At 42.9% G+C, this 143,317-nt stretch overlaps 7 protein-coding genes across 8 annotated transcripts in view; 4 read left to right on the top strand and 3 right to left on the bottom strand.

The window, feature by feature from the left end:
• Positions 1–4,152, bottom strand: part of ccsapb (centriole, cilia and spindle-associated protein b) — a 5,425-nt gene extending 1,273 nt beyond the window's left edge. The window contains exons 1-4 of the mRNA XM_071533209.1: positions 2,650–4,152; positions 2,394–2,513; positions 1,597–1,817; positions 1–1,511 (exon numbers count right to left, since the gene is read on the bottom strand). The exon at positions 1–1,511 is cut by the window's left edge and continues 1,273 nt beyond it. Coding sequence (XP_071389310.1) covers positions 1,326–1,511; positions 1,597–1,817; positions 2,394–2,513; positions 2,650–3,031 — 909 coding nt within the window. The 5' untranslated portion in view covers positions 3,032–4,152 and the 3' untranslated portion in view covers positions 1–1,325. The remainder of the gene's footprint in view (positions 1,512–1,596; positions 1,818–2,393; positions 2,514–2,649) is intronic.
• A 1,502-nt stretch (positions 4,153–5,654) lies between these two features.
• Positions 5,655–10,494, bottom strand: acta1b (actin alpha 1, skeletal muscle b). Its single transcript, XM_071533193.1, has 7 exons — positions 10,445–10,494; positions 9,233–9,369; positions 8,205–8,529; positions 7,570–7,731; positions 6,807–6,998; positions 6,521–6,702; positions 5,655–6,150 (listed from the first exon to the last, which is right to left on the bottom strand). The coding sequence occupies exons 2-7, from the start codon at positions 9,359–9,361 to the stop codon at positions 6,007–6,009; spliced, it is 1,134 nt and encodes a 377-aa protein (XP_071389294.1). The 5' UTR covers positions 9,362–9,369; positions 10,445–10,494; the 3' UTR covers positions 5,655–6,006.
• A 10,451-nt stretch (positions 10,495–20,945) lies between these two features.
• Positions 20,946–31,612, bottom strand: abcb10 (ATP-binding cassette, sub-family B (MDR/TAP), member 10). Its single transcript, XM_071533210.1, has 14 exons — positions 30,635–31,612; positions 29,418–29,624; positions 29,017–29,219; positions 27,952–28,086; positions 27,255–27,401; positions 25,580–25,715; positions 25,370–25,465; positions 24,756–24,965; positions 24,497–24,576; positions 24,010–24,190; positions 22,141–22,184; positions 21,689–21,723; positions 21,367–21,425; positions 20,946–21,145 (listed from the first exon to the last, which is right to left on the bottom strand). Exons 1-14 carry the CDS (start codon positions 31,110–31,112, stop codon positions 20,952–20,954), a joined length of 2,205 nt encoding a protein of 734 aa, XP_071389311.1. The 5' UTR covers positions 31,113–31,612; the 3' UTR covers positions 20,946–20,951.
• A 465-nt stretch (positions 31,613–32,077) lies between these two features.
• On the top strand, positions 32,078–51,200 carry urb2 (URB2 ribosome biogenesis homolog). The gene is made up of 12 exons (XM_071533204.1): positions 32,078–32,135; positions 32,775–32,921; positions 33,749–33,925; positions 34,276–35,462; positions 35,686–35,824; positions 36,004–38,578; positions 39,095–39,255; positions 39,968–40,078; positions 42,256–42,498; positions 45,513–45,609; positions 46,596–46,729; positions 50,051–51,200. The coding sequence occupies exons 2-12, from the start codon at positions 32,796–32,798 to the stop codon at positions 50,246–50,248; spliced, it is 5,148 nt and encodes a 1,715-aa protein (XP_071389305.1). The 5' UTR covers positions 32,078–32,135; positions 32,775–32,795; the 3' UTR covers positions 50,249–51,200.
• A 4,883-nt stretch (positions 51,201–56,083) lies between these two features.
• Positions 56,084–117,846, top strand: galnt2 (UDP-N-acetyl-alpha-D-galactosamine:polypeptide N-acetylgalactosaminyltransferase 2). 2 transcript variants are annotated; one of them, XM_071533198.1, is made up of 18 exons: positions 56,084–56,295; positions 76,412–76,435; positions 86,018–86,025; positions 88,422–88,509; positions 93,418–93,571; positions 96,960–97,058; positions 97,185–97,252; positions 97,452–97,517; positions 98,138–98,259; positions 101,284–101,371; positions 101,974–102,061; positions 102,300–102,403; positions 103,730–103,856; positions 106,893–106,985; positions 108,231–108,314; positions 108,789–108,915; positions 109,692–109,811; positions 110,862–117,846. In XM_071533198.1, the coding sequence occupies exons 1-18, from the start codon at positions 56,208–56,210 to the stop codon at positions 111,015–111,017; spliced, it is 1,704 nt and encodes a 567-aa protein (XP_071389299.1). In that variant the 5' UTR covers positions 56,084–56,207; the 3' UTR covers positions 111,018–117,846. The 2 variants fall into 2 exon arrangements, with proteins under 2 accessions (XP_071389299.1, XP_071389298.1); XM_071533197.1 differs by lacking the exons at positions 76,412–76,435; positions 86,018–86,025 and having other exon boundaries at positions 56,084–56,303.
• Positions 117,847–118,902: 1,056 nt separating this feature from the next.
• Positions 118,903–134,038, top strand: smyd2a (SET and MYND domain containing 2a). The gene is made up of 12 exons (XM_071533203.1): positions 118,903–119,118; positions 120,440–120,503; positions 121,228–121,338; positions 122,402–122,462; positions 124,968–125,095; positions 127,774–127,841; positions 128,407–128,509; positions 128,734–128,844; positions 129,267–129,390; positions 129,619–129,793; positions 130,745–130,853; positions 131,054–134,038. Exons 1-12 carry the CDS (start codon positions 118,946–118,948, stop codon positions 131,135–131,137), a joined length of 1,311 nt encoding a protein of 436 aa, XP_071389304.1. The 5' UTR covers positions 118,903–118,945; the 3' UTR covers positions 131,138–134,038.
• Positions 134,039–137,143: 3,105 nt separating this feature from the next.
• Positions 137,144–143,317, top strand: part of LOC139655832 (centromere protein F-like) — a 24,574-nt gene continuing 18,400 nt past the window's right edge. Inside the window, exons 1-8 of the mRNA XM_071533201.1 lie at positions 137,144–137,305; positions 139,884–140,009; positions 140,459–140,529; positions 140,994–141,124; positions 141,353–141,447; positions 141,530–141,815; positions 142,070–142,272; positions 142,867–142,992. Coding sequence (XP_071389302.1) covers positions 137,144–137,305; positions 139,884–140,009; positions 140,459–140,529; positions 140,994–141,124; positions 141,353–141,447; positions 141,530–141,815; positions 142,070–142,272; positions 142,867–142,992 — 1,200 coding nt within the window. The remainder of the gene's footprint in view (positions 137,306–139,883; positions 140,010–140,458; positions 140,530–140,993; positions 141,125–141,352; positions 141,448–141,529; positions 141,816–142,069; positions 142,273–142,866; positions 142,993–143,317) is intronic.

The following is a 143,317-nucleotide window of genomic DNA, read 5'->3' as shown; positions in this document are numbered from 1 at the left end:
TGGCACAGATCTGATCTCCTCATGACGGTCTGAACAAGAAAACCAAGTGGTATCTGATTTCTCCCTGTTTAGACAGCCGTGAAAAGATCAGATTTATACCACAAAGGATTAAAAGTACATTTTTTTGTCTGCTTATGTGCATAAATACAACTTTGTCTGACGCACAATACATTCACATAAATATACCAACAAACATACAGAGCATCTAAAAAAAGTAAGCAATAAAGCAGAAAATCCAAATAGTTCACAAAATGTACTGTACAAATGAGATTTCGGCAAAGTGACAGTTCAAATTAGCAAAGTGCTGTTGGTCGTGACTTAGGAGAGCATGTGTGGATTCGTATCTATGCGTGTAATATGTAATATGTACCCATGTGTTTCCTCTCTATTTTTATCTATATTAGTGGTGATTGGAGGTAATTTGGGTTTTGGATTTACATCCATCCTTGTTTTGGTCCCACTTTTGGTTCTGCAGCATATTCAGTGATAATTTATTATGATAAAGGCATTCACTCTCAACAATTACACTTCACTTGTTATGTTTTGACGGGAAATTCAGTTAAATTACATATTAGATTTTATTTTTTATTTTTCTAAGCTATGGTGGAAAAATCTTTGTGACATCCCGCAACCGCTGAATGAGTATAGAGGAAACACTGTGGCATCTACAGTGCCACACAGTCTGTTCAGTCATCAAGTGGTTTTAAAAATCACACATATCATCCATTTTCAGAAACTGTTAGCACCAGGTTGATGAATTACTGCACACACACACTTCTTCATGTAAAAAACTCACACCAAAATGTTGTTATAAAAATGTATCAAGTGAATTATATGTTATAGTCTCAGTGAGTTGGTTAAAAATGCAATCGCAGTGTTATTACCATTAGATTACATGAGTGTGGTGTTAAACAGATTAAACCACTTGAGTATGATTATTACCATAAAACACTCAGCATAAGCATGATTCACTTCGTATCACCAAACCAGTCCGATTCAAACCGTAAACCATTACACAAACCATTAAACCTACATGAACCAGATCGCTGCAGTAAGCGATCTGAGGACCACAGCTGTGAAACTTTTAAATACACATATTTTTTATGTGAACCAAGACTTTGTACTCAGCAGGAATACAAATGCCTGTGGTGCAGCCAGGACTGTATCAATCAGTGAAAAACTTGCAATTGATTAAGCCATCTTACTCTGTAAATGCCTGTGGAAACAGTCATTTTTGTGTGTGTGTGTGTGTGTGTGTGTGTGTGTGTGTGTGTGTGTGTGTGTGTGTGTATATGAGTGTGTGTGTGTATGTGTGCGTGTGTGTCCTAACGGGAGCGGGCAGAGAAGCAGCGCATGTACTCAGTGAGCCAGGGGTTGAACTCGGGCTGAGTCAGCTGTGTTCTGGTCTTGCCCAAATCGGCAGATTTGGCTCTTCGGCGCTCGGCTCTCTGGGTCTGGATCTGGCGCTCCACCTCCCGCCTGGTCTTTGCTCGGAGAGCCGAATCGTGGATCTGACAAGAGAACACAAACACAACTTGTGACACACAGAACAAAAGCACTAGGGACAGGCGAACGACAGAATGACTACAGATTTACCTCTGTAGTAGAAGCTGCAGGCCCAACGTTGTGTGTCTTCCTGCCGGCCATCTCTGCATGCTTCTCCCCCGAACCATACAGAGCAAAAGGATGTCTGCTCTCCTTGTTGTCCTCCCTGGGCTTCCGTAGTGGCGCAGGCTTGACCCGCGGGGCGCGCCAAGTGGGTTTAGAAGATTTGGAGGGTTTGGTCTGCTGTTGGCGGGAGGCTCCAGGGTCCCTCTCTATAGGAGCAGAAAACAAGGAGAGGTCAAGCAGCCTCAACATACTAGGAGCAGAAAAGGGAGAGGTGGGGGGTCAAGCATCATCACAGGAGGCTGCACAAGGAGGGTCTTGCAGCTTGATAATACTGGAACATTCAAATGTAAACAAATTCATGGGAGCAAGATCATCTGCAAGCAGCTGAGAAATCAAGCGACTTTGTGAACCACTAAATAGGGGTTAGAGGCAGCCAACTACTTGAGAGTCTGTTTACTGGAAGCTTCACAGTAGTTACACTACTTGTCTGTCAACAAGGTAGATGATATTCATTTTGTGATACTCTATTGATCCCTGAAGGAAAAAATGATCTGCTTTCCCCCTCCACAGAGCTGTAGGACGGCCTCTCTGCTCACTATATCACCCTACTGTCCATTACAGATTTTGAGATTTTCTTACTTTCATGTCAGATTTTCAGACTCATTGCCTCCTTTTCATTCAGACTGTCATTCGTGGTCCCAAGTCCAGCATGCCTTGTGCATAAACGCAAAGCATTGAGGGATACATACTAACTATGGACAGTACCTTCTAGATTGAATTACCTTGTTCTTGTTCCCTTTGAGGGGATGTTAACCGTTCACTGCCTCTACTGCTGGCCCTCTGCTCCTCTCGCTCCTCCTCCGCCTCCTCTGGTACTCTCGTCTCACCGTCAACCCGGGCTCCTGAGAGGAATGAAGGACTTAATTCTCTTGGCTCCTTTGGCACATAGAGCAATATGGATACAATATACAGTAATAGGCCTACATCCCAATATCATTCTTACAGTTTTCCTCAATCACTTTTATAGCTAACTCTTACCGTGGACTCCAGAAATCTGAGGAGACACACTCTCCTCCTCCTCTGGAAGGGGGATCTTCAGTATCGGCACTGTGGTTTTGGGCAGAGTCCCATGCTGCTTGTGCTGTCTGTCTGTCCTCTCTCCCTCACACTGCTCCCATTCAGCCTCTGTCCGTTGTCTGGTAGTCTCAGACCGGACCTGGTTCTTGCTGGGTGGAGTGGCATTTCCCCCAGAGTCCGAGTCGCTGTCTGAGCCGCTCCAGAACCAGGGGTTGTGTGTGTGCTCCAGCAGCCTGCGGGTCAGCCTGTACTTCAGCATCTCCTCATAACACTTGGTGTACGTCTCCCATTTGGGGTCCTTGAATTTCTTCATGTACTCCGAGCGGATCCTCTTGGTCACCATCTTTTCCCCTTTTTGAAAGAGCTCGCTCTCAATTGGGCTTTTTAAACTGAAATCTGTATCAGACCATGAAGCTGAAAGACTCAAACTCTGCTAATAGATATCACGGTTACACAAGCACAGCAGGTCAATAACAAAATGTAACAACTGCTACATAGTAAAAAAGTATTCTGATATACGCCTACCAAACGACGCCCTCGCTAATGTAACGACGTTTTTGTACACGCACCTCTGTGAATGAAACCGAGTGGGTTTCGTGACGCCGCCAGACATTTAAACCAAAATCTCGACGCCGTTAAAACCAATGGCGAAGCAGCTGGAGGCTTGTGCCGGGCGGACGACACGCCCTCTTCCTCTACCGGGGGGGGGGGCGTTCTCCCTGGGTCGAGTAGGACAAGGTTGAGTCAAAGTTTTGCGGAAGTCACAAGCTAGGCTAACCTGGGACCTCTGCTCTGTGAACCCAGGCGGCGTTTGACTACCGTAATTTACCTGTAGGATAGGCTACGCTAGGCTAGGCTAACAGTTCTGGACAAAATATTTGCGGTCACGGCAAAAACAACGCCGTAAACACTGAATTTACTGAATATGATGACGCCATTGTCTCGTCCTTCTCTGATTGGTTCTAGCGATCTAAACGACTCTCACAGATTTTATGAATATTCCAAACGGCCAGCAGTCTGTATGAGATCACACCGACTGGGCTACATCGCAGCAAATAATCACAGCCTGGTTTCCTGATAGTGGAGATGCAATGTTTTCTCCAAAGCTTCAACATATCAGCTCGCCTATTCGATCGCCATTTTTGGACTAAAAGCTCTTGTTTTTAGTGTGTTTTAGTAAACTACAGTGTAATACAGCTCCATTGTCTACGTTAACTAATTGTCAGTTGTTCTATGATACATCTTCACTGAAATATGCTTGTGTTATTTATAGATATGTTAATCATAAGGGAATATGGGGTAGCTATAATCGCCTGTCTATGCCTGCTGATAGTAAATATAAGACCTTATTTATTTACAGTCTTAATTAGACTCGCATCTACAACAGAACGAGGCTTGACAGCAGAAATTCACAGCAGCTCCGGGTTGCAAGAGTCTAATTTGGTGTACAATACTTACACTCGGTCGGATTTCGCGGAAGCAAAACAGAACAGATGGCGTTCACAGTGGTGTTGTAATCAAAGGCTGCGTCCTTTAGCTCCGCCCGCTCAAGACGTTTTTAAAAAGCCAAACACACCCGCAACAGGTGGCCAAGGACTGCGAGGAATGCTGTTCTGCACGGTTTGGCTGTTAATGATTTCGATCAGATGATTATAGAGGATATAAAGACAACATATTTTACTGTAGTTATTTAATAGGAACTATCACACATCCAACACATAAACAGAGGATGTTAAGGGATATAGGCGACACATTCACTTGTTGCTTATGAATTTATTAATAAGGCTTAATTGGCGACTGATGGGTACCATATGTCCCCTTTTGGTCAAGGCTTAAAATCTGGATTGGCTGTTTTTGCATTTACGTTGAGTTTCTGCTTTATATTTGAAGGGGTGGAATGAAAATGTGACTATAGGCAGCCAACGCCATTGGTGGTTTTCTAATCCTACATTTTATTCTATTGTAGGCTATTCATATTGGAAGCCGACATGTTGGCAGAGGCTGGCAGGCTATAAGCGCCACAGACGCGCCCAATAGGCTCTTTGGTGAATTTAGCCCGGACCCAAACCCACACCCAGACAACCCGGTGTGTTCTCATGCATATAAGGCAGGGTTGCGGAGGGTCTGATTTTGTCTAAAGATGGTGTGGGGCCCGGGACAGCGTGTAGCCGGGCAGGGCAGGGCAGGGCGGGCAGGCAGCTCAACGGGATTCAGAGCCGGGTGTCAGGTGTCCCGTGCTACTGATCCGCTCGGGCTAAAGCGGAGCTGCTGCTGCCTGGGCACATTCCTGGCAAGTCAAACCCGGACTGTCGGAGGCTGAGGGGTCGCCTTTCACCACCGCTGTCACCCAGAAGCCCACAGTCTTCTTTATTTTCTTCCTGTCACCTCCCTCATGCGGCCACTCTCTCCCTCTCACCCACCCAGCCGGAGACAGAGAGCCACCCCGGCGCCCCCATCGACCTCACTCCCATTTTTCTCCCAGACCTGGTCAGCTGGTGGATGGGCTATATGTCATTATATAGGCCTATTATAGCCTATTATCTGCGCGGAGATTATCGTTAGGCTACTCAGTTTTCCATTAGGCCATAGCAACACCCCTTCATTCATCTGTCTTAGGGCTCGTTTCAGTCATGTTGGTTCATTATCCCGGTGTTAGAGGCAATATATTTCATAGGTCTCTTAAATTAGACCGGCTTTGATAGTGAGCCTACTGTTGCTGTACATCATGTCAATATTTGAACCTTTAGGTGACATTGCATTTGCATGATTGTGAAGGCAGAAGAATTCCCTTTGAGTGCCACCTTTTGAATGATAGACATCATTCACATTCCCAGATTTCCCACTGTAATTTCCACCGTGAGCGCACCTTCATTTTAAGTGTCAAGAACCTTCTTTCTTGTTTGTTTTTTACCCTTTCCCCCTATCCTTCCATCTGTTAGAAAGAAGAAACGGTGAAAAAATACCAAATAATGGACTTTAATAAATTATTAATAGTCATGTATATACACTTACATTCACATGTGTTGGGCTACATGTCGTTGTTATTTGATTTTTTTTATTAATTTTTTGGGGGTTGGATGCATGGTTCAGTGTTGGTTTTCACAGCTTGTTCTCCGTGCAACACAGACAACAGACAGCAATAAAATATGCAGCTTTTAAAATAATAAAAAATGCATAATGTCAACAGCGCAGGCAGACAGTCAGTTGACAGCAGAGTGCCGCTGTGCCGCAGAGGGTGGTCCTCCTCCTCGCTTGATCTCCAGATGGCTGGTGGTGATGATGGAGATGATGGAGAAGATGGAGAAGAAGATGGAGGATTTAGAAGCACTTCCTGTGGACAATGCTGGGGCCTGCCTCGTCGTACTCCTGCTTGGAGATCCACATCTGCTGGAAGGTGGACAGGGAAGCCAGGATGGAGCCACCGATCCAGACGGAGTACTTCCTCTCGGGGGGAGCAATGATCTGGAGGAGGAGGAGTGGGCGGATTAATATGGAGGCATCACATGGAAACAGTTCCATTAAGGTGATAATACATGGCAACTTTCTGAAGGAATAGCTACTGCCAATACTGTCTTCAGCAAGGATGGGACGATTTGCATACTGAACAATGTCAATGTCAATGTGGACTTTATGGTGAGTTTTTAAAAGAATATTAGAGGGGCAAATCGTCATATTATACTCATTTAATATTTACTGATCATAGCTGGCTTGTTCAATAAATTCGTGTGTATGTATTTAATGAGCAACTTGTGCGTAAAATCATCTTCCATTAAGGCCCTATAGGCTAATTGTATTATCTTTTTCTCATATTTGTGTGTGTTTTTATATCTACCTTGATCTTCATGGTGCTGGGGGCCAGAGCAGTGATCTCCTTCTGCATACGGTCAGCAATACCAGGGTACATGGTGGTACCACCGGAGAGCACATTGTTGGCGTACAGATCCTTACGGATGTCAATGTCGCACTTCATGATGCTGTTGTAGGCGGTCTCGTGAATACCAGCAGACTCCATACCTGGTCAGGTGAGAGTGACAAGTATTTAAAGAAGGGCTCACATCAAATTGGTCACTGTTTCAAATGCTATTGATTTGAGGGGGAATTGTATGGTCATTTCGTACCGATGAAGGAAGGCTGGAAGAGGGTCTCGGGGCAACGGAACCTCTCGTTACCGATGGTGATGACCTGACCGTCGGGAAGCTCGTAGCTCTTCTCCAGGGAGGAGGAGGAGGCAGCGGTGGCCATCTCGTTCTCGAAGTCCAGAGCAACATAGCACAGCTTCTCCTTGATGTCGCGCACGATCTCACGCTCAGCTGTATGGGGACAAGTTTATGTGTTGTTACTCAGACAGTGGAGTCTTCAAACCGCACGATTTCCACATAGACTGCACCTTGTGCGTAATGGCTAAACCACGAAAGTCACATGATCAGCCTAAGTTACAAATGCTGAAAAATACAAGACTGAAGGGTTCCTTTATCTTTTTTAACATGTGCGTTATTTTTCAGTAGCGTTGTTAAGCACAACGCGTATTAATTAGGCTATGCCTCAGAAATAGCTAACAAAATAGCAGTAATATAATCTAGGACCATATTTGTGTATCATCCATTATGATAAATTACACAAAGTCCTCGTAGCTTTAGTTTTTGCGTCAAGCTGCCATTAAAGTGAACGTTAATCTAGCAACTAAGTTGTTTTGGGTCAATGCGCTGTTAATTTGAGTGCATAATTAGCACAAATATATAAGGTTATGATGATAATATATTCTAATACTGGGCCATAGATTGTCGGCCCAATAATATGTGTTCTAGGCTGATGGTCTAATTGTTTCTCCCAATATTTTTGTTTATTTTGGAGTAGGCTGTGCGTAAAGAAGGAGGTCCTCACCGGTGGTCACGAAGGAGTAGCCACGCTCAGTCAGGATCTTCATCAGGTAGTCGGTCAGATCGCGACCAGCCAGGTCCAGACGCATGATAGCGTGGGGCAGGGCGTAACCCTCATAGACTGGGACGTTGTGGGTCACACCATCACCAGCATCCAGCACAATACCTGGAGAGAGGCAAGGCGCATCGATTCAGTAAAGACACCAAAGAGTCCTCCAAGGAAAAATACATCTGTCCTGTCTGTGCGTAAAGTTGTGACTAAAATGGGTGCTTGAAATAGCAGTTACCAATACACAGGTGTGGATGTAACTACGTTTTGGTGTAACTATTCGTTTATGTCATCGTATAAGTGTCATAAAATGACAATAAATTGGCCTTGAATGAGTCCCCGTCTGTGCGTAAAAGTTGTGCGTAAAATGGCTACATCTGGGGAAAAGGCGCATTAATGACTACTTTAATGTTTTGTGTTGTGTGTTGTGTTAGGTACATTTACTGTTACTTTTATCTGGTAGATCTGTTAGATCACTATGAAGGCTACTGTCTGTGTTATGTGTCAGCTGTAGCTATATATTCCTGCCGTTGTTTTTAGCTGCATGGTCTGTGATAAAGTTAGCTGTCTGCTGCTGTTGTAAGTCTTACCGGTGGTACGGCCGGAAGCGTACAGGGACAGGACAGCCTGGATGGCCACATACATGGCGGGGACGTTGAAGGTCTCAAACATGATCTGGGTCATCTTCTCTCTGTTGGCCTTGGGGTTCAGGGGGGCCTCAGTGAGCAGGGTGGGGTGCTCCTCGGGTGCCACTCTCAGCTCGTTGTAGAAGGTGTGGTGCCAGATCTTCTCCATATCGTCCCAGTTGGTGATGATACCGTGCTCAATGGGGTACTTCAGAGTCAGGATACCCCTCTTGCTCTGGGCCTCGTCGCCGACGTAGGAGTCCTTCTGACCCATACCGACCATGACACCCTGAAGGGAGGAGAGAGGACAGGAGGAGGGAAAGGTTAGCCGGGGCCGTCAAACAATCCATATAGACATAGAAAGATATGACCTTCTGGCTGAGATTAAAGTCTTTACTGAGTGGCGGGGCGCAGAAACGCAGGCATGGTGACGGTTGCGTAATGTGTCAAATAGCAGCGTGGGTCACACAGACTAACGGAGAGAGAGTAACAAATTGTGTGTGACTGTCATTGTGACTAATTTAGTCCCAGGGAGCCAGAGGGCTGCATTCCTGGGTGTGAAAAGGGCAGAAATGACTTCGCCCTGCAGGAAAACATATTGTCTGTTGTCGCCTGATGATTTCTAGATGTACAAAAATAAATTGAATTGTTACAAAAAGACTGCAAATGTCAGTAAAATATGTTTTACGCTCTGCCAGAACTGTAAATGAACAATGGGACTCCTCTGCCAAATTGGTGTCCACTTGTTTGAGCGAATATCCAATTCAGTGTTAAGTCTAAGTTAGGTAACGAATAGTCTGAGAAGTTCTGCACTGGGCCATATGGGAAACATTTTGAGGAAATCTAGATGTATTTTTTTTCTTTGTTATCCCAAAAGTATTGTTCCATTTACCAATTCTTATAATTTCTTCAAGAGCTTTTGCCCATCTGTCTTTCCTCAACATGTTGCCCCTGTAGCCCGTTATTGCATGAAGATTTCCCCCGCTGTTTACCTGATGACGGGGGCGGCCGACGATGGAGGGGAAGACGGCCCTGGGGGCATCGTCTCCGGCGAAGCCAGCCTTCACAAGGCCGGAGCCGTTGTCGCACACAAGGGCGGTAGTTTCTTCGTCGTCACACATGTTGGCTTCTGGAGCGGAAGAGAGGGGGAAAAGAAAAACAGTTCAGGTCAGTAAAACTGTTTGACAGAGTGATATATGATAATGTGACAGAAATTAGCCTACATGGAAAATGAAGTTTTGTTTGCCCTTTCGCTCGTTTTCTTCTAACATTCGTTGTTTTAACTACACTCGCTGTTACTTTTGCCTATTTTCCGTACATAATTTAAATCTGTAATTTTAATGTAATTTAGGCCTATGCTTGCTCCAAATGTGTCCATGGCACACTGACAGCCGGCAATTACGCATGACAGTGGCTATGCCTACACCGCCTGTGGCCAACAAAACTCACTTAACAGCGAACAATTAATTAAACTACATTAAACTACAACTAAATTACTTTCTACTAATTACTTCCTTTAGGCTAGTCTATTAATTTGCAAACATGTCTACTTTCTTATCTGGATGTGGTCAGTCTAATGCGCTATTCTATCTTATTCTAACTTGGGAAGTAGGTCTACTGTCATAAGCTGAAGCAAAATCAATAAATCTGTGCACTCAAGTAATTCTAACAATCAGGTAAATCGATCTATCCCCACAGCCTGGCTATTCTCCCAGTAAGAAGATCATGTTTTCATCTATCCTCTGCCTGTGTCTAACTGGGCTGAAGGCGCATGGCGTCTTGCAGCATCAGCATCTTTCCAAGGTTCAGTGTTAGAGTTAAGAAGATGCTTTTGAGGAAAATCAGATTCAATCAATCCTCAATCCCCAGGCCTGGAGATACTCCAGTTGTAGAGTTTCTCCAGTCCAGCGCTGTCCAGTATTTTCTATGATAACTCTCAGTCTATCCAAATGCCCAGGCCTCAACTATCACCAAGTCTTTTCCTTCTCATCCAGGTTTCCTACAGCCTAGCCTATACTCCAGTAGAGTTCCCCAGGTTGCCTCCAGTGGCAGCTGGTCCTAGCTGGCCTCATACTGCTGGTCTAGCCTAATTTCTGCTCCAGCAGAGTCTCCAGTGTTGCCTCGGTTCCATAGGTAGCCTACATGATCTAGCCTGGTCTCCGGAGTTTGGCTCCTGTGGTAGCTGGTCCTAGCTGGTGTCTTACCTTGGGAGTGTTGCTGCGGCTCGGAGAGAGAACGACCCAACCAGTGCTGTTGCTGAACCAGCTACAATCTTCGTTGCTGCCCGTCCACCTTATATACCCGACCTCCACCATTCACAACCGTGGGCACTGGCCCCCATCCCGGCCCTCTGCCATATTAGGCTGTTGACAGGCCGAGGAGGACGAGGAGGAGGGGAGGGGAGGGGAGGGGAGGGGAGGAGGGGGCGGTGAGGAGCCGCGCCTCGCGCAGGGGAGAAGGGAACTCCATCAGGTTTCAGGAGGATCGGGAGGTGAGTGACGCTGCGCGCCCCCGACGAGGTTTTCCAAGAGAGAGAGAGCGCGCGCCATATATGGAACTGTCGCTTTGACCTCCCGCGCGGACCTCAGCGCGCCTGGCGGGCCCACCTCGAGGGCCGTATAAGGAGCGCGCGGGCCATTGGGGGTTTCTACGGGAGACGACAGTTGCTACCAAGCAGGGTTATAGATTTGGTGCTACTAGGCCGCATCCAGCCTTAAAACGGGAAAATGCTGCCCTCATCTGAACAGATTTAGGCCACACTGGGGGCTGCGGGTCTGAATGAGACCGGCATGTCGACCTGCGAGGGTTTTGCAGCCGCAAAGTGCCAATTAAGAGTTCAGTTCACACTCAGTTTGATCAACACAGGAAGCTCATATAAAACGACATAAACTTTTGGTAGATGCTTATAAAGCAGGCTACATTCTATGCAAAAAATTTCAGTCAAAAAATTACAATGCCAGTATATTTTTAATTGATGGAATTCAACGTTTTAATTGACCACAACTCTCTTTTCCAATCAATGAATGAAGTTGAGGACTTAGAGTGGGAAACAAAACTTTCTCTGTGTCTTTGTGTATCTGCAAATACGTGAAACATTTTTGTCAAATAGGTACCTTTCTGTTATCATCTTACTACTGCATATGCATGAATTGCAAAACTTATTAACATCTTTGTGGAAAGTCTTATTCTTCAACATTAAGCAATTGCAAACATTAAGACGTCTTTCTTAATGAAGGTACAACTGCAAATCCATTAGCACCTACATTTTTTTTATCAAAATGTATTAATTGCAAAATATTCCATTCTGCAAAACACAACAATATGATTTTTTGTGAAAAATCTGCACTGTGTGCTTATTGTATAAATAAAGAGAAAAACCATTAAAACAGATCATGAGCCAACAGCTGAAATCTTATCTGCAGGGACTACTCTGCTCTGTCACTGGAGGAGCTGGATTAATTATAACTTTAATGGCGGAGGGGGCCCAGTGCATGTGTATGTGTGTATGAGTGAGCAATAGAGAAAGAAATACAGAGTGTGTACATGCATGCATGTGTATGTGTGTGTGTGTGTTGGGGTCTAAGTTGGGGTGTGAGAGGCCAGAGGGAGTGGATGGGTGTGGGAGGTGCCAAGGAGCTTATAATAAACTCAAAGGAAGTGACGCATAGCAGAAGAAGAGAGACACATGTAGAGAAGAAGAGAAAGAGAGACATTGGAGGAGATATGAGAGGGAGAGGAGGAGAGAGAGAGAGAGAGAGAGAGACATGTGGACAAATAGAGAGAGAGAGAGAGAGAGAGAGAAAGAGAGGTAGAGAGAGAGAGAGACGTGGAGAGGTAGAGACAGCAGAGAGACTTGGGAAGTTGGAGAGAGAAAGACCTGCATGCAGCAGCAGAGGAGAGAGATGGGCAACTCTTTGAGGCTGATGTATCTTTTAGTAAGGATAGGGAATGGAAAATTAGATAAAATCAATCATAATATAGTGCTCATTATAAGGAACAACAAAATCATGAAGCATATTTATGATCACAGCTGTTGGAAAATGTACCTTTTGTCCTCAAAATGTTGTCAGAGTATCAAGGCCATCGCCTTTTGGTCACAAATAGTTAGAGCTTCTATGAGAAACAAGAATGAAATGAATTTTAATACTGAATAAAACACTGTTGGTCATAATTAAAGGTAAAAACACCTGACTATATTGCCGCAGAATGCTCTCTCATTTCTCAGCCTTGAGGTTGGATTCATGTGGGAGCGGAGAAATGTTGATGCTTAACCTTTCATGACCCAGATTCCTGTTATAGCAGCAATAAAAAAAGTAATAAAAATATGGATCACAACTGGTTGGATATGACATATTCACTTCCTGGGTAAACACAGACTAGGAGAAAGGGAGAGTTGGAAAGAAAGAGAGGTAAGGTTAAGCACCTAAACATTAAAGCAATTTTTATGGCTCTTTTTAAGTAGGCCTACTGTCAGTTGAGCCAGAGGAGATGGATGTTTAGGGAAGTTGAATTCAATGGCCCTGCACTGAAAAACTGACAAACTTGTGAAATTATTTCATTTTGTATCCAGACTTATCAAGCTTATTTTAGGATTTTTTTGTGAAATCATCTTACTGCACTGCAGATAATTTTACAGATTTCGACAAATTTGACTTTTTTTTCAGGATAATGCAACTTGTTTCAGGAATTCACTTGGTAAAAGTTAAACTGTCTTGGAAAAGGTTTCTTATTTCAAGATTTTCTTCATTGTTTTGTGATGATTTCTTGAAAGAAGTCATTTTGGCATGTGTCAAGTGAAATTTATTGAAACCAGCAAGATTATCTGCCAGTGCAGTGAGATAATTTGATTAAAAATATCATGAAATAAGCTTGATAGGTCTGGAAACAAGTTAAAATCATTTTTTTGCAGTGTGTACCAGATTTTCCAAGAATATTGTTTCTTGGTTGGATGGGAAGGCACCTGAAAAATAATTTAAATGATGTGACACTAAAACACTAATGAAACAACTAATGAAATTGAATTTTTATAAGCAGGGTGTCAGGGGAAATCCTGCATGGTCAAAAAGGCCTACCAGCAAGAAAAATAATGCTCAAAATAAAAAAGAATTCAGAACAACTGTCAAAGAATGAGGTTAGCTTAATAAATGAAAAGCGTGAGAGCAGAGAAATGGAGCAAGAAGTGGAGAAAAACTTAAAAGACTTGGAAGGAAGAAGAGAGAAAGAGGGTGGGGTGCAAACTGAAGTAGTAAGAGTGTGTACGAAGGAGGAGGAGTGTGTGTGTGTGTGTGTGAGGGGGTGGGGTGGGGGGGGTGTAGGGGGGGTTGCACAGCAAGGTTGAGCTACTTTTATGCCCTTGTTGTGAGCCATTCTGGAGGAGAGTGTCGGTGAAACGCCTAAAATGTAAATGTGCTGGCAGTTGCTGGAGAGAGAGAGAGAGAGAGCGACGGAGGGAGAGAGGAAGGGGGGAGGTCAAAGGGGCCAAGGGGGAGGGGAGCAGAGCGGAGAGGAGGAAGGAGAGAGGGAGGTGAAGGGGCGCGCATGCAGCAGGTGGCAGAAGAAGAGCTCAGCCTGTCAGAAGAGCGAGCCAGCTGGATGGGGACAGACAGAGACAGACTTTTCATGGTGACTTTTGAAAAGGACAATTGGCTGTCAGTATCTTTTTTTTTTATAACTACAGTGGCTTTATTGTGGATGTAATCATAGTGAAGGTGGAGAGAGAATGACAGAATAGTAGTGTGATCATTTGAGTCAATTCACAAGAGAGACGTGGACAGGTAGAAAGAAATGGATGTTTCTCTATGTAAGCTGTCATGGTACTGATGGCCATTGGAGACTTTTTGAAAAGGTGTGTCGGCTCTCGATTTTGCTTTAATTTTTTTTTTTTTTTACATAGGAATACACTACTGTAGAGAGCGCAGAGAGGGGAGAGAGAGAGTTACAGAGAGAGTGCACAAGAATAGCACAAGTCCCATTCAATCACTTGTGCCAGTGCACACATGGACACATGGGTGGCCTGCCAGTTACGTGCGGCTGTCTGCTCAACAAATGTGGCACGTGTGGCTCATGTAGAGTTTTTAAAAGGGAGTAAAAGGGAGAGTGGACAGGACAACTTGTTGGAGATTAGTTTTCTATCTCAGTTATTGCAGTGAAGAATGACTGAGGATATTTTAAAGGGGCAGTAAAGAGAGAATAAATAGCACAAATTCTGTCTTCAGCTTCTGACATTTATTGATTGCTGATGTTTCAGCACACAGCTGTCTTCCTATTTTTTCCTCTTTTTACTATTGACATTACATACACTAGTCAGCACTTTGTTTTTCTAATGCTCTCAATCGGAATAGACAGTAGAGGAAGAAGTGTGAAAGCATAGGAACAGACAGAGACTGTGTCTCTTGGCCAGTCTTGTCCAGTTCTACTCCAAATATCTCCACTGCCCAAAGGAGATTTTCCTTGGGCTGGTAATAGAAGATGTTTGGTTTCCTGCTGGGAGGCAGTGTCCACTCCTTATTCCTCCTCACTCCTCACCATGAGGAGATCAGTGAGAATCTTAGAAAGTAAATGGGTAAAAAAAAAACATGCTATTGTGCCTGTGTTGCACCCCCATTTCTGAGGTAGTGTGATGTCCCATGTTGACTGCCTTATTTTTTTTCTTTACTTAGAAATGATTTAGTTTGGGTATATTTGGTTTCCAACCAGTGTGGTGTGGCGTGAGTTGAGGCGCACCTTGTGATCTTGCTCAAATGAACAAAAATGCAACATAATGAACTTATAATGAATCATGTTCATCCAATTTGAGTGTTTTTTTATGGCCCTCTTATACAAACATACAAGGCTTTGTGTGATCAATAAATTGGCGCGGCCTACAGAATAATGTTCTGTCTCAGTGTGGCCAAAAAGGGTCAGCACCTCTAGTTCCTCAAATAGTACTCAGGAGATAAACAGGAGAGTGAGGAGAGCGGTGACGCTGCAGCACATGGAGTTGGAATTGGAAACCCATGCAGGCCTCAGCAGCACCTGGCCGGCCGGGCCGTCCTGCAGCGCAGGAGCACAACTGCTGCAGGGGTCGAGTCGGTCTGCTTACTGCCAAGACAGGACATTCCTTTAAAGGGGAATGTCACTCAATTTAAGAATTCATGTGTGTCATTCTTCTCTCATGGCCTGAGAGACAGCAGTGAATTTACACAGCAGGGACCAAACTGTCCAAAGGAATAGCATATTTCACAACATATTTCAAAGCTTAAATTCAGTGGTATTCCCCTTTAACTACATGGCCTTGCCTCTTGTCTGTGTTGTTTTGATAGCATTATCACACCTGAGCAAAAATATAGCTGAAAATGATTTCAAATATTTGAACTGGTTGATGTGTGCTTGATTTGCTTGTCAGATTTTTAAACTGCCTTATAAGGGCAAGAAACATTGACAAGACAAGATAAATCAAGTTGTTCACATGTTTGTTTTTTCATGCATATTCCTGATGCCTTCACTCAGTGCTTTGCTCTGGTCTGGGTGTATGCCACCAGATGGGATAGTGCAGGGTGCAGAGCCCTCTGCTGCAGCTCATCAGCACTTCTGGTGTGAGATGTTTATCATGCTGAACCCAACCTATTAGCAAATGCATCAAGTCTAACTTTTGTGTGATGAATTGAAAGCGCACTGAGCTCAGCCCTGAAGTGAATAGTGATTATTGCACTGAACAGCTGCACACTGCCTGGCTGCAGCCGCTGTTTAAGGCAGCAGCACCATCTACTGGGAGACCGACACACTGCATGGACACAGACAAGGTTACTTATGAGACTGTATGAATGAATGACTGGTGAATAAATGCATGAATGAATGGATGTTACCTGGTCATGCTGGCACAAACTATGATCAAGTCCCACAACAACCTCTCGTTTCTCCCCCCAACATTTCCCATCATTCCAAGTGTTTCTGTAGGGGAAAATAATAAAGAGTGGTAGAATGCCCACTCTTCATAAAAGGATAATTTAACCATAAAACCATGAATATAGGTTGATTTAGGACCAATTGCTCTACTCTGCCTGAAGGATTTCCCAAAGCCTGTGTCAATCCAGCCCTTGGTACATAACAAACATAACCCTGACTAAACAATAAACTTTTATATAATATTTGATGTCATCTCTGCTTCATTAGTTGGTGTACAGTGTGAAAAAATGGTTTTGTGCCTAAACCCACTGAACTCAACACTCCACAGCTGAAAGAAAACAATCTCACCACAAAGAAATCGTATTAATATTTAACTTTATTTTCTTTATGAATATGTATAATAATTTAGCAAACACAAAAATCATTAAAATATATTGTACATCTTTTAGGTTACATTATTTATAACTCAGAACATAAAACTTAAAAAAACACAGCTGGCTTCTGTGGGTTTGAATTAGACAGATTCATCATCAACTGAGGAACTGCAAGTACCATGAGCATTTAACTTCTGTCTGGAGTGAGAGATGGGGGGGGGGGGTAAGTAATTTAAAGTAAGAAAGTAATTTAATCCATTTCAACTGACAACAAGGTTTGGTAATATTCCCAACTTCCTTCAACAAGGGAAACTCGACGCATAACCAGAGCATAGACAGAGTTTCCTGGAGCCAACATGGCTGTCACCACAAGACAAGCAGGATCCAATCCAGTAGAGTCCGGCTCATTTTGAAGTGACGTTTAGCCTTGAAATGTAGACTAATATGTGGTACATAGAATAGAATTGTGAGGAGAATTGTGATTAAAGTAAGAACTGATTGCGTTTTTGATGAAAAAAAGAATGAACATACAGAATAAAGAAATTAAAGGAAAAAACAAAAACAAAAAGAAAACAATCCACAAAAAAGTGTGACGTAATGCACATGTGAAGTGAGACAGAGCAAAGAGCACAGAGTTGAGCTCATGCAAATTCTGTTACCAATCTACTCACCGTAATAAATAAATATATTATGGTTAACTTCTAAATTTGCGTAACCAAAAGTGATGACCATGGTACACAGACAACACTTTGAGGCAATGCAAATGGACAGTTTCACCAGTGGCTATCATCACATCGGCACTGTATTATTCACTTCTCCTGACACAATGTCTGTTGTTCCAGTATTATCCACACTGATCAAATCCCAATTGTCCGTTTCTATAGTTTTTAAAAGCCAATATCCATTGCCTTGAGAGTTCTCTACTGTATGTATCACTGCATTAAAGCAGTAAAAATGTGCCTAGAATATGAAACCATGTAGAAAAACTATAAATGTTCTTTGATAACACATTCCAGCATACTGAGAAACACCTTGTACTGAGAACAGACATCGACACTGACATTCATAAGCAATGATTCAAGTTTCTGAATGAAAAACCTTCTTCACTTTGTGTAAACCTTCAGAGAAATGTACACAACTTTGCAATCTAATCATTTCAGTCATATGGTCAGTGAAGTAAAAACAAAACCAGAGAAAAGCACATTATCCTTTTTTTTTGCATCAACAAAGACAAAAAGAAATCTTAAAGGGAAAAAACATCTTTGATTACATGGTGTTGTATCTCCCATATGTATTTATACCTCAAACCTTTGTGATTATTTGATCTAATTAATACAACAAACAATTCCTCCACCAAACTAGCTAATCTAGTTTCAGATTAATTTCAGCCATAGACTGTTACAATGATTTGAATAAAATGGATAATTTGTGGATAAACATGATTGCTCTTTGTTGCTTGGAGCTTCTCATGTGGCCTTCAATGAGCATCTGCTAAGACATAAAGGCTGTTTAATTTTCTTTCTTTTTTCTTTCTATTTTTTCTTGAATTAGGTTTTTGTCAACATTGAACAGTGGATTAAAAAAAAAGCCTGCAAATTCCATACCGTAAAATTATCTGTTAAATGTTAAACATCACCAAATCCAAAATGTTTCACAGCACAGATCTGGGCTGCATTGATGAAAGGATCTTTGTCCTAAAATAAATTTTGTTCCAATGTAAAGCAAAAGACGAGCAACCTCACTGTAAAGAAACAGCTGGGGAATTCAAGCTGGTGATATTTTCGCTGCTGGCCAAACAGTTGAAAATATGAATAGATTTCCAGTTTTCAGTCCTGTCATGCAACCACCGTTAGCCAACCACCCTGAGCAGTGAAGTGGCCATTTACAAGCTAAATATTTGCAAAGGAGAGTCAGGACTTCTTAGTGAGGCTCTCAAAGCCAGCTATAATGTTTAACTGGCTAAATAGCACCATGGCTAAACTCCAGTTGGCCTTAAGGGTGTTTATATTCTGGCTAAAGCACAGATCCCACAGAGTAAACACCCACTACAACTACAACAAGGAAGAGACAGTTTTCTCACAGCCTGTGAGACTCACTGGTAAAACGCAAGGCAAGTTGACTGTTGAAGAATACATTTTGATTTGTGGTGGGGAGGCAACTGTTTTCAACACTCTTACATCGATTACATGGTAACTTCTTGACAGGTACTGTAGATAAATTAGATTTAATTCTTTTGCCCCATGTCTCACTTCAATTCCTGTTGGCAGGTTATCCTGTTCTCTGTATGACCGGACGATGTAACCGCCTGGGGAGCCAGGGTTACACACACACACACACACACACATATATATATACATTCACACAGGGCAGCTGCCCAGTACAGCCACAGTCTCATACTTTTGGACAGTTAAGTGCTTTGCTCAACAGCACATAGTTGTTGAGAGAGAGGAGGTGATATGCTCACAAACTGCACACTTCTGACCGGCTATGATGACTCAGTCTGCTGTATCCTCCTTCTACACCAGGACCTCCAGAGAAGAGGCTGATTAGCAGGTTTCAATCAATTAACTAGTAAACTCCTCTCAGTTCCTCTACACATTTTCTTTTGTCTGACTGGAGTACAAGATGGCAAAGCTCAGTTAGATCCCAGGCAAGATTAACCAAAGAATGACTGAACCTAGATCTGTTGGTAAACATGGGACAAGAGTATTAATGCGTTTCACTGAGCCCAAACCCCTGGTTGAGAGATTTTTTTTTCCTAGAGAAGAGGGCTAGAGACGTTTAAGTAGGCCTACATCCCACATCACAACATTTAGAAAATCCCATTCCATTTCTTCTCAAACTGCACAAGAACATCATTACAATTTGCATTCCATAAAAAATATGGTATGGTGCGGGTGAGAATATACTGTAGTTATGCTGTTGAGGGCTCGCCCAGGAGGAGATCTTTGTGAAAATAACCTAAATGCTAATTTCTGTTTTCCCATTCACCATTTTCCATAACACATGTTCATATCCTCATTTTCATTAGTTTTGCGTGACAGGGAAGCCAGTCTATGAATTTCCATGTTTTCCAGGACGTGTCAGAATCCTGTTAGACCCTGTTTTCCACCACACTGTCCTTTATCAATACCCCTGGTCACCGCTTCATTTGGCTTGTTTAACTTCTAAAATTACTGTAAAAGGCTCTGCATGAAAGCTTCAAGTTTTAAAATCGCAACAAATATATAGATACAAATGAACAAAGATAGTCAGCAGTGTTGTATATGCCATATTGGACTGTTTTTGGTTTAGTTATTTAAAAAAACCCACAAGTGATGCAGTGATGCTAGACCAGTGGTTCTCAACACGGGGTCCGGGGACCACCAGTGGTCCTAGTGGGGGTTCCAGGGGGTCCCCAACTGATGAATTGTTAAACTTCACCGTTATTTCATTTATAAGACGTTAACACAATTAGAGAATATAGAAGAATGACTGTTTTGATCATAGTTTCACTGTTATGTCTCTACCTACAATAAAGATTGTCAAGGAATTCTGGACAAAAACATATCTAACAATAAAAATATTCTCAGATTTGGGTCCAAGAGAAAAAATCTCATCAAATGGGGGTCCATGGCCCTAATGTGGACTAATTAGGGGTCCATAATATGAAAAAGGTTGAGAATCACTGTGCTAGACTATAGTGTTCAATATAGTCCTATAGTAGAGTGAAAGAGAGAGTGTCAGTTGACTTGACACTGGTAGAGAGAGCACCAGACCTTTAAGAGTAGTCCACAAATCACACTCGTTCTGTGGAAAGCACAGCCAATTTTCATTTAAGTTTCTGTCACATGCCTGAACTCAAAACAGGACTCAGCCCCCCACCCCCACCCCAAACTGTGGCAGCGACAATAATTTTAATCGCATGTTGGCCATGTCTCTTCTCTCATTGTCTCCTTTTCACTCTCATGCTCTCAATCTTTCCAACTCCCTCAGTGCAGAATGAAATAGTTTTCAAAATAAAGACTGTCTAGGCATTCACTGATCCATGTTTCAGTTCTTCATTCTTCAGTGTGGATTTAACCTGAATGATTCCTTTACGAACAGCTCTTCATGTGATGCTGGTTATTTCAGCAGCTGAACAGAGACGAATGGAGAGAGAAGGATCTCAGCATGTGAGAAAATCCTTTATCCCTTCCTTCCCTTGGAAAACCTTATGTTTCTCATTGACCTCCCCACCTCCTCTCTCCTTAGTACGTCTGCTTCAACTCCTCTTGTAGAAAAGTCTGCTTTCCTTCAGCTTCTATCATCTCTCCCCATTCCAGACAAACTTTCCTCTACCCCTCCCTATCTCCTCTCAGCATAGGGGCCATTTCAGCCCTTTTTGGATGAAAGACAGTTCCCCCCCCCCCCCCCCAACAGTGTCGTCGTCGTCGTCCTCCTCCTCAGCCACTCCCTTATACTCCCTCTCCTCTCAGCGTAGGGCACGTTTCTGTTCCTCCTGCAGGAAAGCCTGTTTCTCCATCAGTTTCCGGAACAGTCCGTGCCTGTTGCCCAGCAGCTCTGTGTGCCGGCCACACTCTGCTACACGCCGCTGGTCAAGTACGGCCACAGAGTTCGCATTTTGGATGGTGGAAAGGCGGTGGGCGATGATCACAACTGTCCTGCCTTTTGATGGGCAGGGGAGGGCAGGAAATAATCTCAATTAGGAATGAACAGTAGTAAAGCAATTTGTGCCAGGGGAAGTAGTGATTTACTTGCACTGGATATCTCTGCTTTATATATATATGAATTCTATGTGAGAGAGAAGGGAAGAGAGACAGACAGAGGACAGGCAGAGATAGGAGAGAGTGACAGAAACACAGAGAGAGAAAGACAGAGAGAGCTACCTTCCATCAGACGCTCCAAGGCCTCCTGGACCAGGAACTCATTCTCTGCATCCAGCGCACTGAGGAGAGAGAGAGTTGGTTAGGATTGTCTTCAACAGACCAACCTCAGTGTGTCTAACCAGCACAAAAACATCACATCATCAGTGTCCGGCAGACCAGTCAGACAAATTCTCAGCCATTGAGGATAAACTGGTTGAGTTTCCCCATTGATGCGCTACATTACACAAAACATTACTAATGGTTTGTCAGACAAGGCCACATTAGTTCTTCTGTTAATCGATTCAAATTCTTAATAACCAATCATTGTGCCAGTGTCTCTCACCTGGTAGCCTCGTCCAAAAGCAGGATCTTAGGGTTCTGAGGAGAGTGAACACACATGTTGTGATCATTAATATAGTCATTCAGAATTCAGCATAACAATGAAAAGCTGAGGCTAGACAGTACAGACCCTGGTTCCACTTATCACTTCAAAGCAATTTTTGTGGTTCAGTGGATCAGAATGATTAGAGACAGATGAGAGCACACTGTTTGTGCTCTCATTGTTTGTCCACTCTTGGCTTGAAAATGTTCATGAGCCTGATCACCTCCAAATAAGGACTGGAAGGTCGATAAGAAATTAAAGCAAAATCCATTTTTTATGGAATCTACAGTCTTGTCACTTAATGCATCCAGACTACTGGATGACAAAAATCACATGCAAATGATGAGTATAACCAGGGTCATGTTTTCTCCAGGTGTGGAACAACAGTGAAACTATCATGCTGCTGTATTTACCTTGAGCAGAGCTCTAGCAATGGCTATCCTCTGTTTCTGACCACCTAGGAGACAAAGACACAAGTTAACTTGCAGACAGTTGGAAAGCAGAGAGGAAGACAGAAGGGGAGACACAGAAGAGAAAGTTCTGGTGGGATTTGATCTTAGGCCAACAGGGGCCGACTACTTAACCACTGGACCATCTGAGGAAGCAATTTCGGTCTTTTTCACTGTAATATCTCACATGATGCCCCGCACAGAGAATACAATACAATATACTTTATTGTCCCCGTGGGGAAATTTGTCTTGGACTCAAATGCTATATACTATACTATGGAGGCATATAACTGCCTCCATAGTAGTAATAGTAAAAAACAACAACGTATAGCAAAGCAACACATACTGTAGCAAATCACAACCACAAATTACACATATTGCACATAACGCATATTGCACATATTACACAAACAGTGATAAGAACACCATGAAGCTATCGCACAACCCTGCAGCCTCAAGCAACATTATTTAAAATTTTAATTGAGGTAGGCACAAATGAGTTTTTAAAATGGTTGAGTTTACATTGGGGTACTCTATATCGTCTGCCAGAGGGTAAGAGCTCATACTCGGCATGGAGAATATGAGATGGGTCAGACAATATTCTCTGTGCTAGCCTGAGAACAGACTGCTCATATATTGACTGGAGGGACTGGTGTTCATTCCTCCCCATAACCTTCATGGCAGTCTGTACCAGACGAGCAAGCTTAGACTTCAACTGTACAGTGAGATTGCCGTACCATGCTGACATCCCATACCTGACTATGCTCTCTAATACATCCTGGTAGAATAAAAACATAATCCTCTGATCCACCCCATGCACCCTCAGTCTGCGTAAAAAGTATAATCTCTGCTGTAAACGAGAACACAAACTTTCAACATGGGCCTTCCAGCTAAATGTCCAAGACAGATTGTCCAAGTGAACACCAAGGTACTTGTAGGAGCAGACCTGATTGATTGGTTCATCATGTATGACCACTGGACTATGATCCCCCACTGACCTAGGGTCCAGAACCATCTCCTCAGTTTTTCTCACATTTAAAATGAGATGGTTGGCATCATACCACTACTGCACTACTGCACAAGGACTTGTGTCCTTGTGCAGTAGGCTGAGGATAGCAGTGTCATCTGAAAATTTAAAAATGTGGTTCCTAGGGTGGCTGTTCGTACACTCATTTGTGTATAATGTAAAAAGAACTGGTGAGCTGACACAACCTGTAGGGCACCTGTGCTGATTGATCTGGATTCTGAAAGGGTATTATTGACCCTGACATGCTGGATTCGATTGGTCAAAAAGGAAAAATACCACTTAATTATAAAAGGATTGACACTCATCTGTTTCAGTTTCGGGATCAGCAGATGGGGCTGAAGCGTATTGAAAGCAGAGCTAAAATCAACAAATAGCAGACGTGCGTAGGCCTTGGGGTCTTCCAAGTGCTTAATAGTCAAATGGGTGTTACTGTTAATGGCATCATCCGGGCCCTGCCCTTGCCTGTAGGCAAATTGGAATGGATCTAGTACAGAGCTGACCTCCGCCTTGAGTACAGACACCATGTATTTTTCAAAGCATTTCATCACAATCGAAGTCAGAGCCACAGGTCTATAATCATTATTTTCAGTGGACAAGGTTTCATTTGGAACTGGAATAATGTGCTTCATGCTATACACTATATGTTATACACTGTCCAAAACACATGGGTGAAAACATGCAACTGAGCCAGCCATGTTTAGTTAATGGAGAGCTGACTTTTGGAGATGCAAGGTTTTGGCAAACACTGGTGTGGAAGTTCTCATGGCATCATTTGATCGTGCCTCTCCCCCCTCACTGTCCCTCACCTGACAGCAGCACTCCTTTCTCCCCCACCACGGTGTCAAAGCCTTTTGGAAAAGCCTGTATGAAATCATAGGCGTTGGCCACTCTGGCTGCACTGTAGATGTTCTCTGTGGTCACAGCGTCTGGGTCCACTGCACCGTACGCTATGTTGTCTCTGATAGAGCAGGAAAACAACACCGGCTCCTGGTGAAGGATTGGGGGTGGGAGAGGGAGGACAAGAAAGAAAGAGATCATGTTGTAGCTATGTTTCTCTGCCTATTACAATATTAATTAATACTTGAGTGCTTTGTCTGGCCACCAAATTAAAAAGCAAATCCAAAGCACAAAACAGTCATATAAAAAAAAAAGAAAGTTATTTCCTTGCTATAGGTTGCTGAATGTGGTTCATTTTTGCTACTGTGAAAGGTTGTAAATACTGTAAAGTCTAAAAAACATAAATGCTCTTTTAATCATGAACATTAACAAGTTAACTAAGCATTTATTTTCTACCTGACTGACAGTTCCAATGTGACTCCTAAGCCAATAAGGATTTAGATCCCTCACATCCTGCCCGTCAATACTGATGACACCTGGAGGAGAGGAGAGGAGAGGAGAGGAGAGGTTATTCTCTGACCTAAACCACTGGACATGGTTTTGTTTGAGAGGTTGTCATCACTGAATTCTTTCAGAAGATTTTGGGAGTGTCTAGTGAGTGAACAGTAGTTGATCTAAATAGATAAAGGAGAACAGAGAACACGCTTCCTCTCACCAGCATCGGGGTCATAGAGCCTGAGCAGCAGCGAGACCAGAGTTGATTTTCCTGAACCGCTGGGTCCCACCACGGCCATGACAGAACCAGCCGGCACCAGCAGACTGAGGTTCTGGAAGATAGGAGCCTCCTTACGGGTCGGGTAGGAGAAGGAGACGTCGCAGAACTCCAGCTGGCCCTTCAACTGGTCTGGAGGAAGGACTAGGCCCTCTAAGGAGGAGCAGAGGGAGAGGGATTATATTACATCTTTCAAGCAAGCAGTGCATCTTTGCAAGCTGTTTTTCATACAGTTACAAATGGAATGGGAGGCATTTATGATGGTAAATATACATCTAGTTACACAGATGGCAGGTTGAGACTATGTGTGTGTATCTCAAAGTCGCCACCATCTGCTTTTCTGCTATTGCCAGTGATCCAAAGGAAAAAAACTGGTGCTGTCCCTCAAAATATTTACAAATCTGTCATAAAATGTTCAATAAGTTAATGTTGTCTGGCCACAGTTATAGTTCCAAGAAGTTAACAATATGTTTACAGGAGAGGATTGGGTGCACAAATGTCTAGTGAGGCAATGCTTCTTTGGAGTGGTAAGTGTGTTTGCGTGTCTGTGCTCTGACCATTTAGAGGGAACTCAGGCTTTCTGTCCAGTAGCTCCCACAGTCTGGCTCCTGCTCCAAAACCCTTCATCAGCTCAGAGTAGAATGAACTCAGACCTAGTGCATCAAACAGAGTGGACCGAACCATTAGCAATCAACAACTCAGACCCAAGCAAAACATATCAGGAAATTCATATGAAAAGAAAGTGTGTGTGTGTGTGTGTGTGTTACCTGCGATGCTGATGCCCACCCAGAAGGTGTACATGAGGAACGATGAGAGCTCTCCTACGGTCATGTGTTGGCTAGCCATCAGCAGGCCTCCTTTATACAGCACTGACAGGATCATGATGTTACCACTGAGACCAGTCTGAAACACACACACACACACACACACACACTGTAACAGTCGCAAATACGCCTACTATGCTTTTGGAACATTGGTTGCAGTAACAGATTAAGTCACTGGGTGGCGCTCCTTGTTTTTACTGAGACTGAGTTACAGCAACAGGTTGAGTACTCCCAGTCCATCTCCCGACGAGTCGCTTGTCTCTTCCATAACGATTTGGTACGTGTTAATCTACATATTAATCTACATGTATGTTGAGAGATTATAGTGCCATAGAGACCAGGCATTGTATGGTTGACAAGTATAGGTGAATAAAGTGGTACATGTGTGAAATCCCAATACTGACGTCGTCTGGCTCTGTCATGCATGGTCTGGTGACCATGGAGACAACAAAATATAAATATTATTTACCCAGGCAGGGGGAGCAGTGGTAGGCAGGATTACACACATTCACACACTGACATCTGGCAGCTGCCGAGCACTACCACCATATTGTTCTGTTGCCACTGAGTACCACTGGACCAGTCAGTGGTTCAACAGCACTTTGACAGTACACTGATTAGTGAAGAGAGAATGCATCCACTTCCCAAATTACTTTCTGGTCATAAGCTCTGTTCTCATAACTAACAACAAGGGCAAAAATGTTTACATTTGGTTCAATGATGATCTAATAAAGTATGGTTTAGATGGGAATCTTCGATTCCAGCTTAGCCCTGCCTCTCTGTGTATGTATGCATGCATGGACAGACATTAAATAAAACAAGATCGTACACAAAACAATTTCCTGTCAACTGACCTGCCTGAAAAATATATAGCATTCATTTTGATATTTTAACCTATAATTTTAATTTTCCTGCTGCATATATTTCATATTGTTGGTATATTTTTGTATCATACATCTTTGCCTCAGTATGTTCTGATGTTACTTTGCACTCCCTAATACATGCTGTAATTCATATATTTTACTTGTGATTCATGTATAGTATTTCTAGTTAATGTGATCTAGTATTGTAATTGTCAGTTCGGTCATGTTTAAATGGCCCCCCATTTGCTCGATAACAGTATCATTTACTGTATTTTCTCAACTGTATCCTAATACTTTGAGGTAATGCAACAACCCAATTCCCCCACAGGATTGCTAAAGGTTTACCTAATCCTAAAATTCATACCAATATCCAAATGTTAACAAATATGGGATAATTAGTGGATAAACTTGTTTAAGAGCTGGTTAGCTCGCCAAATTGTGTCATTAGCCTGCTTCTGCACTTAGTACTGTTCCAACCTATGAATGTGCATAACAAGTGGGTTTAAGTATTCTTTACTGTTGTATGGTAATACTACTTTGTGTGGTGATACTTGGTCAAGTATGGACACGTTAGGTAAAACTGTGGTGTTGTGACAGCCTTTAAACAATGTGAGAAAAGCAGAAGCCTGTGTGTAATAGCTAATGTGTCAACTGTGGATTTGCAATCAGTGACGGGACAGAAACTCTCTGTTACAACCTGGCCACAAACTTCAAAATGGATGGTCACGCTCACACACACAAGCACACACACTTACCACTCCAAAGAAGCCAGCTCTTAGCACAGCCTCCTTCCTGGCCAGGCTGAGGACTTGGTCCGTCTTCTGTGTGTATGTGCTGACTTCTGACAGTTCTTTACCAAAAGCCCTGACTGTACGCATGTTGCCGATACGCTCCTCTGCCAACTGGGACAATAACACACACCAAAACAATTTAATTAGTCCTTTATCTTAAAAAATTGAATGGTAAATTAGAATATTAGCTTAGCAAACTTCTAAGGTACTAGATATGGCTGATGCAGCATTTTAAGATCAGGGAGGAAAATGTTAAGCCAACTCCTTGGAAAACAACTTTCAAATGTGTAACTGACAAGGGCTTTACTTACGACTAATATGGATCTTTTTTTTTTTTTTTTTTTTTAATATAGAGCATAACTAAAACCCTCTAAAGACACAAACTTATATATAAATCTGGTTTTCCGACCCAACTACTTTGCAATCATATTTTCGTCACAGCTTCCTTGTTTTTAATTACCACATCCTCAAATATAGTCTAATCAATTCCTGCTGTTGAACAGCTGGCTAGTATTGCCACCAGTGTAATGATCATGTCCTCTCTGTTCAAACCTCCTAACTCCCACCCACATATCTTTTATATTAACCCCACACTTCATGAACAGAGATCCCATTTCCCTCGCAGCTGGGTCTTTAACCTGTGTCTATATGTGTACTGTACCTGTGTGGCTTGTGCTAGTGCGTCCTGTGTGCGTTTGGAGATGGAGCGTAGGTATCTGCCGTAGACTACAGCAAGGCCAGCCATAGGAGGCACAATCAGCAACACAAAGCCTGCTAGACTGGGAGAGACATAGAACTAGAGGAAGAGAGAGGAAGAAAGAACAGAGTTGATGGAAAAGAAGGAGAGATGGGTAGACAGGAAGAGAGAGAGATGCAAGGAAAGTAGAGAAAGGGAGGGGAGTTAGGGGGGAGAGGAGAAAGACAAGAGTCTATATGAAGAATAAAGGTTTACATCAAATGACTGCTAATTATCTGGTTTGCTGTTACCTGACAAAAATGTGTCACTTTGTGCAGTAATTATTTCGATCTCATTCATTTCCTTTACCATTCATTGTGCCAGGAAATAATTTTACTTCCTTGTAAGGAAAACAAATTGCTTGTTGTGAGTTCATGTTGTGTTTTATGTCTTGCTGCACCCAGATTTCCCATTTGTAGTTTTACAGACTATATTGTGCCTCCAGCACCTAGCAGAGTTTGGCTGGGGGAGTGGTCATGCTACACAATCTACCCATTTCCTTGTAGTAAGAGGAAGTCTTTTAAACAAACCTGTTTCTCCAACAAGCCCATAGTCTAGGAATAGTAATGTGCCGGGAAATTCTGTGGTTTACTTGGCAACAGCACAGAATGGGATGATGACGTGGACAACAGAATAGCAACAAAAAACGTCAACAAAATTCACAACTACTTCCTTATACTCAACCAACAAAACACACACACACACACAAAGAAGTCTTTCATTTGTTTGCAAAAGCCATAGTTATCAGAGAAAGCTGACCAAATAGCATCATTTTCAAGAAGTGATAGTTACAAAGTGGCTAATAGGACATAGAGGATGCCTTAGTTTGTATTAATTGTATTGTATTTCAAAGGATTTGACTGACAGCAGCAGTATAATATTGTAACATTCTCTCCAAGTCATAAAATGTACCGTTTCGTGTGTCTATTGAGCTCTCACCCAAACCTATCCTGACCAATCACAGCTGACCAATTTGAAGGATGCTCTCACCATCATGCTGACACCAGCAGCTGCCTGGGCCACAGCTCTCAGGCCGTCTGACAGGTTGTCTGTGATTGAGCGGCCGACCAAGGCCGTGTCAGCAGAGAGGCGGTTGATGAGCTCACCGGTCCGAGTCTGGTCAAAAAATGCCACTTCCTGTCTGAGGATGGAGGAGAAGAGGGAGGTGCGAAGATTCCGAACAATCTGCTGGCCTGGAGGGAAGAAGAAGAGAGAAGTTAGAGAGAGGAAGATGGAGAAGAGCGAGGCTGAAAGGTTCCTAGTTTGGGACTTTCCTGGGGAGAGAAAACAGACAAAGAAATGGAAGAGAGGTGCATGCTGGTTCCTCACAGTCTGCTGGCCTGTTTAGAGACACAAGTGAATTTGTGTTCAGCATCTCTCTCCGGTCTCACCTGAGGTCTGCATGAGGTAAACCCTGGCGGCGTTGGCTGCCCCGCCACAGAGGAACACTCCCGTCAGCATAATACACAGCGACGTCAGGGAGGCCACCATGGTCTCCGTGTCGGTTCCGGTGGTGTAGATGGTGTCAATCACCTGGCCCAGGAAGAACGGAGCCGACATGGTCACCGCACTGGAGACAGTTAGGAAGCCTACCGCGGCTGGGGTCGATATAGGGAGAGACAGAAGCACAGAATAAGATCATCAAAGTGAAGACCCACTGTAAAAGCACACAAGGGCTGCAATTTATAAAAAGAAGCAATTTTAGTTAAAATGGGGAAAAGGTGTTGCACCAAAAATTTAGTTCCATGCTGCAGAAAATTTTCCCTTTTCAAATATAAAGCATTAAGAGTGTATTAACAGAGCTCTCCATAAGGACAGCAAAAAGGCCAGGTAATTGAGGTATTTTGAATAACTGTTAGCGGCAGTAAAGGATAAACCAGCTGCAGTGTCAACAAATGGTCCGGTACAGTAAGGTGGCCTGATGTGCCAACAGGTGTACATCTACAGGTAGACAGTCAGAAGGACAGGTAGTCAGCTAGTCAGCAGTGAGGCTGTGAGACAGGTAGACAGACAGGTGGGTACACACTGGGGTGCTGTAGTGGAGGAATAGGGGTACTGACTACCTAGGGCCCCAGGCTGAGGGAGGGCCCCTAAAGGTGTGGACTAAAATGCTTTTTATGGCCCTCAAGTGTATATTTCTAACAATTTTACACTGCTCTGGTCTGGTTTAGAAACAGTGTTTGGATGAAATATACAAAACCGCAAACAAATAAAACCTTCTCAAAAATATGATGCAGCAACTGTGTAGTTGTATTATCTGACAAAAACCCCCATTAGATTTTGAACAGGCGACTACAGGTGAAAGTATGGTTGTGTCAGCTCTTTAACAATATCAGGGTAGTACAATTGAGCATGTGACCAATAACTGACCAATAAATGAACCTGTGGAGGTGAGTTTGGGTTGTGGATGGGTAGACACAGATTTTTGTCATAGATTGATGGAATAATGGTGGTGTGGGGATGAGCGGAAAGTGGACGGGGTCCCAGAAGAGAGGAAAGGGGGGACCCAGAGTCACCTTTCGTGTATAGGACCCATAATTCCTAGCTACGAGCCTGGGTACACAGACACAGACACACACACACACACACACACACACACACAGCTTACCTGCCAGCCCCCATCTCTCAGGGTGCGCAAGCTGCAGAATCCGTTTAACGTCTTCAAAGGGAAGGGTGGTCGGCGTCTGGTCTCTCTCCGTCTCCGTCTGTGTCTTTATTGATGTTGTCGGTGTAGGTGTGGAGTCGGTCGAAGAGCTGGAAAAGGCAACAGGTGTGTGTGTGACAGTCCGTGACCGTCTCGCCGAGAGGTGTGTGTGTAAACAGCCTGGAGAAAGCCCTCCAAATGAGCTACGGGGCAGGACCGATACGAAGGCCCGGTGTGAGGAGAGAGGAGACGGCGGCGGGAAAGTAGGGGTCGGCGGGGCTGAAAATTTGCCCCCGACCGCTTCTCTCTTCTTCCGCGGGGCAGCCGTGTGTGTCTGGCGGGTTTCTAGCCATAACAGTCTGTGAACACAGGAGTGTGTGAGCTTGAGTTTCGAGAAATGCACCCCACCTGTGCAGCCTGTCATGCGGGTTAACAGCCGCATCGTCCGTTACTACTGAGCAGTCAAGCGAGTAAAGACACTATATTTGTCAAATCCCATTAAAGTAAACCGATACTTAACGAAACATCTCCTCTGTGCCCAGTCAGATTCGGTGAATGTCAAAAGCATGGATGAGCAAGTCCACTTGGAGAAAACATTTTTTGTCAATACTCCAGGCCAGTCGTGTCAACACACAGTATCCAAAGCCGAGCGGTACAGCTGGTTGCCGCTACATTGTCGGGTTTTGACCGTTATTGTCCATTTTATCTGCGCCTGACAGCCGCCTTCACCCAGCATATCTGTCTTATCGCCAGGCACTAGTTAGCTACCAACACCCTGCCTGTCACAATCATCTGTCGCTCAATCGATAGTTAGTTGTCAAGCGTGGAAACACACACTCACAGGCTACCGAAGACCAGCTCACGCTAAAAACACTCACAGGGATGTATCAAACTCCCCGGGCGAGAGGGAAATAGCTCGGGAACAGAAAAGGTGACCCTGGTTTGGTTTGGATGTATGAACGATTCCTCGGGTGAATTCAATGGCTGATGATATAAGCAAACTTTCCCAGGCATGACTAACAGAACCCTGATCATCGATTACCAGCAATGGTTTCAGGAAAATGTCCAAGGTTTCATCACAACTTCCCTAATTAAAAGTGTAAATTATATATAAAGATTGAGGATTAAATTTTATAGCCAGTTTATGCAAATAATTGTGTATACATTGCCTCACACTATTCAAAAAGGTAAAATCCATGTAAAAACATTCTACTAAAGATGCAGTGCTTTATTTAGGATATGGTTTTGTCAACACTCAACAGGTCTTCACTGAATATAATATCAGGCCTTATTGCATTTGGGTTTGTGATGCAAAATAAGAATGAAAGAATGAAAAGTGGATAGTAGAAAGGACCGATTTGTAAGATCGATGCTCGATTGCTTTTGCCTGGCTTGGAGGGTAAAAGGTGAAAGTTGAAAGTTCGTCTGGATCTGACAACAGAAGACACGTGCAGATTGAAAAGTAGTAAGTTAATATTTGCTAGATTTACGCCGCTTGAGTGTAATTATTGTTAAACAAATAAAAGGCGTTTCAGCTCAGAGCTGAATGTTTGTTTGCTTGTTAGGCTTGTTAGACGTGAAGCAGCCTTCAGCATTAGCTCATGTTAACGTTAGCAATAGGCTATCTAGTTGACGTTAGCTGTACAGCATGACAAGTTCCTGCAAAACTATTCTCACAGTAATTCTGGATAATGTCAGAAGGACTCGGGCAGTCTAATTTGTACACAGATGCTTGAAAACCCTCTTTGGATTGCGCTCTTCTTTGCCTAATACTTACACATCTGACTAAGTATGTAATGTTAAATTGTGGTGGATCTTCTAAGAGCTTAATCTTTATAGGAAGTTCATTAATGATTATGAATATAAACAACGTAAGATATTTACTTATTGTTATGTGTTCTCCTCTAGAGTTTCACCCTCTAGTATCACTGTTAAATTAATGTAATACCGATCACCACTCCAATCCTAATCCGAAGAATATTTGGGTGGCCTGTATGGGATTAATCTCTTTCTTTCTCTCTCTCTCTCTCTCTCTCTCTCTCTCTCTCTCTCTCTCTCTCTCATGCTCACTCACTCACTCCCTTCCTCCTTCCCTTCTCTCCAGTCTAATCTACCACCAGCAGCGATGGCTGCCATCTACTCAGGTATCCATCTGAAGCTGAAGAGTCCTCAGACTCCATGGGAGGACAAGCTGAAGCTGGCACGCTTCGCCTGGATCTCCTCCCAGTGCCTGCTGCCCAACAAGGAACAGGTAACACCAGCTTGTCCAGCTGTGTGAAAAATGATGTTTGTGTCTTCATATGTGATAATGATGATGATAATGATGCTTTTTGTCTCTTGGATGAGGGTGTATGGGTGTGCTGATGCTGACAGTCGTGTCTCTGATGTTGGGAGTGTATAAACTTCTCTCTGTATGCTTTTGTCCTGTGGATTTATTATTCTGTATTCTGTGTGAGAAGTGGCTATCCTAGTTTTGCCTTTCAGGGTGATTCAAGTTTATTTTATAACCTCAATCAAAAATGACTGTTATCCTTTAATCATATTTCAGAGTAATCTTAATAAGTGATCAGATAAGTTTTCAACAATATGTGTAATCTGATTCAGTAACTGTAACAAAGTATTATCATACAATTTCGTAATACGATTATTGCAATCCCATTATTGGTAATCCGTTAAAATCCAGATTACTCTCCATGCTTACATTTATCTAAATATAGACTGTAGATATCATTCATGTCTTACAGATACCTTGTCTTTCCAAAAAGTAAACTTTGCAGGAATTTCGAAAAGTGTGTTGGTTTTTCCATTTGACACCTATGTATTTCTGACATTTTACATTGCGTTATCAAAGAGTTGGTTTAGTCCCAAAGTCATGAAACATTGTCTCTATTGTTCTCTTTGTGGAGGATTATGTTAGCCGTTAAAAACAATGGGAGAATGGGTGTTTTTTGTTTGTTTTTTTCCCACATAGGGTGATCACACAGAGAGTATCTGTTTTAAGTGATCTGTGGACAGAAGGCTAGCAGAAAAGCAGCATATGCATCTCTAACATCTGTCTATTTGTGTATCTTTCTGTAGGTGCTGTTGGACTGGTCCGCTCACGCTCTGACAGGATGGTACAGTCAGAAGGTGGAGTTCTCTCAGAAGGTTCTAGAAGGCCTGTGGTGTTACCTTGACGATCTGCTGCACAGCCGGAAGCTCCACTCCCTCCTCAGCCAGGGCAAGACCGTCAGCCTCAGGCTCAATATGGCACAGGTACAGTGACCACAACAATGTGATGAAAACACCAGCACAAGCCTAGGATTTTTTTCTTCCTTGAAATATGTTTATCCTTTGACCAGAGCAAGTTTGTGATCATCAGTCTGCAACTGGCTATGACATTGGTGTAATGCCCACAACAATATAATAAAACATCACATTAGCACACAGTATCATCAAAGCTACTCCCCACTGAAATAATTGTAGTGAATTGGGGCAAGATGACATTTGGAAAACCAACTGTTTTTGATTTAATTAAAACTCTTGTGAACAGTATCATATCAGTAGATATTGGTCTTGTCGTATGGATGTGTTGCTGACATCTTGTCTTCTCTGTGTGTCTCTAGCTGCTACTCGACCGTCTCCAGGAGTGTGTGTGTGTTGGTGCTGGGCGATCGGTGTCTGTGACCACCCTACTGAGTGTGTGTCAGGGAATCCTTTCTTCCCCTGCTCTCTCATCTATCTTCACCACCAAGTACGAGCTCATGGTCAATCTGTTGGCCAAGCTCTGCTCTCTGGCCTGCCGTGAGCTACAGCAGCCATTGCTCACGGGACCACTTCCTGCCCACATGCAACCTGAACTAATGACGGAGTCTGTTGCATCTCACGATGAGCCAATGACAGAGTCTCTACAAACTAGTGATTCCAGTCATGCCCAATCTGAGCCAAGCACCAGTCCCCCAGATCAGCCAATGACAGACACCAGTAAATCCCAATCCCAGCCAAAGGAAAACCTCCGTTCAGGCCATTTGTTTGAGGTGCTGCTTCAGGCATTGTCGTGTTACTTGTCAGTTCAACGGCAACAAGCCAATCCCAACAGAGTCTTTACTGTGGTAACCAACCAGCTGATACAGCCCATAATACTACTCAGACACCTGCTGACCTCTGGGGAACACACACTTTCTCACACACCCCTGCATCTCCGTCAGCAGCTGAGCAGAGACGTCCGCATTAAGATAGACTCCATCCTCCAGTTAGCTCTCTTCCCCCGCGAGCACCTGACCTCCTACAAGGAGGAACTGCTCCCGTCTAAGGAGGATTGTGGGAAACGTGGTCCTGGAGGCGCGAAGGGTTTGTTGAGGCCAGTCAGTACCATACTTAGTAAACTGAGTGCTGAGGGCTACTGTGAGCCCTCCCTGCACTACGCTGTGAAGTCAAACACCTTGACTCAGCTGTTTAAGTTCTTTTTGGAAAACTATGGAAAAAGTGGAGGAGGAGGAGGTGAGGAAGAGCAGAGGATGCTGTGTTTCTATTTTCTCACCAGACTGGTCCCTGCGTTGGACATTAGCCTGGATGGACCCTCTCTCTCATTGGACCAACCAGCCACTCCATCTTCTGGGCAGAACTCCTCCCCAGCCTCCCTCTGTTCCCCAGAGAGCTGGAGCCTGGCCCTGCTGGCGGTGGAGGCCCTGCTAAGCCAGGCTCTGTCAGCTGATATCTATAACGTAGCAGCAGATCGGATCAGACATGGAGAGGTCCAACTCAACTTTTACAGAGCGCTGAGCCAAATGCTCTTCAACCAGGCCCAGCCGAGGTAACATATACACTCGCCTCCTTTACTGTTCTGTTCTTTTGTTTTCTAGGAAATTCATGGGATAAGGATAAGAACAAATGACTCCTCTTGATGTAATTTTGTTTTTTACAGAATAAAGCTATATAATCACATTTTAATTTCAAGCTAATTTTTTTTTACTTTTCTTAGTGTAAAAATGCCCTTGGTTGTATAGTGAAATAAAGTTTCCTGTCCTGTCCTCCAGCATCCCAGTGTGGTACCGCTGTTTAAAGGTCCTGTTGGGTCTCAACCATCTGATTCTTGAACCAGACCTGGACCAGCTGTTATGTTCAGCCTGGGTTGACGCTGAGTGCATGGAAACACGGGTCCAAAGAGCCAGACAGGTCTGGATTCAATCAATCAGTCCAAACTTACAATGCATATTTTGTACAGCAAATGCAATAAATAAAACAATGATAAATATGGGCCTCAGAATTAAAATACTTATTTATGTCAAGGGCCAAAAAAAGAAATATTTAAGAGTTTGGTATTGACTAAAAACAAATCTATTTTTCCCCAACAGCTAATGGTGTGTAGTCTGCTCCAGACCTACACTAAGCTCCGTCAGCTGCCTCGCTTCTTCTCTGAGCTCCTGTCCATCGTCTGTCGGCCTTCCCTGGATGACCTCCGACCTCCTCTGCTGTCTGAGGGGGTCTCCGCCTCCCTGAGGACCTGTCTTCTGGACACACCTCCCTCCCAGGGCCTAGAAATCTGCTCCTTGGTGTTGGGGAGCATCAGGAAGTACATACTGCCTGACCTGGTGAAGGAGGAAAGGGAGGACGAGAAGATGGAGATGGATGAGGGAGGAGGTGATAAAGAAGAGAATAGAGAGGGAAAGTTGGACCAAGAGAGAGGAGACGCATCTCTGAAGCTCTTTTCCCTCAGCCAGCTCCTTCATGCTGTGTTGTTTAGTCTGAAGACTCTAGACAACGCCTCTCCTCTCCCCTTAGTCAGACAGACTCACAGCCTGATGGAGGAGATGCGGCTGGTAGTCAAGGATTTACTGCAGCTGGTGTCATCAGAAAAGAAGGCTTCAAATGTAGGCGCAGAAACAGATATAGGTTTAGTCAAAAAGAACTCAAGGAAAAGCAAAAAGAAGATAGATGACAAAGAGTCAAAGGAGGCCTCAGACTCTGAGCCGGGGGTCCTGTGGAAGCAAAAGACCCAGGAAGCAACTCTACTGCTCAGGTACACCTGGGTGGAAGTGGACACGCTCTTTCATATCCACTGTGGCAAATACAAATCTCTAGAATCAGCCCAAACCCCTGCTCCAAGTGAGATTCAAGACCAAGCCCATGTCAGTGCTCCAGTCCTATCCCACATAGAGACTCTTCTCTCTGGTGAGATTTGTCCAGCCAGTCCCTCTCTCAGCCCTATGAGCAGTTTGCTGCTCAAACTCCTCACCTTGCAGCAGATGAAGAAAGCTCTGTTAGACACGCCACTGCTTGCCCAGCCCAGCACTGCAGCACTGCTGTGCAGGGCAGCCCAGTTTATTTTAGCTAGAGAGGAGCTTGAGGTCAGTCTGGAGGGAGAACAGGTATGGGATGGGCAGATAGGAAGTGTGAATGCCAGCTCCTACCTTGTAGCACACTGGTATCTTGTCACATCCAATTTGCCTTTGATTGTTCCCTACCTGACCGGGGAAGATGTGGGCTGCATAGCGGATGTTCTTGTCAGTTCACTGTTCAGCAGACAGACTGGCGGAAGCAAAGACCGGCTGCCTGGCTGCTTGTCTGTCTCTCTCATATCCTCACAGCTCCTCCAAAGCCCCATTCTTGTCGAGTTGCCTCCACTGTACTCTGCCACGGTTCGGTCCCTCACACAACGATTTATTGGAGTTCTCGTGGCAACGGATGCACCCCAGGTTTGTCCAGTGCTCCTTAAGTTTCGGGAAGTGGTTCAGCCAGAGAAAGGAACTGCAGTTAACCAATCAGAGAGAGATGCCAATCCGATAGTGGAGGAGATACTGAGAGCCTCTAAGACCGGTGAGGTTTCTGTATTGCTGACAGACTCACAGACAAAGGAACTGTTGAAATTACTCCAAATCGCTACAAACCTAAACCCAGATGGGATGAGCTCTGAGGATCTCTCCTGCCTCTTCCTCCTCCTCTTCTTCATGCTCACCTCGACCTCCATTCAGCCAGACAGGGCGGCTAGCGGCCCTCCTAACCCAGGTGATGACGCTCTGTTCCTGGGGAAGCTGCTCAGACTTCTGGCCTGTCTCCTGGAGGGTAGGAACTTCCAAAGTGTTTTGAAGCTGATCCATGGCAGCAGTCTGCTACAGGCGGCTGTGTCTTCCCTCCTCTTGCACAGCAACAGTGGGAGATTTCTCTCCACAAGCAGCCCTGATTGGTTGGATTTAGTCAAAACAGCGCAGGGCTTCATCAAATCCCTGGTCCAGTTGATTATAATCAGAAACAGCAGTGTTCGGCTCAACCTGGAGCAATTTGCCTCCTATCTTACCAGTAATGAAATATCAAGCAGGCAAATGATGGCCATTACATCTCAAACTGCCCCCGATCTAGCTGGCAAACCAGAGCCAGGAGCGGCCGTTTTGTCTGTTCATCTTCTGCTGGCATCACTGACCTCTTTCTCCCAGGCGATGACCTCTAACCTGGGAAGGAGTAAACCGATGGATCAAACTTTGACCCAGATGGTTGCCAGAGCCACCACAGCACTGGGACCAGCCATCGAGACCATGCTGAAGCCCCAGACTGTCAGTCAGCCAGTCAGCCAGCCAGCCAGTGTCCTCGGTCAAGCCTTCTTAGTAGAAGTTGTCACCGTCATGCTTCAGTGTGAGCTGTCCTCCCTGTCAGCGGAGGGAGAGAACAAGCAGAGTGGCACCCAGCCCACCCTGAATCACATGACCCTCTACCAAGGCTTCTGCCAGCAGATCCTCAAAGAGATGAGCTCCGCCCCCAGACCCATGGACTTCTTGGTCTCCTCTCTCCACTTCCTGTCCGCATTCTACCGGGCGGTCGTGAGGACAGGAGGAGAGATGGAGATGGAGAAGGAAGAAGGAGAAGAGAAGAAGAGAGGAAAGGAGTTGGATGAGCTGTACATTCAGATACTGCAGAATGTGAACAGACTGCTGGCAGGTAGATGGACACATGCACACATGCTAGGAGCCAACAGATGTATCATGCACCTATACTATCAGCCACTGTTGTCTTTTTAGATCCCATCTGCATATTGTACACATGAAATTAGCACGAGTTGATACTTGATTTTATTTACTTTTGGTTGATTCCACATTTATGCCAGCCCTTTCAAAAAATGAACTATTTTATAGACTTTATTTGTGCAGCTATGCTGATTTTATGTTAATTACCAATCAAATTCAGTTGTCAGCCATCTTTATCACTTTGTCACAGTTGGAAGCCACATTTGTGAGAGTCCTTTCAAGGAGCCATGGTATTTCACATAAATATAAAGTCTTTACTGAAAGACATATCAGATCACTAACTGTCCTCATTGTCAGACCCAAAAATCCTACATCACTCAGGCCGTAATACACACACACACATACTGTATCTGACAGACTGCCTTGACAAGACCAGTTTTATAGTTGAATTAAATTATAATTAAATTATTGATTTCCATTTTTCCTTCAGCTCCTTGGCTGTCACTGAATGATGTTGGTGAGCTGGAGCCAGCTGTGGAGGAGCTCCTACGCCACCTGGTGGAGAGGAGCACCACAGGACAGTTCAACCTGCTGCTACTGCTGATCAGAGAAGGACTGGACACTGGCAAACTGAGGGCTGGAAACTACAGGGTAAGGCCGGTATCATGTTTAATTCCTAGTGCATTTTTGTTGCTGCAAACTATGTGCAGAGTACTATACAAGGATCCCATGGCTCAAAATTAGTGAGATGAAACTGAAAAATTAGGCATTACAACAAAATCTTGATTGACTGATTAAATGTTTTCCCTAGCTACTTACAAATGGCTCATAAAAATTGAAAAAAACAGGAAAAAACGTTTATGCATGCATAATCCACATGTAAGTAGAATACATCTAGTGCAGGGCATCCACAGTGGAATGATGCAGCAGTAATGGATTCTCTCATTTGAACTTGCATCCGAGAGTAATGCATTCAACACATTAAGTGAGATCCCATCCCAGCCTGAGATTTTATCACCTCAGATGATTATGGACTAAAATTATCATTTAAATCTTACTTTCTTAAACTATGGAAATTGTGTGTGTGTTAAGTGTGTGTGTGTGTGTGTGTGTTAAGTGTGTGTTAAGATCCCCCCTGTGTACTGTGTTGAGTACCCTGCAGGCTGCAGTTGTGGATCATAAACTATGCAGTACATCTGGAAATCTATATATGAAAAGCTCTTATGGGAGGGAGATTTGCATCCCGGTTGCACTACAGTCCATTTGTATTTTCCCAATGAATCATATTTGTGTTTTGCCAAATGACGGCTTTCTCACTGTGTCTCCCATTTTTCTCGCTCTGTGCCCCCTTGCTGTTTTCCAGGAGGTGCTATCTGCAGTAATCATCATCAAGCTGCTGTCCTGTTGTCATTTACCTGAACCCTGCTGTAAAGCACTGTGGCTCATTGCACCACAAGTCATATCTGCTATGGTGGTGAGAAAACACACACTCACACACAGTGATACACAGCGATACACAGCAGTCACGCGAGCAAGCATGTGTTGAAGCAAAAATGCACAAACACACAGAAGCTCGTACACGTGCACACACACACACACAAACACACACACACACACACACATAAAGGCACAAGTGCATGTTAACATGCATACATTTTTGAGGATTCTGTTTTTAGGAATATATATGCAAAATCGTCCATGTTGATCACAATCCAATCATTTTGGAATCAAATGGAAGCAACAGCACTAAGCAAGTCGTATTAGACCTCATACATGCTGACAGTTTGAAGTGGTTTTGAAAATTTCCAAATCCAAACTGCCAGGAGTGGTGACTATATTTCAGTGTTTGTCTCTTAGTCACTGAGGACCTGGTTTTGGAAAGGGCTAGAAAAACCACTGCCTGTTTTTTTGTGGGCTTTGGGTTGGTTCTCCTCTCACATCATGTAGCCTTTCACTACATGAAAACAACTGTAAACTCAATAGTTGGAGTATGAATACATTTGGAGGGTGAGTTTATTTAGCTATAGTATCATGCCATATCTGCAATATTTTAAGAAATGTTTAGGAAAGTTTCGACTCAGTAAGATGTGAGGAAGGGTTTGTATTTGATCCCAGCTTTCATCTCCTCTGTTGCCTGCCTACTTGACAGCATTGCACTGTGAAGTTCTAGATGATGAGCATGCCTTCATCTTCTCTCCATGCTTTGTGAAAGTCTACAGCAGTTTCTCTGTCACCAGTGAATTGTCGCAGAGTCTAAATGGCTGTTTCACCAAAAACAGCCTTCCCACCAGTTAACATGTCTGGGGGAACCGTTGGTTTAAAGTCACAGGAAAAAGAGGGAGGATTGCTCAATGTTTCTGCAACAAACCCCTCCAAAGCCACCAGTGTGTCTGAGGCCTTACTCAGAGGAAAAGAATGATCTAGCCAAAGAATTGAAGTGGGCAGAAATCTCCTTCAGTACAACAGAGATGGCTGTCATTAATTTTGTATGTTCTTGTCATCGAAATCCACATTTTTGTTTTTCATATTTAGGAGGAAAATCAGAAGGCTTGAATGTTCAGTATAACTTCCACTGACCTGTTTAGCCGAACAATACCATGACACTGTACCATGCCGAGAAGCTTTTATGCTCTCATGCCCTACACAGCGTTATGAAAATATCTGTGGCAGCCAAATGACCATCACAGACTGTTGATTTCAATTGGAGTGCCCATTCATTGTAATTCTATGAGTCAAGCCCCCATAGTCAATGTGTTTTCCATCAGGCCTGCTGGCCCTCAGGGTGGAGCAGGAAGGCACAACACAGCAGTCTGCGTAACCATGCTGCACACACACACAGACACACACACACTGACACACACACACGGGCACACACACGCACAGACCATGCTTTACCATGCTAAACACGCTGTTGTTTCCTCTGCTACCCACACTCTCATACTCAATGCTTGCTAGGTGTATCTGTCTGTCATCTCTTTGATATGTCTTTCTCGCCCTCTCTCTCTCTCTCTCTCTCTCTCTCTCTCTCTCTCTCTCTCTCTCTCTCTCTCTCTCTCTCTCTCCCCGCAGGGTGTTCAAGGGTCCTTAAAAAGCCTAACTTTAAAGCCTAAAAAGAGTAATTAAAATGTCTTAAATACAGTTATTAGCTAATTGTTTAATAGTTATTATTTTTTCGCCATGCAATTTTAGGTTTATTTGCGCTGCATGTCCACTGATTAATACAGTACAGGATTAGTGGTACAATATGCAAAATATCTGCTCATATCTGCTTAAAGACAATTGGACTTCATGGTCCGTTATAATTTCCTGTTGCCATTTCTCTTACACTTCCTATTTATAGTTTCAGAACTTTCATTAGTTATGTTCAAATGGAAATGGGCTGGTTTTGCCAGCTTAATTTCTTCATTTTTGTTTTTAAATTGGTTTTAAATTGCATTCCAGGTAGCATTTAAAAAAAAAAAAAAAAAAGTCTTAAATTTGGCTTTCTGTAACCTACAGATACCCTGCTATTCCTAGTCCAGTGTCCAGTCAGACAATCTCTCTGATTTCAACTCATGCTACCGTGACATGTCTGACATTTATGTGTGTGTGTGTTTTTATGTGTGTGTGTATCTCACTGTCTTTCTGTGTGTGTATCTCTGTGTGTTGTAGTTCTTAGTAAGATCCTCCAGCCAGGATGTCTCTCTGACCCTGCCCTTTACCGTTCCTACGGTAACATCTGTGACATCAGTGCTGCGCCAGGGAGAGGGGCGGATCTCCAACCCTCATCATGTGACCCTGGTGCTTGGAGCGCTCCAGTCGGTGCCCCTTGACCACCTGACCCCACCCGTCTACCAATCGGCGTTCCTGGCTGTTCACGAGGCGCTGTTCGCTGTCATCCAGTGTCATCCACAGGTATGAGTGGATGGATGGATGGATGAGTGAGTGGGTGAGTGAGCAAATGAGTAGATAAGTGGAGAGAAGAAGTAATTCTAGCCAGTGTATGTCACTCCAAGTTTTGTAGGCGCAGTAGAGAGATTAATTCGATTTAAACTTCAATGATCGCTGTGGTGAAATTGGGCCATTGCAGCAGCAAGTAGTAATAGGATACACCAAAGAAAAAAAGGATATAAATAAAAACAGAGCAATAAAATAGGAAAACTGACAATTCTAGCACTCAGACACACCACGCAGAAAGACAATGTGCAATGTGTGAAAGACAATGTGCAAAAAAGTATGGCTCCCAGCATTCACAGTAGGTGCAATATAGCAGCAGTAGTGTAAGCAGCAGTAGAACTTGTTGAGACAGAAAGACAATGGGATATATGTGCATTATGAAAAAAGTGAGGAATTATAAAAAAAAATACAATATATACCAATGAGAGGGGTATGAGAGAGACTATGTGAAAAAATGATAGTATAGAAACAAAAATGTGCTTGTATCCACATTAACGGGTGTATAAGGGGCCACACATATGTACCAAAGTGTCCAGGCATGTAGGCATGTGTTGAGAAACCTAGGGATGCATTGATTTGTTTTTTTGAGGCCAATACCTATATCTGGTATTTTCATGCATTTTTGAAAGAATCTTTGTACAAATGCAGGTGCAAAACATCTTAAGATTTTCACACATGCCTATTTTAACATAATTAAGTGTTAAATTCTGTCGCTAATTTGACAGTTGTATTGGGTGACAGAAAAAAAGGTCACAAAAATGTCAATTCCACAACCCGCCAAATATTGTCTGTAAAAATAATGTCACGCCGATATTGCTTCTTAAAGCTGATATCGGCGCATCCCTAGAGAAATCCCATACACCTTCTATATATTAACTTTTGTCTTTATTAGTAATAAATGTACAAAGACACTTGTGTAGCCTATTAGCAGGCTGTGGTTTTTCTCAGATCATGTCTAAGGTTTTTCTGCTTTATCAGACAGTGTACAGTAGAGAGAGACAGGAAAGGGGGATGACACGTAACTAGGGTCATGAGCTAAGTTTGAATCCATGATTTGAAGAGATTGTGCTGTGCGCCTCGCTGAGCCCACAGGATGCCCCAGAGGAATGTAGTTTTGAACCAAAGGATATTGCAGCTCTCCAGCGTGGTGCTGCAGCTGTGTGAAAACCTCAACGCTGTTCTGTTTTTACTTGAGCCCAGTGTTTACATCGTGCCTGATGTGTTAAGTAAGTTCTCTAGGGCCCAAAAAATGTTGTGCGATCTATAGAGAGGCACTTAACAAGAAGTGTACATTTTTTAAAAGGGAATCTAGATTCTAACCCACAGAAAGTGTTTTGTTTAGTTTTCTAGCTGCGTTAATGTGATAGTGGTGTTAATGTGAAAATTTTGTCAGATTCTCACTTTCTGAAACACTGTGACTGTCTGGAGGTTTTTGTTGAGACGGCAGTGACAGAATAAGACTGGAGCAGAGCAGCTACACTGGATGGGACTGTAGAGCAGAGCAGGCACCGGCTAACTGACTTCAGATGTTAGCGATGACAAAAGACAGAGGCAAAGGAGAGCAGTAGAGAGGGAGGGGGAGGATGGAGAAGGGGTACAAAGTGAGAGGAGGCAGGGAAGTAAAGGAGAGGGGAGTTATAGGGAAAGATGAGGAAAGGAGGACAAGAAATGGGGGGGGGGGGAATAAAGAAAGAAGAGAGTGAGATGGGAGGGAAGGTGATACGTGAGGGGAGTGAGCCGGAGGAAGGAGGGGTGAGGGGGCAGAGAGAAAGAAAGGAGCGGAGGGGAAAGAGGTAGGGGAGCTGGCACGCAACGTAGGTTGGCATGGAGTGGTTTTGGGTAGATGGAAACCATTACCAAGCTCCAACTAGAGCTAGTGACATCATCCTCCTCCCGTTTATGTCTCTCTCTCTCTCTCTCTGTCTCTCCCTCTCCCTCCATCCCTCCATCCCTCAACCCTCCTGAGGCCTTGGATAGAGAACAGAGAGGAAGGGAGAGGTAGGGACAGAAATGCAGGCACAGTTATCGTGGGAAATCCAACTTTTTATTTTTTAACCCAGCATTCTGCATTGTACGGAGCCCCTAAGGGGACATGGGCAAAAAAAAAAAATATTTAAGTTTCTGGTGCGCACCAGAAACTATCCCATGGGCACGAGAAAGTTTCCTGTGCTCACGAGAAAGTATTGCGTGCGCACGGGATAGTTTCTGGTGCGCACCAGATAGTTTTCCGTGCGCACCGAAAACGTAAAGATTTTTTTTTTCTGAAAGAGTTTCTCGTGAGCACGGGAAACTTTCTCGTGCCCACAGGATAGTTTTCCGTGCGCACCAAAAACTTAAAGATTTTTTTTTTATTGCCCATGTCCCCTTAGAGGCTCCATAGCATTGTAACTTTCTTGCTGGAGGGAAATTATTTGGAATCCAAATTCTGGTTCGCTCTTGTCATCAGCCAGAAGGCACAATGACTGGTTTGGGAATCAGTCACTTTTGACGCATGAGTTTTTATGTAACGTTACATATTCATGAGTGATAGATACATGATAGATGTACTTTGCAGGACCTTTTTTGTCTGTCAGAAGAAATAAATAATGTTTTCTCAGTTCAACTTTTCATATTTATTACTTTTTAGGGTGAATTCATGAATGTCTATAAGAGGTGTGAAATGGCAGTCGCACATTCTCAGTGGGAAATTGCATAGTTCAAATGTACCATTCCTCCAAATAGCTGAACCGACAGGCTTGTATAGATTTGAACTAACTGAACTTTCGCCTGTTAGCATTACCAAGTTATGAGTTGCAGTCTGTTGACAGTGGAGACAGCCAAGTTAAAGTCGACATTACCAACATGACAGTTCAAAAACAAGCAAAATTGATGGGTCCCACCTCCCTGTGTGTGTCTATGCAATGTGAAGACTGTGTGACTGTATGTACCGTACACACACTTACCGTATGACTGTATGTTCTGTGTGTGTCCAGGTAATGTTGAACGCAGCTCCATCGTTCTTGAACGTCTTCTATCGTCTGGTGGCATCCATCATGCAGGAAGGTCGACAGAGAGGAGACAGTGACACAGGTAACACACACACACACACACACACACACACATATATACATTCATACAGACACTTGGAACTAGGACACTAGGCTCATGGGAACATCGGACATGGGACCATTTATATTGCCAGAAATCAATCTGGAGAAATAGCCGATGGTTCTGAGAGCAAAGTTCAAATTACATTACAAATTATTATTCGTGTTCGATTTAACCTTAGAATACTAGATGGGTATTCTAGAAAATCAGAAATCACAGGATTTCATTTCAGGAACTGGTAGGGATTCAGTGTCTTAGTCAGGCGCACTTCAGCAGGCTGGGTGCTGTAAAGGGTCACAGGAAAGATTCTTCTGAAAATGGGTGTTTTCCCTGAGAAAGCAGAAGTGTCTTAACCTGAGTAGTTCCCTATATCAGCAGCAGTGGCCTCGCACGTCTGGAAAAATATTAAGACAATGAACTTTCACCATCTTGTCTAAATCCTCTGTAAACTATAAATGTCTGTTGATCAGGAAATCAGTCACTGGTCAACATGGCAAGGATTCTTTGGCAAGGCATTAGGAGTTCTGCATTAGCATGATGTAAACGTATCTTTAATTTTCAATATGTTCCATTTGTTGTGTTATTATCTATAGCTATTCTTGACTGCTGTAATGACTCAATTTCACCTTGGGGTCATTAAAGTTTTGCATTATCTACCCTTAAAAAGACAAACATATAAGTAGTAATAGTACCGTAATGCAGTTACAGCATTGTATCACAATATTGTTATCGAAATAGGAGCTTTTCTAATCCACAGCAGGTACTGGAACAGATAATGGGAATAGGACCAGGAAGGCAGTGTGGTCACATGACTATAATTTTCCCAGTTCAGGGGAATCTCCTCACCCAAGTGTTTGACACCCAGTGTGTAATGGTCTGTGTTTATCAGGGGAGGCATATGCAAATAGACCAATTCCAGCTGCTGTATGTAAATTGACTAATGAGGTAACTTCAATGTGTGTCTCAAGGTCCAGACAGTGACGTGTACCTCCAGTGCTCCAGACTGGTGGAGAGGATGTACTCCCACATTGCTGCCACAGCCGAGAGCTTCACCACACTGTCGGCCTTCATGGTGGCACAGTACGTCACAGAGCTGCAGAAGGTACACACACACACACACTCTCATATAACGTACACACACACATTTGATGCTTCCAGTCTCTCTTTATGCCCACATTAGCATCAGGAAATTAGTCACTTTGACCATTTTGCAATCTGGTGCAACATGCAAATAGATATATTCTCACACACATACAGAGTCACAGTATCATCCAGAGTCAACACAGTCCCTCGGCCAAACCCATCTCTCATCCCTCCTGATCTTCTACAGCTGTGACTGACACACACACACACACACACACACACACACACACACACACTCACACACATGTGTGAATGAGGCAGCAGGATCTCAGTTGATCCTTTGATCCAGTCTAGTTTGTCTGTTGGTGTGTGTTGAGCTGACAAGATTCAACTGAGCGAAAGAGAGAGAAGGAGGAGGGGGAGGTGGGGGAAAGACAGGGAGAGAGAGAGGGGGGCGGGGGGTCAGTGAGAGAGAGGTAGAGAAAGAGAGAGGCTGACGGGCATAAGCAGAGATGGGGAATATTTCCATTAGCCAGATTCTAAATGTTTGCAAATCTTGATGAACAGGTCCAAGATTACAGTAACTAAATGCGTTGGGATTCAGCTTTAGGGTGGATATTCCCTCAAAGCGGTGAGTCATGTCTGGTTTTTGGACGTGTCTCCTCTCTGCTACCAGACTGTGTTTAAGATGACGCCAGCCTGACTCAGCGTTTTCCACCAAAGAGTTGCACATGGAGAGGAAGACATGGAAAGACCCAGACAGACAGGCAGGCAGGCAGATGGATGAATGAATGAACAGACAGACTGACAGACAGAATGAAAAACAGATGGACGGACAGAGACAGACAGGCAGACAGACACAGACAGGAAGAGAGACAGAGAGGAGCAGCCAGGAAGACAGGTGATTGGAATTCAGGGAGGTCTATGCGAGTTATCTAATAATCCTAAAACTGGATTTATATTGTGCTTTTAATGGGGCTTTTCAAATAGCTGGAGCTCTCTGAAAGTCAGAGGTAATTCAGCTGTCAGACCTGTTTCTGATGGATCCTGGCCTGGACTGAACTTTCCATGCAACAGGCCGCTGTTATTAGGCCAGTATGGAACCGTAGTTAGACAAATACTGTTTTATGCTGGTAGCAGACGTATTTTTGGGCACTTGCTAATACACTTGTCTTAATATTGAACAACAATATTGTCCACCAATAGCATCAGTTATCCACACCACAGAGCAGAGTTCAGTAATGCAGTGGATACAGTTGATGAATGTAACTTTTACTTCGTCACACAGCAGTGAGCTACCACTGAGCTGTTGATGTCTTTGTCCGTCACTGATAGCAGGTCCAGGTACAACAACAGTACCAGGTACTGTAGACAACGGGCGCACCGCTGACTGTAATGAAAGCACTGCTCCGCAAGACATCTGATAGGCAAGCTTTGTTTGTGAAAATCCCATAATGGGCTGCTCCTGTGGTAATGTGAAGCCTGCAAGTATGTGAGCCAGGTTTTATTTCAACGTTTTAAAGGCAGATTCAGCAGTACGGTACAGCCATCATCTTCACACTCTTTGCAGTGATGTACTTCTAAGTCCATCCTGCTTTGCTGCAATCCAGCCAGGTAATCGTGTTATAACACCCTTACCTGTGGGAGTATAGTATAACAGGAACTATTGAATATTTGAGTGGCTCCTTTTGCAGGGTACACAGAGCACAAAACGTGTTTTTGTTTGTCTATTGTGTGTGTGCGTGCGTGTGTGTGTGTGTGTGTGTGTGTGTTGGAAGAAAGCGGGCCCTGGCACCTCAGTGAAGGCGAGTGTTGTTAATGGCAGTGTTGATTCTCCTGTTGGCTGTACACTCTGTTCTGCTTCTCACACAGGTAGGTAGGTGTGTGTGTGTGCGTGTGTGTGCGTGCATGCGTGCATGTGCACATCGTCTTGCTCTCAGTCATTGTCTGGCAGAGTCCTGACTAAGGTGTGTGGATGAGAAGCCTGTACAGTACAGTACAGTATTAGGATGAATGGATGGACTGGATCAGACTGGATCAGACCGGATGGATCTGAGTCTGGTAGGCTGGACCAGTAACTTGACTAAACTCTGGTTTTTAGTTTCTATTATCCTAGACACAGTTTCAAAAATCCTCTCAGCAGTGACGCTGACTCATTCAATTTTCAGTTCAGTATATACAGCAATAATGACAAAAACATCAATAGTAAATCATTAATGTAAATTGAACTTCAAAAATAAAGTCAAACAAAATTCAAATGGATTCCTGATCAGAAAAAAAGCTAAGTGGAACAGTTACACTAATATCACTACACAGTAACGCATATCGGAGAGAGGGACAATAATAATAATGATGCAATACTTTATTCATCCCCTTTGGGAAATTCTCTTTTTCCCCGCTCCACAAGGAGGTCAGAGGTCGGGTTCAGCTTCAGAGCAACACTGCTGCAGCTGGTAGAGATTCAGTATCTTGCTCAAGGACACTTCAGCAGGGCGGATGCTTGCTGACGTGGGAGCTTGAATCCAGGTTAAAGCACGGTCACTCCAACCACAAAAACACCCTACGGTCCCAATTTGCAAATGTATATTTTGAGAGAATCAACTTTTCTTTGCCTCTTTTAAACAGTGATTCAAATATTTGTTGTGTTCCAAACAAATTAATATTTTTACTGATAAAGGTGTTTTTACATGCCTCCAAAAATGTGGCTAACCCTTGGCTCTTTATAGAGCATTACCATCAAGCTCACCGACTGAAAACACTTTTTCTGTGGTGTGTCAGAATAGACCCTGCAGTGACATTTGCCATTTGCAGTAACATAAGTTTTACCTTTTCGGTTCCACCTTGCAAAAATAGTTATTAGCGTCTGTCTTTTGACGACATTCCAACTCAAACTAACAGTTAAACCTGAGACTTAAATGAGCCTGAATATTCAACTGTTCTGGCACATAATTTAAGGTTTGATACGGCTGCTACTGGCTATCCCTCAGGCTGTAGCAGGTTGCCACATATGGTGCTGGCATTAACTCACTAACAGTGGAGCGAAGATGATCGTGTGGTAAATGCTTCGGGGCAATGGGGAAGTGGAGACGACTCAGAGGTCTCCGTGTGAGATGGAGGGAAGGATAAGCACCACCTGGCCTAGTTCAGCCTATTAACGGGATATTAACCAGGAAAACAAAGAAGTCATGCTCCGGCCATGTTTAACAATGTGAAAACGATATGAACTTTGTTTGACCTCAACTTAATCTGTCTCGTTTTTTCTCCTTGTTATTTCTCCTCTCGTCTCGTCTCTTCCACTTTCCTTTCCTCTCCTTCGCTGCCCTCTCACTCACCTCTCCAGGTAACTCTACGACCAGACGTTAAGCAGCATCTAACAGAGGGCATCTATCGGATACTAGACCTGTGTATGGAGCAGGATATCAAGTTCCTGACTGCTGGACTGCAGATGGGAGTCCGAGAGGTGTTCAACGAGCTCTACGGCAGCTACACCCACTACCACAAAACACAGAGACAAGGAGAGGACAAGTACACAGCTTGAATAGCCGCATCAAGCTTCGCCAGCCTTGGGGTTGGGCTCTCCAGTGCGGTCCGTTTTAATGAAATTCGGATCCCTGATGAAATTCCTGCCCAATGAATGACCATGGTAATATTTAATTACGGCTCTTGAATGGGAAAACAGACACAACAGCTTTTGGACAGCACAGAATGGAAACCTTATAGTGTACACACTGTGTATACACAGTTGTCATTGACCAAGCTCACAGCAGTTTTATTTTTGTTCCTCAGATGCCCCTTTTCACTGTTGTAAAGTGAATTTTTTAAGTTTTGAGGTCACAGGATTTTCTTGAACCCGGCACCTAAAAAATGTTGTAACCTCTGAGCTACATCTCCTCAAACAGCCGCATACAGCCGTTCAAAACAAAACAAAATGGGTCGTTTACACCTGCACCATTTTGCATCTTTACACGGATCAAGCTGAATAGTTACAGAGTTACCCAAAATTGCTTCTGCAAAATGGCCCGAGGAGGGTGGAGACGAGACCCACAGGCGATAAAAAGACAATCACACAGCCTGACATCACTCAGTTAAGAAGTGCTGTCTGCAAACGGGTTGAGAAATACAAACCTGTCCATAAATAGAGCATCTTGGTTACACCCTGTACCATATACATACACCCTCAGATAACTACCGCCAATACTAGCTAGCTGTAACCATTATCAGCAGGCAGAGAGGCAGGGAGAGGACCTGTACAGTCTGATTGTGGTCATGCAGATGATGAGGCTGAAGGTGTTTCCTAACCCAAACCACCAACACTCACTGTAACCATAGTGATTATGATATGAAAACTGTTGCGGTTATGTGATGATAATTTGAATGCAACTGATTTAATTAAGATATTATCATTTTGTTGAAGTGCTGAAACATTATATGGATATTTTTCACAACGAATGTGTAAATTGTATCTTTTCTATGTTTCTGTTGTTTTTTTTGTCCATAACTGTATGATTCAACACAGATGCATTGAAATACAGTGTCATTCTCAAGGCTGTTTATTTGCATCATTTGAGCTTGAATCCAGGTTAAAGCACAGTCACTCAAACCACTAAAAAACCCTACGGTCCCAATTTGCAAATGTATATTTTGAGAGAATCGACTATTCTTTGCCTCTTTTAAACAGTGATTCAAATATATGTTATGTTCCAAACAAATTAATATTTTTAATGATAAATGTGTTTTTTACATGCCTCCAAAAATGTGGCTTACCCTTGGCTCTTTATAGAGCATTAGCATCAAGCTCACCGACTGAAAACACTTTTTCTGTGGTGTGTCAGAATAGACCATTAGACCATTAGCCCATAGACCATTCATGAACAGTGTTTTGATTTGCTTAAGTGTTTCTCACAGAAGAAGGTTTGGTACAACGGGCATCTGTTTCAGATCAGTTTCCATCGATTACACCAGGAAGCGCCTGCTGTAGAAATCCTATATCTGTGGCGTTTGTGTTTGGTAAACACTGAAGTGAGATGGTTCTATTCCTGGTTTGTTAGAGATATTTTAAAACTTCTAGACACTAATGAATAATAAAAGAATTGAGTGATAGCAGTGTTATGATATATAAAAAAAATGGAAAAGTATTAAATTGGATTTGTAGAACCCAAGGGAGACTTAACGAGTTTCTGGGGTGCTGCGTTATTAAACTCAATAACAAGTTGGCAGGACAGGTGTAGCTATTGCTACTTCCATCACAACTCTCATTTAAACATTGATTTTTTTAAAAAGTCATCACAGTTTTGTCGATGTTTTCTGCTTTAAACAGATGATGTTACTGCAGCAGGGCAGTAAACGTTTGCTGCTCCTGTCCTGCCAACCTCAATAACTTTTGGGATTTACATGCAGTCAGCGAGCCAAGGGGTTGTGGTTGAAAAAGAACACAAACCCTTGCCTTGAGTCGAAGTAGAGCCACCGTAATAGAGTATTCCTCCGATGAGGGTATAAGGTTTACTGCTCCTATTTAGGCTACTAATGAAGGTATAAAAGCCCTAATCTGTAATTGTAGTGTAACACCCCTGGTTGAAACTCTGTCACCCCAGTGGCAGCTTGCTTTATGTTTTGATGAATTGAACTGACAGGTTTTCTTTTTTACTTTGAATAGATCAACTGAGCTGCTGAGAGATGTGCTGGCAGTAAGTGACAGCTGAGCATTGCGAGGGTGTAAACTGATTGTTTAGATTGACATTGTTTGTAAACCTTTATGGAAAACAATCTTGTGTTTGAGTTACAATGGGGACACAAAGCCTGTTTTCCTTGTACAAGAATCTAGGTAAATATACTTAACTAATAAATACTGATTTGGGGCTTTCAAGTATCAAAAGTAGAAGTACACGTTTTCTTGTATTTCAGTGCTTGGAAGCTTTCAGTCCTCAATGCACTAACAGCTGACAGTTATATTAACAGGGTTGGGGGTCCAGTTAGGCTTCATCTGATTGTTTCGTCTTAGAGTTGGCTGTCTTGAACTTATCACCTTCATAGAATACAAAATCTTTTTTCTTCAAGCTAACTTGTAGCTGGTAGTTGTCAGATAAATGTAGTGGAGTAAAACTCTTATATATTTGTCAGTAAAGTTGTTAAAATTGCCAGAAAGATCATAGCCAAGCAGCAGACCGTCTGACTGTTGTCTTTGCTTGCCTTTTCTGGAGGTCTGGGTGAATTCTAGACCGCCCAAATTACCTTCTTCAGGGGGAATTTGAGACGCTGGTTCAGGATGTCCAGGGCAAAGGGCAATAGATACAAAAACTTTTTTTTTTTAACCTGGTGCCATTACACTGCTAAGTTTGGACAACATCTGTTTCTGTCTGCCTGTTTCCCTGTCTCTCTCCCTCTTTCTCCCTCTCTCTCTCTTTCCCCCCTCATTTCAGATTGCCTTCCCTCCATCCATGCTATAACAGTACTGTAGGTAACATAAATACATACAGTGTCTCTTCAGACTGCCGTAGCAGGAGCAGCGATGAATAACCACTGTGTGTGCAAGTGTGTGTGGCATGTATGTGTGTAATACATTCGGGACATACTGTGGAGGTGTAGCATAAAGTACGTATTGACAGTAATTTTCACTTGGACTGCGGGGCATTTTGCTCTCCATTCAGAAGCACATTTTGGCACCGTTAAGATGGAAAATGTCAGAGAAATGTCAAGGCAGATTGGAGCATGTCTAATATGAACCAAACCTTTAGTTTAGCCAAAGGTGCTGCAGTCGAGATCAATTCCGGAGAGAGTAAGGAATAATAATAGTAATAATAAGAGTAGGAAAGTCTATTTTAAAACTTTGTGAGGTGCACTTGATTTACAGCATCTCACAAAATATTTAAAGGTGCTCAAAAAGGACCCATCACCTGCAAGATGAGGTGAAGCCAACTCGCATTATGCTTCTTTTTCTTTGTATCCAAAATTTACTGGACTATTGCTGCGGTCTGAAACATTCACACAGTTTAGACCACCGTGCGGTCTCACAGATGAATCATGACAAGAGTCTTACCTGTTTTTTTTTATACACTATTGTTTTAATACACTATTTCAAATGTATTAGAACAGTTTTCACAGTTCACTGAAATTCCCACCATAACTGCACACACAGTATTTTCTAACTGGAAGCAAAAGCCTGTTTGAACCTGATTAATCACCACATCCAGCAGTTCACACACTCTGTGATGATGTATTTCTAAATCAGAGAACTGTGCTCCGTCCTGCTCTGTTAATCCATTCTCCTGCTGGCACATCCAGGAAGTCTTGTCTACTGATGGGACATGCATGTCAGTTTCTCCTGCCACTGAAGTAGGCAGAGTGGGCCACCGTGCCTGTCACCCTGCCTACAACAATAACATTGGCACTGGTTTCAGTGGAGGCTCTTAGTGTGACATGATGTGATATAAACACTGTTTCAGAGGCTTTTCCAGCTCACCAATAAATATTTCTGAGGTAAATGCTAGTGTGCTAAGTTGAGTCTAAACTAAAGTCTAAACTAACATCTAGTCTAATAAGCCTGGGACACAAATAGTGTAAATTTGGATCATCATCCTGGCATCCAGATTCATTAAAAGGTAACTGCATCACAAACAGACCCATAAGCTGTTTTGGGTCCCTGCCTATACTGTAGGAAACCCTGGTGCTGCAGTGACTGAAGGCTTGAGGAGCGATATTTAGTTCATTTCACTTCACTCGATTCTGTTCTGTTCATAGAGGGATGACAGATTCATGGCTGGACTGTCTGTGTGGTTGTTAGTAGAACTAGTTTCTCTTGGGACGGACAGTGGAGCGCCTCAGGCTGCTAACCACAGGACAGAGACACTCGCTGTCTGGTGTGGCTGGGAGCCGGGGTGAGTGAGTGTGTGCGTGCGTGTGTGTGTGGGTGGGGGTGGTGGGGGGTGTCCATGCCAGGACACCGGATGTAGTGAACTGCTATTCTCAGTTTTACACCAAGCACTACATTCCAAGGTATATGTTGATGTCCTTGTATGATCATACCAAAAGATGAATCCTGAAAAGAATCTCTCCTGTTACACCTTAGTTTCCCACCGTACATCCCATATACTAAACACAATGGGCTGCTGAAAACAAACACAAAATAGACACTCTTTCAAAAACAATATCAGAGGCTGGGGGCTGGGTGGAAGGAGACATGTCCCTTGTTAACCCAATTTACGAGGTATTCCCCCTTATATTCTAGGGTAAAAATTTGGAAGAAAGAAAGAAAGAAAACGCTCCCGCACACCGGCTGCTGCACTTTGCCATTACAGCATCTTAATTGGGAGACGGGAACTTGGTAGGCTACTTGGTGCTGGTATAATGAGGGAAAGCAACACCATAGTTTGCTAATGATAGCAAGTAAGGCACCACTCAAGCAAACACCCACCAAGTTTCTTAGTGGAAGCAAAAATTTGACCGTAATCACCAGCTCATACTTCAGCTGATCAACTGCACAAACACACACTTCACTCCAAGGCAAAGATAATCACTGATGGCTTGGGAGACTAGTGTGCATGGTCACACAGGAGCAGACAGCAAAACTCAAACACCATCTGAGAAGTGCTGGTATACTGGGAGATTTACTGGGGGATGTGGGAAAGACTGCTGCAGGGCAGGAAGGAAGGAAGAAAGGAAGGATAGTGGATGGATGGATGGAGGGAAGGAAGGAAGAAATGACAAATGGATGGATGAGGGAAGGAAGGAAGGAAGGATAAATGGATGGATGGAGGGAAGGAAGGAAGGATGAGGGGTGGATGGAAGGAAGGAAGGATAAATGGATGGAGGGAAGGAAGGAAGAAAGAAAGGAAGGATGGATGATGGATGGAGAGAACAAGGAAGGGAGGAAGGGAAAGGAAAAGAAAGGAACTAACACTTTTCCAAGCATTTCAAGCTGTGTTTAGATATTTTCTAAAACCACCCGAGATAGCAGCCTGACGTGAATCACAGAAAAATAAATCTTACATGTTTTATTTTTACTATAAAGTGTGTTTGGGGCTTTGGCTCCCCTAGCGTCGGCACAGAGCAAAGCCGGAACGGAAAGCGACAGTACAACCATGTTGCATGATCACAGATCCTCTCTCACTCCGGGAGACAAATAACTACAATATTGCAACAACCCGTTTCCCTCTTCCAGCCTATACGGACTGTCCCCACCCCCCTCCGCCTGGCCTAGCACGGCTCGGCACGGCACGGCACGGCTCGACTCGCTGCCAGCCCCGGCCCTCCTCCGTGGCTTCCTGAGCCGGTGTTTGATTGGATTAGAGTCGGCTAGCCTTTCCCCTCTAACCCCGGTGATGTTGGCTGGCTGCTTCCTGCTCCCTCCGCTCCGCTCCTCCTGACCGACTGACGAAGCCTCCCGAAGCCGCACGGCGAAGCGTCCTGCGCGGATACAGCCGACCGGGACGAGCCGCTAGCCAAAAGCGACAAAACCCGCACAGTATAGGCAGACAGACAGACGAAAAAAAAACAAGAAAGCGATGCGGAGGAAATCGAGGATAATGTTGTGTTTTGCGGTGCTGTGGGTGCTGGGAATAGCCTACTACTTCTACTCGGGGACAACGTTGAGTCGAAAGGTAAGATTTTCTTCCCTCGACTGTCTTTTCTGGACACACTGTCCGTCTCAGGCTGGGTGCCACAAAAATACTGTGTGGGGTTTCTTCCAGGACAAAGCAAAGCAAAGATGGTGCGGTGTAATTTGTCGCTGTTATTCGGAGGTGGGTATTGCGACTACAGCGGTGCTATGAGGCATGTGATAAAAAAAGGGCCTGCTATTATCAGTGGGCAGGCATTGATTTAGTGGAGATGAGTGTGGACAAGGGCAGCAGGGTAGCGGGGCTGGCCGGGCTCGCGTGCACAGACCTCCCGCTGTGACTGCTGATTGCCTTCCTGTGGCAGCGGGAGTGGAGCACGAGCACGGCCGCACCGGGGCAGCCCGGTGACCACTTTATCATGTCAGGACCGCTTTTACACTTGAAGCCAAATGCAGGATTTTAAAGTGAAACCACGTAGAGTGATTATTATTAGCCTGCTGGCCTGGCTCGCGGGGCCGGGGGGTTAGCCTTTAGAGCACGTCATCACTAGCTGCTGTACTGGGACATGGGCAAGCAGGAAGTATATGCTGACTAACCGGTTTAAAGCTCAGAGAGATGCTCTCTGATTATTTTTTTTTAGTTTGTTTAAAACTAGGAGTTTAGCGTTGTTTTCTGGACGCACAACTCACATGATTTTTTTCCTAGATTGTTTCCAGCTTTTCACCCATTCTCTCGTGTTTCCCCTGCTGTGTACTCCGTGTCTACTCCGTGTCCTCTCGCATTAAAACTATTTTCACAGCTGAGCTCATTCTCCTTTACCTGTGTGTCATGTGTTTGGTTTACAGCAAATGCAACCTAATAGGCCTGTAAACGCCCACTGTAGGACCATTATCCATCTTAAAGCCACTGGGATATGTTAGTATTATTACTGTTCAGGTTGAATTGGTATGGTATGTATGGATTCCATTCATAATGGACCAGGCCCATACATGCAATGTATGCCAATCTACAAGTTAAATATCATACAGGTGACCACATGCAGAGGAAGACATGTGTTAACACTGAGAACCTAAACTGTGTGAGTGAGAGAGAGAGAGGGGGGGGGGGAGAGGGAAAAAAACGAGACAGTGAGCACAAGCACATCCAGCTCATGGTGTGTGTGAGAGAGAGAGAGAGAGACGGAGTGAGCAAGAGAGAGCACAAGAACATCTAGCTTGTTGTGTGTGTATGTGTTTCCACCCGTGTTAATGCAGCCCATCCTGCTGTGTCCATGTATGAAATCCTCTGTGTGGGCGAGTGTGTGCACAGTACACTGCCTGTATTACCCCTCCAGATCCGGTTGTGTGTGTGTTTTAGTGTGTGTTGTGTCTGTGTTGCGTCTGTGTGTGAACAAGAGTGTGTGTGTGTGTGTGTGTGAGAATGCCCTGTGTGTATTCCACCTGTCTCTTGTCTTGTCCTATCTGTCTCTCTGTTTGCTTTGCTCCAGTCAACCAGAGCAGCCCTTTTACTTTTCCATTAGGCTGATAGCTGTGTGTGTGTGTGTGTATGTGTGGTGGGGAAGGGGGTCAAAGGGACACTCTGTGATGTGCACTCAAACACAGTAACTTTCTCCAGCGTTGGTGTGCGGGCAGCATTAATGTGTAGCCTGCGTGAGTGACTGTTGGCACCAGGCTGGTGTCGCCACACAGCAGCTGATTTAATCAGTTTAAACAAGGGACCTGGGAAGGTAAACTGCATTTAATTTGCCTTTAGAACCCAGGAGCAGACCTTTTTTTACAGAACGCTCTTCTTGTCTCTTTGATCACAGATTTTGAACTAGTTCAGTGGCAAAGTTTGTCTTAAGTTACTTGTAATAGTGCAACAGTGTACACAGGGATATTGAGTATACTTTGTCTTTCTCTGATTCACTTGCCACCTCATTCTGACGGTTCTAAACCTGGGGGAGACTAGATGATTTTGGGGGTTTGCAAGATGGTTTGTGGAAAATTTCTGATATAGAAATTCATTATTATGCTTTTAACCTTGGAGACAAAAGCCTTCTGAAGTTCTTGTGAAGCAGTGAATATTTGCAGCCGCTCAGCGTTTTTCAATAAGTAATCCATTAAAACATCCTGAAAAGGGAAAATGTTTGGTGTCACAGACTACCTGGTATTAAATGGTGCACAGTGGAGAAGATGGACAGAAATGATGGAAGGAGAAGACTAGATGGAAGTCATGAGTTCAGTTTGACCTTTGTCACACGTTGGCTCCTCCCTTCTACCTAATGCACAGCATACACAGCAGAGTGACAGCAAAACTAGACAGACATTCAACAGTTGGGTTCAAACTCACGTAGCTGCAAGTACAGTGTTGCCCCAAGAATGTCTTCCTTGTTGGACGGATCTCAGGGGGTTTTCCTGCCAGCTCTCGGGGAGATAACGTCCCATTGTTGAGTCTCTTTTCCTGCCAATCAGTGGTGTGATAGGGGAGGTAAAGGGCAGATAGGGGCGGCAGCGCTGGTGGGTGGCACTGAACCACAGGGAAAACCGACAAACACCGACTTCATTAACAAGGCTGTTATCAGCCATTTGAACAAAGATACAGACAGTAATTGGATTTAACAAAGCTGTAATCAGAGCGAGAGATTTTTTTTTCCATTAAAGGGCGTCGAGGTGATCAGTGGGATAACGTGTTTTGCATAGGTCCAATCTCACGATACACTCTCTCTCTGTCTCTCTCTCTCTGTCTGTCTGTCTGTCTGTCTGTCTGTCTGTCTGTCTGTCTGTCTGTCTCCTCTCTCTCTCTCTTTCTGTCTGTCTCTCCCTCTTGCTCTCTCTCATAAATTATACTCATTACACTGTAAAAAAAAAAAAAAAAAGCAGAAATGTCATTTTAAAATAATCTCCAAAAAGAGTATATATCTGCTAGGAACCTTATTCACATTGACAGATTCACAGCGTTGGGGCAAGGGCTAGAGTGAGTGGGCAACGACAAATCACACAGGAACTGCTCATGCACACATTGTCCACAGCTGATGCAGAACAAGCTTAGCTGTCACCCAAAAGAGGATGGGACCGCTGAATTCCCAGTGTTGTCGAGTGCGTTCTGAACCGCCGGAGGTTTTCGATTGGCCACTTGTTGGTGGCTCCAGCAGGAAGTGATACTGCTGCCCGTGTCACAGGCCTGAAGAAGTGAGTTCAGGGCCGTCCTTCCAGCTAATTGAGCGGCACACATGAATTAGCTCAGTGGGGACCGTGGGAGTCTGTGATGCTGTCTGGAAGGTGTAGTCGTCGCTATCTGCAGCTGTAGGCTTTAAGATCTCGCCTGTCTGTGCTTGTCTCAAACTGTGGCTCTATCAATATACCCATCTCTCATTGTAGACAGTATGGCTTCACTAGCTGTTTAAAACCAGTAAAATGTGAGAAAAATGAACCCAACTGCACAACACAGTCTCTCTGACTGTGCATGTGTTGATGCTGCATTATGGATGTAGAATGGTGTGTGCAGTTATTTAGTAGGCAGTATGCAGAGTGAGGCGTGTGCTGTGTCTCCGGCCCTCAACGCAGCCAGCAGCAGCAGCCTGCACTGTCCGCCGGACTAAGGCATGACATCATTGTCAGCTCACACACACACAGGCATAAAATCACTGACACACACATGCCCATGGGGGCTCGCGTTCTTATCCAACCACACACTAAATACACACTGTACGCATGGACACCTGTATGTACACTTCACACCTTTCCTGTACATGCACGCTTATACACACACACACACCATGTAATACTGACTATTTTACATGCTGTCTCTGCCAAACTCTGCTTCTTGGCTTTTCTGATGAACTCAGCCAAGGCAGATGTTAGGGCTTCTGTGTGTGTGTGTGACAGAGACAGAGAGAGGGAGAGAAAATGAATCAGTATTGGACTGGAGTGATTGTCAACCATTGTTGTCATCAGCTGAGTTCCCTGTAGTTCTGTAGCTAGAGCCATCTATATAAGAGTTGTGCCATTGAAACCACTTGAGACCCCAGTAGTTCAATAATCTTATATTGCCAGAACACAATGTAATTCCAGACAGTAAGCAGCGCTATTATTGCTAACTAACTCAATTCAGTTCCACAGAGTAAAAAAACGAATCAATGAAAGGTTTAAATAAAGCTGTGGAACCCAGAGTTTTGCAACATTCTCAGATGTAGTTTTTGTTTGAAGTATTGACTGTGTGTAGCTTTTTGGGGAGTTTTCTTCATAGGTAATGTTCAAGTACCTGTTTAAAGTGACGATCACTGCTGACAGATGTTCCACTTGATTCAGGGTGGAAACAGAGATGCTTAAGTAGTTGTGTCACTTCTGGCTTCTGGCTTTTGGCTTTTTCAAATGCTTTGTTTTCCTAGGGTAAGGTTAACCAAAAACACTCTTTTCTTTTTTTCAGCAGGAAACTGCTTCACACTCACATTAGAGTTGCACGCCTTCATACCTGGGAGCCTCCCAGTACAGCAGTAGTCTTGCGCTGTTGGTCACTGAACAGCTCCACTGGTGCATGTTGGGGGTGGGGGGGTGGGCTTGCTCTAGGGTAACTTAATGGTAGTTGTTGTGGGAGGAGAGAAACTATTACTCCCTCACCTGGCCCACCCAGAGTTTTCCAGCTGGCTCGGGGGATTAAACCAGTGACCCTGGATCAATCCGCCTAAGAGGGAAAGGAGAGAGGAAGAGACGACGCGAAAGACAGAGGGAGAATGGGGGGGGGGGGGGATTGTAGAGAAAGAGAGAGGCGAGGGTTGTGGCTGGGTTGGCAGCTTTTATTTCCATCAGTCAGGAGGTGTTAGGCCCGGTCTGCTGGCCCTGCAACACAATTACTGACTGGCTACTGTGGACAGGCTGACAGAGAGACAGATTTATAGATACAGACAGATACAGCCAGGCGGAGAGACCGGCTCAGACGTGGGAGACTCGCAAGCAAAAAGACAAATAGTTTAGCTAATATCACCATAAATGTAGGTTTCTAAAGGAGCAGTTTCTTCTCTCTTTTTCATGCTCTCTGTTTTTCTTCTGCCCTCAGGTTAGCAGAGAGAAAGCTGCACTCCATCCTGATCTGTCAGAACTCCTTGTTTCTTTCTTTATCTTTTGTTCTTTCCATCATTTCTTCACTCATCATTGCTTTCTTTCAGCCTTTCTTTGACTATTTTGCTCTTGTACTTTTTCTGTCTTTCTGTAGTTCTTTCTTTATTCCCATCTCTTTTCTTGATTTCTCTCTCTTGTTCCTCGGGCTAGTGTCTTTGCTGCATCCATCCATCCTTCTGTCCTCAGTCGTTGGCAGATTCTCTGTAGTTAAACACAGCAGCATGTTGAATATGAGAGCAGCAGGAGAGCTGCTCTAAACTAGATTAGATGGAGCATTGATAGCAAAGTTGAAAGGGATGAGGAAATCTATTGTTCTTGGGATCAACACTGAGACCAGATTTTTTAAAAGATCTGTTTTTGTTCAAACATCAAGGAAACAAAAGAGAAAGGGAGCAACCCTTGTGAATTCAGCTCGTCACATTATTGCAACTACGTCAAAACACTGAGATTTTGACGTCCTCAAAACTTAACCTTGTAACAGTCAGCCTAGTTTGGTCACTTGGTGCGCAGCAGTAATCTCTATTCCTGTTATCAGGCCAAGCTATTCAAATAGGCCTGGTAGGGAGGGAGGTTTTGCCTGTGCCCTTCCTCTGTGGCAAGGACACACAAATCACTAAATAAAAATGGGCAATCTCATTACAATACCTATTCATGAATGTTAATTTAGTTGGTGCACTTCCAATCACTGCCATTGAACTTTGATTTGTCCATGATGTGTTGCCATGGCAAAGGCACTTCTTGGCTGAACAGTGGCAGTGGTTGTTTGAGTACTCCAGCTTTGAGTTTCATGCATTGTCCATATGTGGGAAAAAAGCCAATTTCTCACCACAGTAGGTTTACTATTGGTGGTGGACAATTTGAAGTGAGTGGATCCACAACGCTGCACAGCCGTTACTAAATATCTGTGGGTGTGTTTGTCTTAGGAGGCGTTTAGACAGAAACAGATGAAACGTATGAAGTTTGTATGGATCTGTCACTCTTCATTCATTGTCCCATTGGAATGTGAAACAGAGGTGTGGTGTTTTTGAAAAATGGCAGGTGGATAATTTGTAGAAAGATGAAACATAGATCTCAACAAGCACAAGCTCCTTGCTATTGACACTCCCATATTGCTACACTTATTAGCCAACTAAAGTGTTAGGATTTACAATTTGAACACTGTGTTTCTATATATCTAAACTAGAAGACCAGTTGCTGCACCAATATTATGCCAGGCCATACTAGTTCTGTTTGCTGTTTCAACTTTTGACTTACAATAACTAGAAGGGCACTTGGAGAGCGCAGACCTCCACCAAGGTTTGTGCTATTATTGCTTGTTCGTGAGTCGGATCCGGATCCGCTCCAAAATTGAATGTGTTCTTCCTTGGCCCATGCTACACCCTTCCACGAAGTTTCATGAAAATCGGGCCAGTAGTTTTTCCGTAATCCTGCTAACAGACAAACAAACAAACAAACTGCACCGAAAACATAACCTCCTTGGCGGAGGTAAATATGGACAGCACTGCGTAAAAAAGACGGACAGCCTTCCATTCTCTCCGTCATCCGTCAACTTATGGGCCCAATAGAGAATATATTGGCTCAGTCTGTTTTTGACAGATACAAAATCTCTGTCTAGCCGCCCCCTCAGCCTTGCTCTCAACTGTTTGTGTTACTGCTGACTTACAAAACAAATACATACAGGCCTCCCACCTCATCTTTATACTGAAACCTTGACAGTAGGTGTATGGATCCCTGTGCCGACGTTCTGCACTGACCTTAACCTGTAAACTGTGACATGGATCACTCTGTGGTACAGACCCTTGGAAGCAGACCCTTGTTTTGAAATGTTTTTTTTGGCATTTCTGCTAGGACTCGACAATATGTACAAAATGAATATCATGATAATCATAAGAAATTACTTTGTTGATATATAAACCCATATATCTGCTAACATGGAAAATCGCAGGTTAAATAATAAAATTGTTGTTCATCACACTAACTGCATGCTAATAAAGAGTATGGTAAAACTCTATTTGCTTTTCATGATAAATTAAGACAACAGAATAGAGTATCACGGTAACTCTCACGATTTCATCACAGTATAATTTTTTGAAAGTTGATAAATGATAATATTGAATTGTTGCCATAATATGGAATTGCCCTAATTTATCTTTTATTAGTCAATATACAGTGGAGAGAGAAGGAGCAGATGTGAGAAAGGATGTACTAGAGCCAAATCTCCAAAATGTCCCGTATGTGGAATGGCAGATAGAGCACTTATCCACCGGAGCGGCACCACAAAGTCGCTCCTACATTGAAACTCAGGTGGATCCTTTCCAGTTTGTCCATTGGATAAGATCAGGATAGGAATCTGACTTCCATCCTCGGGCCTCAGAGGCTGCTGGATTCCAAAGCTTACCAGCCGCTCTCTGTACTTCACCAGCTGAGCTGATTTTTAAAATGTAAAGAAACATCCAAATGATGGTTGGTCATCTGCCAAAGCGGTGGGTAGATAAAACAAATTTACCAGCCGCAGGCAAACATTTACCAGCACTGGGCTGGTAGGAGGTGTTGGTTTCTTACTCTGCATCAAATCATGGCTGCTCAAACAAAAAATCCACCCTAAAGCACTTTGAAAAAGCTGTTGGCGGTTGGCGTTGCATGGCGTTTCGGACGTTTTCAGCTATTTGAAACAGCACACACCTCAGAATCAAAGAGTAAGAGCTTCTAAACTCACCACTTTGCACCAGCATTCAACAAACATACAGGGAGAAATCCATCGTAGAAGAGGCAGAGATACCGGTTTCTCCACTAACAGCAGCCTCAATAGACCATTATGCAATCCACAGGCCGTTGTGTTTTGCATCAGGGACTCAACTTCCTTTTTCTCAACTGGAAAACCTCTTGCTATCGCTATCGCTGTCTGAAATGCTCAGGCACATTCTCTGTGGGTCGTCGAAAAGCATTCTGGGAAATGTAGGAAATGACTCACTGGAGTAGAAGGGGATCAGGCAGGTTGAGGGAAAGTGGGTACAACAAAAAAGTAAATTACTTCATCACAAAATAACTCCTGGAATGCATTAAACATCACAGATTGATATCTTAACAGTGTAAGAAATCCAAGGTGGATTTTTCCTTTTTAAGAGCGAGTTTTTGAAATGACCTGATTGTAAACCTCTAGCGTGCTGGCAGAAACATCACGGGACTTACACACACACACACACACACACATACACACACACACACACACAAGGTCCAAATTCCAGGGTTAATGTTAGTGATGTTATTGGCCAATACCAGTAAAGAAGAGCTGTGTAAAGTGTCTTGATTGCCGGTAAAAGTAGCTGATGTTGAAATGGGTTTCAGGAAGCAGAGCTGCTGACTCATCAGCTCTACTAGCCTCCTCTAATTGTTTGAAATATGGAAGGATTCACAGACTGAATGGCTCGCTGGTTGACTGATTTGCTGACTGGCTGGCTGGCTGTGAAACTCATCACTGGAGGCTTAAAATGACCAATATCCATAGACTGTACAACATACTTATACACACAGCCATAGAAATGTACACAAATCGCAGACTACAATTGCCTCTGTATGTCCTGTAAATGGCACAGTGGAGGAATTAGGTTAAATGCAAAATTAGAGAGTTCTGGTGTGTGTGTGTGTGTGTGTGTGTGTGTGTGTGTGTGTGTGTGTGTGTGTGTGTGTGTGTGTGTGTGTGTGTGTGTGTGTGTGTGTGTGTGTGTGTGTGTGTGTGTGTGTGTGTGTGTGTGTGTGTGTGTGTCTTTGACCACATGTTCTCCCATTCTGCTGTTTTTTTCTCTCGACTTGTCTCTCTTGGGGACACGTCATCAGATGTCGGACTCTGAGTTTGTGTGTGTGTTTTTTTACGTGTGTGTGTCTGTGTATGTTTTGCTCGTATCTGTGTGTGCGAGACTGGCCTATGTAATATACAAAGCTATTACACAATTTTACAGAAGAGGATGAAATAAAATGCTTTTTTCCCCCAAGTCATGTCGTGTTCTGATCCCTGAGTCCTACGTTCTCTAAAATTAAGTGTCTAATCAGGACGACACAGAAAAGCAGGAAAAAAGGTAACTTGTCCAAAAGGCTGACATTCTGGGGGAAAAAGTGAAAATCACATCCTTTAAAAAATGGGCTCCTGAGGCAGCAAAACTAGTCTGGTGTTAAAAACAGACTGTTATGGCTTAATCCTCTGGTGACAGAAACCTTGGATGGGGTTTATGTTAAAATAGAGGCATACGTTTAATATGATTGTAAAGTATGCCTCTATTTTATCATAAGCCCTCTATATTAACATAAACCCAGTCCAAGGTTCCTATCGCCACGGGATTATGCTGTAACAGTCTGTTTTTAACACTGTTTTTAGTTTCGCTGCCTCAGGAGCCCATACAGCCTCTGCAAGTTGTAATTGTACGAGTTCATATACGATGATTTATGGTAGGAAACTCTTTGTTACTTCCAAATAAGCTGTTGTGCCCATTGGTCCCAGTGAGGAATACACTGCCAGCAGGCAGTTTGTAGGGTAGCTGAGCGGCAAACATAGAAACTCATTTTATGATTACTTACTTTGCTTAAGTGTGATTATATGTTTGGATGTGGAAGTATATTGGTAGGCCTATATAATGGTCCATATGTCAAGGAACGTGCTGTGTGTGGTCTGTTTGTCACTGTTTATGTGTGCATTAAGGTAGTATTTTGATTACAGTGTTTACATGGATTGAAATAACACAATTTCTCTAATAACTCGGTTTACATTTAGTCTATATGTCTATATGCACTGTGCCGTGTTGTTTGCTGTGTAAATACAACATCCAGGTTACTGCGTCAATAAATCGAAACATGTAGGTGTTTTAACCAGGAGTATGACCTTACCCCGATTAAGATAATCAGATACATTTACATGACAGTTTTTATTGCCTTTATCAAAGTATAATATTGAATTATTAGTGTGTATGTCAACATAATCATGTAAATGTGTGGATGTGTGATTATCTCTCAAAGACTGTGTGTGTGTGTAGTTACACATGTTCTCGTGACTCGAGCCATATTTCACAGAGTCTGTGATGTCATTAAGCTCTCCAGTTTCTTTCCAACAGGCCATATGGTAATATACTCATTCCCTCTGTCTCTCCCACCTTCTCTTTCCCTTTTTTCCTTTACTTTTCTCTTTTTTCTCTCTTTCCCTTCCTGCTTTCTCTCTGCTTCTATCTTGCACAAATTCACTTTCTCTGCTCTCATGCTTACTTTCTTTCTCTCATACTTAACTGCTTCCTTTTTTTTTTTTTTTTTTTTTTTTTTGAGGTGGCCAGGAATTCAGTCTGTCATCCTGGGAGCCAATCATGAGAACACATTATTCTTGTCATGTGGCGACCCACCAGAAACAGGCCTGTGACCCATTTTGGGCCCTAACCCACAGTTTTAGAAACCACTGGTATAAAGAAAGTAACAGAATATCCTGAGCTCTTCAGCCAGCTGCCCTGCGCCTGTTTCTGTGTCTCTGTGCATTTCTGCCTTAAAAGGTAGGTTTGATTTATCTGCGCTTGCAGCTCGGTGGGGGTGGAGCAGATGTGATTGTGTCAGACCCCATCAGGAGGGCTAAGAATAGCTAAGATATCTAACACCTTAGCTTGGGTTGGTTTGGAATAGGTTGTTTCACGCCTCCCCTGCTGCGTGTAGTTATGCTCTGGAGTCTAATGTCATGTTGGAGACGAGGCCAAGTCTGCTGCTAGCTGAATATTTGATGTAGGTACAGCTAACCAAGGCTGAACTTTGGGCAGAGCTTCAAGTATTTGGAGTGCTGTAGTAGGCCCACCTGAATGTGTAGTTGTATTAGCCTCCTATATGTGTGATACTATATGGTTTCATTACTACAGTACAACCCGCTCATGGCTGTCAGAAGCCCCTTTCACACATGCAGCTTCACCCAGAAATATTCCGGAAATGTTCTGTCGGAGTCATGTGTGAGTCAACATTCCGGAAAAGTTAATCCGGTAATTCCCCCATCAAGACCTTGTAAAATTCCTGGGAATCTTCAAGCGTGCTCACAAGACAATCTGAAGTGGCGTATTTCGTTGTCTGACTCTCTCACGGCAGCATTTATTTTGGAGCGGGAGAGTTGAAAGTTTGAAAACCGGCGAAGTGAGCAAATTTTGTTTTCATAAAATTGTCTGGAAATTGGATAGACTCAGAAACAAGGGAGCCAATAGCCATCTGAGTGGAGGATGAGATTAATATGCACATTAAACAATAGTAGGAGAAACTTGGTATGCTGCTCTTCATCCGCCATTTTTAAAAAATGTTAACAAAATTATGTCTTCCGTCATGTACCTTAAACGCAACATTATGCCATGTTTGAACAAATTCAACATCAAAATTTTCCAGATAGTAGCTAATAGTGTGAATAGGGGAAACCACTAGCACTGCCGGAAGCACGTTAATCCTCCGGGATCTGTGTGTGAAAAGGGCTAAAGTTATTTGTCCCTGTCAAACTCTTTCCCTCCTTCTCACCTCCTACACTTCCCCTCCTTCTCTCTGTCTCGCTCACGGCTGTCACTCTTCTTTCTGCTCCTGTCCATTAAGGTGGCAGCCGCAGAGTGTGTGATGTGTTCACAGGCCGGGGTTCACTGTCCCGGACGGTGAATGATTGACCCAGTAGTGTGTAACTACAGCAAGACACCGCTCTGGAGCTAAAAACAGCAGTCCGCCAGCAGAGACTGGTGTTGGGACATGGTGTGTGGCTCATGTCAGCTAAATGATTAAATTGAAGATAGGAACGCAGCTGAATCAAATGCCACTGCGCAGTTGAGATAATTGTGGCATCAGAGAATCGGCATACTGCAGATCTGTTTTTTCTTGCTGCACAGATTAGCATCTGGTTAGACAGGTTCTCATTCTTATTTCTTGAGGCATGTTGTGGGATTATGCAACATAAAGCTGAATACCTGGAGTGATTTAAATTCCTGCATCTGTACTGTTGGAACTTAATTCTAATTCAGATTAATCAATGATTTGATATCATGAAGCAACCATGAAAGAAGTGTTTATCCATGTTTGGGTTTTCTTCAAAATGTAGCATTGCCAAATTAATTGAAATTAAATTTATCAGTCTACAAGAAGGGACACCTAATTTGTAAACAATTAAAACCTCTCAACAGCATATCACATTTGGCAGAGTTCAAGAAGAAGTAGGCACCAAAATCTTGGTACTCTGTGTCCTCTGTGAGCGTTTCACATCACATTACCAAACTCTGAGAGTGGTCGAAAAACCAAGTGAAACCAGAATGCATGTCTTCGCTCTCTGGTAAGTGTGACAAATGACCAGGATTCATAGAAGCAATGATATTCTCTACTGCGATCACCTAAATATGATAAATTGCATTCAATAAAAAGAAAGGGACTGAATTATTTTGTTGAGTTTACTCTTTTGGATGTCATTCGACTGCCCTTTCTGAACGAACCAGTAGTTTTCCACACCCTGCTGCAGCGGCTACCATAGATATAATATAGATAATATGGCTCAGCATCAGCAGCCTTTGGTTTTCTGTTTAAATACTAAGTGGTTTTGTGTGCTGCTTGCATGTCACCAATGTAATGATGATGTCCCGGCAAGGCTGCATCCTTAAGGAAATGGGTCAGTACGAAATATTTATGATAACTGAACCAAACTGTGAACAAAAACACAATGGAGAAAACATATGATACAGTACTGGCGCAGTGGGAATACTGTCTGAGCCTCTTCAGCCTCATCACCTCTTACATATGAGCTGGTTCACCAGTGTAGAAGAGCAACCGAAACACCATGACGGTACATAAAAATGGGATGATAAAGGTCACTGGCCTGGTTTCTTAAACTATAGGTCAAAACCCAAAATGAGATGCATGCCTTCCTCCGGGGAGCCGGCACATGACAAGAGTAGCAATTTGTTTTAATGGGCCTGTCTCCCATGGCGAAAAAATACATTTCTCCTTTGTGTGCCAAAAAAAAGTTAAAGAGCCAGTGTTTGGCTGTGTAATTAGCCGTCATTGAAAGTCTCACATCTGCTCCAAGTCTGTAACTTCGTCTGTGGCACATGTTTGTCTCTGAAACTTGATGTATTACAAGCTGAGTTGGTATCTTGCTCTTGATGTGTTTATGACTGTCTCCCTCTTACTACATGTAATCACTCACCCACACACCCACATACACACACATAAAAAGGCAAACACAGACACACACCATGTGTTCTATATGTGTAACAACACACACATGTGACCAAATCACCCGCCACAGGAAACTGATGGAGACAGAAGAAATGTTGGTTCTGGCTCAGCCCAAACACACACACACACACAAACACACACACACACACACACACACACACACAGCAACACACACAATACAGCTGCTACTGTGTTTGAATGCATGCACATGATATCCATTTACTAAAACACACCTTCCCGCTCTAGCTTACAGAAGGTTTTTGTCCTTGTATGGCAAAGAAAATATTTATAGACGTACAGTTTGTTGCTGTTCCAGCTAACCTCCTATGATATGAGGTAACATGTACTGTGCTGCGATTTCAGTGGCTATCAGTAACCTAACATTGATGACCTCAGCGTCCAGGGAATCAAACCTGCCTGTTCTACACTGACTTTATTTAGGAAATTGACATGGGGTCTTGATTCAAACTAGTTTGAGCTGAGGTGTCCGCTCTCATCAATCACTCCACTCCAGTGAGTTTACGACTACAATATGTTTTCGCAAATTCATCCAAATCTTGCCAAGGTTGGCAATGTTGACCTGTTTCTGTCCTTTTTAGTGCAAAAAAAGCACTAAAACACTCCTTTCAGATTCTCTTTAAAAAACAACAGGGCCTGCAATTTTCACAAATCATTACAATTTTGCCGTAGTAAACAATCTAATGAAAGCGCTCGACAACAAGCGGATCATTACAACTTTTTAAGTGACTTGCCTGCAGCGAACTGGAGCATTTCTGGTCATAATAATCACAGACAACCGCTGTGGTCCGGGACGGGACGATCACTTACTGTTAGCAGGGAGGGGGAGGGGGTTCAAAGACAGCAGGGAGGAAAGGGGGTGGGGAAAAGGAGAGGAAACAAGGGCTTGATGAAAGAGTTTTGACAACTTGATTGGGGATTTTAACATCCCCACCCTCTGCACCCCACCCCCCTCCCCAACACACACACACACACACACACACACACACACACCCCACCTCTCTTCCTCTCCACCTCCCCCTTTCCCGCCCTGACCTACTTTTTCCCTCTGCTGACACACTCAGATGATTCAGCAATCTCTCTCTCTCTCTTTCTTTCTTTCTTTCTTTCTTTCTTTCTATCTCTATCTCTATCTCTATCTCTATCTCTATCTCTCTCTCTCTCTCTCTCTCTCTCTCTCTCTCTCTCTCTCTCTCTCTCTCTCTCTCTCTCTCCTCTATTCTCTCTATTTTACTCCCTTATTCATCTTTCACTCCACCCCCCTTCTCCCACACTTCTCTCCCTTCCTTCCTCCCTCTTTCTCTCTCGTCTTCCCCTTGTTTCCCATTCCATCTTTTCGGTGTCTCCGGCAGCGCTGTCACTTTTTGCTAAAATTGAATTTGAACCTGCCCCATTATCAGGAGTCATTTGCTCAAATTAGTTCCAAACTCCCACAGCCTAACAGCAGGCAATGAGCGGCTTTGACGATGCTGAATAATCATTACCGTCAGATGAAAGTCTCACATTTGCCAAAAGTTTTCAGGAAATTGAGATTTAACATTTTTTTGTTTTGATGACTGTCCATTTTTGGCTCTATGACGCCTCTGCACGGGGATTCTGGCTCCCTGGGTGCAACTTAGTCAGCACATAAAGGATCATCTTTTAATTCAGGTAGAAAGATGAAAAACATCACGACACAGTGATATATACGGGGAGAGAAATGTCCCGGTTCCTGTCTCCTGTCCGTTCTGCCTCTCTTGTTCTCTTCTGCCCTTCCTGCCCTCTTGTTCCCTCCTCGTCTCCTCCCTCCCTCCCCCTCTCCCTTTCACAGATAACCCTCACTGCCTCTGTCCACAACTGTGAATCGACTGTATTATCGCTCTTTCTTTTTCTCTTTCTCACTTTTTATCTCTTGCTCTTTCGTTGCTCTTTCAAGTCCTCCTGCAGTCCCAGACAGGCACACAGAAGGCCCCATCTCTGACCCATATCACTGAACATGAAAAGACCTGCCTGTCTCTGTGTGTGTGTGTGTGTGTGTGTGTGTGTGTGTGTTCAAAGGTATGAACTTCAGTGCTACAACAATAGCTGTAATGGACACCATGAACCTGAGCTCGGTCTATTGTGTCTATTAGCTTTGCACCATCACAGGCAGGCAGGGGAACAGATGAGTGGATGGTGGGTCAGTCTGAAACAGGCGGCAGGCTGACCTTAGAGGACCTAGCTTTTGGGAGATTGGCCCGTTGGTCAGCTTACCCATTAAGTGATGAGAACAGAAACAGCAAAATCATCCACGTGTCCCCGGTAGATTGTTCGCTCCAGTGTTCCATGCTAACAATTTAGAGTCCACAATGTTGACTGATAGTTGGTGACTAATGGTGAGAAAATGAGAAAATGTAGCAGCCCTAAAGCTAAACAGTAAGTCATTTTAAATATCCAAATATGCAGGCAAGTCTGGCAGTTTTGTGTTGGAAATTGGTAAAAAAAAAAGTGAACTACCAGGGACTATTTTCCCTGTTTATATAGGAAGTGAATTGTGGTGGGCGATGGGAGTGTACAACTGAAAATCACCGTGCAGCAGATGAATATGTGGTTGCTCACCTGAAATGGTTCCAAAAATAAACCTGGCTCCTTAAGCTATATGAATCTTTTATGAATGTAGAGGCCATATAAAAAACCCTCAAAAACAAAGTTTGTATTAAGGTCAGTCTTCTTACTTTGGACGATGCTAGTCGCCTACTATCACTCAACATAGTGTATGCTAAAGAGTTAGCATGGAGCACCAGAGATGATCTACCGGGAACCCATGCATGATTTTGGTGTTTATGTTCTCATTATTTAATGGGTACGTTGACAAACCCAATCTCCCAAAAACCTGGTGCATTCCTTATAAATATCCCACCTGTAGGATTTTCTCCTGAATACATCGCTGTAAAAACCCCTGGTAACAACACATTCCAGGATCGTGTGCTAGGAAAAAAAAAACAGCGTCCATTGCTGTTATCAGTGGCCTCCATCATCTGTTTCATGCTGTCGTTTGGGACAGTTGACATGAAAATCTGTGTAATCCACTTAGATGCACTGTCGAGTTGTGCATCAGAAGCAGAGCGGAAGAGGAAGAGGAAATAATGAAATATGCCAAAAGCAGGCAGCTCAGAGGGGCCGGTGCTGCGGTTCATCTGCCAGTGAAAAATCCCACGAGGGTGACCTTTAACCCCAAATCCATTACCTTTCCTGAATGTTGAGGCTGGGATGTTGTGGTCAGGAGTTTGCCAGTTCACCACTTTGGTTCAGGACTCCGGGTTGAGAGCGAATTTGCTAAATGGAGATCTTAATTTAGCCCCCCCCCCCCCCCCACCTTCATCCACAAACCCAAATCAATGCATTCAAACCGCTCACAAGACACTTTAGCCAAGCACTTAACAAAGACCCTGGAACTGAGTAAAATCAATTTGATTTCCCATTTGAAAACCAAGGCTGTTTGTGTGTGTGTGTGTATGTGTGTGTGTGTGTGTGTATGAGATGCAGATGGGATTTCGGGAATGGGGCCAGCACACACAATTGCTCCATTGAGTTGTCTTACACCCCCTGAGTCTCTCTCTCTCACTCTCTCTCTCTCTCACACACACACACACACACACACACACACACACACACACACACACACACACACACACACACACACACCCTGGTGAGACTTGTCACAGTTTGCTCAGTGCAGTCTGGAGTCTCAGCCCAGTGGAGAGAGGGAGAGGCGTGTTGGGGTACGAAGCCTAATGGGTTTTACACACCCACACACACACACACACACACACACACACACACACACACACACACACACACACACACACTGTTTTCCCCCAAACCTTCACACACACTTATAGTACACATGAAAATATACCAATGTGGTTGTTTTATTCTAGATTATCTCCTTCTGTTGTTCTTCTCAGGGTGTTACTAGCTCATTCAACCCACCCTGGGTAAATAAAGGTAAAAAAACAAAACACTACTGCTCACTCTCTTTTTCTCTCTCTCTCTCTCTCTCTCTCTCTCTCTCTCTCTCTCTCTCTCTCTCTCTCTCTCTCTCTCTCTCTCTCTCTCTCTCTCTCTCATATAGAGGTTTTATTATGGTGTGACAAAAGGAAAGACATTATTTAACAGTCACACACGGCCTAATGAGCTCCTCTCTGTGTTTGAAGTGTAGAGCAGTTTGCATTCCCCGCAGCCATGCATCAACAGGTGTGTGTGTGTGTGTGTGTGACTCAGTCTGACACACTCCTGATAAGTTCTGTGGTGTTCTAGATGTCTCTCCCCCTCTGTTACGCCTTATTAAACCTCAGAGATAGACAGACACAAAGAGAGAGAGAGAGATAGAGAGATTTTATTTACCCAGGGTGGGTTGAATGAGCTACATTTTAGTAACACCCTGCTTCACTCTCATACAGTTGCACACATTTCTCTCTCTCTCTCTCTCTTTCTCTTTCTCTCTCCCTCTCTCTCTCTCTCTGCCTACATCCTGCTCTCTCGCCCCACGTTCAGCCTCTCTCACTGTCATTCTCTTTCTCTCCTATTCTGACTGTCTCTTCTCTCTGTAGTTTGATGTTAGGTGACAGCATAGTGACAGCTATCATGACTTCCTGACAGCCATTCGCAGGCTGTGTGTGTGTGTGTATGTGCATGCAGTCATCTAGTGCTTCCCTCTAAGCATATGAAATAATCTAAGCATATTGTGAGCATCTTGTAAGTTCTCATATTCAAGCTTTCTTTCCAGTTATCTAGTCATAGTTTCCCTTTTATGGAAACGTCTGAATCAGACAGCAGATCCCATGTCAGCTTCTAAATTACATTCAGCCCAAGGATAAAATTTAATAGCACATGAATTTTACATTTTTGTGGTAAAACTTTCAGCCACAGAGGCAAATGATTTCAAAAAAATTCATTGTACTTTTTTATAATACAACAGGCCGTCTGCCAAAATACACAGTAGAATTGACAGTTTTACAAACTGCTGCCAAAATATACAAAACCATTGCGTTTGGCTGCTGGCTTGTGGCTGGAGTTGATGTCATGCTCTTTGTTTTATATTTACTTTTTTGTATGTTTTTTATGTTTATATGTTTTTGTGGTATGCCGCAGATGAACTTCCTTTGTAGCTAGTCTGCCTATACCCAGTGAACAAAACAGTTGTTGGTTTGGTGATTTCATACCTACTGTTCATATCTGTGTGTCACTCTTTTCTTGAGTTATGTCCATTTATTTCAGCTGATGCCACCAACGTCTTGTGAATTGTTTGACTAGCTGCAAATTCATCCCACAAAGAAAAACAGTATGAATCACTGAAGAGAGGAAATTGTGTTATTTTCTTCTTATGAGTAACATCTTGATTAAGTATAAAACTGCAATTAGTTTTTAGAGAAACCAGACAGTCACCTACAACAATGAGATCAGAGCAAACCTACTAGTCAACTGGATTAAACTTGGCTGACAGTCAGACTGTGGTAGGAAAGCATTTTAAATCGGCGGCTCTATCATGATTCTGCATGGTTTTACTGTTAGTCAAACAACTGGAGCAGAACTGTGACCACTGATAGGATCGATATTGACAAACAGCGTTATCTAATTTTAGCACATATCGATTTGAAGTTGTTAAAAAATATACGTTTCTGGTTTCTTTATTGATATTTTTATGGAGAAATCAATAGAGTGTGTTCTGATTCTATTTGGGAAGTGCAAATGTTACACAGAGAGCAACTCCCCTGATGAAATATGGTTTAATTCAATATAGAATGAAACTGATATTGTTTTGATGTTGTTTTGAGAACAGGTGTTTAGTTTGATGCATCTGAATCAGTTTTGATATCAACGGTTCCCTTTAATGTTGAAGTGACTCACTGTGAACAGCAGTTCCTGGTAAACAGCAGTACGCTTTATGGCAGGTTGTTCCTGTATATTAGTGAGATAGATGAGAGGGGCTGTGAATGGAAACGCACACTTCTGCAGAGGGCTGTTTGCGTGGGAAATTGCACTGCACTGGCACAGATGTGTGTGTATATGTGTGTGTGTGCAGTAGGTGCTGGGCAAGAGGAAGACATTTTTTTCTATACATTTCCACAGTATTCAAGCCCTATTGAATGTAGAGTGAGCAACATTAAAACCATTGTCCTGTGGCTGTATTCCATTATGTTGGAAAATTGATTTTCTTTTCTGAAAGCATACCGTAGTGTATTGTTCACATGGTCCTGTAAGGATGAGACAATTCTGCAACCCCTGGCTTCATGAAACCCTTTCAAAACCAGTTGGATGAACTCCAAAATGCATGGTTGTCAAACCAACAACATAAAATAAAAGCCATTTGATGGCTTTTATCCAAAGCATCTTGCAGTATTATGTAAGTGTGTGCATACATTTTTAGCATGAGCTGTCCCAGTTGGAATTGAACCCCTCACTCTGGCAGTGTTAATGCCATTTTCTATGTATTGAGCTATATAGGACCAAATAATAGAACCAAAAAGGTCCTATATAGCTGCTATATATAGGACCTTTTTTGAGATGTGAGGTTTCTGCAGCATATGGATGCTGCGTTCACCGTAAGATGTTATGCGAATAATGAGCCCTCTTGAGGCGTGATTTCAATGTGACAAAAGATTGTTAATTTTCTTCTTTCTGGCTCTGTGTTCCTGGTGGAGGAGGTGAGTAGAGAGGAGCTAGGGGGCTGGAGAGGTGAGGAAATAACCAGCTGAAATTCAAAATGTCAAGCTAGTGACAGAGGGAGGAAATGGAGGTGAGGAGGAGAAGTGAAGAGGAGATGAGGGTCAATCGGAGGGGGAGGCGGCATACGGCAGGGAGAGGAGAGGTGAGGTGGGGGTGGGGGTGGGGGTGGGGGTGGGGGGAGATGGGGAGGAGATGTCACAAAATGACAAGATGTGGAGAGGTGAGTGGAGGAGACGGGAGCGGAGGAGGTGAGATACATTAAAACGAGTTGAAGTTAGGAGAAATTAAAAGGTGGGGGAATGAAAAGTCCATTGATGTAACCTGACAGTTTGATTCCACTGTTCGCTGCTTCAGAGGCACAAACACACAGTCAGTAACAGAGTGTTGAACTCCCAGACTTCAACACTGCATCGCTGGAAATCTCTGGTGGGAGGCAAAACAAAAAGACTGCAAACAGTAGGTCCTCCCTCTGTGTCCTTCTGTTATCCTCCATCCCCCATCTCCCTCTCTCTCTCACTCTCTCTCTCTCTCTCTCTCTCTCTCTCTCTCTCACTCTCTCTCTCTCTCTCACTCTCTCTCTCTCTCTCTCTCTCTCTCCCTCTCTCCCTCTCCCTGCGTGTGGTAACATCCAAGTTGCAGCTGTTTTTAAAACTAGTTTTCAGCAACAAGCTCCTTTTGGCTCCTTTCATCCTTTCATGTTGAGCTACTGCCTGAAGACTCTCTCACTGTGTGTGTGTGTGTGTGTGTGTGTGTGTGTGTGGCCGGAGGACACAGAGCTGTGATTAAAGAGGAGGAAAAAAAACGTGAGTTGTTCTAGATTCTTTCTTCTCCTGGATAAACAACTTGGAGAGCTAGCCAGACAGGACAGCATCACCGCGGGGAGCCTGAACTGGGGATATTAACACGGGCACAGTGTGAACAAAGAGCGCTCACTCAGTTTCTCGCAGTTAAACACATCACATGTTTGTGCAATATATGTACCACATGAACATTTCTGCTCCTCTGGCATCATACTGAGGGTTATGCAGCAGATAGAGATTCTTCGGCTGAGGAAAAAGAACTGTGGTGGTGGGTTGCACACGTTTTTTTCTAACTTGATTGCTTTCTTCAAGTCAACACTGCTTTAGCTGTGTAGAGGAAGGACCACTCTGTTCTTGGATTCCAGTTCCAGCTTTTCCAGCGATAAGACAAATGTCCTAAGCCCTGCCCTTGTCACAAACAGGATAGGTGACAAAGTGCAGCCCTGGCGGAGACCAACCCCCACAGGAAACAAGTCCGACTTACTACTGAGAAGCCGGACACATCTCTCGCTTTGGGCGTACAGAGATTGGATGGCCGTCAATAGTTTCCCCCGCACCTCATACTCCCGCAGCACCTCCCACAATATCTTTCGGGGGACCCGGTCATAGGCCTTCTCCAAATCCACAAAGCACATGTAGACCGGATGGTCATACTCCCAAGCCCCCTCCAGGATTCTTGCGAGAGTAAAGAGCTGGTCCGTTGTTCCACGACCAGGACGGAATCCGCATTGTTCCTCTTCAATTTGAGGTCTGAGGGCTTAGGATTGTGTCACTGCTTTTTGCAGATAACGTGGTCCTGATGGCATCATCGGTCTGTGACCTTCGACACTCACTGGATCGGTTTGCAGCCGAGTGTGAAGCGGCTGAGATGAGGATCAGCACCTCTAAATCTGAGGCCATGGTTCTCCGGAGAATCGGAGCAGCGGGAGCGGTACTGCGTTCGCTTTACCGCACCATTGTGACGAAAAGAGAGCTGAGCCAGAAGGCAAAGCTCTCGATCTACCTGCAATCTTCATCCCAACCCTCACCTATGGTCATGAACTATGGGTCATGACCGAAAGGACAAGATTGCGGATGCAAGCGGCCAAAATGGGTTTCCTCAGGAGGGTGGCTGGCATCTCCCTTAGGGATAGGGTGAGAAGCTCGGTCACCCGTGAGGGACTCAGAGTAGAGCCGCTGCTCCTTCGCATAGAAAGGAGCCAGTTGAGGTGGTTCGGGCATCTAGTAAGGATGCCTCCTGGTCGCCTCCCCAGGGAGGTTTTCCAGGCACGTCCAGCTGGGAGGAGGCCACGGGGCAGACCGAGGACCAGGTGGAGTGATTACATCTCCACGCTGGCCTGGGAACGCCTTGGGATCCCCCAGTCAGAGCTGGTTAATGTGGCCAGGGAAAGGGAAGTTTGGGGCCCCCTGCTGGAACTGCTACCTCCGCGACCCGACCTCGGATAAGCGGTTGAAGATGGATGGATGGACGAATGGAAGACAAATGTGTTCAATTCATAGGTCTTGTAGGCTTCTACTGAATTACCGCCATAAAGAAAATAATATAAACACAAGTCCAGATTTGCTAAAACCTTTAGTGTGTACCATAACCTTTGCAATTTTCAAAGTCAGCAGTAAGACTTGTGATAAGTGCGAGACAATTTGCTTGACCAATCGGGAGTTATGTATTGCGTGATTCATTCATTCATATTCATGTCATTGGTTTTGCACATGTTAAAAGTTTTTGCGCCCGTGAAATGCTTCAGCAGATCAGGGCCTTGGAGAGAGTGAGCTGTGTTCTTTTTCTTTAGACAAATGACCTTGTGTGAAGCACAATCTGAGCTTTTGTCTCCTCCTCATTCCTCCTCTTAAGCGAAGCAAGTTTTTCTTCTTTTGTGGCACGGTGTTGGTTAACGCCGGTTTTTATTCTTGTTTTTGTGATGTTTAGCGGCAGTGCGAGTTCACTCCTCGGTCAAGTCAAGCGAAGTTAAAAGCAGCCTAACACCAGGCTTTGGGTGGTGATGAAATCTCTCTCTCCATCTATCCTTGACCTTAAAGGAGCATCTTATTAATATTTTATCCCAGTTGTAACTGCAGTTGATTCCTCCAGAAACATTTCTGCTATGAATGTAGGTAGGCTGATGTGATTTTTTTGCTATATTTTTCCATTTACATTTTAGGCATTTAGCAGACACGCTTGTCTCGAGCAACTCGCTGTCAGTGCAACAGTAGAATAAGCTTAAATTCCTAGATCAGCAACATTACAAACAACCAGTAGAAAGGAATGATGAGTACATTGCATTTTCATTTTTCTAAGCAATTTGAGTGAGTAGAGAGGAGGGGATGTGATTCAGTGGGGGAAAAGTTGATGTGAGGTACTAGTTTAAAAGATTAGTTTTCACTAGACATGGGACGATACATCGAAATTCAATATATCGCAATACAAAAATGTGACAATACATATCTTGGGTCAGGTGTGTCAGGTGAATGCTGATATTAGCTACATTTTATTCTGCTGTAGTAATCACAAGTGAGACGGCTTGCCCATCACGACTTCGCAAGCTCTCCACAGAAATTATATTATTTGCACTTTGTAATGACATTTTTTAATTGTTGTTTACATTCTAGCAAGCCAGTGCCATTGCTAGAAAGATTTGTGGCTCAGAAATAAACATAATTCTGCATCTACATACTTCGTTGTCATTGAACTTTTATTTATTACATCGTATCGTGATTGTATCGAATCCTGAACCCCATATTGTCTATCGAATCGTATTGTGTTCCCTAGTTTTCACCGTGCTGTGATGGAAGACGGGCAAGTGACTCTGTTGTTCTGACTCAAGAGGGAAGGTCATTCTTTTTACTTTTTTGACATTTATTTAACCAGGCAGGTCAGTTTTAAACAACTTTTCTCATTTAAAGTGATGGTCAGGCAAAAGAACGGCTGTAACGTTTTGTTCTGCGTGCAGGAAGACCGTGGCACCGACACTGCCAGGGTTGGGGGTCCTGAAGGTCAGAGGTGGAGCTCAGTAGGGGGTCAGTGTCTTGCTCAGGGACACCTCAGCCGGACAGGTGCTTGCTGTCACAGGGGTTTGAACCTGGCCTTCTGGTTGAAGGCTGTTCCCTGTAATCACTAACGTCACCAACTGCTGCCTACGCTTCCCTTTGGATAAAAGTGTCCACCAAATGGCATTTGTTACATAAAACAATATACTGACTAGAAAGCCAACAATATGTTTTTGGGTGATGCTTCTTTTTCATTGACCTTTAAAAAAACAAGGATTATATCACTTCAGAACAAACTAAATATAACTCCTGACTGTTTGAGGTGTGTGGGCGGTGATGTGCGTAGAATCTCTCCTGAAGTTCTTTTCTTTTAAAGTTGACCTGCATTTTATCCAAATATGCTCTTGTTACATGAGTAGTGATGACAAGCCTCAGCACTATATTAAACTGTATCCTGTCCTCCCCCTGAGCTGCTGTCCATCAGCATATTTCATTGCTTCCCTTCCCCACTGCTTCTGAAGCGTGCTGCACCAGTCTGCTGGAGGGATTCTGCAGTGAATTAAGCCCACAGAACAAATCACATCATTGGCGCTACTTTTTGTATTGGAAACAGGCATGGATTTTGCTAGCTTTAGACTCTGCCAACAAAATCAATTTTTGTTTGATTTTGAATTAATTGCAGTTAATAAGAAAATGCCATACATGGCACCATGACATGCATTTAATCAGCAATGGATTAGGGGTAAACGTCTTCCCTTCGGGCATTTTTTTTCTCTTTTTTTCAAATGCCAAATGTTATAATATTGTCTGTATGTCCTTGGTGTGTGTGTGTGTGTCGGCATGTTACACATGTGTGTGTGTCTGTGCTTATGTTTGTGCATGTTCCTGATTCTGTGCATGCCTGTGTGTGTGTGTGTGTGTGCACATTTATGTCATTAAAGTGCTATGTGTGTTTGGCTGCATGCATGTATGCGAGCATACACTGTCTGGGAATGTGTGTGTGTGGTGTGTTGGTGAACTCTGGCTCTTAGCTGTGTTAATCTATCAGTGGATGTAGATGTGATCAGATTACTGTGGATTATACTCTGACTATTAGAGGCTGGGCGAAGACTAGATATCACACATGCACACGCACACACGCTCACAGGCAAACTGCAGATAAGCACACATAAAGTATGCATGTACCCAAACTGGCACACTTGTGGGCACGGACACACACAAACACACACAAATATGAGCACACACACTTGTGTATGCACACGCATTTGCTTGTTCTGGTGTTGGCTTAACTCCATCCCATTACCAAAGAAGCAGGTGTGAGAGTTCTGCAGCTAAAGGCTTGAGTCCTTCATATGACAGAGAAATAAAATACTGCACTGTGTGTTCGGACTGCCAAGTGCCCTTAAGCATTAACTTCAAGTATGAATTGACTGAAATTTGAATATTAATGATACATTTTATTGGGTGCAGTGAATGGACAATACGTTCTAAACAGATAGATTCTATCTGGAGTTGATTAACAGTGTGCGAGAGATTTGACTTGGCATTCTGCTGAATCTTTACTTTTACTGAGGTGAATCCAAGTATCTTCCCAACATCAGTTGGAGGAGTTAGGAGGAGTAGTAATCTCTTCATCAGGCTGGGTGTTCTCTGCCGTGATGCTGCTAGCAAACGTGAGTGTGCTAACAACAAACTAGCGAGCTAGAAGAAGAGACTGTGAGATCGACAGAATGAGAGTCTATGGAGCCGAGGCATGAGGAGCCAGTGATGTGTTCAGTTCAATCAGATCTAAAAAAAAAAACCGAAAGAAAAGAAGAAGAAACTGCTGTTTTTGATGTATTCGACATATTCAACAGGTTGGGTCTTGAATTCGTTGTGTTGTGTGATCATTGTTAGTTTAGTTGGCACCCAAAGGTGCTGTGTCAGATGAAGGAGCGCACCCTGGGTTAGCAGGTAAGACCTACACCATGTTCTTGTCACGTTGTCTCTCTCCCATTTTTTTTCTGTCACACTGTGCTGCAAAATGTCACAAAAATGCCTGAAATAGTCATTCCTTTCTTAAAGGAAATAATTCCTTAATCACACTGTGTGCAGTATGGTGTGTGATGCTGCCCTACATAAACCAACAACAAAGCATTGAAATAAACACACACCGCAGGGACTTATACACCCAAGAGAGTTGTTAGGTGGCTCAAACCAGGAAAACAAACCAACCGCAATGGGGGGAAAAAATCATAAAAAGGCAGATCAAACAAGGCACAAAGATATCAAAACAAAAGGAACTAAACTATAAAAACACATTTCTAAAACTTCTATAAGAAAACATACCTAAGTTACGTTAAGTTGTCAATACAACATTATTGTCTCTCCTGGGATCATTTGTAAAGCGAACGTCAGCTCTTCTGTCGCTGACTCTCCATCGACCGCTGTGGACAGAGACCGGCTTTACACCACAGTGACAGACAGGGTTCAACTATCCAGCCACTCTGCTTCCTTCTCTTCCTCTCAATGAGCTTAGGGTGTGTGTGTGTGTGTGTGTGTGTGTGTGTGTGTCTGTGTGTCTGTGTGTCTGTGTGTCTGTGTGTGTGCGTTTGAAATTCAATGTGTGTACTAAGTGTGTCTTTTTGCCTCTATGTGTCACGACCATCTGTCAAATGGCACACTAACCAAGCGGCTGCCAAAACTGACACAGCAGAGGAGAGAAAGGGAGGGAGAGACAGAAAGAGAGAGAAAGAAATGGAAAGAGAGAGACAGAAAGAGGGAGGGAGAGACGGAGTGAGAGGGGGAAAGTGAGTGACGGGGAAATGTAGGGGAAGAGAATCAGAAAGATGAAGAAAAAGAGAAATGATAGAGTGCTATGAGGGTAGAAGATAAGAATTTATGAGAGATTTAATGTTTGATGTTTCAGCCATCTCACTTTGTGACCTGTGTGTGTGTGTGTGTGTGTGTGTGTGTGTGTGTGTGTGTGTGTGTGTGTTCAGTGAATTTGGTCCAGTGATGTCCCATCTCCGCATCTTCAGTCGACCTTGAGTAACCACTTCCTGGTTTTAGCTCATATCTTCCCTCCAGAACCCGAGAGAGAAGACTGAAAATCCTTCAGGGTTTCACAAAGTGGATGTTGGCTAAAAAAAGATACTGCACTATTCTCTGGTGTTAGTTTAATTTAAAATGATATAACCCAAAATGAAGGAGCCCCTGAACACAACTGCACCTTGTTAACAATAGCTTGCCAGTCCAGAAGATTGGACACCCTGCTCTGTTCTCTATTATTAATATTTCTGGCTCTGGCTGGCGCACTGAATTGGATTGAGGTGTGTTTTGTGTGTTTGTGTGTGTGTGTGTGTGTGTGCACTTTATGAATGTTAGTCATGTCTAGAGGAGAGCAAGAGATTGGCCGAGGCCATTTTCACTAAAAGGTTTTCAAAGCCTTTCATATGATTTATATGAGATATAAAAATAGCTTTCCAACATCTGCTCTGTAGTTATCCTATCAAATCATATTTCTTTCATTGATAAGTCATATTTATAGCTGCTATTTGTTGATAAATCATACGTATTGGATCTTAAAGCCCTGCATTGCTATCATTATCCCCTAATGCCTTCTGTCTTGGTGGTATCTGTGATGGACTGCACTTCCCATAAATCACTGGGGTGTGTAGTCAGGAAGCAGGCAGAACAATGCTGCAGCTGTCTCTTTGCTTTTACTTTCTCCCCCATCTTTCTTCTCTTGTTTTCGCTCTCTTAACCTTTTTTTCATTTCCTTATATTTCTCTTTGTCCATTTGCCCTTGTTTCCATCTCAGCTGTCCTTGTCTCATCCTCTCATCACTCCTCCTCTCACTTTATCCTCCTCTCCTGTCTGTTCTTCTGTCATTTTTGGCTCCTCACCTCCATAAAATTATGCTTTCTTTCTGTTGAAACCAGTAAAAATAACATTACCAGTCAGACATGAGAAACACAGTGCATTACTGAGCATGTTAAATGATTCTTGGAACAAAATCTGATGTTTTGTTTGGCTGCATTTTTACACAGGTGAGCTAATGGCATTTTGACAAAAAGTTGGTTTTCAGGGGAAGCAGGGGTCACTGGTCTCTTTCCAGTTCTGCTGTGCTGAGGGTGTATGAGTACATACTCGTGATTTTTGTTGTTATAGGCTATGCTTGTCAGGCAAGTCAGCTGTTCTCCCTCTGTATCTAATAAGTTAATTACCTGTCATTCAAACATGGGAAAAGTTACAACTTGACAAATGTGTGAAAATGGATGTAAACATTACAGCAGCAAAGGCAATCCTGAAAAATGGATTTTCAAAGGTTTGATGAGGTGTTCAGCTTCTAGATAAGGCAGCAGTAATACATATGCTGTCTGTTTTGGGGAATATTAGAACGTAAACAGATTGCCTTGATATTAGAAATTTACACTAGCATTGGGAAATAGTGTACATCCTCCTATCACTTTTGGTCAGCAGATTTCACAGTTAGACCCTGTGTTAAATAGCTTTGGTCTCAAATCAACTCATAGTAGGGAGTTTGGGATTTTTTAGGGTTTTACAGTCAAGGTTGTCAAGCCAGCCCGCCTTCACTATAAAGCACTGGGGGAGACCCTGTGTGTGTTGCACTAGGCTACATTTAAAATGACCAAATATCAATGTAATTTCAATTGCTAAAACTTTGGCTAGGGAATTTCCACTGGCATTCCCCAATGTATCCGTCTTGTTGCCCAACCCTGCTTTGCACTATTGATGTTGCACATGATGCTGCACATGAGCACAGATGCGTTGGTTAGGCCCGTTCTCATGGGAGGCAGAATTTTCCACAACACTGTTTCTAGAGTGGGACTGAGTTGTGGTGTGTGATGCAGCCAGGCGTGTCAAGAGCCAGCTGACAGTTTGGGGATGGGGGGGGGGGGCAGGTGAGGACACAAGAGAGATGTGACCAACTTGTGACCAGAGAGAGAGAGAGAGAGAGAGTCGGTGAAATTAAGAGATGGATGGAGACCTTGGCTGACTTAGGTAGTTCATGTTAGGTAGTTAAGTCGCTTTGTCTGTCTGTCCATCCTGTGTGCTTCTCTGTCTGTCTGTCTGTCTGTCTGTCTGTGCTGGAGGTGGTTGTATACAACAAAGGCGAACTTGCCCGAAATCACACCGCAGTTGAACATGTTGGCACATACAAATGTGTGTATTCTTGCTGCGGCTTTGTGCTGCATGCTTACTGACACTCCACGCCAGTGTGGATGCATATGAAGAGGTAACCGTTTTTAATCCCTAGTGTAATCTCAGGTTTATAATCCCTGCTTGATCGGCCATAAAGGTGCAGATATCCTCTAACAAACTCAGAAAGCCAAACCTTGAAAGTGAAAGTCTTTGTAATATTCTACGATGAGTAATGGCCTTTGTGTGTGCACACTCAGCTGTCTTGAATATTTACATAGAAATTCCTTTTGTGTCGTCTAAGATGTGTGAAATGAATTGGACAATCACACCTTGTTCCAGTCACTGGAAAAATAGTTGCGGTTGAAGAACAGATTGACCTGCTCTGCACAACAGATGAATGGACAGGCTGGCTGATAGGTGTGATGGAGGACAATCACTGAAAACAACAGCAGTTGCTTTGCTGTATAAAGAAAAATGCATTGCAAAATGCACAAAACACCAAAAAAATAAAAGCAAAGAAAGACAGATCAAACTGCCCAAAGTGGTGTGAAGATAATTTTTTCCGCCAGACCAAACACTTCTCTCTGGAGTATGAGCTGGCCAGTAAATATTGTTTTGCTCCACCTGGCTGCCATGGTAATCGCTTATAGAGCAGGAACCAAACCCACAAAATTTTGAGATAGCCCTACCCGGAGTAGAACAAAACATGACCTTGTTTTTTCATAACTTTGACATGTCCACTTCATGAAATGGATGGTCATAATTTTTCTTTTTACTGCAAAAGTCATTAAATTAATCAATTAAGTGATTCACCACATAGGCAAAAAAGTGCAAAAAAAAACGCCTGCCCTGAAAGAGGGAGTACCAAGTTAATCCCATGTCATTTTCTACCTACCGGTTATATTTACATTATATTTGCACTGATGGTCTACAGGTAGTGTCCCTACACTACAAAGCAACCAGAATGTCAAAATATGGTTCTATTGTGAATCAGCAGCCTTTTATATAAAGCCTTATTATAGGCGGAAATATCAAACAGTTAATTTTTCTGATTTTCTGACTCTCATTTCTAATCCTAATCTAATAATACTGTAATCAGTGCCCAATTATGATAATAATTCATTTCAGGTAGTCACTGACATTGTCTAATCAAAAACAAGAAGTAATAGTTTGTCACTGAGCACTATTATTGTGACTATCCAGTGAGTATAACCCAAAAAGTACACAAAAATGCCTGCCTTGTAACAGGGAATACCAAGTTGATCCCATGTTTTTTACCCACTGGTTGTATTTACATACTTCATATTAGCACTGATGGTTCTCAGGTAGTATCTCTAGACCTCAAAGCAACCTTAAATTAACCACAATGTCGGGGGCGTAAGTGCGATTTTGGTCGAATATGAGTATTATATATCAATTGAAAGGTCTCAGTGAGATCTTTTCAGTGCCAAAAGGACACAACTGAAATCATGACCCATAAGTTTTAATTAAACAAAAACTGAAAGCCGTAACAGTAAAAGTAGGGTTTTGCTTGATGTCAAAAGGGCGTAACTGCACTTACGCCCTTTTGACACCAAGCAAAACCCCACTTTTGACACTGAACAAGCATTGTGGGTAGAGGATTCTAACAGCGCTTAGGTCTGCTCAAAATGCATGCTGACGTAAGTAATGCTAGCATGGCAGCATGATCACATCATTTTTAGTATCCTATTTATATCCTAATTAATATTCTAGGTCAGTATTAGATGAATGTAAATATGTTAATATTCCCATTAAAAACTTAGGCCTATAGATTAAAAATGTTATTTTATAATGTTAGGGGTGTGAACTGGTCAAGATGAGCTCTTGACCAGATGAGCCCCTCAGTGTTATGAGGAGTTTTACAGGTCTTTGAATGTGTCCCAGGACACATCAATAAAAGAAAAAAAGAAAAAAAAGTAGTAGTTTAGAATCAAAAGTAGTTTCTTATGTCTATAGAGCTTTATTAAAAAGGTTTATTAAAAGTTTTTAACAGAAAAAATGTATCAATCAATTTGATATGTTCCATGTAGCCTACAATTTTAAAGGCCTTGGTGAAAGTTGCTGAGCATTACTTCAAGATAAAGATATTCATTCTGATCTTGTTCTGAACAAAAACTAAGGCCCTTTTTGAGGGTTTGTTCCTGCACTATTATGTCACTCCCTCTCTTATGTCAGTCCCTTGGTCGTCTTATGGAGGCAGAGAAAACGGATCAATACAGCGTTTTGCAGAAAGACCGACGGTGAAAAGGAGAAAAAGACTGCACACCAGAACTGGAGAGAAAATAAGAAAGTTAGACAATGATTTTCTAAATCAAAGGGCAGCGGTCTGGACAGTGACTGAATGACGCTAATAGCCAAACCTCTCAGTGTATTGATCCATTCATTATGGACGGTCGGATAGATGGACAGACGGAAGAATGGCTGGATCGTCTATCCATCCGCGTTAATTGTGAGGGCATGAATGTTTCTGAATGCAATGATCAGCTCAATAGGGATGGATTGGTGGGTGGATGAATTGATGAATGGACAGATGAAAAAATGAAACAACAGATGAGTGAGTGAATGAAAGAACGGATGACTGAAGGACTGTGTAAGTGGACGGATAAATGGACAGGATGGATTTATGAACGAGTTGTAATTCTTTGCTAGAAAACAGCTTCGATTACTGAACCTCATTTTGGGTTGGGTTAAATTTCTCAGTTGCTTAGTCAGACTCTGGTTCTGGTTCAATTCTGATAAAGTTGTTATTAGGAATTTTCTATCATGAGTTTCTGGTTTTATCGGATATGGAGCTGACAAAATGTCACTTTCTCCGTGGGGTTCGGATGTAAATTTAGATGCAGGTTGCTGTGCTTTTCATGCCTGATTCAAGCCTCGGCATCATGATATTGATATGAATTCAGGTCTCAGTCTGTGTCACATGTCGGCTTCCCTCTCTCCCACATTTCTCCTGACACTCTTCACTGTATGGTGTTGTGTTGTGTAGAGCTGAAACGCTATAAATATAATCTTCAATAAAAAAGGATTCTGCCTTGGACATGATGCATCAGCCCGCCTGTCTGCTGCTGTGACTCTGCTGATATATTCAAGTGACTCCTGTCTGCTGGGATTCAGGATCACCTGTGTGTCTATATTAATGTGTGTGTAGGTGTGTATGTGTGTGTGTGTATGGTATGTCTTACTGTGTGTTGTGTTTCTTTCAGGATGAATGGGGCTCCAGCGACTTGTCCAGTAGAAACCAGGCTCACAGCTCTGACGACAAGACACACACACTGGAGACTCTGCCGCCAGGTGGGAAGGCTCACTACCCAAAATGCACCACAACCACACTGCCCATAATTACATGACTGTATGGTGACATTAGGTAGGAAAGTGCACTACTTGTCATCCACCACAACCACGTTACACATAATTCACCAGGGAGAGAGAGAGAGAGACTGTCAGGATAATATAAAGTAATACTATTTTTTAAAAGAAACAAATTTTATATCTTGCTGCTTAAAACCAAACTATCAAACAGATCTTGTGTCATATCCAAAGCGCAGGACGTTGACCCATATCTTCCCCAGAGGAGCGCGGGTTGGGAGAGTGTTCAATATCCCATTGTTTCCCCCTCAATGCTTGTGATTGTGCTGAGGGAACGGCAAGCCAAATGAATCCCAACCGTAAAGCATGGGAACAGCAGAGCAACACACTGCACACCACAGTTGCATATCCAGAAAGAATGTCATACCATTTTTCTCTCTTTTTTTTTTTTACATGTATTTTTATTGAAAAGCGCAGATCAAAAATTCTTTTACAGATTTTAAGTTAATAGAACATGAAAATCCTCAGTCTTCCTAACAACCATAGATAGATAGATAGATAGATAGATAGATAGATAGATAGATAGATAGATAGATAGATAAATAGATACCAGAAAGACCATTGGATTAGGAGAAGGCTGACAAACTGTCACTTGAAACTACTATTTCCTTGCCTGATTGTGAAAATCAAACAGAAAATGTACAGAAAATGGGTCTAGGAAAAGATGGGGGGACATTTTGAAAGCTGCGATATTTTAATTCTAAAATTCAAAACAGCTGTCAGCTGACTGTGGCTTGGCCTTTCTAGTGTTAACAAAATGTTGCGTCTGCATATGTCAGTTTAGAGTATGTGGGACATCAAAGCTCAAAACCCAATTTTACAAGTCACTCTACAGGCTAGTATTACCAATTTGACTCTGCTAGTGTACAGTATCTTACTGAGCCTACCTTCCAATACATGAGGAGGCCATAGCAACATGATACAGGCAGTAATCTGATCCAAAATGAAAAAGTTCCAGTCTAAAACATGCAGCTGCTGAAGCCACTAATTTATCCAGAATAATTTGGGGATCCATTTTAATCTTCCCGCAACCCAACTATGCGTCCCCACCCAGAGCCGGAGAAACATTGTTGCAGAGAACAGTCCAGCAGAGAGTTTAGAGCCGAGGAGGGAAGTGACAGGAGAGAGAGAGAGTAGCTGATGGTCTCTGTGTACCAGCAGGCATTTCACATTCAACACTTCTCCTCAGCCCGGCTCAAAGTCCAGCTGCTCCTTCACAAGCCCTCAGTGCACTCTCTTATCTGATCCGCCACTTGAAATGGAATCCAATTCGATTGTTCAAGTGGGGGTGTTTCAACTTCAGGGTTACTTTACATCCAGGGTATATCACACAATATTACCCGTGTTCCACACACACACGCGCGCACACACACACACACACACACACACAGAGCAGAGAATAGGAGAGGGGAGATGGAGAGTGGAGAAGATATGAGAGGAGGGAAAGGTAAGGAGGAGGAAAGAGGAGGGGCAGTGAAGTGAGAAAGGAGGAGAGGAGATGGGGTGAGAAAAGGGTGGAACAGATGGATGAAAAAGTGATAGAATAGGAAGGAGAGGTGGAATGGAGGAGGAGCTGAGAGCTGCAGAGGTGTGTGAATGCCCTTTTAATTTTTTTCTAACCTGTATTTGTCCAGGGAAAGTTGACTGAGCCTTTTCCAGCAGCAGCACTCGGCTTCACACTCACACACTTTACTTCACACTCTCACACACACTTGCCCACCTGGGAGCTGCGCAGTACGACCGCAGTCTGCCGCTGTCGGTCCGTAAGAAGCTCTCCACTGCAGTTTGTTTGGGGTTGAGTGTTTGGATTGAGTGCCTTGCTCAAGGGCACATTGATGGTAGTTGTTGAGGGAGGGGAGAGTGTTACTCACTTTACCAAACCACATTTTCCCAGCTGGTCCTGGGATTCAGACCTCCTTATGGTTGTGTTGATTTGTCCACACAGTGTATGCTGAAGAGTTAGCATAGAGCACAGGAGTGACTGATCTACCGGGGACATATGGATGATTTTGGAGTCTGTGGTCTCACAACGTAGCAGTTGACCAACGGGCAATTCTCCGAAAACCTTGACGCATTCCTTTAAATTGAATTATGTCCACTTCGGCATTTTAATTGGATATTTTTCGACCGGTAGATCGAAAAAGACCTTGGTGCGCATCAAGCTTTCGAGGCCCGTTTTGTGCTGGCAGGTGGGGGGTTCATGGTTCGGGACAGACCAAGGCTGTTGTACTGAATGCGAGGGCCGGCCTGCCAGTTGCCATCACTTGCAAACACATGACAGTGTCAGGAGGGGTTTCCAGAAAATGTTGCAACAATCAAAAAAACAACCAGTCAGCAGCTGCGGGTGGAGACAGCTCAGGGACGAGCGGGGCCGAAGGAGAATGAGAATGTGAAAGCAACAGACAGACAGACAGACAGACAGACACACAGACAGGCCGCACCATGCAGCAGCGGTGTGCAGAACAGCATCGCAACACACAACAACTCGCCATTCCTCGTCTCAGCAGTCTATAGCAGCAGACAAACACCCGGTAGTAGATGGGTGCACCTACTCAGCTGGCCTCAGGGTGTGATCCCAAATGTCAAACGGATGAGTAATCACAGGGAGAGAGTGGACAGTTAATCTGCCTGGAGTCGTCCACCATTTGTAATCCGAAGAAGAGGAGGGTTAAAGGAGAAACTCTACAATGAAGATTCTCTCTTAAAGTCCCAATGAAGCCGCATTTTGAGAGCATCTTGCTTCCTTAATGTGATTTATTTTCTGCTGAAACAGGATATTAGGGCGGGACATAATGTCAGCAGGGATCATTCAAAAGTGTAAACCAATGGGATATCAGTTAAGGAGAGAAAGGCAGTTTTATTTGAAGAGAGGGGCGAAGGGGCGGATTGTTCAAAAATCTGTGATGGTTTTATTGGTTTGAATTTTTATGTTGCCTCCTGGTACACAAAGTCACCACTAAAGACTTTCAGTTTTCCTATAAGTAAAAGTAATACAATTTTATAAAAATACAAGAAAATAAATGCTTTGTCATCTTTTTGGGATAAATTGTTAAATAGGTGTATGGTATGATGGTTAGAATGAGTTAAAAAGGCAAAGAAGTCATTCCAGTGTGACTTTAAAGGAGAGAGGGGCCACAATCTAGAGTGATGCCTCCAGTTTTGTTCTAGTTATTCAAACTACATTCCTGTGTTTGTGTATGTGTGTGGGTGTGTGTGTGTGTGTGTCTGCGAGAGTGTGGAAGACAGAGCTAGAGACTTGTGAAGTTGAAACATTAATTTCAACACATTAATTACTGGCTGCCACTAAACATGGATATCAGCAAGGACATCACACACACTGACACATTCAGCAGTGTCTCGGAGGCACTATTATAGTCACAGACAGATCATCGCAAGCTTGGGCTAATTAGCATGCCAGACACATTCACACACTCCGAGGCTAGATACATGCACACACTCACTGTCTCCTCCCGTCTCCCTCTCTCTGTCTGTCATGCACACACCCATGCATACTGAGAGATAGCGTAATCTTACACTGCCATATGCTTAACGAGTCATTAGCATAGCAGCTGCACCCAGCTAATTAGCTGCATTGTTATCCGTGTGTGTGTGTGTGTGTGTGTGTGTGTGTGTGTGTGTCGGTGTCGGTGTCTCGGTAGTCAGTGACAAACTGTGAAATTAAACATGACAACTTTCTCTGTTTAGTGCGCAATAATCTAGCTAATCTAGCCAGACAGACAAAACGTGCTCTGTGTGTGTGTGTGTGTGTGTGTGATAGTGTTTTTCATTCTCAGTGTCTTTCAGTAAACATATTCTGCTTTCTGAACTCATAGATCAGGCTACAGTAAATTAGTGAATTAATAAGGTCAGCATGATTTTTTTTTTTTTGATCGACTACAGTGCAATAAAAGATTCCTTGTGTGTGTGTGTGTGTGTGTGCATTTCTTGGATACTGTGTGTATCTAAGTGGGCTTGTGTGTGCGCCTGCTTTTCTAATTTCATGTTTATCATAAAACCTTCATTAATTGCCGGGGTGTTTTTGAGAGTCTATTAGAGAGCAGCTATTGCAGACAGGTGTTGATTTCATCCCAGCTGCTTCTCTAGCTTTGCCAAAGTGTGTGTGCTTTGTCTTCTGCTTTGTTTTTTTCCTACATATTATCACATATAGCATAAATTTCATGTCAGATCTCGGTGCCATGTCACTGCCTTGTGGAGCATGCACTTGAGGCAGTGAGGTTTCCTCCCTGTCAGTAATGCGGGATGCTTGCATCAGCCAGGCGGTGCCTCCACTTAATATTCCCATAGCTTTATATTCTCATGGCTTTATATTCCCATTCATTGCAGAGATACATTTTCAACATTTGCGAAGGTTGGTAAGCTGTCTTTTGGTGATGGGAATTATCCTCTGACGTATGACGGGCTCCCTGGTGCTGTAGCATTCAGTTGAAATTTCAAATCTCAATGAAATGAGATGCTTCCTTTTCCTAAGACTGTGACTTTTAAGAATTTGTGACAGTTCAACATTATGCACCACACTTTTGAACAGTTTCTCCCTGTGTTGCGTCCTGCCCCAAAATCCTGTTTCAACTGGAAATGCATTGAATTATGGAAGTAAGACACCATCAAACGTTTCCTTGCAACTTTAAAAGAAATTTTAATCGGTGTATCTTTGTTCTTAGCTGTACCTGTGTGTGTGAGTCTGATAACCCACAAATAAGGCACACTAGCAGGAATTTGACCAGAACCTGGATGAAATATGTTTTTAAGCCTAGTTTTAGTTTGATAGTAACTTGGTGTGTGTGTGTGTGTGTGTGTGTGTGTGTGTCCGTCCAGGTAAGGTACGCTGGCAGGACTTTGACCAGGACCTGTACGTTGGAGCCACGGTGGTCCGACCGGGCCAGGATCCCTACGCCAGGAACAAGTTCAACCAAGTTGAGAGCGACAAACTCCGTATGGACAGAGCAGTGCCGGACACAAGACATGACCAGTATGTATTATTACACACATAATAAACACACACACACACACATACTGAATGTATGGCATGCACAGACCCCCATCAGAACATGCTTACACAGTTGATATTATTGTGAACCACAGGGCTGTTTACATCACGCTGTTTTGAGGTTTGTGTGTGTGTGTGTGTGTGTGTGTGTGTGTGTGGCGGGGGGGGGGTGTATCAGTGTCGTCACTGTATGTGTATTCTGATTGCAGGATGTGTGTTTGTGCAATATATCCTTTACTATCTCCCTCTAATTGGCTGATTGGCAGTAGAATGGAAAGGGCCTCTTGGGAACTTCCTCTATTGCGGCCTATCAGATGAAACCAGGAAATGACCTATTCATATCGAAACTCCCTGTAAATGGCTGTTGATTGGCCCAGTGCTCTGTTTGTAAAATGAATCAGGAGACAAACTGGGTCATGGGCCGATATCTGATGGGTCCACACATGAGAAGAATAGTAGTGTGTTTTAATAAGCTTGAGTCCCAAGGAGAGAGAGGAGATTTCTCACGTCGTCCTCGGCTGAGAAAGCTCCAGAACATTTAGAGACGGCAGAGCAGATGACAGAAACCAATCTAATTCAAGCCAGCCAAGGCATTCTAATTTAGCAGTGAGTTTACACAAAGACTGCCTGAAAGCTCATTCTCCTTAGTGCCTGCTGATTAGTGTGCAGGGCATGTACGCAGAACAAACTACCACCACGTTTACCTTAATCCTTAATGCCACGTCAACCCCCTGTAACATTCAGCTTTAAACCCTTCTGAAGTTGGCAGTTTAGCAGGCTAAAGCGTGGTGCTGTGGGTTTGAATCCAGCTCATGAGCCTTGTCAACCTGTCACACCCCCTTCTCTCTGCCTTTTTTCCTGTCGCTCCACACTGTGTGGTCGTCAATAAAGCAGAAACACAACAAAATTAGATCTGAGCGAATATACTGTATAAATTGCAACTAAATAGGCAGTCTGACAGGGTTCTCAGGGGTCAAAATCATTTTTGTGGTCTTGAGAAAAAAAAAAAAAAGTTTTTGAAAATGAATGGATGGCCTTGAAAGTACTTGCATTTTTCTTAATTTAAATGTAACACCCAAATTCATCAATGTCATATCTTACCCCAAAAACATGCCAATTTTGAGTCCTTGAATTTCACCAAACAAAACCTTGAATGTCATGAAAAGTCATTGAATTTGATGTTCCAGTCAGTAGTATACTGGCTGTTTGGCTGTTGACGGGAATCTGATGACTGCCCTCGCCTTTTGAGCCGACCAAAACATACTGGACCTTTTCTCAGAGAACAGAGTAATTCTATTTTTGTACCCTGAGTAAGAGTAAAACGTCCTCGCTGAATTGGGCTGTTGTTTTGTGTGGCTGCACTTTGACTCAGACAGATGGACACGCTGCTCAGGAGAGAGACTGGGAGAGATTCTGGCTAAGATGAGTGTGTCAATTCTGTGATGTCTTTTTCAGGGTGTGTTTATTTCATTTCTTTTTAATTCATTTCTTTTTTTAAGACTTCAGGATATTTGGATGTGCCACTCTTAGTCATTTTCATTTCCTAATTTCCTTCATTATCACTTGCTTTTTTTGTACAATCACAATTTTACTGCAAGTCAAACAATACCTCGACTTTTTGGCAAATACGCTCTGATCAATTTAGAGCATTTTAACAGGAAGGTTGGTAGCCGTTTCACTGCTTTGTGTCCAGTAATGAGTACACTGTAGTGCATATGCTAACACTGTTTAGATGATGCTGAACTAGCTTGTACCGTCCGTTAAACAAACACAGTGCGCTTAACATTTAGAACTAAATAAACCTCAGACAGAAAGAGGTGAAACTGCTGCCAGCATTATCATGGTACAACAGTTTGTCAGTGTATCATGTCAATGGGCTTTACCCCCGCAGTGTCTGTCACATTATGTACACACACTGTGTGAATCAAAGACTAGTTTTACAAAGGCAGTGGTCTGGCCTCACTGATATATATTGACCTAACATTGACAGCCACAGCCATTAACCTACTAAAACAGCAGGGATCTATCTCCTATTGATATAGTAGTAATGTGTCATTTACCCAGCATGCAGCAGTACTAAAGGAGTAACAGTAAAGGGCAAAGTGGGGTTTAACCGGGCCTGGGCTAATTCAGCATTGCGTATAACACAGAATAAAGAGGACTATATACTTACTCTAAACTATACAAACGTATGAATCTGCTTCATTTTTTTGCAAGTACAATAAATGTACAGGAATGTTCACATTAGACTATCCATATACTCTCCAATCAGCATGTATACACTGTACACATACAGAGTATACATTCAGTCTATCTCCACATGGAGTGTGTATGTAAGCTGCAGCCAAGCTGAGTAATCCTCTCTGTTGGCAACAAGAGGGAGATGCAGATATGATGTCCTGGGGGGGAAATTAAGTGACCTAGATGATTTAAGTGAAAGTTACCTTCCTCTGTCTCATAACATGTTTGGTGATGTGTCATTCCGTGAGCCTGGAGCCTGGGTACATGACACACACACACACACACACGCACACACCCACACACACCACTTCATGTGATATAGTGTGGAATGTATGTAAAGAGTGTACAGGGTATTACCTCAGGATTTGACAGATTAGCAACCTCAAGGTCATGGGGTGGTGTGGGGTGGGGTGGGGTGGGGTGTGGGTGGGGTGTGGGTGGGTGGGCGGAACATTGGTGAACACCACATTCTCTCCTCCTCTTTCTCTGCTCCTTTGCTCCCTCCTCTCCTCTCCCCCTGCCTCATCTCTGCTCTCCTGTAGTGTCCTGTCACCCATGTTCCTGACTTTTAAGTCAGAGGAGGATTTGTCTCTGTTGGACACACAGACGCGCGCGCACACACACACACACACACACACACACACACACACACACACACACACACACACACACACACACACACACACACAATCTCATGGGATTTGTCCCTACTGTCTGCAAAATTCACTGTCAATCACAGCTTCACCAGAGCATTACTGTGTGTTTGTGTGTGTGTGTGTGTGTGTGTGTGTGTGTGTGTGTGTGTGTGTGCGCGTGTGAGACCGTGTCTCCTTCATGTGCTTGAGTGTGTGTATCTTTGTGTCAGTGTGTACTGAATCCTATTTACTGTATTCATGTATACAGAATCCGTTTAGTGCGAGGTTCCAGCACACAGCTTAGCTCTCACATTCTACTGTGTGCTTGTGTGTGTAGGTGTGTGTGTGTGAGACATGCGTGTATTTGTATGTGGGTACGTGTGGATTTATAACATGGTCCTATTGTCTTTGTGGTTTTCTATTTTTTTCTTGTCTTTTTTCCAATTTCTGTGGTTCGAGCATGTTTTCTAATTTGTGTGTGTGTGTGTGTGTAGTTGCAGACATAAACAGTGGAAGTCAGATCTGCCAGCCTCCAGTGTGGTCATCACCTTCCACAACGAGGCTCGCTCCGCTCTCCTGCGGACTGTGGTCAGGTAGGCATGTGTCATGTGTGATTTACACTGTGGCAGACAGTCCAGTGGTCTGTATGTTGAGATCTAAACTCGTCCTCTCTATCCTTTCTCTCTCTCTTTCTGTCTCTCTTCTGTCTGTCTGCTCAGTGTTCTGAAGAAAAGCCCTGCCCACTTGGTCAAAGAGATCATTCTGGTTGACGACTATAGTGACAACCGTGAGTAATACACACACACACACACACACACACACACATATGTACACAGACACATGCATCCACACAGACAGGCATGCACACATAAACACACACTCACACACAGATAAACATAATACTCAGATCAATGTCTAAATGCGTATGTAATGTGTATATCTTTTGTGGCACTGTGTGTGTGTGTGTGTGTGTGTGCGTGTTCCAGCGGAGGACGGGGCGTTGCTGGGGAAGATTGAGAAAGTGCGTGTGCTGAGAAACGACCGCAGAGAAGGTAAGAAGATGAAAGAGGAGAAGAAAGTTTTGGACAGTTTTCTTTCCACCCCCCCCCCAAAAAAAACGTCTCAGTGCTGTTCCAGGATCTGTTCTGCCTGCATATGATAAATGAGATTATTCACCACATGTCTCTCATTTGGGGCAAAACCATTCTCTTTTACTGTAAAACTGCTGTTTGTCATTAAGATTTAAGAGAATTTGGCCCTGAATTTTGTAACCCTGCATTACTGTTATGACTCCCATTCATTTAGCATTAATGGAGGGTGAATTCTGTTTATGTGAAAAACACCAGAGACAGCTCTTAAGTACTTAAAAAGTCAATCTTCTTACTTTGGATAATGCTAGTTTCATACTATCACTGAACATAGTGTATGCTAAACCGGGGACATGTGGATGATTTTGGTGTCTCTGTTCTCATTAATTAACGAGTTAAATTTGACCAAGAGGCCAATCTCCCAAAAATTCAGTGTATGCCTTTAAATCTATCTAAGTGCCTTCTTTCTATCTGTCAGGTCTGAGGGACTCAATACAAACAAAAATATAAAGTAAAAATATAAACTAGCTTAACCTTGATTATGATTATTATAACCAGTGTCTGTTGTAATGGATGTGTCTCAGGACTGATGCGTTCGAGGGTTCGTGGTGCAGACGCTGCCACAGCCTCAGTCCTCACCTTCCTGGACTCCCACTGTGAATGTAACGACCACTGGCTGGAGCCACTACTGGAGAGGGTGGCTGAGGTACAAACACACACACACACACACACACACACACATATTCATACGTACATACATACATGTATTCATACACACATAGAAATATCTATGAAGACAGACAAACTAAGGAATGAATCAGAAAAGAAAACAATGAAAGAAACAAACAGAAAGCATCAGCACAGCGGTTAGATAAGGCTTGGTATTGTAGTGAAAGAGAGAGACTGAAAGAATGACGTGGCAGACTGGTAAAGAGCATGGCACAGCCAATCTAAACAGTCACAACACACACCCTGCAGGGCAGCTCTCCAGCTAGTGGAGGGTACACTGCTTTGGCTCTTCCTTCTTCCAAAGAAAGCAAAATGTTGTCCAGGTTCTGGTTTAAGCTAAAGGAAAAACCCATCCTCGGATACTCTGTTATATATTAAGAATCTGTGATATTCAATGCATGCCAGGAGATATTTTGTGATAAAATGGGGCCATTTACGTTTTTTGGTGTACCCTCTTTCCCTCAGCTTTACTTCAGTTAGTGAGTTCTTGTATTTCCCAAAATTATTTTCAACAACCTCCAGAGAATGAACGTGAACTTGGTTCCTTCAGCTCCAGGTTATACATACAGTTGAGAGAGGGCAATAACGATGGCATTACCATAGTAAGAGAGCAAGAGTTTTTCCAGTTGAGAAAACATGAGAGTCATGCCTCTTACTAAAAACGCAGCCTGTCTTGCGGCTGCATTGCATTATGGGCTATGGAGGCTGCTGTCAGTGGAGAAATTAGAGAGTCTAGAAAGAAGCTCTTGCTCTTTGATTCTGAGGGACTGACAGCAAAACCTGATCTTTACCGCTGATGTTTTAGATTGCTGAAAACATTTCCACTATCAAACTCCATTGTAGCTGTGCTGGAAATATCTCAACGTGACGTTACGTTGTCCATGTTTGGCCAGTTATCCACAGGAATAAAAATAATACATCACCAAACAACAAAATAGTCCTAGAAATGCAAGCTAGAAGAGTGTTTTAGGGTGGATTTTAGCTTTAAAGGTACATTACATCTCGATAGTTTGAATTTTAGTTTGTTATTTTTCTTCACTTAGCATCACAGCTTGGAAAAACACTTTGCTCCAAATGGTTTAATAATAGTGGTAATGTGATACTTTATTGATTACTGTAGGGAATTTCTGTTTTTGCATGCCCCCCTCCACAGGGAGGTCAGAGGTCAGGGTCAGCTACAAAGCAGCACCCCTGGAGCTGGTAGGGATCCAGTGTCTTGTTGAAGGATGGTGTCCCTCCTCACCATGTCACCCTTCTGCCCCTTTTAACACTGTTAACATTCCTATGAAAAACAAGGAGCACAGCACATTGTGTCAATACAGGATTATTTGGGCTCATCTTCCTATGTGTGCACATACACACACACACAGATGTACACTTTTTTCACTTTTTTCCTTTCAAATGTCATCACCTATATGGTTATTTCACATTTTTTATATACTCTCACACACACAGGAGTAAAGCTGTTATATTTAAATGAAGCTGTGACATTACTGTGCAAATTTGAAAAAAGGGTTAGGGTGGTTCTCAGCCTGTCTGTGTTTCTGTCTTTCTATCTATCTCTGTCTCCAGTTACCTAGTTCCCTTTCTTCTCCTCACACGGCGTATCTACCCATTTGGCTGGCTGTAACAGTGAGGTTATGCCAGCATTTGGCCTAATCTGTGCTTAGATGACATATGAGGCAGCTGTGCTGAGCCTCACTTCGGAGAAAAAAGGAGAATTGTTCGGTAAACAGCAGCAAGTGTTCAGAATTTGCTTCTAACTTATCATAAATTTCAAAAAATCACTCTCTTGAGCCAAGAGCAAGGTTAGAAGATGTTTTCTTGCCTTAAAGGACCATAACAGCCAACTTTTACTTTCTAGTGTTAAACTGTTTTACAGGGATACAGTTCTCCTTTCTAGACACCATGTTTATTCAGTTAGAAAAGAGGGATCTTTTCACAGGTTCACTTTTCCTTCCTAAAACTACACAGTGAGCTATAAAAGGAATATCCATCCTCAAACTGACTGCACATAAACAGAGCTGCATTACAGAATATCAACAGTCTGCTGATGTTTACAGATTGCAGAAGTTTAGCAGTGACTCGACTTGAGAAAGAACTACTTGATTAAATATAATTTTAATCTGTGAATGGGGAACTGTGTAAAAAGGAGTTTGTTCTTTAAATGTTTATGCGCTATGCCTGAAAATACCCTCATTCTGCATTTAAACCTCCCAAAAGTGGCATTTTGTCATTCCCAAAGTAATGAGTATGGAGCCAAGTCTAAAACATTTTGCTGTCAAAATAATTGGCTTTGCTTTGCTTCGCTTCACTGGCACTTCTAAATAATAGAACACACAAAAAAACAGAAAGGAAATACAACCTGTGTGGGTGAGACAAAGAAACCTCAAGCCGCTTATAAAAATATCTCACCACTAAAGAAATAAACTCACTCGATACCTGGAAGCGCACTGTTTTTTCTTGTTGTTGTTGTTGTTCTGGCCACTTGAGCAATCCTTACTTAACTCTAAACCAAAGGGTGCAACCTGATGCCAAGGGTTTGATTTGGTTTCGAAAAACAAGAACGCTCTTTGCTTTCTTTTCTTTTTTTTTTGCTACCTCGTGAACCAGAGTGATGGATTTTAAGCTAAATATCCATAGATGAACCCATGATGTTAAGGGACTCGGTGTGAAACACTGTGCAAGCTTCTGTCTTCTGCCATGATGTTCCTCAAACCCTGGATCTGGACCCAGAGTGGTCCGCAGCCCTGCGTATGTTTGGTCCTCATTTGAGAAGACTAGCAGTCAAGTGTTTTTAACGAGCCTGGTTCCCTCAAGGCGAAATCACTCTGATCTGGTCCTGGGCCCAAAAAGTTCTAACAAGTTCTTTTGTCTCTCTCTCTCTCTCACACTCTCTCTCTCTCTCTCTCTCTCTCTCTCCCTCTCTCTCTCTCTCTCTCCCTCTCTCTCTCTCTCTCTCTCTCTCTCTCCTCCATCCCTCACTCTCTTTCTCTCCTAGGATAAGACCAGAGTAGTTTCTCCTATTATTGATGTCATCAACATGGACAACTTCCAGTATGTGGGAGCCTCAGCTGATCTAAAAGGAGGTACATTCCCCCAACAGAGAGACACATGCACGCAGGAGTGAACACACACACACACACACACACACACAGATGCAGTTGTGTATAGTTCAGTGAGTAGAGCTCAGCAACAAGACAGTGTGTTAGTTGTCACTTTAGAGAATTGGCTTTTTCTTATTGCTTTCAGTGAGGCTAAACGCCGCTGTGTTACTGACAGCATTAGTACCTGGGCATGTTTCTGGCCTTGAGCCAAAGTGCCAGGTGTTAACAGTGTGCTGTGCTTCAGAAAGGTTTTCATTTGTGACAAAGCCACAGCAGGAGCCCAGACCAGCACTTCTGAGCACTGTTAGCTTGGGTGCTCACTGAACACAGACAGGATATGTGCTCTGTTACCACAGAAATGTATGTCTTCATGTTACACACGTACAGTATTGTATCTACCTTCACATGAATTCACACAGGCATGCACACACAAATCGTACATGCATCTAGTCATAAATTATCTGAATTTTCCCCAGTGTAATAATATAATTAGGCTCTTCCACGCTTTCCTGAAACTAACTAAACTAATGTATTGCTGTGTACTTATTGATGTTGTCTGTTTTTGTGTGTGTGTGTGTGGATAGGTTTTGACTGGAACCTGGTGTTTAAGTGGGACTACATGACTCTGGACCAGAGAAGAGCTAGACAAGGCAACCCCATCGCCCCCATCAAGTAAAACATACACACACACACACACACACACACACACACACTCTTTGGTTACACACAAACTCTCAGACAAAGCCACTTGCACAAGTATATACTCAAAAATTCATACATCGACACATTATTGTTTGCCGTTTGCCACCAACTAATAATCTCACTCTTTTTCTCACTCTGTTTGCCTCACCACTCCCTTTGTCTCTCTCTCTCTTTCTCTCTCTCTCTCTCCCTCTCTCTCTCCCTGCAGGACTCCTATGATAGCGGGAGGTTTATTTGTGATGGATAAGGACTACTTCGAACTGCTGGGAAAGTATGACATGATGATGGACGTATGGGGCGGAGAAAACCTGGGTGAGTAGAACTACAGTGGCATAAATTTAAAGTCCAATAGAATTCCACCAGAGCATAAAGACAGTAGAATCACAGCAGAGCTATAACTTAATAGAATAACGGCAGACTGCGGTAGATTACATTACGACATGATTATGGATGTATGGGGAAAATGGAAAATCTTGGTGAGTAAAATTAACAAAGAATAGCATAGAACTAAGTAGAGAGTGGAAAGCAGAGGGAAGTGGCAGCTAGAGTAGACAGGTTTACCACCTACTGTCAAAATTTACCATCATTACCCTTGTGGCTGATGTGTCACACCCCGACTGCGTCAGCCATTGCTTATGTCACCAATAGAAACAACCCTGAATAGGTGACAGGGCTGTCAGGAGTTTTTCCAGGCGCACTTTAGCCTTTCACCGGCAGAGATCTGGAGGTTCTTTCTTTCATTTATGCGGTGCTGCCTGCTCGCCTTAGCAGTCACACACGGTTATGCTTTTTTGCTCAGAAACCAGTGGTTCCTGCTCACTTGCGAAATCTCCACTCTCCCGTGAGATTTGGCACCAAAATAGCACCACGGATGTGTCTCACGCTGCGATCAACTCATGAGATCATCTGGTGTGCGAGGCCAAGAACATGATAAAGGACAGAAAATCCTTGAGCATTTTGGTGGACATCAGGGCCAGTGAGAATCCGGGTAAAAAAAAGAACAAAGCAGAGTACAACAAGTCTTCTAGAGCGCAGTAAATCTTAGAAAATTACAGTGTTAATGTGATAATGATTAGGGTAAGTATGAGGTGAAAATAATTGTAGGCAAAGAATAGAGCAGATTTGCAATAGTATAATGATATAATAACAGCTGTTTCTCCCTGCTGATTTTCCTTTTAATTCAATGGGAAAATCGTTAAGAGTGAACAGCTGTCAAAATCACCCAGGCTTCTCTTCAGGCTCTGCGTATGATGATTCAGAACTGGACTGACAGTTCAGACAGTTCTGGATTACTTGTACTCATTTTGCCAACGCTGTACTCAATACTGCCGCAGAGAAATTTAGAGCCAAGCGGAGTCACTGCTGAATCCTTGCAGAGTTATCGAAATGCAAAAATGTTGAAAAGAGAAAAGAAAGAGAAAACGTGACAATAAGATATCAACAGACTAATTATGTTTATGGGTTACAGACTTCTTGAAGTCATTGCACAGCAAGACTGCTTGCATACTGCTAACAATAATCAACTGTGATAGTTTTATAGAAACAACTTGTGGAAACAGGAAAAAGACATGATTCTGACCTGTGTGTGTGTGTGTGTGTTTGTGTGTGTGTGTGTGTGTGTGTGTGTGTGTATTTCAGAGATCTCATTCCGTGTGTGGCAGTGCGGCGGCAGTCTAGAGATTATTCCCTGCAGTAGAGTTGGCCATGTCTTCAGAAAACAACACCCATACACCTTTCCTGGGGGCAGTGGGACTGTGTTCGCTAGGTAATGCACACATACATGCAAACACCACTTAACACACATGCATATACACACGGATACATGTGACACACACACGTGACACACGTGATGACCCAGGCTCTGCCTGTTGCACTCATTCATTCATATACTCAAGTTCTACATGTCCAATACTCACATGTCCCGTACCACCATTTGTTTTGTGACCTTAGCCTAAATCCTAGACATTTTGCACTTACCTTAGTGGAATTCAAATTCAAGAAGCTGGCAAGACCATCCTGCACTTCAAAATCGGGACAATTTGGAACAAACAAACACTTTGGATATTAACTTTGGGAACTTGAAAAATGCACCTTGGAAAAGACATTGATGGAATTTCACTTTGATGATTTTCTTCACTCCGCCTCACTCCCCTTGTGACACCCTTCGCACTGAACCATTTCTAATTTCAGGAAAACTATTATCTTGCATTGAATAGTATTGTGTGAATTATTTAATGGGGCTATGTTTTGTTGTTGCTGGAACATGTATTGTTAGTGGTGTGCATGCAATGCGGTTCTCATTGTAGAACGTGTCCTTTATGTTGTTTGACCCTAACTAGGCTCAAGGCCTGACTGGCACCCCAGGCACACTATGGGACACAAACTTAAATAACAGTGTATGGAAAAGACTAAGCCACTTTTACTCGGCGGGCTCCCTAAAAGGCCTAAAAGCCAAGCTAAACTCGGAGAATCAAACCAGTGTTTAATGATTATTGTACCAGGAATCAGCAGATAAACACACAGGGCAAAATGGCTTCGGAGCTAGAAAGAATGCTTTTGAAGAATATGGAGGATCTGTCTTTGGATGTGCTGCCCTCCAGAGGTCAGGGGGAACAGGACAACACAACCACTGAACATCAGCAATGGGGAAGACATGATGCATTACTAGACATGGATCTATGCAATGAACCACCCATTCTCCAACCACCAGTGACCATCCCTGGAAACAAGCCCAACAAACCCTTATAACACTGATTAAGAATTTATGGGAGGACCAACAAACTTTATTATAGCTCCTCACAGCCTTCCTCACATGATTATGCAGATGTTTTGGAATAAGGAGTGAGAATCCAGGTTCAGGGTGTCCAAGCGAGCATCCGAGATTTTGCTTACATTACAGATTACTCAAAAATGTTCATCCTCAGCTTGCCAGTCAATTAGTGGAGTGTACAGTGGAGTTTCCACTGTAAGTGCCCTGGTTTGGCGGGGCCAGCATCTGCAGAGCAGCTGGGAGAAGCAGTTACAACAGGAGCAAAAGAAAAAGCATTCCTTCCCCAACCAATAAAAAATTGATAACAATCCTCCTCCTCCTCAAACTGCTGCAAAGCCTCCTCAAGCCTTCTGTTGGCATTGCAAAGGCAATCACCCACGCACCTCATGTCCTCCTGAGGCATCCAATAAAAACAAGTTCATCAAAGTGGCACAGAAAAACCCAACACCCACCCAGTCAACCTACAGTCCACACTCCTCTGTTGTACCTCTGTTGATTGGTCCTCTGGAAGGCAAGGCAATCCAGGACACATCAAACAGAAGACCTCAAACGTAGTAAACGTGGCAAAAAAAAAAGTGGCTAAATGGATGGTAACAAATTAGTCTGTCCAGAAAAAAAGAAAAAGTTCAACTGGGTTAAACTTTCTGTCTGTCGAAACGGATGGAATTCTAATAGAGACAGGATGCATCATCAGCCCAATGGGCAGCTCTGATTGAAAATTAATTGAAGTGAACGTACACGGACGGATCAGTGTGGCTGCCCCCTAAGGCAGGCTGGCATCACATGTTTGTTCCCAAGTTCTCCCAGATTAAAGAACCACTTAATTCACTCAAAAGGAAGGGAATGAAGTTCAGGTGGACCTTGGATTGTCAAACCGCTTTTGACACCTTGAAAGAGCATCTGGTGTCACCTCCCATCTTGGGACATCCAGCTTTCGAGCTGCCTTCCATGCCAGTGATGATGGTTTTGGGCTGGTGCTTGTCCAGCAAACTGGCCTTGGATCTTAAGTCCTGGCATATGCCAGCAGAAGCCTCAATAAAGCAGAACAGAACTACCACCAAACAGGAGTGTTTGGCAGTGGTTTTGGCAATTGAAAAGTAGAGGGAGATTCTTCACTGTGGTTATGGATCATTCCTCACTGGTCTTCAAGAAGTCTTCAGCACGTGCCTCGCTCGGTGGGTTCTTTGTTTGCAAGAATTCAGTTTTGCTGTAAGGAAATACAAAGCTGTACCCGATACTTTGTCCTGAGTCCCTGGTGAAACAACGTAAGGCAGTTTTCCCCAAACTTCCCTCAAACTTCCCTCAAAAAAGAGAACCAAAAAGACCTATAGTACCTGTCTCTGAGGCAATATGGAAGGCTCAACAGGAAGACACACCGGTACAAGAGTGCTACGGGTCAGAAATTGGCACATGTTTTTAACAGTAGTGTGTTATAAATCATCATCATTCGTCAGAAAAATGGAGATTTGACTAAATGTCTTTGGACATCATGTCAACACTTTGTTTTGCCTGGCAGCACACAATGTTGACCAGTACAGTGACTGGAAAGATCAACACACATACACAGACACATTTGTCTTTCCAACATGTAGAAGTCTGCCCTCTTGTGGTTGTGTAGATGTATTAAAAATTGAGCAACAGCAACCGAGTGCGTGCGTGCGTGCGTGCGTGCGTGCGTGCGTGTGTGTGTGTGTGTGTGTGTGTGTGTGGGTTCAGTGCTTCCTGAAATGTCTGAGAAACCGCTGTCTTGCAGCCACCACACGCACACACACACACACACACACACACACACACATACACCGAGTAACACACACAGCGTGTCCAGTGTGGAGATGACTAGTGTTGTCTGGAGCCGGCTCCCATGGAACACTGCTACACTGTCTGCCACATTCCTCTATCATTAATCTATTTCCCTGTCTGTCTCTCTCTCTGTCTCCCTCTGTCTCCCTCCTCTCACTCTGCGTCTCTTTATTTTCCCATTTTCCCTCATTCCCATCTTTACCCCTCCTGCCCTTCTCACCCCTCTCTCAGGAACACAAGGAGAGCAGCAGAGGTATGGATGGATGAGTTTAAAAACTTCTACTACGCTGCTGTCCCCTCAGCTAGAAACGTCCCCTACGGCAAGTAAGTACACTTAAGGATGAGCTCTGCAGGAAGTGGATAAAATAACATAACTAAAATGGAAAATTACAAAAGCAGCTAGGGGCAAGTTATATTTAGCAGAATGCCAATTAGCAGCGTGTCTGTTTTAAAGGAGGTCTGACATTTACCACTTGCATATGTGAATTTTCAAAGCGACATGAGGCAATTAACATAGCTCCAAAGAGGTCTAAATAGCCAATGCCTGAATTGCATAAGACAATTTATTTCATGTGGTGAGGGGAACAGTCTTGGAAACCATATGCCGAAGCATAGGAATATGCCAAACAAGGACAATCTACATTGGCAAAGAGGAACAGTGATCACAAGCTCACTGACAGGTATAGATGGATATTTAACAGGATAGTTAAATACCTCAAAAGTGCAGCCTCAGAAATTACCACAGTATTGAATCAACACCTCTGCAAGGTCTCAACAAAAACTGTACATCATGAGTTTCACTAGCCCACTTGTATCCAAGTGGACCTTACACCATAATCTGGTGTACAAAGCACAACTCTGGACCTCTGGGCAATGGAAAAAAGTTATATGGTCTGAGAGTCGTCTTTTACCTTTTTTCCTTCATCCGAATGGGTTTTATGTTTGGAGTAAGCCAAAACATATCTTCAACACACAATGTATGTTGCCAACAGTTACACATGGTGGTAGATCTGTAATGGTATCAGCAACCATGTCATGGTCTTTATGGGAATTAGATTTCCAGCCCCTTCAACCCTCACAGAAATAGAGACTTTTCCTCTTGATGAATGGTCTAATATCCCATTAAACACAGTTCAACACTTGAATGGCTGCAAACTAAGGAGGATTGAAGCTGTTCTGAAGGCAAAGGGTCGCCCTCCTTTTATTATGTACTTGATATCCATGTATTATTAGGTGTTTCTGTTATTTTGTCCATCTTATGTGCATGCTGGTTTCATGCCCTCCCATCTCTTCTACTACAGGTACTCTCACATACAATATAGTTAGACTAAGCTGTGATACTAATCATCTGGCCTTAGAGAAACCCTTGCTATCTCTCTCCGGTGAAAGCCTAAGGAGTAGTTATTTTCCCTAAAGGAAGAGCCCTCAGATATGCCCTAGGTATCTAGCCTCCCTGCCCTTACAGCATGGCTGCATAAGGATATAATTCAATGAATTCTTTGAGAAGTCCATGTGATCTCACCTCTTACTTTTCTCGGCCTCTTGCTATCTCTCTGTTCTCTCTTTCAGTATCCAGAGTCGTTTGGAGATGAAGAAGAGATTAGGCTGTAAACCATTCAAGTGGTACTTAGAGAATGTCTACCCCGAACTACGGTAAGAAAATAATATGAGAGCATATGATATGCTATGATAGGATATATGGTATGACATAATATGTAATCTTATGTAATACGATTTAAAATGCTATCTAGGAAAACCTTACACCTGAATTGTAGTAGGAGTATTAGCAGAACTTGGTTTCTGGGGTTAAGACCCAAGATGGTTCACAGGCTTCTGGTTCCCAGCTTGACGGGGTAACTGTACGATTTCATGGGCCGGGGTGCTAGTGTGACGGACTTTGTTTTGGGTGCTGGGCTTTGGTATTATGTAATTTAATAAGCCACTCAAATTGGTGTAGAGACAGTAATGAGTAACCCTTAGTTCAGTTTTGTCTCCAACACATGATTTACATTTTTATATAATATAAATGTTTCATATAAATAAAAAAGTGGAAGCATCTTTAAAAATGTGATGCATGAATGATATACTATACAATTTAATTACAATCCTGTATGTGTGTGTGTTTAGGGTCCCAGATCATCAAGACATAGCGTTTGGAGCCTTGCAGCAGGGAGGGAACTGTCTGGACACCCTCGGTCATTTTGCTGATGGGGTGGTGGGCGTTTACGAATGCCACAACGCTGGCGGCAACCAGGTAGCATTACCACGACGACACATACAGGTCAGCCAATGAAATCCCTGCTCTAGAGACACCTGGGTGGGAGGTGGCACATCTGGTGTGGCGGCAGGTGGTATGTCAAAGGAAAATACCAATGTGGAAAAAACACCAACTTTAATGACACCTCTACTTAATAAAACCATTCAGCTGTGTTAGATTAGATGTTGCACACAGTGTGAAATTTACAGAAACATTGCAGTAAGTAAAAAAAAAAAGTGCATGTTGCTTGCCTATAGGTCAGTCCATGTTGCTTTACAGACTGTTCAGTATCTCTAGCTCTACAATTGGCACATTCAACAGTAGGCTGACCGTTTTTAGCCCAACATATTGACCTCTGGTCCAATGTTAGCCATATATACTGTAGCCTGAACTAATATCTTCTTCTAGGAAAGATCCATTTGGTGTCTGCAGGTCTTGAAATAGTTTAGTCCTGAAATAGAATAGTGTTGAGTTTGGTTGCCTAAATTTGAGGCCTTAAAAGTCCTTGAATACTGTACGTACGGGTATTATACATATGCTGAGTTTTAACCCAGCATAATACGTTTAGTTTACATTTCCCCCACTCATTTTGCAATGCATACCATATATAGTTAGACCTTTTAACATTTATTTTAACATTCATTTTTCTTCTTGAAATTACTTGCAGACACCCTCGTACACTTGTGCGGGCATACTTGTGTGTCTGTGAATGTATGAAAGTGTGTCCAAACATGTTTATGCTAATGTGTGTACATATACATATTCTCGTAAAGGAATGGGCCCTGACCAAGGATAAGTCTGTTAAACACATGGACCTGTGTCTGACTGTGGTGGACAGAACAGCTGGCTCCCTCATCAAACTACAGGGCTGCAGAGAGAACGATAGCAGACAGGTAAACACACACAGTCGCACGGTTAGACTGGTATATCAGCCCATATTGGGCTTTTATTAGATACCTGATATCGGCCGCTCAGTGTTGTCCACCTCCGATATGATGGAGGTTTTTCCCTGACCACAGCTACATAAAAACAAAGCTACTGTAATAGGTGCAAGGAAATTTTATTTTCTTTGCACATTTTATTTTTTCATGTAATTGTTCAGCAGGTTTTATGTAAATAAATTCTTCTTTTAAAGGCAGCAATATAACCCAGAGTTCCCTCTACTACGATTGAATTGGTGGGATATGTCACCCTACCATTAAGATCTGCTAACCCCACAAGACTTTCTTCTGTATTGTCTTCAATGGACTGTTTCAGTGTCACTGAATAATGTCACACTGAATAATTGTCATTTTTTGGCATAAATTGTTAAATTTAAAGTTATTGAATGTCAGCACAAAATATCGACTATCAGCAGCTTCAATATAAATTGGCCTTTAAAAACTTGTATCGGTCAAACCCTAGTAGACACACTAATGCACAGACGCACACTGAAACATGAGACATGCACATGCACAGAAACACGCAAAGACACTCTCACACATGCACTGCTGCCAGCTGGATCACTGGTGGAACAACAGGGATGTAGAGGGAGTGATGGTTGATATTTAAAACGCAGAGACACACGTCAACCAGAGACACACACCTGTGTGGGAAGTTGTTTGACTTCTGTATTGTGTTTATTATACATCAGTGTGTCCTCCTCCACTCTCTCTATAAATGGGAGCAAATACACGCACGCACAAGTACACACACACACACACACACACACACACACACACACAGTAAACACATCTCTAAACAAAGATGTACTGTGGATACTAATCAGCAGGATGTTATGGCTGTCATCTATAAATAAGAGCAAATGGCAAATAAACACACGCACACACACACACCAGTAAATACATATGTATTTATTGCATAACTGCATATGTATTCATTGCATAGTTCTGCACACTGCATATTACGTTTTTGTAATTCTATCCTTGTCTCCTTCTGTCCAGAAATGGGAGCAGATTGAGTCGAACTCAAAGCTCCGTCACGTGGGCAGTAACCTCTGCCTGGACAGCCGCAGTGCCAGGATGGGTGGGCTCACTGTGGAGGTCTGCAGCCCCAGCCTCAACCAGCAGTGGAAATTCACCCTCAATTTACAATCATAGGGGGCGCTAGAATCCCTGGGAGAAATGGATACAGACACCGATAGATCCTGACAGACAGACAGACAAAAAGATGTATTCAGACACAGGGAGAAAGATAAACTTGATGGATAAATGGGTCTTTCTTCTTCCTCCTCCTCCTGTTCCTCAGTTTCCTCCTCCAACTGGAGGTGCAGCCAATTATGTCCAGAACCCCCCCCCCCCCTCCCCTCTCCAACAAAGAGCCACACCCACCAGGGGGAGGGGCTTGTAGACCTTACTGGAGGAAACAGGAAGCTGACTATTCGGAGGACGGATGGTGATAGTGATGATCATGATGATGATAATAGTGATGAAGAGGCTTTCCATCCAAACCACATACCTCAGTGTTTTCATTGATGGTTCCAGAAGCAAATGATAAGTGATTTTTTTTTTCTTTACTTTTATCAATGCTGTTGAAACAGAATGGAACTCTGTTCGATGTTTTTACTTTGTAATTGTTTTGTTTTCATACTTCTATTTTTTATTTCTTGCTGTTAATTCTCCATGGAGGTTCACAGAAGCATTTTCTTTTCCTTAACGGTTGTGTACTTTGTTGTTGGTGGTGTTGTTACTCCTCTCCGGTGCTCTCTCTTGTTTTTTTGGAATACAAACACCGTTTTCCCCACCAAGCCAGTGGCTGTAATGGCGGACAGAGGTATCAGGCTGTGGTTTCGGTGACGTTTGGTTGTAGTTTGATTTAAATTTAATTTGGCTCTGCTGATGTGAAGGGAGGAAACGGACTCAATGCACCGAGCTCTTCCACCGACGCAGCGCTCTGGCCCGAGCAGCATCGGACAAGAAAAGACAGACGAGACGGAGAGAAGAACACTGTGTTGTGCTTATTTTTTTTCTACAGTTTTTCTTGGTGTGTCTGAGGGCCTTGCTTTAGGGAGAGGGGAGGGGGAGGGGAGGAGCTTCACGTTGTGAGTGGAGCCTGACACAGAAATGGAATTCCTGAAACCAGGCAGCGTCTTGAAGCCCGGCGAGAGGATTTACCGTTTGTCTTGAGGCTGAAGCACTGGCTGCTGCAGCATCCTCACTTCCTCACCATTATGTCTCTTAAAGGAACAATACACAGTCTTTCTCACAATCTTTTTTTTTTTTTTTGTCAAAAAACTGAACCATGTCCAAATGTAATATTGTTGTTTCTCTTTTCCATACAGATGTCAAAAGGATGTTTTGTGTTCCAGCTATACTGTAGAATAACCAAGCGACTAGAAGAGTAGAAGTGTTTCTTTACATGCTCTCTGGCTGCTCTGACTGCTCCCTAAGGAGTGATGGAGTATACAAGTCTTCACTCCCTGCACAGATCATTTCTTCACCTGTATCTGTATTGCCCTTGCAGGATGCCCTCTGTCTAATAATCACACACAAACTGTCATGGATTTAGTGACTATTTATGTAGGCAATGTTGCAGTCTGAGTGCCATGCTCCTTCTGTAGCACTACCAGGTGTTGGCTGCATATAGGTAACAGTGACATTTGTAGTATCACCAAACTGAGATGCCCAACATTTTAAAGATCAGCTGCCATAGACTTGGATACTTGGCAAAGACCATGGAGCAGCATTCAGCAGGATGTTACAGCTGCTCTTCCAGTAAGATCTCTGCACATCATTGTTGCCCCACATTCATTGCCATTTGGTGGGGTGAGCGAGCCTTTAGATGATGCTCCATTAAAGCCAATACTAATAAAATTATTTTAGCCAGAGTAGACCACCCTACCTGCTCTAGTATGGTAATGGTAGGAAAACACCATTGTTCATATTTGGCAAACTTCAAGGCGTGCTGATAGGTTAGGTCCTTGAGAAAATCCCATTGGACCTTTTATTCATAGAGACCTCTTCTGGTCCTGAGATTTGCCACTGGACACAGTAAAACCTTGCTTATTACAGCCCAGGAACAGAGGTTGTACAGAGTAAAATGCTCCAGAAGTCTAGATTATATTCAAACACCAGACCAAAGTTAACCTGTTGTATGAAATGTGCATGCACATGCATTTTGAAATGCTCTGTACAAATTATTTTGCAGTGAACTCCTCCTAGCTGCATGCATCACAAAGAAGTTCCACAATTGCACTCAATCAGTAATCTTTTGCATCAACATATTTTTTCTTCATGATGCCTGTTTGGTAGATCCATCAGTTTAGAGGTCTGAGATTGGGATAAACAAGGTTTTACTGTTCCCACTGACTCTATTTCTACTGGAGGTGCACAGATTTTTAATTATCACACAAGCAGGACTGCTCAATTTTGAGCATTTAATGATACAGAGTACAAATATGACAACTTTTCTTGACATTGACTATTTTGGCTAGCTACTTCATTCAATGGAAAATACTCCCATTTATTTTTGGTAATGTAAATATCTAACAGTGATTTCAGTATCATCAAATAGCATTGTGCTACTTTAGTTTCTTGATATCGGATGGCTTTACTGATACCAAGTACCTTTTGCCTAATGTGTATCATATGCACCACTGGTCTCTACCTACCATTCCTGGGCTTTGTCACACGCTGTACTGTTACCAGGGAGAATTCAGTTGCAGCCATTTATGAGTTATCATAGCAGTAGTTTGGAAAATTGATTTTGATGGTATTTGGAGCAACACATCACTTGGCAGCTTCAAGGCAACTATATTACACAAAGTAACTCTGAACTCATATAGAACAGAAATCGCCTAAGAATCACATCTCTGCGTTTTCCTTGATTATTCCAGAAAGAGGTTGCAGCCACAAGTGTTCTTGAAATGTAGAGTATTCTCTCCCTTCCTCTCTCCCACATACACTCTCACATCTTTACTTGTTGATAATTCTTCCATAGAATGTTTTTTTAGTGAGCTACCGTAACTGACAAAGACAGCTGGCCATGTTTGTTCTGTCTGATACTTAGCTTCCCTCTGTTCCCTGTTTTCTGTCATTTTGTTCCTTGTACCTGATGTTTGCCTTGTTTTATACATCCACCCAGCTGGAGGCAGAGTGAATGGAGTTGAAAAGGTTGGTTGAATTTGCACCTGGTAGAAATGCCTATCCTGCGACTTGATAGGTTGCTTCGTTCTCTGTCATGCTGGCAGGCACAGGAGCCGTGGGTATGAGGCTGGAGTGAGACTCAAACATAGGAGGGGAGTTTTGTGTTGCCATGGTGACTAGACTTGGGTCCAAATCAGGTTTTGGGGGTCAGTTCACTTTCATGTTAATCAGGAGGTGGATTTACTGTTGAAGTTTAAATAGTGAAAAAGGTTTTTGTCATTCTGTTCAGAAATTACAAAAGAAAAATGCTACTTATTTTTTTTTCTTAATTTCTAAAGAATATTGTCATTAGTAAATTGATTGTTTCTAGTACAGTAGTTGATGAGTTGAATGGATTGAAGTTGCAAGTGAATTGTCCTCAACTGTGTGACCAAACAGTCTCTGCAGTCACTCTGCTGGAGCACACTGGCACTGACGGCAGGTTACAACAATGATACAGTGAGTCTGTTATAACCTTCCACTGAAATTATTTCAATGGACCAAGTTCATAAAGATGGCTGTCTCCTGATTGACATAATTTCCCCTGGCCCACTATGTGGTGCAGCACACACTCAGTTCTTCAAACTGGCAAGTGCAATCAAAATATATAAATAAAACAAAAAAAATTGATTTTGCATGCTTTTCACTGTGGGGTAAATATTGACGTTAACCAGAAGGTTGCCATCTTTACACACATGGTGTATTCTAGATCAGCACTTCTCAGCTGGTTTTGCATTTGGAACCAGGAAACTGTCCGGGCCCATCGGTGTATACATCATGATCGTTCACAGGGCAGGTCTTCATTCATAAGTAGGGCCCAAATGTGGTGTTTTGACTGACGTCCTGGGATTTCCTGGGACGGTTTCGGTGCATTTAGTTCCAAGGTAAATGCTTACTACTTCACATCCCCGTCCTGTGTATGAAAGGAGAGTGTTGTGTCCAGATCTGTGAATGGGCTAGTTATATAAAGATGGCAGCCTCCTGGTTTGACATCATTTGGTTCTACCGACCCATCCCATAGTGCAACATGCACACAGCATTTTTGAAGTTCCCCAAAAAGATGTCATCAAATGTTAATGCTCAGGTGCTCTCCACTGTGGGATGGGTAAGGCCCTCAAACCAGGAGGACTCCATTATAAAAACATCTGGTCTAATAAGGGTGACATATGGCTGTTTCTCAGTGGTGTATAGCATCCTAGCATCTAGTGAGACGCTTCCCGACAAGTGACAGCTTGAAAAACATTGCAACACACCAACAAGAAAAGGGGACCCGAGGTAGCAAACGCTTGATTCTTGACGCTCCACCAGAGAGGGTCAGTGTTTTTATTCACTTAGTTCGTCTTTGTCTTGGTTTTTGTTTGTGCTGCCAGCAAAGCTGTTTGTACTGTCCTTCCCCCCCTTGCTGCCTTTCTTCGCCTTCCCTCATTGACTTCTGCTAGGTGAAATGAAGGAAGCACTGGAGATTGAACACAGCAGGGGCATACTCTATTGCCCTTAGTAACCTCCACTACTGGGCCTAACAGGTCTAGCCATGACTTACTCATTATTAGCCTGGTTTATACCACAGGGCCAAACAGGGCTTGCCTGGGCTTCCTTATTAGTCTGATTTTTACCACAGGGGTTAACATTGTTAGCCCAGGCTTCCTCACTATACTGTTGTCCCATACAGGGCCAAACAGGGCTAGTTAGGGCTTTTTCTCATTTGCTTGATTTCCACTACAGGGCCAAACAATGCTAGCCAGGACTTGCTCCCTATCCAATATTGTTTACTTTCAACAAAGGAATGCCAATGGCTTAGTAATTAATTGCAGCCAAAAATATTACGTGGTTCTGTTTTTTTCCAGCTTGCTGCCAGCAAAGTTTATTTGCCAACTGGCCATAGTTTCAAATGATCCAGCACTTCTTTCAGTCCTGGGTTAGCAAAATGTTTATTTGGCCGTGGCAAGCTGAACCACACTGGAAAAGGGTCTAATTACAACACAGAACAGGCATGAGAACCTGCACAGAACTGACTGACCATGGCAATACTGTCTGCAACAATGGTTGCAAACTAGTCTTATTCTTGTGAAGATGAAAAGTTTGCTATTTTATTTTATATTATTTTTATGAGATATGGAGAGAAAATAACAATCATTAAAACACATCCTGTAGTCCAGCACCTCATTTTAATTGGATGATGAAATGTTTACATCTCTAGCACAATGTGCCAAAGTTCCTTCCTGTCTTTTCTCTACGAGGAAGAACGAGAAGGGGGGAAATGTTTGTGGAAGTGCAGTTTGAATGGCAGAGAATTGATTGACCATGATGAAATGATCCCCTTCTCATTGTTCCTCCTAGTCTCTTCTCTGTCTGTAGGACGGACCAGGGGGAAGACTGCTCCTAGACGCTGATCTGGTGTCAGTTTTACAGTGGACCAGGTGCATAAAGTTGGCAGCATCCTGGTTCGACGTCATTACATTTTTGACAAAGATCCCACAGTGCAAAGAATCCAGACATTAACGTCTGCAAACAAACTGTGTGTGTATGTTGCACTGTGGGAATGGCTGGTCATACAAAGGCAGGTAGAATGATCAAGAAGTCAATCCATTAGACGGCCATCTTTATCAGCGTTAAGGAAGGCGGGGGGCGGAGAAACTGAACATCAGTCGGTGATCGAAAGCAACTTCCCCACTGAGCCAATAGGATCCATCCTTACTGTGTTTTGGAGGGGGACAAGCAATGGTGTATTTGATGGATTTTAACAAGAGGGGCGGTGAAAAGGTCAAGCATCGCATTCTCTCAGCTTCTCCCTAAAACAAAGGAGAAGGATTTTGTCATGACTTGTGCTAACAAGAGGGACGTCATCCCCTCTCACCCCTCCTCTAATCCCCTCCTTGGGATAAAGTAACAGAGTCGCCCTCTCTGAGATGTGAAAAACCCTGGTTTAAGACACCCGGCTCAGGACTGCTTAAGCTCAAATCTCCCTCTTTTGCTACTGAGGGACGCCTCTTAGCAAACTGGTGGATATTTGAGTTGGGGCACAGGAGGCTATAGGGGCTACATGCACATAGACAATATGTAAGGCCCATCACTACTAATAACAGATAACCAACAATGAATTAGTAATCAGAAGGAAATGATCCAACAGTGATGTGGGATATGAACTAACGGGTAATAATGTTGTGTTTTCTAAGAGGAATGTGGCTTAACTAAATGACAATGGTGTTAAAATTAGGAGGTGAGTGGTGTGGCACGAGGGGTAACACATGTAAAAGTGTATATGTTTGTATATACCTACGTCAGTGTGTGTACAGTATGTACATATATACACAGTGTACTCAACCGCGGTTCCTAGTTTTGTTGTCGGACTGTACAGCGCTTCTAACTGTTCTCTGTTTTATAGATACTGCAGAAATTCAACTTTGAATGAGGAGAAATGATTAACTTAAATAAATGCATTTATATATAAACTAAACGGTGTGAAGCCTTTTTTTGTCTGCTTCAGTGGCTGATTGTGCAAAAACATGCTAAATACACAAGTACACACAAACATACAGACAGTGACATTATGGCAAGCCGGTTGCAGTTTTCACGGTGGTGCCGCCCTGAAGCTTGACCACTCTGTGTAAAAACCTCTTGAGATCTTCCTCCTGCTCTATGCTACTTTAATATTAATGATGTCAGTCAGTAGTCCATTAGTTAATGGGATGGTAGAGAGGTAAACCAATAAGTTTTGAGATTGTTTGCACTGGCTTTCTCATCCATGTGATAGTGTGGCAGCTAAATGTGGATTTTACATGTATTTTGAGGCTGTAATATTTGTAAAGACTGGAATAAAACATGCCTGTATTTTTAGTTATGACTATAAGGTTGTTTTTTAAGTCAAGCAATCACCAATCACCCACTGATCTATGCTGTGGTACACTGGGCACTTTTTTGGGCAACATGTTGCTCACAGACCCAACACTCTTGCATTAATTACATGGCAACATACTGTGGTCCTGATAAATCAGATTGTATGTTTGTCTCTAATATCTCACCTTAATTTCTGGTGGCCAAAGAGCTGCTACACTTCAAGGCAATATACAGTACACAGTAAACCTGCTCATCTATATTGCCTCAAAATGTTGCCTGTGTAGTTGTATTCTTTGGCAATTGGAAAAGAGAGCCATGGCTTAATAAAGACTCGTTTTGTTTTTTGGTGATTCCTCAGCAGGTTTTATGTCCCGCCACCCTGGTACATGGTATGTGGGACATGATGTCATGATGGTGGCGTCTGCTTATGTGTCTATCAGCGTGTCTGTCTGAGTGTAGGCCTAACGACACATTCTTGTGAACACAAAACCTCAAGAGCAATACATGATAGAAACTTCATACTTACACCACAGGTTCACCCTATAGAGTAAATGATCTGATTAGATTTTGGAGCCCTTTGCTGCATAAATTTACACATTAATGAGGGAAAACGGATTTTCTAGAAACTACTAGGCTATAACTCCTCAATGCTTTACTATACAGAGTTAAGTATCAGAGTATGCATGCATGAATTAGCTTCATGAATGACATCATTAGCATAACCAGTTTTGTTAAATATGTGATTATGGCGGGACATTAGGCAGCTCAAGTGCCTCTTTTTTTTATTTGTTCAGCATACATGTACTATAGTTGCCATATAACTATTACTGTATATTATATAGCATTTATACTAAGTATAGTATTTATTTGCACGAGTGTGTTGTCTCCACTATGTCTCCACTCCAGTAGACGGCGGTGCTGCGCCACAGAGCAACACCGGACACAAAGAAGACAGACCCAGCCACAGAGGAAGAAGAAGCTGTAGTGCAGAAGCTGATTACTACTGCATGCAGCAGGCACAGGTGGTGGCTAGTAGCTGGCTGTTGTTGAGACCATAAACACAGAAAATAATGAAAAACGAAGGTATAGAGGGGACCGAGCGGTTCCTGAGCCCGGACAAAGGACGAGGTCTGCGGGCAGTGAAGCATTTCGCGGTGGGGGAGCTGGTGTTCGCCTGCCCTGCCTACTCCTACGTGTTGACAGTGAATGAGAGGGGAGCACACTGTGAGCACTGCTTCACCAGGTAAATAACCTCACTGTGGGGCTGTCGACACCTCTGGGGCTCGATGACTTGTCGACAGTCACACTCTTGTTGGCGTCAGTTAGCGCAATACGCGATTAATGTCGCTAGATTAGTTTTCTCTAACCTCGTTGTCTTGGTAGGTTCGCTTTTAAACGTATGGTTACCTAGCTACCTAGCTGCTGTAGGCTAAATGGGTCAATGCAGTCAGTTAACGTTACCTCACCTGACCGAAACTGCAGCAGTTATTTGTAGCAGTGGCAGTGCAGTGTAAAAAAGAGTCTGTTCGGGTAAGATAGCCAGCCAACATGCAGGTGGAAACCTTATTGACAAGGCTGAACCTACTGCTGAGCCACAATGTAAACTGCTTGCTTTCTTGTTAAGTCAGGTAGGTTTTGGCAAACTAAAAAGCTAACTGTTAGCTTGTCGTTACCTACTTGGCTTATCATGACCTGATGCACTATGACAGTGTTCTGAATCATAGCTGGAATAATCCTCTCTCTCTGTCTCTCTCTATGTCTGCTCTCTCATATTCTCTCTCTCTCTCTCTCTCTAGCTCTCACAATCACACTCACACCCACCCACACACACACACACACACACACACACACGCTTACACACACACAGGTCCTACCCACCCAGTCGTTAAGGTTAGTAGAGCAGTAAAAGGTTAGGGTGCTAAATATAGTTGGGCATGTGTCCGAGGAGAGGAGGGGCCAAGAGATGAAAAGGCCAGGGGTGCACATGTGTGCTGGGGGGGGGTGGACATGTCTACATTCAGAAACACCTTCTAGACAGTAGCTTCCTCCTCAGTCTCACTTTGTGTGTGTGTCTCACTGATCAGTTCATCCATACACTCAAAACACCCACTGATCTTAACTAATCAGTTGTCAGTACAAAACGACCCTGTCTGAATGAAAATGGATTGGAAGGTTTGTAGAAATGTATGGGGATGAGCATTATAAGTCCTTGATCTGATGCAGATCAGGCAGTCATGAATACAAAGATAGTTTAGGCTGCTAAAGGAATGTCTGCTCGTGTTTCAGTTTCCACAGGACAGAAACAGACCTTCTGATTCAACAACGTCGGTCAAAAAGTGAATTTACGATGAATCTAAATGTTGTAAGATAAGAGCTAGGGAGATAGACATTTTCAGTTTAAACTCCACACATCTATGGAGGTTGGGCATCAGGCAAAAGTGTGTACCATGATATTTTGCATAACGCAGTGGGTCTGAATCCATCTGTCCATAAATGTCATGTCCTCTTAGTCCTCTTAGTACAGTTGTTGTGGACTAATGTGTTGTTTCCCCATGTGATTACAGGAGAGATGGCCTTTCTAAGTGTGGCAAATGTAAGCAGGCCTACTACTGCAATGTTGACTGTCAGGTAAGAGTGTTTTATGTGTGAATGGGTTTCTGTGGGTGTGCTTGTGTTTTCTGAGTGTGTATTTTTGTGTATGTGTGAGTGTGGGTTCCAGTGTCCGGAATTAACTTCTTGGCTCACCTTGCACAGGCCTGTAAACTTAAAATTGTACCTGCCAAGAATATTTTTTACTGGCCAAATTAATATACATTTTTCATAGAAATATGTCATCCTATGCATTTTAAATCTTGGCTGTTGTTAATTTCGGACCTTGGTTTATGCGTATGCATCTATGGGTGTGTTACCAAAAGACGGCTCCACCACTACCACCATAGAGTAATGTAAGGACCTATTTTAATCTTCCTGTGACCCATCTTTGGGTCCTTGGACCACACATTGAGAACCACTAGAGGTCCAGGCAGCATCAACGGAGGGAGAGAGAGAGACAGAGAGAGCGCGCTCTGGCTGCTGTTGCTATGACGATTTAGTCTGTCCTCCCTCTGCCTCTGTCTACTTTTAGTTCCACAGTACAACACACAGTGCACTGATGAGAGAGAGAGAGAGAGAGAGAAAGAGAGAGAGAGAGAGATTTACCAGCCACTTTATTCCTTTAATAACCGCTGTGTGTGTCTGTCATTTTTTTTACACTGTATTTCCTTTTATTGTCCTGCTGAATGTGATTACTTGCTGTTGTGATAGAGGCTTTAACTCTCGCCATTTCTTTCGTTTTCTGTTTGTGTGTGTACAGAAAGGTGATTGGCCGATGCATAAGCTGGAATGTTCAGCCATGTTAGCCTATGGGGAAAACTGGTGTCCATCAGAGACTGTCAGACTGGTGGCCAGAATCATCATGAGACAGGTAAGAATAATACGAAGCGAAGAAGAAATGTTTTACCATTTAAAGATGTTTCTGCTTTCTTTGAGAAATCACAGTGGTGAAAAACAGGGAACAATAACATGGATCGACACCTGAGCACAGTTGTGAACCAAAAAACAAAACATTTTACAATGTCCAAAACAACAGCAAAGCAAATTAAATTGAGATGGAAAATTAAAGAAAAATAAGTTAAATAGAATAGAATAAAGACATAAGTCAGCCATACGTGTCTTCCAATTTGTCTGACACGCCAGTGCTGTGTTGCCACATCTATCAGGTGTTTATCAGGAGAGGAAGAAGAGAGTGAAAGTGGAGCAAATAACACTGCTGCAACTATACATAGTCATGTAACCTTATGACACGCCATTTTATTGAGAATTTGGAGTAATGAGTACTCGTTAAGGTCCAGCTCATGACCTTTTTGTTGTGTGTCGTCTCTTGTCTTTCCTGTCACTGTATACCGAATCTATGCCGTCTAATAAAATAAATCAGAAATGTCAGAGGTTTTTGGCTAAAATAAAATAAAAAAACTGGAATGGGGATTTCAATAGTCTGACATGGGACTTGCCCTCTAGATCAGCGTAATTAGCAGGCAACAAGTCCACTTTATGTGTCCCAGTTTTTTGTTCGGTCAATGTTTAAGCGAAAACAGGTCTGGTAAAGATTTTAAGTCCTAGTGTTGTTCCTGTGAATGCTGAATTTCAGTCAGTAGTGTTGTCATCTCGTTGTGCTCTGAAGCTATTGCATTGTCACAGATACAGCACATGCAGTAGAAGTTGACTTGAGAATTGGATTACTACTATGACTAATATTTGTAAAGTATCTTCACTGTCCTCAAGTTAGAGGCTACAAAGTAAAAGAAACAAACTAGTCTTTAACAAAACCATCTGGTACAATAATGAAATGTAGAGAAAAGGGTAAATGGGGCTTTCATTTCATATTGTTTTGTTATTTTGCATGTGTTTGTTTGTGATTGTGATTCTGCTTTTCTGACTACAACGATCTGGACTTATCTGTCTTGACTGTGTGTCTTTTTTTGTTCCAGAGAGTCACAACAGAACGCACTCCTTCAGAAAGGCTGCTGCTGCTCAGAGAGTTTGAATCCCGTAAGTAGGCGTGTGTGAGTGTGTATGTGTGAGCGCATGAGCGTGCATGTTTAGTTACACGTTCGGGTACTCTTGGTTACATGTGCATGTACGCTTAGTTACATGGTGTGGGTATGTGTGTATGCGCATGTACGATTAGTTACGAGTGAGTGTGTGTGTGTGTGTGTGTGTCTCCCTCCCAGTTGGCGCGTGTCCCTGCAGTTGTAGCAGTGACTCTATTAATAGCTTGTACTGTAGCCTCCAGTCCTGGCTCTGTCTCTTTCATTCACTCTAATTCTGCAGAGCAGTGAGACTTACATCCAAACCCCCTGGGTGTTGTAATTACATGTACTCTCTCCTCCCTGAACAACCGCTGCCAACATGCCCTTGAGCAAGGCACCGAACCCCCAGTTGTTGAAGACTGTTGATTTTGCTGAGCAGCTCCCAGGTGTTAATGTGTGTGTGTAACTCTCCTTCTCCCCATAACTACCGTACTTAAAAAGATACACTGGCTTTTAGGGGGAAAAAACTCCTTGTCCAGCTTACTGCTGTGTGATGAGAAGCTTTATAGCATTTTCATCTACTGTACAATATTCAGTACGCTACCGTGCTTTTGAGATGATGCTAAGCCAGCCTGTGATCGCGGCTAAACATACAGTGTGCTTAGGAGTTTGCATGTGCTGTAGCTAGGGCTGTAACTAACAATTATTTCCATATTGATTAATCTATTGATTATTTTTTTGATTAATCATTGAGTCTAAAAAAAATTCAAAAATAATGACAAATACCCATCTCAAGTTACCAGAGCCCGAAGTGATGTCTTAAAATTGTTTACACCAAAGTATTTATTTTATAATGATATGAAACTTCAGCATTTGTGAAGCTGTAACCAGCAAATGTTTGGTATTTTTACTTGATAAATGACTAAAATGATTAATCGATTATCAAAATAATAATCTATTAATTTTCTGTCCATCGACTACTCGATGAATCGACTAATCGTTTCAGCACTACCCCTAGCAAAATGTATAGATCCCGAATACTCAGAGGTGAAGCTGCCATCAAAGACACACAAACAGTTTTCGGGGCTCCATTTGGTATTATCATTTAGTCTAAACTGTTGTTGGCGGCTCAGACGTGTCAGCAGGGGATTGTCACAGAATTAACTCTTCACACCTGTCTTTCACACACACAAAGCAAAAGTCAGTAGCCAGCTGCTGCCTACCCCCACCAGTCTGTGTGTGTGTGTGACTGACGCTGACATGTGGCCTATAGCAGTGGTATACTCTACGTTTTACTGACACTGAGTCGTTCTTCTAAGGGGCCATTATGGTAGTAGTAAGAAACAAAAAGAATAAAGACTTGCCTCAGTGATGTAGGTCTATAAAGTTCTCGATACATAGATACTCATGTAACATTGCCTCAATGACGTGGGGTGATTTTCTGGCTGGTCCACTCATTTTCTAAAGGGGAAGTCATCTCCAACAATAATTTTGGGTGTTCACATTAGTGGTCCGTGTTTTTGACAACACAAGGCACCGCCGCAGCCTTTTCAAAATCTCCAATAAATGATAAAATGTGTTGATATTCATGTGTTGATATGCACTGAACTTAAAGGGATACTTTGACATTTAAGTTTAGTTATTTTTCTTCATCAGACTCTTCATCAGACACTTGTCACATTGAAGAATACATGTAAGCTTTTTAACCCACAATTTCCCTAACATTACTTGTTAGCATTGTTGGCATTCCCCCATCCCCGAAGCCTCTTTATTGCTAATTTGCCTTTATTGCACCTGTTGAATGTTGGTTTGCCTTTTAGGTAGGCTGTCCCATTAATGTTATTTTCCTTGAGTTTGCAAAACTTGAATAATATAACAGCACACTTGTGATTGTGATAGAGTATAAATCTATTAAAATACCCTGATGAAGTCGGCCTACCTATCGAAATCTCCATAGTGATGAATATCTGTATTGGAGAGTGTGAGGCCGTACTCTTGAGCCTGGTGTACAACACGCCATTAGTAGATACCTCATTAATCTTGGAATGTGTGTTTTCCTTGCCCTAATGAGTTTCCTTTAATTTGACCATAACATGTATACGCTAACGGTGTTAAGAGGTCTTTCTGGCCTCCCTCCCCTCGACAAGGTGAGTTGAAGAGAGGATGAAAGGAAAATGACAGGAGTGGATCTCTCTCTATCACTCTCTTTCATATTTTAGTCATTTAACTGGCGCTCTTATCCAGAGTGTCTTACAATGAGTGAGTAGTTAGGGGGTTCAGTGTCTTGCTGAAGGACCCCTCAACAGTTGATAGGTACTGAACCCATAACCTTCTGATGACAAGGTGGTCTCGATAACCACTGGGCTGTCCTGCTGCCCCTGAGTTTTTGTTGTTGACTTTCTTTCTTTCTCTTTCTCTCTCTCTCTTTCCCGCTTGGTCTTTGTTTCTCCATCTTTCTTTCTGTCTCTCTGGCTTTGTGTTTTTTTTGTCTCTCCTGTTCTGTCTCTTTTGCTTCTTCTATCAGATTTAGATAAGTTGGACAGTGAGAAAGAGGAGATGAACCAGACAGACATAGCAGCGCTGCACCACTTCTACTCCAGACACATTATTGACCTCGCTGATGACCAAGCTCTCACTGAGCTCTTCGCACAGGTAAAACTGGATAACACTTTGGATTGGAATGCTTAGACTTTCTGTGAGAAATTGCAAGGGTTCTCTGTAGAACCAGTAAAGGTGCTGAGGGTTTCTCTGGCGCCCAAGGATGTTCTCAGGCTTCTCGGTAGAGCCTTTAGAGTTATGGCTTATTAGTTCTCTGTAGAGCCACGGAGACAGCGGTGGTCTTGGTGCCCCAGACGAGATTATGCAATCTGGTTTCAACCTATTATCAGTTTGACCAGTGATGAATACCAACCATCCCCTCCTGAGTGTCACTCAACATGGGCCATGTCCCAAAAGTAATTCTGAAATAATAAATAATGGGTTAGGATGTTTTGTTATATGCTATCTTTGTGCAAATTGGGCAGTTTGCAGCTGTATCACCTGCGTACCAATGTGTGTGCATGTGTCTGTGTGTGATTTGGACTTTGGTTGTGTTGAACTGTTAGTCCTGAACTGTACAGCCGCTGTTCCCCCTCCTCTCGATTAAGTGCTCCTTTAGGCAAGCAGAGTGAGAGGTGGGGCTTTGCTGTCGAAGGGCCTTTCAGTCAGCCATAGACTATAGGGTGAAGCCTGATTGTGCATCACGGGAGCTGTTTTGACGGCAGAAAGAAACCATCGCCTATGGCAGCGGCTGCCACTGGCTGGAGAGACATTCTTCTCAATAGAAGCATAACACTTTCTGAGATTATGTAACTATGAATAGCTGTAAGGTTCTCACTGCAGCCTCTGCTCTGGACACATCATTGATTTCCACAGACTGACTTCTTCCAGATAAAACTGGATACAGTAACTATTCATTAGAATCTTTTTATGTTCCAATAATAACCGTGAGAACATGCTTGAGTTATGCCAAGAACCTTAAAAATCTCTCATCAGAATTTTTTTATTTGCCAAGTACAATAAATGTACAGGGATTTCTCTTAATGGCACTTGCGCGTAGACGTATCAACAGCTTGGTGTACACAGCAACACGGTGCACACTGACACATGATCCAAGGACAACAGGACCTCACATACAGTGCAAGGAAACACAGCACAGTGTTGCTGTAACTAATAGGATCGCGAAACAAAATGTTTAATTTATGCATTGACACTGAGCTACTTCCTGGTGATGATGCTTGTTTGATTTCTACCATACTGTCTGGTGTACGAGCGCACACTGTATTTCCCTTATGCAGGGCTCTGGGGCTCTGTGCATACCGTAATTCCCCCAAGCACTGTGCATGGCAAAAAGTGTTGCAAACAAATGAGCAAATACACATACAGATCCCAGCTCTTAAGCACCTAATAAATTCTGAGCATTACCTTTAATTTCTGGGACATTGTGTAACTATTTAATTCACTGATGAAATATTATCATTCAGCTCCTGGAAGGATCATGGATCCTAGACAGGGAGTGTTTTGGTGGTGACACGTGATTGGTTAGGGGAAAGTGAGTGGGTGTGGCCCGTATGACCTGAGAAGGGCGTCTTGCTATGTTACTACACACACACACACACACACACACACACACACACACACACACACACACACACATACATAATGCCCACTCCCCCCCTCCCTCTCTCCCCAGCTGTCCTGCACTTGTTGGCACATACACACAGGAGCACATGTTGTGTTGAAACCAGCAGGGTCTGTCTACATGCCCAGCGGGGCCTGTCTAACTCTCTACAGCGTTTAGCTCCATTTAGTTTGATCTCGTCTGTCAGTGCTACTGTCCTCTTTCTCTCTTCTCTTCTCTTCTTTCTCTCTAAGCTATGCCAAGGGAAAGAAGCTCTCTGACCTGCTATTACACAGCCACATTTAATCTCCACTACCTAATTCCCTGAACCACTTCTGGAAAACATGTTCTCCATTGACTAGCCTGTTTTTAGATGCAAAGCACCTCATGGATCCAGAAAGTAACTCACATATTCATTCATTCATTCATTCATTCATTCATTCCTTCATTCATTCATTTATTAGCCTATCTGTTCCTAGTGGCCGTTAGGAGGCATGGCACACAGGATGCTGAGAATCACTGTTTGGCAATTTTGGATTTCTATTCATGAAGCACAGACGCACAGGATGCAAAAAAACACTTTCCTTTTCTCAACTGAACCAAATAGAGTAAGGTAGGATATCTTGATACATTTTTACACATTTAAACAGTTTATTGAATTGTGCAACATTAATGGCAATGAGCAACAGCTAGCTGTTTGCTTGCATCTATGACACTGTGTGTCCTTGTTTCATTCATTTATCCTATATTTGATCGCAGTAATCACATTGAGGAGAAACGATCTTCATTTTCAAGAGTGCCTAGTTGGAGAGAAAGAGAGAGAGATTTTAATTTGAGAAAGGGGAGGGAAAGAGCAAGAGAGTGGGAGCCAGAGAATGTGTGTTTAAATAAACAATATGGTTGGATGAACTGATTGATGGATGGGTGTTACATAAACTCTGTATGTAATGAATGGGACTAATAGTACAGCTGGTATGTGTGTGAGTATATTTAGACCTTGGGGTACAGGATGGTCCAAGTCATATTATCATATTACTTACTTTCAGTCACACTGCCCCCCCCCCCCTATTCTCTGCCTCTCCCTCTCTCCCCCTGTCTTACTCTTCTCTCTCTGCCCTTCCTCCTTCTCTTTATCTCTGTACCCCCCATCTCTCTCTCTGTCTTTCTCCAGGTCAACTGTAATGGTTTTACCATAGAGGATGAGGAACTCTCCCATCTGGGATCGGCCGTTTTTCCTGAGTAAGTAGTCCATGTCATAACATCATTGTCTTCATCATCCCCTTCCTCCTGTTCATCCTCATCATGCTCATATTTATCAGCAGGAACAGCCAAATAACTTGTCAGCTCAAACTTTCACTTAGAACCTTTTTAGCATCCCACAGTCCATCCATTCATTTTTATCTGTCAGTTCAGTGTGCTTTATTGATAAGAATGGAAAGAACAGTATTTGCCTATGTGTTGTGATATGAAAACAAGTGATAATTTATTCCCTCATACCTTCTATTCTTTCTCCTCCTTTCACCTCCTCACCTAACCCCAACCCAGCCTCTTCCTCTCTACCACTATTATTTTGAGTACAGTATTGCTGTTTAGTGTAAATTATGGCAAAACCCTCCTACATTCCTTTTACATCTCAGCCATTTCTTGCATGATTTCTCAATTTTGTCTCTCTCTCCCTCTCTATGGGTTGTGTAGCATAGATGAACCATAGCTGTCGGCCCAACGTTATGAGGCTGTATCACTGTTCTTCACTTAAATTTACTTAGTTCTCCCTCTCTTTTTGTCTTTCTCTTCTTCCTTCTAGTGTAGCACTAATGAACCATGGCTGTAGTCCTAATGTCATAGTGACCTATAAAGGCACAGTAGCTGAGGTCAGAGCTGTTCAAGAGATAAACCCCGGAGACGAGGTAAGCAAATACCGGACTTATCGAACACTCATGCCAAATAGAATTACAGAGAATGTTTATTTTGACGGATGTAAAATGGCAACAGAAGGGAGCAGTGATCATCAAGTGAAAGTAAAGGATCTCACAAATTTACTTAAATCCCATTCTGTCTCTGTTTCTCTCTCTCTTTCTCTGGGCCTCCATCTCTCTATGGGCCTCCTTCTCTCTACGCTCTCTCTTCCTAGATCTTCAACAGCTACATAGACCTGCTCTACCCAACAGAGGACAGGAACGAGAGGTTGATAGATTCCTACTTCTTCACTTGCCAGTGTAAGGAGTGCACCACCAAGTCTAAGGTACGCTGGCTTTATCTACACCATCATAGCATGTTTCAGAGCAGCTGTGGTGGAAGCTTTTTGCTTAGTCAGTTCGAGGAATCTGCCAGAAATTGTGCTGCCTTCCTCAGCCTTTGCTGTGAAAAATAGAGCAGGAGCATCCATCTTCTCTGTTCAGGACGCTGTTGCTGTGTCCTCTCTGTGCCAACAACAGAATCAATGTTTCTGTCTTTTGGGCCAGTGACTCCCTTTCTGTCCCACTGTGCCTCACACTACTAGATATACTGAGTGTCAAAGAAGGCTCTGTGGTGCTTAGTGCTTGCTACTGCTTCTCCCTAGCCACCTCTGCGCTTCAGAGCATCTTGTGTAGTATATGTTACCTTCTGTCTCTTTCTTTGTCTTTTCGTCTTATTGTCCCTTTCTCTCCATGTCTCCCTCTCTAGGACAAGGCTAAGATGGAGATCAGGAAGAAGCTGAGCTCTCCACCAGAGGCGGAGGAAGTCCGATCCATGGTGCATTACGCCAAGAATGTCATCGAGGAGTTCAGAAGAGCCAAGCACTACAAGAATATCCTCTCTAACCTCCTACTCCTCCTCTCTGTCACCCCACTTCTAGTCCAGCCTCCTTCCTCTTTCACGTGTCCATCTCTACTCCCGCTCATCTCTTCTGGTCAGAATTGTATTTCTTCAGTGTCTCTCTTCCTCATCCCCCCCTCTTTCTCTTTCAGTCTTTTCTCTCTCCTCCCTCCTCTTCTTTCTCTCCCATGGTTGTCATTATTCCTTGACTCTCTGGCACCCCCCAGTGAGCTGCTGGAGATGTGTGAGCTGAGCCAGGAGAAGATGGGCGCTATATTTGCAGACACCAACGTCTACATGCTGCACATGATGTATCAGGCCATGGGCGTCTGCCTCTACATGCAGGACTGGGACGGAGCTATGAGCTACGGAGAGAAGATCGTTCAGCCATATAGGTAAATTGATCTGTCTGGCATGACAGACTGACAGCGAGGCAGGATGTTTGTGTTACAGTCATACAGTTGAGATAGATCTGTACGCTTGTACAGTAAGTAAATCAGTAATAAATCAACTGTACAGCAGTACTCTTGTTGGGCGGGCAGTCAGTGAGTCTGAGTAATAATAATAAAGTTTATTTGTATAGCACTTATCAAAAACAGAGTTACAAAGTGCTTCACACAAAACTGAAAAAGAAAATAGCAAAAACAAAATCAGTAGACAGAATTAAACGCATGGTAAAATGAAGCTTGACATGAATTTAAATGAAAGTGCAATGAAAAATAAAACAATAGGGGAAAAAAACACAGTTAAGGAAAACTAAAATTAATAAAAGGCCTTTTGAAAGAAGAATGTTTTAAGAACCAATTTAAAAGAAGATACTGATTTAGCAATAAACTATAATTATAAAACTATATTGACAAGTCAGACCGCTAAGTGCTCAATCAGTCAGTCCATCGATCATACAGGCATACAGACAGTCAATCAGTCAGTAAGAATGGGGATTTTCATTCATATGAACTTTTAGTCTTTACCCCATCTGCAATTTCGTTCTTTTGTATTGTGCATTACACACTTATGTTTTTAATATATTTTGTCCCCTTTATTGTGTACAATACATAAACCAGATCTGTTTTCTCTGTAGTTTGCTCTCTTTACTGATATACATGCTACATTATGTTTATTTAACAAAGTGCACAATCAAACCTGATATATTAACTATATTTTTTCCCCTGTAGTGTGCAGCACTCAGCCTTATACATGTATTATTCATTTTTACTGTACACTACCCAGCTGGATGTAGTATACACTACTACAAAACCTCATGTAATATTAATAATAGATGATATCTTGTTTCCTCTGCCGTGTTCACTACCTAGCTTGATGTATTTATTGTGCTCCCTCTGCAGCGTACACTACCCAGCCTACTCTCTGAATGTGGCGTCCATGTATCTGAAGCTGGGGCGACTGTATTTAGGGCTGGAGAGGAAGACACAAGGAGTCAAGGCTCTGAAGAAGGTAAAGTCACAGACAAACAGTATATCTGGTTAACTATTGTAGTATTTTGATATGAGGTGAAATAAAGGGCTTGTAGAGGCTAGGGTAGATACTACTGCGGGGACAATCTAACAGAAGATACAATTAACTGTGAAAGATAAGTACAGTGGAGAGCCTTTAAGTTTGTTTAAAAAAACAAAACGCTGTTCTTCTGTCTCCAGGCGCTGGCCATCATGGAGGTGGCTCATGGGAAGGATCACCACTATGTGGCGGAGGTTAAACGAGAGATTGAGGAGCAGAAGTAGAGAGGGAAAAGCAGGAGGAGCAATGAAGAGTGAAGAGAGAGGCATCGGAGTGAGGAACCTCTCTAAAAGCAACAACAAAAAAACATTACAACTGCACGGCATGCATCTTATACCTCTCCTTTTTTAAACTGTTTGTGTCCCCCTCTGTCGTTTCTCTGCCTCTGTTTCGGTGAGGTTTCTTTGTTCACTCTTTCTGTTTCTGATGGTTTGTCTACCTTCTTTATAGTCTGGTTAAGGATGACCTCATTTCTTTTCTGCAGCTGTCTACTTCCTGTCAGCCCTGGGCTGGGATGTTGAAGAAAAAAAAAAAAAAAAAGATTGGAAGATTGCTTGGTTAACCTTATGCTGTGACTGATATTTTCAGATCTAAGGCTGCCTAAGTATCTCTCAAGTGCACCTCAAGCAATTTACTTGCTCGTGTTGCATGACATCCTCATAACTTTAAACTTGATTGGAAATGTTACATGGTCTTTTGTGTCCAGACTAAGTTCCATGACTCTGCAGCTCATGAAACATCTAACATCCATCACAGAGATTCAAAAATGTATCACATCAGTGGCAAAATCTAACTTTTTTTTTTTACACTTCCTTTTAAAGCTGACTTTTGGAAGAAACTATGCGTTCATCTCACAGCAACAATGTGAGACCTTTTTGCAAAGTGTTTAATTTTTGCCCAGGTCTGTTCACTGTTGAGTCTGAAATCATCCTTTGTGTTCTGTGGTTCTAACCAGAGCGATGGACAGACCGTGTTTGGCCATTGTATTTTTCACTGGCAGCCATTTTAGCTGCACAGCCTTGCTCCAGAGCCTTTGCTTAGTAATTTTGGATTCTACACCAGCTGTTTTTAAGACTGTTTGGCATCTTGCCATGGTTATGTCATGAAGGGCATTATTACGTATTTGGAGCCAAGGGGAGAAGGGGCAGCAACATGGTGCCTATACTACAAAATGGCCAAACGGTGTCTGTCATTGTTTCTGGTTATACTGACTTTTCTTTAAACTGTGAACCAGTCTGACTGACCATGCACCAGGACTCTGTAGCAGCGGAGAAGAGAATGCAAACAACTATTCATGAGCAAATATACCAGTGGTTTGAGTCGCTTGTCTTACAGAACTTTTTGCCTGTTTTAAAAAAAAATGTTGCATGTTTTGTTTTGTTTTTTTCACACAAGGCTTGTTGACCAAAAGGGCCACAGGTTTAACTGACAAGGAACCATCTGTACTTCTATATTCACCGTGTATCCTTGAACAGGGGTGCTGATCTGAGACCAGTTTGCCTCTTAAGTCACAGTGAAAGACATTGGTACTTTGACATGACCAGTGATCCTGGGTCAGAGCTCCTTTGCTCTCAAGAAAAAAAGGCACAACATTGTAGCTTTTGTTGCCTTTTTGTCGAGAGATACAATACTGTACCTTTTTTATTGTATTCTCAAATGCTTCACAAATCCAGATTATGATAACCCGGGGACTGGATAATCAAAAGTCACTTTAGCACCAGTGGGCGATTATTCATAATTAGCTGGGCAGGATGGTGGGGAGGGGCCTCTACATTTCCCCTGAAACTGTAGTTAGCAAGGTGGAATGTCATTTTTCCCCTTACACTTTCCTTTCAACTTTATAGTTAACAAGAAGGATGAATTAAATGTTTCTTACAACAGGAATTGGCATTTCCCTTCAGTCTTTTTTTTTGTGAAAGTTCATTTTTGCATTGTTGCAGGCCAGGAGACTGAAATGATCTGAAGACCATGATACAGAGGCAACTTTTTAGGAAATATTGCCTTCAGCAGGAATGAGTACTGGAAAATAGCAAAAATCAATGTGGGCAACAGTGAGTTGTGGTGACAAAATCATGTTGGTCATAACTGTTGGGAAAGTGTTGCCTGTGTATCATGGTCTTGAGTGCCAAGGTGCTTTTGGAAACCCAGGTCCCTCAATCAGGAGAGAAGCAGCTTACAGCCTGTAGCTTTCTCTCTGCTGTAGATTTAACTATAAATCATTACTCTGAAGTTAAGGAGGCAGTGTGTGAAGCAGCTTAAAGAAGTTGGAAGTTCAGGCAGTGCTAAGGCCGTCCCCTGGGCCTTATTTTATTCAGAGGTTCTTGTTGCACTCAGATTTTGTACAATTTTGTGACAAAAGGATGTCAAAGTAACAAACTTACAAGCACATTTTATCAGTAAGGCCTTCTGTCTGTCAGGGGACAGTCAGCCGGCCTGCCTACTTTCTTCTCACCACGCTCCTGACTGAGGATCTATGGTCACTGATCTAATTCCTTTTTAACGCCTGTAGCTTCTCCATCTTGTTTACTATGGATGCACTTTTAAGCACTGTGTGAAGTGAGTGCTGAGCGCTAGAAATAGCCAGTTGTCATGAGTTGCCTGTGGTCGTTTAGCAACACATGGACTCATGTTACCTGCAAAAATGCATCTGGTAGGTGCAGTAACTACCTTACAGCTTTGTTTAGGTTATCAAAAAAAACACCACTTCGACACCTCTATCCTGCACAACATTTATTTTGCAAAGAAAAGACACAATGCAAGGAGGGGTTTTAGGCAGGTTTACACAAGCCAAACAATCCAGACCCTATGTTTGCCAGATTTGAGCTTTCCATTTCTGGCTGTGCAAAGGAAAAAGCATGGGCTCTGATTTCCCTCTCTGCCATTTAATGAAAGGTCAAACCTGCGGCACAAGGGTTAAAGTATTAAACAGACTTTTTGTGCATGTGTAAATCCATTCCAAGATAAATTTAAAGGCCGCCCACATCGTGTTTCCTGTCATTTCTGTAATTAACTGTTACTGTATCAGTTATCGGGCATGAAGGATACTCCAGTGGAATGCATAACTAATTCTCTGAGCCTCTGATTCTTTCTGTACCATGTCAGTGAACTCAATAAATGACTGACAATACAACATTTGCTTTGTCTTGTGGACTCTTTTTATTTATCACAAAATCTTTCCAAAGGATTATATTTTTTGCTGTATCTGGCACATAATTCAGCAGTTAGTGGTATTTTGTGCAAATTTTACAAGGGAGGGGGAGGTAGAGGCAGTGGGGTTGCAAAATTGTTTCACTGTGTTCATTCATTTACCACCAACCATCTTAAAGTGTGGGAAAGACAAAGGTCCAGATACCACTTGTTTGGCCTGCTGTTACACCACAGCCTCATCAACAGGCCTCAAAATAATTTTGACGTAATTTTCATTTTTTAGCAGCATAACAACACCAAGTCAGACCAGACAGCTGTGGTACATGCTTTGTATTCGATGAATAAAGGTCATGAGGGGCTCCGGCCTGTAGATCTATTTGGAGCAATTGCACCAAATTTCATACAAAGTCATCTATTGGGCATTGAGTAGTGAACTTAGGAATCTATCCATTCACACATTAAATGGATGCTTACAGATCAAATCAGTCAGAGTCTTACTGGATGGATATCACAATCACCATGACATGTACTCTGAGTGTCTATCTAATCTTTAATGTTGAGAAGGCGAGGATGAGGACTAAACTTTCTATAGTGAACTGATGCAGCTACCTATGCCTCAGCCTCATCTCCCCAAGGTGCAACTCAGTGTGCGCAGGGTGCCCATACCAACTATACAGACTATCCTGGATACCTTTATATTCCTACACTCTGCACTAATCTATATGATATTATTTGCTTACACAGTTTCTGATCTGTACATATGTCTGTACATTTTCAGCAAATTAGTCCATACATCTCCCTGGACACATTTTCTGTACATATCCAACTGCCATCCACAAATACAATGCACATGCACCTTACACAATTTTTCTGTACATATGGTACCTTCATCTGGAGTTTTAGATAAAGAGGACCGCAAGTAATGCACATACATCTAAATCTGCATGTTCTGTAAATGTTATTTATATCTGTAAATTGAATACATTTGAAAAGGTGTTTAGTTTTTTACAATCAACGTCTACATACCTAGACACTTTCTGTACACCAGTTAACATGTATACAGTATATACTGTAATGTATTTGTTTGTACATTCATTGTATATATATTGTGTTTTTTTTTATAATTTGGCACTATATCCAACTGCACATATTTCACTCTTTGTCTCAGTAAGTTCTACTCCCACTACTGCTGCCACTTTTCTCATTGTCCTTATGCTGTATTCCATTTTTTTTTTTCATACTTTCATTCCTGCTTTCTTTTTTTTTTTTGCTCTATTCTATTACTATTTGCTGCGACAACGACACACTGCATGTACTATGATTTTATTATCAATCAAAGCAGTGGGTAAAACCAAGACAAAACTCATGGATGTAGGTAAAACTTTGGTGGTTATTTCACAGTCACATCACATGATGGCGCTACGGAGTCAGGAACGGAGATGAGACGTTCCCACTTGAAGTAACCAATCAGGTGCATCGTCACAACAGCTAGCCAATGGGCGTGAAGCTGTGTGAATTGCGGTTTATTTTGGTGGAGTTTGAATTTTCCAACGGGAAATAACCCCAACCGGCTTGTTGTGTCTGATAAAGGAGCATCGCGCCCAAAGTAAGTGCAGCTAACTTGAATCTCATTTTGACGTTAAGTAAGCGTGTGTGTCATATCACATCAAAGTTTGCGATGTAAAGCCGATGTGTGGTCGAGCCTTAATTTATATCACAGTAAAAATTCAACATTATCTGCTTGTTGCTGCAGTCATATTCACTAAAACTTGGTTTATATTTGATTCGATGGCCAGCAGAAGCAAGCTAACTCAGCTTGGTTAACTGAGTAGTTACAGTCAGCTAACGTTATCAAGTTTTTATGTTGACGTTTTCATTTTTAAGTAATACGTTATTGATATCCCAAGTAGATGTTTAGTGGTTTACTAAATGACCAAGTAACTAATACTGTGACAATAACCATATAGTATATAACGTTAGCGTTATTAATATATAATGCTAGGGTATAGGTTAATGATAGCTAACTTATTAAAATAACGTCAAGGTTGAATATTTTATTGTCCCTTTACAACTAAAATGTTGTAAATGTGCATATATCAGCAACACACGTAAAACAGCTAATAACAAACAAGACATGAGCTAACGTTACTTTAAGTTAAAACAACACTACATAGGGTCACGCCACAACCTTTTATTATGTTTTGTAGCTAACAGCTAGCTGGCTATGTTGAATGGTAGTCTTTTACTCGCCAACTATAATGGTGTATGTGGCTCTTAAGAAGATAATGTTAACTTTAACGTTAGTTGCTTGCTGTTGCAACGAACTGTCATCTAGATTCGTGGTTTCCTAACACTATAATTAGATCGACGAGACTTGAAAAGGCACGCTGCCCTAACAGCTACTTTTGGGGGGTTCCTGCATGACAAGAAGCATTAAATGTTTTCGTCAAAAGGTTCAAGGATTCCAAATAATCCTATAAATGTAAAAATTACCACACTCATTGATTTCATCTGTGGCACTAACGTTAATCAATCAGTCAATCGATTTTGGTAGTCTAATGATCACTCCTCACCTGCTGGTCTCATTGCTTCATCTATATCTAGAGATGTGATTTCTCTTTTTCAGGATATCATTTTTGATACACTTCTCTCATTCATTTTCAGTTGTCCTGCTTGTTCTGTGGTGTTCTGATAACATCCTTGTATATTATTATTTTATGGCAGAGTAGAGGGGGTTCTAAAAACTTAAATTTAGTCTCCCATGCTGGTACCCTTCAAATGTATTAAACCATATTTATCTACAAAACATATTCAGCCTTCATTTATCTGGGGCAGTACATTGATATCAAAAATATCCTTAACAAGGACAGACAGCCAAGACAGCAGCACATTTAGTTACAGACAGAACACAAAAAAACAATAAAAATATATCAGAAAAAGTCTGAAGGGATCTTGCTTCTAGTTTGGGGAAATAGTTCATGATTGCAAATCAAAATTGAGTTGTTCAACATCAGTTTTTCAGATAAGGTTTGATGTTTCCCATTTAAAGTTGAATTGATGCTTGTTTGGCCAGGTTCTTCACCATGAGCTGGGCGGTGGAGGAGTGGAAGGACGGTCTTCCAGGGAAAGCCCTGCAGAAGATCCAGGAGATAGAGGGCCAGCTGGACAAACTGAAGAAGGAAAGGACCCAGAAACAGTTTCAGCTGGACTCACTAGAGGCTGCACTGCAGAAACAGAAACAAAAGGTCAGTGGTTGTGAGGGATGGGAGCATGGACAGAGAATTGACTGATTGATTCTAGATGGATAACCCTCTCCAGCCTCAGGGAGATGTTGAATAGGTGCTGGAAAAGCTCTGCTAGTTTTCTTTTTTTTATTTAACCTTTATTTAACCAGGAAGTCCCTTGAGATTGAAATCTCTTTTCCGAGGGAGACCTGGCCAAGACAGCGCACCAGTTACAGTTTAAATAGAAATAAAACACAACAGACAGGGAATACAAACATCAGTTACAGTTATCGTTTAAATAGAAATAAAACACAACAGACAGGGAGTACAAACATCAAACACACAAGGAAGAGACTATATCCAGCTCAATTACGGCAGTTGCATTTCTCAGTTACATGGACTTTTAACATGGCTTTAAATTTTCCCAAGGGGACTAGTTTATTAAAATGTAGTATGCTCTGCAGATTATTCCAAGTCCAGGGAGCAAAGTAGGAGAAGGCTTTTTTTCCCAGCTCAGTGCAAACCCTTGGAACCTGGTAAGGAAGCCACCAGCTGAATGCTGCTGGAGGTCTGTGTCCGGAGATTACATAAATATGAGAGGAGTTTACCCAGCATGGCCTTGTACACAAAAATATACAAATGAAGTTATCTACGTAGATTTAGTGATGGCCAGTCAACCAAATCATAAAGCGTACAATGATGAGTACGAGAACCAGAATTGGTTATAAATCGTAGAGCACTGTGGTACACAGAATCTAAAAGGTGGAGTGTACAGGAGGCAGCATGCATGTAGACAACATCACCATAGTCCAAAACACTTAAAAAGGTAGCCTGCACAAGTTTTTTCCTAGCTAAAATGTCAAAACAAGCCTTATTTCGAAAATAAAAACCTATCCTTAGTTTCAGCTTCTTAACAAGATGATTTCAATGTGTACTTTGCAAGAAAGCTTGTCATCCAGCCAAATACCTAAATACTTATATGATGACACTTTTTCGATTGAGTCCCCATTTAGAGTGTAAAGATTTCTGTTACCTGGGGATTTGGAACGAGTCCTTCGTCACCAACGCTGCCTGAAAAGTGTGAGGAGGCTCCATATCGCACAGTAAAGTGGTCATTTAAGGCTTTCAGAGTTTGCAGGTATAACGAGGGGCTCACTCGTGTTTGAGACTTGTAAAATGTCTGTTGCTGAGCGGGGTGGATTGGCTGGTGATAACTGCATGCGTCCTTGGTTGGCGAGTTAGATGTTAGAAATTCACTCACCCAGTTATATTCATCATTGTATGGGATCGATCCTGAAAATAGTAAAAAATGCATTATGCTTGCATAAAAACATAAACAAATAAGGTTCCAGGGCTCATTGCACAGTTTTGTGATTCTGGTTGCGGTGATCGCTCTTGAGGCGCCTCAGGTGTGCAGCGTGTTGTCCGACACGCAGGCTATCAGTGTAGGATCCACCACATCAAAGCCGTACTGCTGTAAGTCTTGCAGGAGAGCGAGGCCAAAGCCAAATCTGCGCTGCTGGTGCGCCGCTGAGCCACCCAGGCGTGCAGGGGATGGACCAGGCCCCGATCAATTCAATGGCACCAAAATTATCAATTTGGGCCACTATACAAGCCGGTCAGCTGCAATCAGGCAAAGTAGGCCATCCAGTAGACAAAGCAGGTTCCGATTTCCCAGAGTCATTAACAGACCATTTAGAACTGAGGCCACTTGACTTCAGCAGCAGTCCAGTAGTAGCAATCCTTCTACTTTTCAGGATTGTTTTAAACACAAAAAGATACTGTAAAAACCACTTGAGTTTGTGTGAAGAGATCACTTTCCTTGGATGGATTTCCAGGAAACCAGGAAACATAAAACATAATATAAAACACAGAACTCAAGTTCAAGCACACAAACAAAGAACTGGGTTGGTGGCCATCTTGGATTGGGAAATCTTGTTGGCTGGAACATGACCTGAGCACCTCGGGGCTGACGCCATCAGGACCAGCTGCCTTACTTGCACAGAGCATAAAACAATAACAGTTCTTTCTTATGCTTATGGACATAATGCTGATGCAGTAGGTATGAGGCATAGCTTAAGTACCTATAATCACAGTAAAAAACATCTTCAAGGATATTATGGCCTCTGTACAACTGTTAACAACACATGTATAGTCTGAAAAGTTTTCCTCAAAGTAGTAATACATGCATGAGAATAAAAACAGGAGGAAACAAGGGAAATTGCTAACTAGCTCACTGGTTAACACAAGAGTTGGCACAGCAACCAATAAAGCACTAGACTAGTCTGGAATTTCTGGAGTATCATGGGATTTTGAGAGGCATATTCCAGACAGGGAAAGCCAGGGAATTTGATAAATTGTCTGGGGAAGTCAGGGAATATCAGAATTTTACAAATGGGTCACTTCACAGAAATACACCACAGTGTATTTTCCAACTTGTTTCAAATATGAATTGCGTTAGTTGGTGATTTCCAACTGTTTTTCTCCACAGCAAGTCCAACTGTACTGGACACCAGAGCTGAAAAACATTAACAAACCAAGAAGAAATAAAATGTTTAGGTCATGGACCAACCCTCTGTCTGTCTGTCTCTTTCTCCAGGTGGACAGTGAGCGCAGCGAGGCTTCTGCTGTGAAGAGAGAGAACCAGTCCTTACTGGAATCATGTGACTCTCTGGAGAAAGCCCGTCAAAAGGTCGCCCACGACCTTGGAGTCAAAGAGCAGCAGGTCAGTTTACTCACGCGGAGATGCTGAAACTCAGACTGGTAACATAAAGGATAGTTTATAGTATTTTCAACCTGGGCCTTATTTTCCTGGTTTTTGACATCATGACGATTGATTGTGTTTAACATTTAGTCACTTAGTTCACCCCTCAGCTGCAGGGAGTGCTGCTCTCCAGTACACACCCATAGGGCCAATGCAAACTCCAACAACCGAACCCAAAAAGCAAATAAAATACAATACAATAACACTCACACTGCAATGGAACTGCCTACATCCGATTTTCTGATCATCGGTATTAGATATGTTATTTTAACTAGTTGGAAAGTAGACCGTTCAAGTAATCTGTGTTCTTGTCATAATGGATTTATCGTAAATAGGAACTGCTTAATAACTTATCCTTTTAAATGTTAACTCCCTGAGATCTTGACTGCACCTTGTGTTCCTGAACCTAGGTAAGCTACCTGGAGGGCCAGCTCAACTCCTGCAGGAAGACCATAGAACGACTGGAGCAGGAGCTCAAGAAGTGAGTTGGACTGTGTGACTGTTGATAATCTGACTGGTGTAAGTGTGGGAGAGACTGTTATATCTTACAGCGAATCAAAAGGCTTCTGCACATTCAAGAAGTTGTTTAAATCAAACACTTTGATGGCAAAATAATCTTGAATTTTTAGTATACGTTATTGATATCTCAACTAACTAAGCACGTTTTGACTTCATAAAAACTGTATTTTCAAAGTCATTGTCCCAGTAGGGATAGAATATATGAGCTGAGCTCAATATAAAAATGCAAGAATGAGCAGATTTTTAAAGAACGCAGCTCCTGTGACTCGATGCATGGTGCTTTAAGGACTGAATAATTAATCATGCTTTACGTGAATGAAGATAAACTGTCTTAATATAAACTGTCTTTAGCAGTGATGGCAAGAACTCTTGCAACTTCTGGCTGAATGGTGACACACTGTCTTTGTTGCTTTTCTTCTTGCTCAGGTACAAAACTGAGTTGGATCGTTCTCAGCCCTCCTCCGGCTCGTCGTCCTCCGGCTCTGAGCTGCAGCCATACACTACACCACAGAAGAGTTTTCCAACTCCAGCTGCCACCCCGGCCTACAGACAGCATGGTATTTCAGTTTATTTTTATCAAATGTGTCTGAAATGTTGATAGAAAAAATCTGTCTATCTCTGTATTTTTCTCTTCTCACTTGTTTGGCTGGCTAGCCATCTGTTTGCCTGTCTCTGTTTATTTCAGTCTATCTGTGTCTACCTGATTAAAAAAATATTATTGCATATTTTATCATGATATTATTGTTGTATATTATATATTATATTATTATTTATGTCTTGTTTAGATGACAACAGACTGCAGGAGCTTCAGGAGAAATACAACCAGGAGGTGGAAGAAAGGAAGAGACTGGAAACTGAACTCAAAGTCCTGCAGGTCAAAGTGAGTGCATTTGTTGTGTGCATATTGTGTGTGTATATTTTGATAATTGATGGTATTAACTCTCTTAACTCTTCTTTACTAGTTGCTGAATCAGCCATCAGTCAGTGTCAGCCACAAAGACATTGCTGCCCGCCAGCAAGCTGGATCTTCCATATTCCCATGGCAACAGCAGGACCAGAACCAGAGCCGCCAGTCCCAGGGCGCAATGGAAACGCCTCTGAAGAGGCGGGGTGGCGCCGGTTCCTCCCTCTGGGACGCCCATGAGGAGACACCAATCAAACCCAGCCAGCGAATCAACTCATCTAGAGCAGTGCAGAGTCCAGCTGGCTCCTCCCAACAGATGGAGCAGCTGAAAGCTCTCAACCAAGGTGGGCTGTTTATAATTTGTTCTTGAGTTAATATCTCATACTGTATTTGGCAACTTTCTACTGAGATGTTAGCCAGCTGTTTTCTGCTGATTTTCTTTTTTTCACCCTCGCTCAAAATCCTACAAAATCAAGACATTTGTAGAGAGTTATATGTTTATTACTTTTCAGCAAAAGTTACAGTACATATTTTGAGTTAGATTGATTGGACCAGTCCAGCAACAAGGCTGTAATTTATTACTGTTTCTCCCTGGCAGAGCTGCGTGGTCGTATGTCAGAGCTGGAGCGGAGTCTGTCCTCTCAGGAGAAGGAGGTTCGTAGCCAGGCCTCCAGACTGCAGGAGCTGCAAACCCAACTGGACCAGGCCCGCAAAGAGCTGAGCGACCAGGACAGAGACCTGACCAAGAGCCGCCATGAGCTCAGCCAGGCCACAGACAGACACCAGCAGGTTGAAGCCAAGGTAGGCTTTCCTGATTACATCCTGAGCACATAGAGATGTAGTTATTTTTGGAGTTGGATTAATTGATTTTATTTTATTTCTGGTTTATTACATAGTTTACAATGGGAAGAGACAGGAAAGATGGGTGAAGAGATGGTAAAGCAGGAACACCACTGACAAACGAGGCTTCTAGCAGATAATATGCTCAATGTTCTTTATTACTGTTACTAACACGCACTACTACAGCTAAATGACGAGCGGAAAGAAAAAAAAGATTTTGTAATTATGCCCCGCCCACAAACACCTGAGTTCATTCACAAATTGAGAATGATTGATGTCATTCCTGGGGTGTGCTTGTTTTGTGCACCAGTGAAGCTGCAACAGAGGTGATATACACCATTCAAACCCACAGAAGTTTGGGTACATGGTTTGCTCTTGAGCTTGCAAAGTGAAGGCCTTGCATAAGATGTACATGATTTTACAACAAGGTGACTTGTGCATTGAGCTATTAAGTCATTGATTATGTTGCTCACAGTTGATTGATTGAATTTATTGCCCCCCTGTGTGTCCATAGAATTTAAAGGTGGCTAAAATTCTGCCTGTTATTCTTCTCAGTGTTCATCAGTTGAGCAGAAGCTGAAACAAGTCACAGAGGAGATGAGTTGCCAGAGGCACAACGCTGAGAGCTGCAGACGAGCCCTGGAGCAGAAAATCAAGGATCAGGAAAGAGACAGCCAGAAGGTAATTCTACTTGGAGTCATGCTACTAGCTCACAGTACATATTTTTTACAGCCTACCTTATATTGCAGGCACATGGACAGGCTCTAATGACATTACATGCACATCATAATTCTAACAATAAAATAGCTACTGCTGCTATAGACAAGAGCCCAAATGAGCTGCTTCCAGCATTAATTTAAGGTGATTTGGAAAGCTTCAGGTTGATATTATGCAGGCTCTTAAAATTGATGTTTCTTAACCAGCACAAAAGAAAAAGCACTCTTTTTTTTTTTTTACATATATATACTATATATATTTAGGCATTTTATGCTTTATTAGATCGAGA

This window comes from Centroberyx affinis, unplaced genomic scaffold (assembly GCF_046629955.1).
Source record: "Centroberyx affinis isolate AG114_WGS23_722 - 3 ecotype Tasmania unplaced genomic scaffold, CSIRO-AGI_Caff_v1 ptg002338l_1, whole genome shotgun sequence".
NCBI classification, from domain to species: domain Eukaryota; kingdom Metazoa; phylum Chordata; class Actinopteri; order Beryciformes; family Berycidae; genus Centroberyx; species Centroberyx affinis.
Note: the sequence above shows the minus strand (reverse complement) of the source record. Positions and strands in the feature narration are given on the sequence as shown.

Excerpts from the sequence above, each read along its gene's own strand:
- acta1b (XM_071533193.1), bottom strand. The coding sequence starts at position 9,361 with ATGTGTGACGACGAAGAAACTACCGCCCTTGTGTGCGACAACGGCTCC. Across the intron at positions 8,530-9,232 it reads TCGGCCGCCCCCGTCATCAG|GGTGTCATGGTCGGTATGGG; the intron begins GTAAACAGCGGG and ends TCCTCCCTTCAG. Across the intron at positions 7,732-8,204 it reads CGCTTCCGGCCGTACCACCG|GTATTGTGCTGGATGCTGGT; the intron begins GTAAGACTTACA and ends GCCTCTCTCCAG.
- urb2 (XM_071533204.1), top strand. The coding sequence starts at position 32,796 with ATGGCTGCCATCTACTCAGGTATCCATCTGAAGCTGAAGAGTCCTCAG. Across the intron at positions 40,079-42,255 it reads AAGTCATATCTGCTATGGTG|TTCTTAGTAAGATCCTCCAG; the intron begins GTGAGAAAACAC and ends TGTGTGTTGTAG. Across the intron at positions 46,730-50,050 it reads ACGTCACAGAGCTGCAGAAG|GTAACTCTACGACCAGACGT; the intron begins GTACACACACAC and ends TCACCTCTCCAG.
- abcb10 (XM_071533210.1), bottom strand. The coding sequence starts at position 31,112 with ATGCGGCTGTTAACCCGCATGACAGGCTGCACAGGTGGGGTGCATTTC. Across the intron at positions 24,966-25,369 it reads GCCTGAGTTCCCTCTAAATG|AGGGCCTAGTCCTTCCTCCA; the intron begins GTCAGAGCACAG and ends GCTCCTCCTTAG. Across the intron at positions 21,724-22,140 it reads TTGCTAGAGCTCTGCTCAAG|AACCCTAAGATCCTGCTTTT; the intron begins GTAAATACAGCA and ends CACTCTCCTCAG.
- smyd2a (XM_071533203.1), top strand. The coding sequence starts at position 118,946 with ATGAAAAACGAAGGTATAGAGGGGACCGAGCGGTTCCTGAGCCCGGAC. Across the intron at positions 128,510-128,733 it reads AGATAAACCCCGGAGACGAG|ATCTTCAACAGCTACATAGA; the intron begins GTAAGCAAATAC and ends CTCTCTTCCTAG. Across the intron at positions 129,391-129,618 it reads AAGAGCCAAGCACTACAAGA|CCCCCAGTGAGCTGCTGGAG; the intron begins ATATCCTCTCTA and ends ACTCTCTGGCAC.
- galnt2 (XM_071533198.1), top strand. The coding sequence starts at position 56,208 with ATGCGGAGGAAATCGAGGATAATGTTGTGTTTTGCGGTGCTGTGGGTG. Across the intron at positions 103,857-106,892 it reads AGTGGGACTGTGTTCGCTAG|GAACACAAGGAGAGCAGCAG; the intron begins GTAATGCACACA and ends CCCCTCTCTCAG. Across the intron at positions 108,916-109,691 it reads ACAACGCTGGCGGCAACCAG|GAATGGGCCCTGACCAAGGA; the intron begins GTAGCATTACCA and ends ATTCTCGTAAAG.